This window comes from Equus asinus, chromosome 13, assembly GCF_041296235.1.
Source record: "Equus asinus isolate D_3611 breed Donkey chromosome 13, EquAss-T2T_v2, whole genome shotgun sequence".
NCBI classification, from domain to species: Eukaryota; Metazoa; Chordata; class Mammalia; order Perissodactyla; family Equidae; genus Equus; species Equus asinus.
Window position 1 is genome coordinate 38,106,900 of NC_091802.1, and position 113,737 is coordinate 38,220,636.

At 53.3% G+C, this 113,737-nt stretch overlaps 5 protein-coding genes and 1 long non-coding RNA gene across 12 annotated transcripts; 3 read left to right on the forward strand and 3 right to left on the reverse strand.

Moving 5' to 3' along the window:
- Window positions 1-261: 261 nt before the first annotated feature.
- Window positions 262-9,209, reverse strand: CDK5RAP3 (CDK5 regulatory subunit associated protein 3). 2 transcript variants are annotated; one of them, XM_014833814.3, is made up of 14 exons: window positions 9,046-9,209; window positions 8,790-8,835; window positions 6,830-6,961; window positions 6,452-6,552; window positions 6,051-6,099; window positions 5,196-5,374; window positions 4,844-4,980; window positions 4,480-4,624; window positions 3,981-4,091; window positions 3,493-3,571; window positions 2,814-2,902; window positions 1,265-1,470; window positions 706-877; window positions 262-601 (listed from the first exon to the last, which is right to left on the reverse strand). In XM_014833814.3, exons 1-14 carry the CDS (start codon window positions 9,049-9,051, stop codon window positions 536-538), a joined length of 1,518 nt encoding a protein of 505 aa, XP_014689300.1. In that variant the 5' UTR covers window positions 9,052-9,209; the 3' UTR covers window positions 262-535. The 2 variants fall into 2 exon arrangements, with proteins under 2 accessions (XP_014689300.1, XP_070339203.1); XM_070483102.1 differs by having other exon boundaries at window positions 5,196-5,431; window positions 9,046-9,174.
- Window positions 9,210-19,476: 10,267 nt separating this feature from the next.
- Window positions 19,477-24,865, forward strand: PRR15L (proline rich 15 like). The gene is made up of 3 exons (XM_070483104.1): window positions 19,477-19,807; window positions 23,119-23,224; window positions 23,479-24,865. The coding sequence occupies exons 1-3, from the start codon at window positions 19,492-19,494 to the stop codon at window positions 23,807-23,809; spliced, it is 753 nt and encodes a 250-aa protein (XP_070339205.1). The 5' UTR covers window positions 19,477-19,491; the 3' UTR covers window positions 23,810-24,865.
- PNPO (pyridoxamine 5'-phosphate oxidase) lies at window positions 24,859-33,967 on the reverse strand. 2 transcript variants are annotated; one of them, XM_070483103.1, is made up of 7 exons: window positions 33,669-33,950; window positions 32,368-32,492; window positions 31,090-31,189; window positions 30,193-30,246; window positions 29,816-29,944; window positions 29,425-29,495; window positions 24,859-25,144 (listed from the first exon to the last, which is right to left on the reverse strand). In XM_070483103.1, the coding sequence occupies exons 1-7, from the start codon at window positions 33,813-33,815 to the stop codon at window positions 25,009-25,011; spliced, it is 762 nt and encodes a 253-aa protein (XP_070339204.1). In that variant the 5' UTR covers window positions 33,816-33,950; the 3' UTR covers window positions 24,859-25,008. The 2 variants fall into 2 exon arrangements, with proteins under 2 accessions (XP_070339204.1, XP_014689146.1); XM_014833660.3 differs by lacking the exon at window positions 24,859-25,144 and adding an exon at window positions 27,036-29,209 and having other exon boundaries at window positions 33,669-33,967.
- Window positions 33,968-34,003: 36 nt separating this feature from the next.
- LOC106826360 (uncharacterized) lies at window positions 34,004-70,596 on the forward strand. 3 transcript variants are annotated; one of them, XR_011493810.1, is made up of 5 exons: window positions 34,004-34,141; window positions 40,345-40,471; window positions 50,779-50,891; window positions 51,785-51,937; window positions 69,835-70,595. It is a non-coding gene; the product is annotated as an uncharacterized lncRNA (long non-coding RNA). The 3 variants fall into 3 exon arrangements; XR_001396865.3 differs by lacking the exon at window positions 69,835-70,595 and adding an exon at window positions 54,025-54,650; XR_011493809.1 differs by lacking the exon at window positions 51,785-51,937 and having other exon boundaries at window positions 69,835-70,596.
- On the reverse strand, window positions 41,301-67,508 carry SP2 (Sp2 transcription factor). Of its 3 annotated transcripts, none has more exons than XM_014833657.3 (7): window positions 67,408-67,508; window positions 53,775-53,854; window positions 52,003-52,977; window positions 46,116-46,428; window positions 44,492-44,666; window positions 44,060-44,253; window positions 41,301-42,524 (listed from the first exon to the last, which is right to left on the reverse strand). In XM_014833657.3, the coding sequence occupies exons 1-7, from the start codon at window positions 67,412-67,414 to the stop codon at window positions 42,424-42,426; spliced, it is 1,845 nt and encodes a 614-aa protein (XP_014689143.1). In that variant the 5' UTR covers window positions 67,415-67,508; the 3' UTR covers window positions 41,301-42,423. The 3 variants fall into 3 exon arrangements, with proteins under 3 accessions (XP_014689143.1, XP_014689144.1, XP_044600293.1); XM_014833658.3 differs by having other exon boundaries at window positions 53,775-53,851; window positions 67,408-67,503; XM_044744358.2 differs by lacking the exon at window positions 67,408-67,508 and adding an exon at window positions 65,744-65,857.
- A 33,387-nt stretch (window positions 70,597-103,983) lies between the features above and the next one.
- SP6 (Sp6 transcription factor) lies at window positions 103,984-110,006 on the forward strand. Its single transcript, XM_014833925.3, has 2 exons — window positions 103,984-104,237; window positions 106,430-110,006. Exon 2 carries the CDS (start codon window positions 106,488-106,490, stop codon window positions 107,616-107,618), a length of 1,131 nt encoding a protein of 376 aa, XP_014689411.1. The 5' UTR covers window positions 103,984-104,237; window positions 106,430-106,487; the 3' UTR covers window positions 107,619-110,006.
- Window positions 110,007-113,737: the final 3,731 nt, after the last annotated feature.

Consider the following 113,737-nt stretch of genomic DNA (forward strand, 5'->3'; position numbering starts at 1 on the left):
CTCCCCTTGGTCTTCTGGCCTGAGTGGGGCAGTCCAGGCCTGGCTACAGAAAGAAAGCTGGACTCAGCTATCCCAGAACCCCTTGCTGAACCAGTTGTAGACACTAATCTGAGGTCCTCCCTGTCACCAGAGGCAAAGAGGAAAAGCCCCTAATGTGGGGCTCCAAGGGAACAGCCAATGGCCCGGCAGCCCACTGGGATCATAACCCCATGCAAACAGTGCACAGCCTCAACTCCAGGGCAGAAGCAGTAACAGTAAGGGTGAAGCAAGAGTCTCTTCTTTTATTAAGTCCAAATAGATAACAAGAAGGAGCAGAAGCTGTGGTTTCAAGGCTGATGGGCCACAGGGCCAATCCAGACAGCTTCTTGTAGAGAGTACAAAGTGCCAAGGTCACCATCTGGTGATGGCTCCATCACATGGCTTTCTGTCCTCCTGTAGGCCTGGTCTCTTGCTGGGAAGGGCCCTCCAATGTTAGTCCTGGCTGTCCCCCACATCTTGAAGGCTGAGAAGATGGGCAGAAAGAACGTGGAGGGCGTCAGAGAGAGGTTCCCATCAAGTTCACGGGACGCCCGTTGTACCTCTTGGAAATGTCAGCCTCGATCTGAAAGACAGCGATCCCACGTGGGCAGGAAGCGGAGAGGCAAAGGGCCTTGTTCTGCAGAACCGGGGTCCTCCCACTTGGCAGGTTTGCCTTCCCCGTCTTACCAGCTTCTGCAGCTCCTTGGTCTTTTCTAGCAGCAGGTCCAGCTTGGGCTCCAGAGCTGCCTGCTCCTGCAGTGCTTCCTGCTGCTTCTGCACCATCAGTTCTTTCTTCAAAGCCAGTAGCTGGGACTGCTTCAGCTTTTGCTGGAGGAACTCAGTCACTCGGTCCACATACCTGTGCAGGGTACTCAGGTGAGTGTCTGCTGTAGCTGTGCGACCTGACCATCCCCATTCAGCTCCTGGGAAAGGGGAGGCTCAGGAAACCAAACCCCTAACTGCCCTCTCAGCCTCCACATCCTTCAACCCTTCTTGGTAAGGGATACCGCTCCCAGTTCCCCTGTCCTCCCTGGGAAGCAGATTCTGCCTGCACACATCAAACCACCCCATCTTGCCCCAAAGAGAACCCGTATCCCTAGTTCGGATGACACACCTGTGGGAGGCAGGGATGGGAGTCTAAGGGGTCATGGAAAAAGAGGACGAATACCAGGAGTCAGGGCTGCTCAAGATGGTGGAGCCTTGCATTATGCCCCCAAACAGCCCAATGTCAAGGAGAAAGCCAGACCTTGGGGAGGCCAGGATCATAAACAAGTGCTGCATTCGAAGATTGGTGAGCCGGCCAATCAGATCCTGCAGCGCTGACACCATGGTAACCATCTTTGCTTTGGTCTGGCCCTGCAGGATGGCTGGAGCCAGCTGGAACTGGCTCACAGACAGGATGTCGGCCTCCTCACTCATCTCCACTGCTCTCTGGGACAAGAAGATCTCGAGCTGATGACAGAAGAGGATTTGGTTCAAACCGAGAAAAGCAGAGTGCTCCAAATGAAGAATGAGATGTGAGGGTCCAACTTGGGGTGAGGAGGGGTTATTTCCTCTGAACACTTTCAGTGCTAGAAACTCACCAACTATAACACGAGAGCTTGGGGCAGCCTCCACTATCACTCTTCGGTCCCCCATTGCTATCTCAAGCTTCACCTAGCCCTGGACTCCCCTCCTTCCTGCAGACGACTAAGAACATAGAGGGTTCTCTCTGCCCCAGTGAAGGTACTTTCCCTCCCTGGGAGGAATGCGATTCAGGCAATAGGAATTCAGGTTTGAGAAGCCTTGGATCAAGAAAGGGTAGGAAGGATCTGAGAACCAGCCACATAGCTTGTCACTCATTTGACCACAGAAACTTGATCCCTTTTGTCCTCCTCTCCCCTGGAGGCTGGGAGGGACCTCTGGGCAGAAAGAGAAGGGAACTGGTGAGGACTGAGCACTGTCATGAGGCCCGCCCCAATCAGGAGGCCACTGAGAAGGGAACAGACCTAGAAATTAACAAGGACAGGCCCCCAGCTTCCCAGTCCCACAAGGAAGGTCTAAGAACACTGGCTCCTTAATGGGGGCTGCTGGGCACCTTAGCCACAGGGATGGTGTTCAAACACAGCTGAGATCATGTCGATCCAGACCAGCTCACAACCTCCAACAGCGCCCCAGTTCACTCAGAGTAAAAGCCAAAGTTCAGCCTCTTCACCTCTCTGAGCTCCTCTATTCTCCCAGCTCGCTGGCTCAGCCGCACCGGCCTCCTTGCTGTTCCTCCATCGTGCAGGGATCCAACACTCCTGCCTTGGGGTTGCTCCCTCTGCCTGCAAAGCTCCTCCGCCAGACGCCTGGCATGGCGCTCTCTGCACCTCTTGCAGGTCTTGACTTACTGGTCACCTTCCCAAGGAGGCCTATCCTTGACCACCTGATATAAAACCTCAGCCCTTCCCAGCAATCCCCATCTCCCTCCCTGGCTTTCTTTTTCTCCGTGGCACTTGTGTTAACACCCAACACAGTGCATATTTTACTTATTTGTCTTGTCTCGTCTGCCTGCCTCCTGAGAATATGGGCCCCACGAGATCAAGGCCTTGGACTGTCTTGTTCAGTCTCACTCAATCTCTGGGGCTTCACACAGTGCAGGGCTTAGGAGCTGAGTGATAAATCCTTGTTGAATGAATGCGGGGCATCCTAACACGTGAGCCCCACTCCGGAATGAGGAAAGTGCTCAGTGCCCTTCACACAACAGGAAGGGTCAGGTCAGGCGTCTGTGCTGGTGCCAGGCCACCCCCACCTCTCCCTGGGGATGAAAGTACCTCCATGAGCTCGTCGATGAACTGATTCCGGGTCTCAGGGTATTCAAGAAGTGTCAAGGCATCTGGGCCCCTAGCAACACCTTCCGGAGCTGCCAGGAAGGAAGACGGAGAAGTGATAAAGGAGTTGAGGACCGGAGAAGACCCTCCAGTTTGAGAAACCCTAGTGGGTTAATATGGACACAGACACAGTACACTGAAGCCACTTCCTGTCCCAACCCAAGGGGGAAGAGTTACCAAACCCCAGTCTGCGAGGAGGACCACAGGCTGGGATTCGAGGCCCCGCAAGGTGGGCCCTGGCTCTGGTGGGCTGTGGAGGTGAAGTTTCATCCTGCACCGCCCTCTAGTGGCTCAGATTGCTGCTACATCCTCTCTGGGGGTGGGGAGGGGCGCCAGGTCAGCCTTCAGAGCCTATGGCCCTCCTGGAACAAACACCCTCCACCCCCTCAGCCCCTACCCCCCAAAACTGACCCACATTTGGTATCCAAAGAGTTGAGAGTTTCTGGACTTAACTTTAAGAACTCTCTCTGTCCCCCTGCACTCACATCCTCATCAAGATTTTGAGAAAACAGTTAAATGTGTGACAAGTCCAATCTCAGCAGTGCATTTTTTCTTTGTTTCTAGAACAGGGGAGCCTTTGAGCACCCTGCTGCTGCCAGGGCTGCCGGGGACAGTCACTTACCCTGGGTTCCGGCTTCCAGCACTGTGATCTGCGAAGCGGCTGCATCGTCTCCCCAGTCTATCCCATCAGCCACAGCTTCCTGGGTGGAGAGCAAAGAACCCCAGCAGAGTCGGCAGAATTGTCCCGAGCAAGGGGAGGCAGGATGAACCAAAGCCCTTGCTAAGTTCCATGACTGCGTCTTTCAACTGTAGGAGGACATGCAGCCCTGATGTAAGCAGCAAAGGTGGCAGTGTGGGCCCATGTGTGCTGCCACCCTCACCCCGCTTTGCAGAATTACCACTTGCCCAGACCTTCACACCTTGCCCCAAACACCAGGAGAAAATGGGTCCAACTGTGCCGTGTCCCTTTGGGAACTCTGCCTCCCCTGGACTCCACCTGCTCTGAGAGCTGTGAACTTCGGGTGATGCTTTCAGCACAGCACTTTTCTTATTGCTGAAGCAGCAATCGCAGGAAGTCCTCAGACGGATGGACTGAGAGGGCATCCTAACCTGTGAGTCCGACTCCAGGGAGATGCCCCAGTCAATTCCGGCAGCCTGGGCAGAGATGCTGGCATCTGCCCCTTCAGAAGCCATCTCCACTCCAAAGTCGCCCCAGTCAATCTAGAAGGGGAAAAAATGTTAGCTCACAGAAGGTGGGGAAAAAAGGCGCTTGCCTTTGCATAGGCCTCAGGGGCTTCAGTGCTGGGAGTGCCAGTGAGCTGTTCAAGTCAGTGGCCTCCAAACTCCCCTAAGGACAGCCCAGCTCCAGAGAGCTCGTGGCACTGACGGGCTCCTAGTTCAAAGCCACCAGCTTGCTGAGCCTCTTCGGCACTCATCTCCACTCTGGTCTCATGAAGACCAGAAAAATAAAGGAGTAGGGCCTTCCAGGCCCTTCCACGGATAGTCTCTCCCACAGGAATCCCCCTTTCTTCCTCTGAGACTCTGAATTCCGGCTGTGGGCGTTTGGACAGGGTGTGGGGGGGAGCAGCTCCCACTCGGCCTGTCTTACCGCGTCCTCTTCCACTTGCTCAGGAGGCTCCTCGAGGTGCGGCCGCTCCACCACGGAGGGCTCCGTGCCCGTCCTCCACTCATACACGGTGCAGTTTCCCCGCTTCTGTACGTACCGCAGCATAGGCAACACCTGCTCTGTGGGGCTGCAACGGAGCACAGACCTGACCCTCCTGCTGCCCACTCCTGAAACCACACTAGGCTCCGGCCCGGGCCAGAAGGTCCAACGGGCAAGGTTCCCACAGGTTAAGTGTATCAACTAAAACTTAAATGTCATCTGGGAAAAATACAAGTGGAGAAGACAGAACAGCCAGGGAAACGGGTAAACTGCCCCCCTGCTAGAGAGAAACTGAAGTCCTCTTTACCTTTCACACACAAACCCCACACAGGCCTGGTACAGGTCAATAGCTTCCCCCAGGGACTGAGCCCCGGCCCCAATCTCAGCCAGCTGACTCGGCAGGTCCTTCACCAGGGCCAGCAGCTCTCTCCGGACATTGTCTCCCTAAAAAGGATCGAAGAGGTGGGCTAAAGCTGAAGTGAAGTGGTGGGAAGTGGAGTCCGACAGATTAAAGGACTGGAGATGGGTGAGAAACTGGCCCAAGAAGGCCACAGCCAGGCTGGGAAGGAAGCCTTTCCCATAAGCAAAGGAGCTGGGCCTGGGAAGACAGGCAGAGGCCCCAGGCACCCTCCCACTGCAGCCAGACCCGTCCCGCTCACCGTGATGCCGTACTGCTTGCACGAGTGGTAGAACTGCTCCCGCATCTCGGCAGCCCCCGCCTGGCCCTCCTCCTCTTTGCGGCTATATTCTTGCTGCTGCTGCTGGCACTTGGCAATCTGCTTCTTCAGCGAGGGGATCTCATAGTTGACATTCCGAACCAGGAGGCTAGAGAGTTCCACTGAGAAGGGCCCAGGAAATTCACCCCAGACACCCACACCATAAGGCAAGCATGCCCCTGCACATGCACAAACACACCCCAGCCTGGTGGTGAGGAGCATGGGCTGGCTCCCAGCTCCTCCCCTTCCTAGCCGTGACACCTAAGACAGTCACTTAACCTCTTTAACCCAATCCTCCTCTGTAAGACAGGGCCAACAATATTTATTGTGAGGATTAAAAGAGAGAATCCATATAAAACACAAGGACAATTCCTTGCATTTAGTAGGTGCTCGATAAATAGTAGCTATTATTATAATTTACATTATTAGAAAACACACCCAAACTATAATCAGCCCTTTAGCTACTTTCTCAGGCAGCTGCTAGGCCTCCAAGGCTCTTCTGCCTCTTATAGAACGGAGGTGCAGAGGGGGTGGGGGCCCCTCACTCCACCTTACCAAGAGCTCAGCGTTGGAGGACCCTCACACACCTGCTGGGTCAGGCCTGGCCAACGCCCACCCCCTGCGTGGTTCTCCTGCTCCTCCCAACTCCACTCATGGAATTTATTCTCCCACCTGGCAAACAGCTACAGCCCAGCCTCTTGCCGTGCACGCACTGTGCTCTCTAGAAGCCTAGTGTCTCAGAACTCTGGGAGGGGGCTTCCCCACGGACGCAGGGACTCCCACGCTGGGCCCCTTTACCTAAGTAGGTGTTGTCCTTCTCATACAGCGCTACGATCTCCTGCCAATCCTGAGTAAGAACAGAAACAGGAAGTGAGCCAGACCAGCACTCAGTGGCCACATCCCAGCTCAACCCCTGAACAGCGGAAGCGCTCCCAGTCTTCTCAACACATCAGAAACACACTCCTTGTCCTCCTGCGTAACACTGGCTGGACCATCCATTTTATTGTAAGACTGCAGCGCCAATGAGCGATCCCCAAAGCAGCGGGTCTGAAAATGTGAACCCAGGGGTAGGAGCTACTTTGGGCATAAACTACGGGGATGGAGGGAAAGTTCAGGAAATGTTCTGTGTAGCGTCTCCACCAGATTCTCAGCGAGACCAGAGAGGCTCTGACCCCATTACCACCCTTGCCCACACTTGCCTTCATTCGCTGTGAAGAGTACCGGCCAAAAATATTTTTTGTGGAGGCTTCGGTACCTTTGAGAAGGTCCACGATTCTTAGGCAGTGGAAGTAGTGAATGTCTGGAAAGCAAGTAAGAGCAAAGACTTTTAGAATTCCAGCGTCTTCCCCACCTACGCTGGCCTCTGCACAGGGCTGACTCGTGTATATGTCAGTATTTTTAGCACACACAGCTCTCCCCGTCACCAGGATGAGGAAGAAACCAGCAATCTATACGCCAACCAAAAATCTCTTTCTCCAGGGATCAGCCCTAAGGCTAAACGCCAGGGGAGCAGCCCAGCTGATATATACTTCTCCAGGAAAGAGGGGGCTCCAGTAATATAGCCCTAAAGCACTCACAGGATCCAGAGAGCAGCTGGGCGATCTCTTCGCTCTCTGGCATGTCCTGGATGGCAGCGTTGATCTTCTCTCGGATCGTCAACACCAGACTCTGCCATTTCAGGTTGCAGTGCCTTCTGTCCACCAGCCAGTCTACGTGAGAAACACCCAAATCAAGCATTCCTATTCACGCAGCCCCAAATCCTTCACTAATTCAAGAGAAATACACTAAGACACTGGCTAAAAGTTGTATTCATACTGGTTACGGGGGGGTCATGGGAAGATGCGAATAAAGACAGGCCCAAAGAGACGCTTGGGGCAAAACAGACTCCAGCAGCCTGACTTCATCCGAGCGTGACTTTTATGGAGCAACTGCCTCGACACAGGGATAAAGAAAAACTTCAAATTGCTCCCGACATCAAAGTGCCACTTTTGACCACTCTAAATTCTCCATAATATTTTTGCTTCCATGGGTAATTATATCTTTCTTACTGACAAAGGATGATGTTCAACTTCCACTTCCTCAGGGCTGGGATTAACCATGACAATGGAAAATACAAGATGGTTATGCCAAGTACCGGATGAATGAAAACTGCAAAGCCCCTAATCCCCCCAGCGTCCTAAGGACGAGATAACACTGGTCTGTTCTTAGCAGTGAGGTACCACCCTGCACATGTGAATACCGATGTGACTGACCTCCTGGAGTCAGGGCCCAGATTTGTGTTTTCAGAGGGTATGGGTGGATGAGAGCCATGCACGTTTCCTCAGTAGGAGAGAGCTAAGAGCTAGGCTCTGTGGTCAGACGGTCCTGGCTTCTAATTATTAACTTTCTTGAGCAGGTTTCTCAACCACTTTGTGCCTCAGTTTCCCCACATGTAAAATGGGGATGATAAGATACTGAATATAAGGGAGAATGCAGGTAAAACAACAAGCACTGTGACTGGCACATGGCAGACTCCATAAATCTTAGTGATCTTCATCTTTACAATGTCAAGTGCCTGGAACAACATCTGGTCTGCAGCAAACCCCCAATGAGTGGTTGCTGTTTTATTGGACCTTTTCATCATCAATGACAGACTCACACACCAAGACTGCCCATGTGCTGAAGAGCCGGGACAAATCTGAAACGAAGTTAAAGAAGCTTGGCTGAGTGGCCACCGCACAGGACTGACGAAATGGCCCACAGTGGTGAATTCAGAACCTTGCCCTTGTTAATAAATCTGCCAAGTGGTCAAATGCTGGGTTCCCACACGAGTTATCAGTTATACTCTTTCTGCTGTATTTGTCTAAAATTTTCTCAAAGAACAATTTTGTAGATGTCATAGAACTTGAAGTGAAAGGCTCAGGTAGTCAAACTGACACCACCTTGATGACAAAACTGGCATCAAATTGACTGATCCAATGAGCATTTAAAAATCCAGGAGCTGTGTACTTGCCCTGGAGGGGTGAGAACGAAGTCCTTCCCTGGCTCTGAACTGGGGAGGAGGTACGTGGATCAGATACAGACAGCAGGAGATGGCCTGGCCACTAAAGGTCTTTATTTTCTACTGGGTCTGTGTCCCTCTTCCTCCTAACATCCAGGGGCGACGGAAGCTTTTAAAAAGAAAGGAGGCAGTCTTTTCTGGCATAGTACAAAAAGCACAGACACTGCAGCCTGACAGACTTCAGTTCCAATTTCAGATCTGCCACTCAGTAGCTGACTCTTTAAGGTAGGCCATTACCCTCCCTGTGCCTGAGTGATATGATTTGACAACACATGTCGTAAATGTTAAAGGAGAAAATGCAGGTCAAGTATAGACTCTATGTGTGGTACCTTCCCGCTCCTCTTAGCGAGGCAGGTGCAGCCACAGATGAGGGCATAGAACATGGCAAGTGGTCAGTGCCTCAACAGGGGCCTTGGGACTCCCAGCTGTTGGGGACAGGGGGGCAAAGAGCCGGGCTCCCCCCCGACAGCCGGCTGCGCGGGGGCGCCCCCTCCTACCGAGCAGCTTGCTGGTCTGGATGTCGATGGGCACGTGCTGATGGTCCTGGCGGGAAACACGGCGGAGAGCGGGACGTGAGCGCGGGGAGGCGACGTGCCACTCGCGCGCTCATTTCACAGACCCAACCGCCACCCTGCAGGGCCAGAACCCCGCGCCCGGGAGGGAAGCCGGAGAAGCAGGTCGGGGTCGGACGGGCTGAGCCCAGTTCAGGGATCCCGGGCCAGCGCCCCAAGTCCCCAGGTCCTGCGCCCCCACCTGCATCTTTCCTCCACTTCCGCTTCCGGCCAGAGACCCAGGCCAGCCCCGCCTGCCACCAATCCGGCTCGGGCGAGGCTCAGCCTCAGTGTAGTCGCGAACGGGCCTCCTCCGGCCACGTCGCCGCCTTCCGCAGAGCCAATCCGCGCGCGCGCTCCGCCCCAGACCTCAAGCCCCACCCACCCCGGGGCTCCGAATGGCTGAGCCCGGGAGGGGCGGGAGAACAGGAGACAGCCAATGGGAGACGCGAGGCGGGCTCAGGGTCGGAGAGGGGCGGGGGCGCCAGGAAGAGGCTGCAGCTGCGGCGTGATCCCGACAGGCGGCGCCCAAGAGCCGGTCCCGGCCGCTTCCGGCCTGGAGGGCGCAGAGCGCTCGGCGCACGGATTAACGCGTCTGCAGGCAGGGTCCTAGCGCCGAGCTGGGCGACGCAGAGGCGATTAGAGGTGCCTTCTTCCAGCCTTGTCTCGCTTGACCGTCTATCGTAGTTTGTAGGTCTCTTGTGGCGCTTGTAACACTTTGCTTTCCCATTCAGTGTATCTAATAGACATGTGTTGAGCACCTGCTACGTGTTGGTGATTGGGGCAGGGAAGGGGAGGAAGGAGGGCCAAGGGAGGCGTCCCGGAGCTAACACCTATGTTGAGCCTTAAAGGAAGATCTGCGGGAAAAGGGGTGATGTGCGGAGGGGTGTTCTGGGTGGGGGAGACTGTGCGGACAAGGCTTTGGAGGCCACGAGCCGCAAGAAGGGCAGTGGGTACAACAGGCAGGCAGGACTGGCAACATAACTGATGGAGTCCAGTGCAAAATGAAAATGCGGGGCCCTTGTTTAAAAATCGGAAGAATTTCAAGAGGGCGCTACGTCGGTCTCGCAGTCATGTCGCCTACACTGCAGGCAGGCAGCCACTGTGCAGTAGATGATTTGAGGCAGGTAGTGACCAGAGAAGAGACTGTAAAGGTGGAAGGGTTTTATCATAGGGAGCCTTAATTAGAAACTTGGACTGCAACCCTGCAGAGAGGAACCGCTGGAGGGTTCAAAAAGTTTGAGGCAGGGAGGGACCTGAACAGATTGGTTGCAAGGATGGAGATCCTTGCAGATCTGGGAGATAAGACTGGAGGCAGAGAGACTGTCAGGAGGTTATTATGTAGCAGTTAGGGCCTGACCCGGGACAGAGGTGTGAGGAGGAGGGGAAGGGCTGGGTTTGAGAGATGTTTTGGAGGAAAATGGACAGGACTAGGTAGTCGATTGGCTGTGTGGATGGGAGAGAGAGACAGCAAGGATGACACCTAGGTGGTTGGATGGGCATGCCACCACCTAACACAGGGATGCAGGATGCTGAGCAGGTGTTGGGGAGGAGGGGATCTCAGCTTTGAACTTGTGGGCTGAGGACAGATCCCCAGGGATCTCACAGGGCTGCATGTGCCATTTTGCGCCCCTCCCCTTCCAGGTTGTTAGCTGCTCTGGGAGGCTCTGCCTAGTTCTTTCTAAATGACCCCTCCACCTCCCAGTGTGACCGCCCAAGTGAAGCATTTGGGGCTCAGTAAATTTTTTATTGAACTGCGTGGTGTGACACTGCAGTGAGAAGACTAGATTCCTGCCCGATGAGATCTTGGTCCATTTCTGTAACCTCTCTTCCAGTGGCAGTTTCTTCCACATGGAGATAGCACCTATCCTATCTCTAGGTATTTCTGTTTATAGGCTTAAGTAAATAAACATACTAGACGTGTATAACTCCTTATAGTTTACAACATGCTTTAACATACGGTCCTGTGCCACATAATGACATTTCGGGAACAATGAACTGCATATATGACAGTTGTTCCATAAGATTAGTGCCATACAGCCTAGGTGTGCAGTAGGCTGTACCATCTAGGTTGTATAAGTGCACTCTATGATGTTCACACAATGATGAAATCGCCAAACAACACATTTCTTAGAATGTATCCCCGTGGTTACATGACGCATGACTGTATTTTCTCAGGCTTTGCAAACTGTGTGTGTGTGTGTGTGTGAAACGTTAATCATTATGACTATAGAATGGATTGAAAGACTTCCCTGAAAGAGGCTCATAGGGCAGAACTAAGGAGCTCTTCATGGCTCTCTCCTGGGAATTTGGCTCCCATCTCAGAGTCCTGACTCAGGCTGCAGGATTGCTGGGGCTCCCCCATGATTAAACAAACACTTGCTGGGCTCCAACTATGTGCTCCTGGCTCCCTGGGACATCCCAAGAAGCATGACCCTGCCCCACCCTCCAGGTGCCTCTCTCCTCCTTGAACCAACTGGCAGGGCAGAGCAGGGCAGGGTGAGTCTGCAAGGCCCAGCCCCGGTGAGTTGGTGGAGGCAGAGACCATCGGCACGTCACCCCACCCGCAGCTCCCGGGTGACTCATGTGGAACTGAAGGATGTTTGAGAACAGTTCTGCCTAGCTGCTGGCCTCAGGGTGGCTGTCCCAGACAGCATAGGAGTGTGGGCTTTGGGCAGTGTTGTGTACTGTTTGTCCTTTTCCAAAGCCACGGAGAACCTCTGGGCCTATGGGCAGATAAGCACACAAGTGATCTGGCATCCAGGGCTTTGAGGTCCTTGGGGGTCCCAACATCTGGAAACTGGCAGGGAGAGGATGTGGGATGCTTCTGACTGTGACTCTCTCAATTGTCTGCTGATTTAGCAGGTAGGACATGTCTGGGGGAGGGGCAGCACATGTAGCAAGGTGGGGAAGGACAGCAGGCCTGTGCCAGCTTTGAACAGGAAAGCCCAGAGCCCCAGGGTGCTATGTACACGGGCTGCCTTGCCATCCTTTGTTGTTGTTAGCTTGCTTATTAAGTGATAACCCTGTGCTGCGTGCCAGCATAGATCTAAATGTTTTACGAGGCTTATCTAATTTGATCCTTCCAACAACCTTAAAATGTGGGTACTATTATTAGCCAGATTTTAAAGGCAAGGGAGCCAAAGCTTAGATAGTTAAGAAACTTGGCCAAGATCATACATCTGGTGGTTGGTGGGGTTGGGATTCAAACCCAGGCGTGTCTGGCTCCCCAGCCTGCATTCTTGTTCTCTGTGGGATGCGGCTTCTCCTGCAGCCCTACCTGCCCCATTCACGCAGCCTCAGGCCTCTTCCTCCCTCCCCTGTGGCCTGATTCCCACTTTCTCCCTAGTTATTGACCCAGACACCTAGCACCCCAGCCCTGCAGACCCTGCCCCTTTCCAAAGTTCTTTGTTATCACACCCCATTCTGGGCAAGAACGTCCATCACTTATCTTCCTGCAATATCCATAAAAAGAAGGCTTACCTTTGACATTCAGGTAATCTATTTCTTTTATCCACTAAATGTTTATTACTTTATGGTCCATGTGTCTTCTGTGTGTTTGCTCACAGCCACGCTGACTGTAGTGTGTGTGTGTGTGTGTGCGTGTGTGTGTGTATACCTGCCTGTTGGGCAGAAAGCCCTGGAAACTCAGCAGCCTCAGCTGGGCCCCCTGCTGTTTGGAGTGTAATCTCTGTATAGTTTTTTTCAGTCTGTCTTTCCAACTAGTCTGTGAACACCTGGTGGGCAGGGAGTCTAGGCTTGTTCATCTCTGCAACCCCAGCACCTGGCATGACACCTGACATTGAGCATCAGGTGCTTAACAGATGCTAGTAAAGGAAGGAATAAGAGAAAATGCGACATGTACAAGAAGGCATTTTTGATGAGTGGGGACCACGATCACTTGGTCTTGGGGGAGGGATGTGCGTCCCCCAGCTCCTTTTCTCATCACTCCCTTTGTAGCTCGGCACTTGGAATCAAGCCCCGTGAGCCGTTTGGGACAGGAGGGAGGACAGCAGGGAGAAGACATCAGGGCTGGTTGGCTTCACGTGTTAAGCACAGACCAAAGGAGGCATATGTGGGGCCAGTCAGCTGGGTTGTGCTCCAGGGCCACGGATTGTACCCTAAACCCTGGCCAGCCATGCCCTCACCACCTTTGTTAGTCTTCTGGGGGAAAGCAACTCACTGGTTGGCCTCATGAGTTGGGTCCCAGGTGTCATCTCCTAAGAATGTCACTGCATTTCATCATTTCATCATCTCACCATGGCAGGAAGAGAGAATGTGCTCTTCTAAGGGAAGGAAAACCAAGCCCTCTACCAAACCACCCATCTATCAACCTCCTTTCCCTGTGATTCAGTGTGAGCTACCCTCTATTTGCCAAGGTGCTGGGGACCTTAACACAAAGACAGTCCCATCCCTCAAAAAAAGTGACAGTATGTGCCAGCCCCGTGGCTGAGTGGTTAAGTTCGCGCGTTCTGCCACGGCAGCCCAGTGTTTCACCAGTTCGAATCCTGGGCACGGACATGGCACCGCTCATCAAACCATGCTGAGGCAGCGTCCCACATGCCATAACTAGAAGGACCCACAACTAAGAAAATACAATTATGTACTGGGGGGCTTTGGAGAGAAAAAGGAAAAAAATAAAATCTTAAAAAAGAAAGAAAGTGACAGTATGGTGTATGAAGGGCCCACCACACTCTAAATGCCATGACAGCATGCCCAGAGCCTAGTACTGTGCTCATGCATAGTCAGTGCTCAAAAAACATCCACAAGAACCAAATAAAAGGTATGCTCAGAGCGCTAAGGGAGCAGAGAGAAGGACTATCCAACTCAACTCGGGGATAAAGGCATGGGATAGGCACGGAAAACCATCAGAGCAGGCTCCTGGGAAGAGTAACACTTGCGCTGAGCCTTGCAGGATGGGAGTGAATTGTGGCAGAAGGGAGAGGAAGAGGAGGCGAGCAGAAGTGCTGGGTGTCACTCTAGGAAGAGGGAAAAACATGGATAAAGCACAGAGGTAAGAGAGAGTGTGGCTGTTCCAGAAGAAGTTTGTTATGGGAGCAGGGGATGTCTACTGAGAGAGTGGAGAGAAATTAGGTTGAGGAGATTGGCCATGGGAGATCATGAAGAACCCTCAGGTCCGTGACAAAGGGTTGAAATTTAATCCTGCAGACCAGGGTTCCCAACCAGTGGGCAGCAGATCGCCTGAAAGCTGTAGAATTGTGCAATGGGTCTAGGAATTCATAAATGCATTTGTATTGTTGTAGTCAGTGCATACTAAAAGGACAACAATCATATGGGGAAGTGGAGAAATGTTCCCACATTCAAAAAGGATCCTTTCAGGGGCTGGCCCGGTGGCACAGCAGTTAAGTTTGCACATTCAGCTTCGGCAGCCCGGGGTTCACTGGTTCAGATTCAGGTGCAGACATACACACTGCTTGGCAAGCCATGCTGTGGTAGGCGTCCCACATAAAATAGAGGAAGATGGGCACGGATGTTAGCTCAGTTCCAGTATTCCTCAGCAAAAAGAGGAGGCTTGGCAGCAGATGTTAGCTCAGGGCTACTCTTCCTCAAAAAAAAAAAAAAAAAAAAGGATCCTATAGGTCCATCCCCAGTGGCCTAGTGGTTAAGTTTGGTGAGCTCCGCTTCAGCGGCTGGGGTTCAGTTCCCAGGCGCAGATCTACACCACTCTGTCAGCAGCCATGCTGTGCTGGCGGCCCACATACTGAAAAATAGGGGAAGATTGGAACAGATATTAGCTCAGAGTGAATCTTCCTCAGCAAAAAAAAGGAGAGAAAAAAAGGATCCTTTCAAAGAACAGGAAACCCAGATGGCCAATATATGTATGAAAATGTGCTCAAGCTCACTAGAAACAAGGTGGGTAGTTAGCCAGGGCTGCCGTAACAAACTACCACCACTGGGTACCTTAAAACAACAGAAATATATTCCCTCACAGTTCTGGAGGTCAGAAGTCTGAAATCGAGGTGTCAGCAGGGTGGAGTGCCTCCAGGGCTTTGAGGGAGAGTCTGTTCCACGCCTCTGGCCTGGCTCCTGGTGGTGGCCGGCAATCCTTGGTGCTCCTTGACTGACATCTGCATCCGTCTGGTCTCTGTCTCCGAGTCCCCTGGCCTTCTCCCTGTGTCTCTGTGTCTCTCCTCTGATAAGGACACTAGTCCTCGGGTTTAAGTCCCGCCCTAATCCAGGATGATCTCATCTTAACTAATTACATCTGCAAAGACCCTATTTCCAAATAAGGTCACGTTCTGGGGTTCTACGTGGACACGAATTTTGGGGGACACTATTCAATCCAGTATTCTAGGGAAGTGCAAATATAAAAGACACAGAGATTACCATTGCACTTCCATCATAATGGCAAAAATTAAAATGTTGGCATTGCAGGCTGTGTTTTCCAGAAATAAGAGAAGTTTTGGGGGCAAGATGTTTATTAGGGATCACTTCCTGTGAGAGAAACCAGACAGAAGGAGGATGGGGCAGAGGAGGAATCCAGCTGCGACGCAGGCCTGACAGGCTCAGGTCAGTTTGGTGAGCCCTGGAGTGACCGCTGCCCCTCAGAGTGTCCTTCCTGGGGCTGAAATATGTCCCCAGATGCGGGCTGCCCCAGAAGGGCATGCCCTCGGTGAGGTGGCTCTGTGCCACTGAGGCAGACCCTAAGGGAGCTGACAGCTGGAGGCCCCTGCTGAGGAAGGCAATGAGCCTTCTTCAAAGAGGGGGTCTGGGTGTCACACGCGTTGTCTACCACAGTCTGATGATACAGAGATGGCCAGAATGAAGACCGTGGCCAGCTGAACACCACCACCCCAGATGTCCACGTCAAATCCCTGGAAACTATGAACGTCCCTTATTTGGAAAAAGAGTCTTTGCAGATGTGATGAAGTCAAGGATCTTGAGACGAGGAGATCATCCTGGACCACCTGGGTGGGCCCTAAATGCTGTCACAAGTGTTCTTATAAGAGAGAGGCAGACGGAGATTAGACAAAGGAGAGAGGAGAAGGGGATGTGAGGACGGAGGAGGCCGAGATTGGAGTGACATGGCCACAAGCCGAGGAATGCCTACAGCCACCAGAAGCCGCAAGAGAAGCAGATTCGCCCCTGGAGCCACCGGAGGGAGGGGTCGTGGCCCTGCGCACAACGTCATCTTGGCCAGTGAGATCGATTTCCGACTTCTGACCTCCAGAACTGCAAGAGAATAAATTCCTGTTGTTTAAAGCTGACAAGTTTGTGGTAATGTGTTACAGCAGCCCCAGGAAACTAATGCAGAGTAACGGAAATTTTCTATTAGGCGTGCAAGTTGGTGTAGCCACTTAGAGGATCCACCCAGGGTGGCGGTGGGCATTAAGAGGTCACATGGGCCGCAAGCTTCCAGCCACCCCTGCCAACCTCCTGGCTGCACCTGGTACAGCTCCCGGGGACCAGCCTTTGTTCTTGCCCCACTTGTCACCTCCACCTGGCCGGGCACCCCACGATCTCCAGTTTCCTGGCCTGCCAGAGAAGGGGGAGTGCTGAGGAGAATGACAACTCCTGTCTTTTCCCTGCTTTGGGAAAGAAATACCCCTGGAGCCTAGATCTGCTCGCCTGGGCAGAGGTCAGTAAGATAGGAGTGATCCATAATCCAATGGGGCCCCGGGGCTCCCTGCCCCACAGGGCACAAGGTCCTTGCGCTCCCTTGGGTGTATCTTACTTTACTCATTGCATGTTTGCATATAATGGACTGTCGTACTTGAACCTGGTTTTAGGAAAGTACAGGTAAAGGTAAACAATTTTATAAAGCCATAAAGCAGTGTGTGTGTGGGCGGGTGAGCTGATTAATGGATATTCATAGTTTATAGCCTTATCTCAAACTCCTCTCCCAGCCCTGCTCCTCCCGGAAATAGATCTCCCAAAGGCCAGGGGTTGGGCCTGACTTCCCGGCCTGGTCCCTCCATAGCCTGCACCTAGTTCTGGCAGTGTTCTCTGAAGGGCAGGCCACAGGTGGGCGACACTGAATCCTGTCCACTGTGGTGGGGCTCCTTCTCCAGTGGGGGGCTGAGAGAACAGGATTCTGCCCCCGGGTCCCAGACATCAGAAAGACCTGGATTTTGGAGTCCAGGGGAATGAGTGCCTGCAGTACAATTCCAGACAGAAACGGTGCCCTGCCCCTTGCTTACTGTCCCCCAGGCTGGTGCCCATCCCACCATCTTCCTGGTCTCTTCCTAGCACCTGAGCTAGAATGAGTTTTTTGCCTTTTCTGGTGTCTTCTGGGCTCATCCACTCTCAAAGAGACTGGACTTTGAGAGAAAGTGGCAGATCTAGAAAGCTGTGGGTACCTTCCTGGGACAACTGTGTACACTTACCAGAGGCAGGGGGACCTGGCAAAGTAACATCCTGCAATTCACGTAACCCCCCAGGGAGACGCTAACTAACAGCAAACTTGCTGCAGCTGCAACCGCAAGAAGTAAAAGAAATGGGTTTTCTCTCACATTTACCCAACCCAGAGAGAGTGGGACAGAGGCAACTGGCTACATTCAGAACTTCCTAGGGTAAAGACAACACGTCTGTTTCTCATTTTAAAGCTTGCACTGGGGCCACCCCTGTGGTATAGTGGTTAAGTTCAGCACACTCCACTTCAGCAGCCAAGGTTTGCGCGTTCTGTTCCCAGGCATGGACCTACACCACTCAGCAGTGGCCATGCTGTGATGGCGACCCACATACAAAACAGAGGAAGACTGGCACAGATGTCAGCTCAGGGTGAATCTTCCTTAGCAAAACAAACAAACAAACAAACAAACTTGCATTGAGTACCTACTATATGTCAAGTCTGTATCAGTGATAAGTAATTCTGGGCTTAAGGAGCTAAAATTCTAAAAGGGAGACAGACACATGAGTAGATCATTACAATACTTTATATGTGTGTCTGTACACATACACGGTATAATCAATTATGGTATATATCGTGTTAAATAAAAGCATATGAGCAAGCTCTGTAGAAGCAAGAAAATTCCTGGTGGAGTAGGAGACATAATAATTAATTCGGGCCTTGAGGGATGAGTAGGAGTTTGTCTTGGTTTACACAGAGGGAGGCCTAGAGCACAGCGCGAATTCCTAATCTCACCTTCCTAGCCTCTGTGCCCAGGAAGGGAGGCAGAGAAAGGGCCTAGTGTGGGATTTCGGGGAGGGCTGGGAGAGGAGGCAGCAGGGGCCTCATCCTAGGAAGGCCGGGCTGAGCGGGTTCCACTGTGGGCCACGGGGAGCCTTTGAAGGGCTGTGCACCTGAGGCCTGGGTGTAGGGGGCTATTCAGGATGGAGAGGAGTAAGAAGTCAAGAGGCCACGAGAAGCTGAACCAAGCAGAATGAGGTTGGAGGTGGTGGGGCAGGTTGGAGAGTTAGTTAGGATTTAAGATGTAACTTGCGGGGGCAGCCAGGGGAAGGGGGGAATTGTATGCTTTTTCTCTCCCTGGTGCTTGCTCCGAGCCTGGCACATGCACACTCAGGCCATGGAGGAGGGGAGCTGGGCAGCACCGGGCCAGGGAGCTGCTGCAGGGACACTGAACAGGCCGCAGATGTTTTCCACTCCCCAGTGACGCCTCTCCCAGGGGAGAGGCAACACAAACAGGCCACCTAAGGGTGGCTGCAAAGACCTTCTCCAAGGCGTGGTGCCACCTGTAAGAGCAGCCTCTGATGACAGTGCACACACCTTGGTTAATGGAGGTTTGCGGGGGGGGGGGTGGGAGGCGGCGATGACAACAGTGGCTGCAGGTCAGTGAGGACGTCACCCTCTGTGTGCACACTCTCTGCCCCGCCCCCAGCGTGTGCCCACACCCTGCCTTCTTGGCTTTCCCTCTCTTCGTGCCTCCCCAGGGCCCCAGCACCTCCTTCCCCAAGAGCTTGCCCCAGGTTTTGCCGACCTTATAATACCCAGTAAGGCCCATCCAATGGATGGCTGGAAGTTTGGGGGCAGTTGAACGAAGTTTCCGTTTGGTGGTGGGGAGCTGTCCCTGTTCTCTCTGAGAGTCTGATAAAAGGACGATCCTGTGTACAGAAAAGTAAATGCTCCTCTGCCCACACACGGGGACTTTTGCATATGATTTCAAGGCTCCTGAAGCCCACCTCTAAGTGAGGGAGGAGGGGAGGAGGATGTTCCAGGTAGTGGTGGGTCCGGAGAGCCTGGCCCAAGGAGGGGCCAGTGCCCGCTCCCCACCCCACCTCCTGGGAAGACTTGAGGAGGGGCCCTTCAGGTCAGGAGGAAACCACGGCCCCCCACCCAGCGCACGCCCGAGGAGCATTGAGCAGACAGCCTGGGAACCGGTCTGCCAACCAGTTTAACCAGGGACTGGTTTCGACTCCGGAGTTCAAAGGAGCTGGGTGCATGCACCGTCTGCCAAGCCAACGGGAGCAGCGGCTCTTAACCCTTTCCCCGTTGTGCCCAGGGCAACATCCAGGAGCGGTCCAGCTGGAGAGGGGCCTGAGCCTCTTTGGAGGATGAGATGAGCGGGAGTGACCTTGGCTATGGCCGGGGCTGCAACCAGGCACCTGAGAGTGGGAAACTGAGGAGAGAGGCTCCCGTGTTGCCCCTAGCCCAGACTTCCCTTGGGACTCCCTCCTGCTGGCTAGGCGGTCCCTGGAGGACCCTGGCTTCTGGGTGGGTACAGGGGCAATGGGATTGGATTTCTGGGGTGATGAATATTCATCAGCCGAGCCGGCCTCTGCTGCTGTTTACTTAGCGGGAGGGGCTGGGTTTCAGGTTCACCTTGACTCCTGGAGCCGCAGAGGAGCAGGTACTCACTCCTGCACCTGTTTCTCTAGCACCTGCTGGGCAGCTGCTCCTACCCAGCTCTCCCGGCCTGAGCCCTGCCTGGCGTGGCACCCCGGAGGCACCCCCACTTCCGCCAGTCACCCTCCCGGGCAGCTCCTACACTCAGCTCCTTCTCTAAGGAAAGTCTCACCTCCATCTCGGAGCAGTCGGACTACAGGTACAGGCAGAGGGTGTGCGGGTGGGGAAACCAAGGCACAGACTCCAGTCAGGGCACCCAGTTCTGCCTCCATGGCTGACGAGCTTAGCCGGGAGGGGGATCCCAGGCATGTCGGCCCCCATTTCTCCCAAGGTGGGCAGGCAGAACTCAGACTCATCCCGTTGGCTTCTTGGAGTCAGTCCAGGCCTCCAGCAGAGCTCCTTCTGGGAAAGTTTCACTCCAGAGCAGCTCTCTATTAACTCTTGCTGAACGGGTGCCTACCACTTCCTATCCCCCAGCCTGGAGGATGTTTCAGGCTGTCTGGTAGGAACATCTCCCTGTTCCTATCCAGGGTACCCCAGTCTTATCCAGAGTGGAGAAGTGCCATCGGCGGCCCTGCAGAGGGATGGGAGGTGGGTGTTCTGGGTTTTGTTTTACAACATACAAGCTGTCTTGCTCCCTCAACACCCCTTTCCACCCCTGCACCTCCACCTCAGTCAGTGGTTAACTTGTCCAGCTCCGAAAGGGTCCAGCCCAGTCTGGGTAAGCCCCATAGAGCGGCTCACAGAACTCAACTGGGGTGGAAGGGCCCATCTAGGGGTGCCCACATGCATGCCACAGGCAGGGGGTGGCAGGCTGTGCCGAGAGGCCCTTTGTGGCATCCAAAGCTGTGCCAACAGTAGAGGTGTAGTTGGCATCCTCAGGGGCCAATTTCTATCATCCATAGATGTAGGCCCCAGGGCAAGGGCCCAGCCCTCTGCAGGGCCAGCTCAGGGCCCTGCCCATCAGACCACAGGGCCCACCACATGTTACCAAGTGCCAGGTCTGTTTGAAATCCAAGTACACCCCTGCCCCCAGTGTCCTCAGCCTTCTGTGATCAGGGGTGGGCATGTGGCCGTAGTATCTTGCTCTTTGCTACTTGGTATAGCTGGGAAGTTTGGCTATTACATCACTTTCTTTTTTTTTTTTTTAAAGCAAATCAGATTTTACACTCTCTGTGGGGTAGCTCACTATTTAAAAGAATCTTGTAGCTGGGTTATTTTGTAAAACAAAAAATAGTCTGCTTGTTTAGCTGTTCTGCAGATCAGATTTTCATATGTCACTCTCGCCTAAAGGGGCAAACATCTGCTTACTGGTGCTCGCATGTCCTCCTGGACAGAAGGGACAGCAAGGCCTGGCTGAAAGCATCCTAGAGGGACGAGAGTTCAAGGCCAGCAGACAAAGGCGCCGATGCCTTGGTGCTATGGTGGAGGCCCCAGAGCAGGCTCCAAGGGCTGTTTCCAACTCTCTCTATGGTTTTCTGACAAGTTCCCTGTGACCTGTCGCTCCCTTCACTCCAAGGAGAGTTAAGCCCTGCGAATGCCAACTTGAAATACCTGGTAAAGCAGGTCTATTTTAAACGGCGCAGCAGGGCCACTTCCTCTCGTGGAGGTAGGCAGTCTGCGCCAGGAGCTGGATCCTCCACTCCCCAAGTTCCTTGGCAGCCCTGGATGGGCGGTGGTGGGGCCGTGGGCCTCACCTCAGACCAGGCAGCAACTGGGGCACCCACAGGCCAAGCAAGCGCCCTGTCCCTCCTTCCGGGCCCTCCCCAGAACTCCTACCAGAAACCCCTTCTGGAACACCGAGTTCCACCCAGGTGGGGCAAGCAGCCAAGGCAAACCTCTCAGGCTGTCCCCTTGGGGCGCTCACCTCTCCAGGGTACCCTGAAGGTATTTATCTGGCCTCTCTCAGCCACTCCTGCCCTTTCTAAGTGGGAGCTGCACAAGATCCCCTTGGGCTTCTCTGGCTGCTTGAGCTCAGCTACAGGGACAGAGCTGGCCATATGGGATCTGCTTCCTGGACAAAGAGGTGGGAAGGAATCCACTGGGCACGAGCTCTGGGCAAGGGGATGGATATATGGAAGGACAGGGGACAACAGCAGCAAGGGGGCCATGGATGCAGGCACTTAACTCTTTCCAAGCCTAGGCCAGCATCTGGCTTTCATTTCTTGTAAATTTGATATGCTCCCCCTCTTAAAAGCATCCATACTCATTATGAAAAATCTAGAAATCAGAAAAATAGAGGGGAGAAACATCCCCTATTTCCTCTACATAAAGAAAACCACTATCAATCATTTGTCATAGTTCTTTCTGGTCTCTTTTAAAATGTAGTTTAGGGGCCGGCCCCACGGCCGAGTGGTTAAGTTGACACACTCCGCTTTGGTGACCCAGGGTTTCGCGGGTTCGGATACTGGGCGCGGACGTGGCACCACTCATCAGGCCAAGTTGAGGCGGCATCCCACATGCCACAACTACAAGGACCCACAACTAAAATATGCAACTATGTAGTAGGGGAATTTGGGGAGAAAAAGCAGAAAGAAAAGAGAACATTGGCAACAGTTGTTAGCTCAGGTGCCCATCTTAAAAATAAATAAATAAATAAACAAAATGTAGTTTAGACCATCGGTTTTTAAAAGGAGGTGATATATTTGCCTGTGCTTGCACCAGCTGACCGCCCAGCTTTCTGGTGCACTGTGGCCATTGTCCTTCCTCCCCGGGATGTTTCACAGCTGCACCCAGGACTCCTGAGACCAGACCACCAACCTCTCCAGGCCCAGAGACGCCTCCATTTCTCGTCACCCTGCCTGCTCCTTCACTGATCTGAATTCCTCTAGTCTGCTCTCTCTTCTTGCCATGCCCAGGCAACGCCTCTCCCAGAACTTCCGTTAACTCAGACAGCAGCTTTGTGGAAATTAGTAAAAAGTGAGGCCACATCCGTGTCAGGGCACATTGCTCGTCAGTGGAGAAGCCTGGATTTCAGTCGCCCGCCCCACCTCTGTTGGGTCTCCTTATGGAGGGTCCAGCCTGTGATAACAATATCTCACTTGTACCTCCTGGCCCCACTAAACCGCCTTCCAAATTTCCCGCTCTCCTTCAAACCCCTGTCCTCATGGAAGCTAGGGCCAGGTGGCAGAGGTGGGGCGAAGGAAGCCATCCCTCGGTAATTATTACTGTTATAAGTTTTACTTTGCAAAGCGTGTCTACCTCTGGGCAGGCATTAACGTCAGAGCTAAATATTAGGACTGAAAGGGTTAGATGAGGATGCTGAGGTCCAGAGAAGTACTTTTCCAGAGGTCACGAGGCTGGAACCGTCCCCAGGACTTCCCACTCTCAGCCGGAGGTTCCTTCCCCTTAGAAAAAGCCCAGCAGCTCCTGTGGTCCCGCTGTCACCACCAGGAAGTCCAAATTACTCCAAGCATCACAAATTTTAATTCTGTAATGAATTCCAACAAAATGCACAGGGTCTTTCTGTCCTGCTGATCCCAGCTGACCACTGCTCACTCCTGGCTGCAGGGCCTGGTGGTGTAGTGAGGAGAGTTTGGGAAGAGTGTCAAAGGCCTGGATGCTGTGTGACCTGGACGAGCTGTCCACCTTCCTGCAGCCCTGTGTGTGGCCTGGGGTATGGCTGTCCCCCTGCCCCTCCACCAGGCTCGCGCGGCTTCCTCATCAATATTGACTCAGCCGCCCCTTCCCAGACCCCACGCTCTTCTCCTTGTATCATTTCCCTGAGTCCTGGGTTCATCTGGCCCTGCCTTCAATTCTTTCAAGCCTGTGCTATGAAAATAGCCCATGATTAGGGGTCTAGAGAGGGCTGCTCCAAGGCACCCCCTTCTCCCCACTGACTCCCCTCTCTCTCCTGCTCTGCTCCTGCAGAGGGCCCACCCTTGGCTCAGGGAACGCCATGACTGAAGTTGGTTGGTGGAAGCTGACGTTCCTCAGGAAAAAGAAATCCACTCCCAAGGTGCTGTATGAGATCCCTGACACCTACGCCCAAACAGAGGGCGGCGCGGAGACCCCAAGGCCTGACAGTGAGGGCCCCAACGGCAACTTTAACACCCGCCTGGGGAAGATTGTGGACAAGAACACCAAGGGCAAGCATGTCAAAGTCTCCCACTCTGGCCGCTTCAAGGAGAAGAGCAAAGTCCGAGCCACGTTGGCAGAGAACCCCAACCTCTTTGAAGAGAGGGAGGGCAAAGGACAGTGAAGGGGGCCAAGGAGGGTGCTAGTGCCTCCCCACTCCCTGCCATCAGCTGGATCTGAGACAGGAGCATGCCACGCTGGCCTCTGGCCACAGCTGAAGCCATGGAGGCAGTTGCCTGCTCGCAGGAAATGTCTGGTTTTAGGTTTATATTTATGTGCCCCAGCTTTCTGGAAGGCCTGGGAGATCCCAGGGTTTTCCCACCCTCCTCCACCACGAATTCTGGTGCAAGGATGAAAAGTCCCCCCAGGAAGGACAGCCCTCCTGGAAGTGGTGGCAGCACCCGCAGGGAGACGGGCATGGCCAGGAATGGAGAGAGGGAGCCAACCGACGTCACCTCCTCCCAGGGCACAGGGTCAAGGGTGAGTTTGAATTGCTGCTCCTTCTACTTTCTCTACCTGTGACTGTTTTCTGGACCAATTCGGAGAGCACATTTTCCAGAAGCCACGTGATGGGGGGTGGTTTCCTGGAGCTGGAGGCGGAGACACTGAACTTGAGCTCACCTCCTAACAAGGGTGGGAAACTACCTGGAGCTTCACCCCCAGGTATGTAGGGGGTGGAGGACCCTGGCACTCCTCGGGGAGTTCTGCAGAAGGACAGATGAGGGACCCCGAGGGTCCCTGCACACATCCTCAAAGGAAAGCTGCATTGGCCTGAATCCAAACTAGGGGGGCCTGCCCCGTGGCCGAGTGGTTAAGTTCGTGCACTCTGATGTAGCAGCCCAGGGTTTCGCTGGTTCGGATCCTGGGCATGGACATGGCACCGCTCATCAAGCCATGCTGAGGCAGCATCCCACATGCCACAACTAAAGAATACACAACTATGTACCAGGGGACTTTGGGAGAAAAAGGAAAAATAAAATCTTAAAAAAAAAAACTAGGGGCGGGGGACGGCGCGGAAGCTCTGGTAGGGGCTACAGGCAGCCCGTTCTTCCCTCTCCTTCCCCTATGAGTATTGAAGATGGATCAGCCCCAGAAATGAGTGAGCCTTGAATTTTCTTTAGAAAAATAATTGTAGGTTTCTCTCTTTGTAATAAACAATGCTGCCAAAGCAGAGAACCTATTTATGCTCTTGTCTTGCATTTATTGAGATGACTGCTTTTCACGCCTTTACTCCCTTCACGTGGAACATTGTGCTCAATCTGTTCCTTTCAAGCTTCAGGCAGGGTCCCTGGGTGTGAAAATGGAGTCACTGAGACGCTAATTTCACCACCAAGTCATCCTTAGCGTCTGGGGATGGAGAAAGCAAAGGAAAGAGCTAGTTCCACCTCGACGGGCAGTTCCTTCTGGTCCGCAGAGAGGCCAGCAGGAGCGCGAAGAGAATGGAGCAGACCTGTGGAGACTGACCCCAAAGTTGCAGTGGTTCAGTGTGGGATCAGGATTCAAATTCTGGTTCCACCCCTTAGTAGCTGGGTGATTTGGGGAACATTAAAAAGACCCAGCTTCCTCTGAGCCTCAGTTTCCTCTTCCCTAAAGGGGCTGCAGTAATACCTATTTCCCAGGGAGTGGTCAGTATTAAGTAGCCTATAAGTAGTCCCGGAGGACGCGCTCAGTTCATATTGGTTTCCTTGCCTGTTTCCTTTACTCAGGAGCTCCACCACAGCCCGCAGCTTCCCTTCAAAGGAGAGGAGACAGCTTGCTCCCTGTGCTGTTAGGTCCAGCTCTTTCTCAAGCTCCAGGAGCTGGGAATTGGAAAAACATTGGCCAAATCTCTGCGGCTCATGTTGGGAACAGGGAGAGACTAAGGTGGCAACTAAACAATGTGGTCCTGCAGCTTCCAGGTCAGCTCCTTGCAGGCTGCTGGGCCACCCCACCCCAGGGAGCGTTACTCAGGAAATTTATTACCAAAACAAACAGACCCAGACAAGGGGGCCTTTGTTAGGTGGCCTCGCCCAGGCCAGGGGGAACTCAGAGGATGAGTGAGGAAGATCAGGAGCCAGGAGGGAGGGAGGTGGCTCGGGTGTGCTGCCTTCCCAAGGCCTCTTCCCCATCCCTCCCCACCACATGAATCTTTCTAGGGTCCCACCAGTTTCCCAATCCACAAAGCCTCTGGTGGAGGAGAGGCCTTCCCCACACGCCAGCCCTGCCCTGTGTTAATCAGCCCTGCTGATGTTTGCAGAGGGCTTACAACCGAGCCCTGTGGCAAGTACTCCAGAGGTTCCTCACTTAATCCGCTAATCACCTGAGACAGGTGCTGTCATCACCCCACTTTCCAGGTGGGGTAGCTGAGGCTTAGAGACTTTCCGTTCCTCGTTCCTCGCCCTAGGCGTTAAGTCTCTCGCCCTAGATCAGGCAGGCTCGCAGTGGTGGGGCCAGGACTGCAGCCACAGCTGGCCTGTGCACGTGACCACTGTACCACACAGCCCCTGCCACGCTTGATTTTCAATTGCTGGGAGCAGGGGCAGACGGGAAACTGAGGCTCAGAACTAGGACAGGAGCACAGTCACCTTCTGGAGGAGGGGAGGTGGGTGACAGCAGGCCATACCTGGGCCTTGGGATCCTGGGAGGTGAGCACCATTAGAGGGTGCTGTACAGACTCTGGAACCAGTGGGGGAAACGCAACCAGCTTTGAGGCTGAGTGTCCCCTGAGACCCCAGATTGTAGGGACCTGCCACTTCAACCCATCCTGGGGTTCCCTGAGGCGAGGCGGGGGATGAGGCTGGGCCCTGGGCCGCCAACCCATGGTTCTACCTGATACTGGCACCATGTTGCCACCATTGCCCCTCTTAGGTGAGAGGGTTTGTGGCCCCTCTGCCTCATGCATGCAACCCTTCTCTATAGCCCCAAAATTGATGTCCACAGAAATCTTCCAGGGAAATTCCACATATATCCCTAAGCTGGGGGATCGATGGATGGTGGGGTGCTAAAAGTCAAAGGGGGATCAGGCTGCCCAGGGAGTCAGAGCCCAGGCAGCGGCAGATTTTCACTCGGCTGGAGGAGGAGCTGGAGGAGGAACCGAGAGTGCAAATATGTGCAGGAGCCAGGAGAGGCTACGGGTTATCGACCACAGTTTCACTGGGACACAACCCAAGGAGGGGAAGGGGGAAGCAGGAGGGGTGGCTAGAACTGGCCTGCGCTGCCCAGAAGGGGCCAACCCCAGGTAGTGGGCTCCCCCTGCTGGACACCCAACCTGGACCTACCTGGAGAAGAGAAGGAGGTGAGGGTCACTTAAATTCCCCAGCTGCCCCCCAACCTCGGGGGTGGGGGCAAGACCAAGCCAGGTTGAACATTAATGTCATGCACGGCTGACAAGCTTTTATTACAGACTTGGCACAGTGACTGTCGGACAGAGAACAGGAAAGGAACAGACGAGACCAGCCTCAAAGCTGGGGGGAAACACAGCCACCAATAACACAAACAGGACCAGGCAGGGAAGGGCGCCCCAGGCCCCTCGCCTGTAGATGGCCACAGGTTAGCGTTGTGCCTTCCTGCACTCAGGCTTAAGGGGGGATCAAACCCAGAGGGCCACCCTTGGAAGAGCCGGTCAATAACAGGCACTGAAGCACACGCCCTTCCAGAGGAATGAAGCACAGTTTACAGAGTGGTAAGTTCAATGCCAACATGCACAAACAATAGTCAGTTCTCTGATCCTGGCTCAGTCACAGCAAACATTTACCCAGCCTGGCTCCTCTCCGAAGCCTGTAGGCCACTCATCCAGGCTGTTGCTAGTCACTAGATTTGTGCTCAGGGAAAGCAAATACAGTTCAGCACAGGCCTCAGCTGAGACTCACTGAAGAACCCCATTGTGAGGGTGGGAGGTCGTTGGTTTAGGGGTTGAGGCTGGTGCATCTGGTCACCTAGGGGGTCTTGTTAAATGCAGAATGGGACTCAGTGGGTCTGGGGTGGGTTCCCAAGTGATACTGATGCTGCTGGCCTGTGGACCACACCACGAGTAGCAAGGATCTAGACTAGAGGTCTCAACCTTGGGTGCACCGAATTCCCTGGGGAGCTTTGAAATTTCCCAAAGCCCAGGCTGCACTCAGATGAGTTAAATCACGCCTGAGAGTGGGACCCAGGCATCAGGGTTTTTCAAGCTCCCTGGGTAATTCCAGCATGGACGAAGCCAGTGGTCTAAGAGTCATCATCAGTGGGGGGGGTGAAGGGGAGGGGCATGTATGAGTAATCAGAAAGGATAATCTCTACAATAATTTGATTCTACCTGGAAAATAAAAAAATATCTATTAAATATATATATGTATGTACATATACACACATATATAGTTTTCATAAACAAACATGGAAAGTAAAGCTTGATTAAAATCTTCCTGGCCCGTAGGTACCAGCACAGGAATCCCTTCTACAAAACTCCTAACTGACTGGCACTGAATACTTCCAGTGACGGAACACTCACTACCGAACAGGCAGCCCTCTTAGCCCCAATTATTTGAAATCCCTCCCCATATTCAGATGAAATCTATTTCCGTGCAACTTCCACCCACGGGCCCTTTGGACTACGGGGAATAGATTTCATCTTTTTTCTGCATTGCTGGGCTTCAGGTAATGAAAGGCAGCTATCAATCAGTAGGGTAAGTCCTATAAAAAAAATATGTATTAATAAATGAGTTAGTTAAGGTTCTTTTGGTTGCAAGCAACAGACATCGATTCCGGCTGATTTATGCCCCCAATTTTTTTTTTTTAGAGATAGCGGGGATTGAGGCAGGAGGGGGAGTTGCACAGCCCAGACATGGGGAGGAGAGACCCAGGGCCCCTCAGGGAATTACAAAGAGCAGCAGAGCTCTTGCTTCTTAGCTGCCATTGCTGATTTGGCTACAATGACTCCCACGCTCTGGGTCTCTCCATTTCAAGTTTCAAATCGTTGACAAGGAAAACCAATTGGCTAGATTGGCTTGGGTGCCTATGATGGGACCAACTGGCTTTGGTCAGTATGACTCAGTCACATGGTAACAGACAGGGCTGCTGCGACCCAAGCTGTGTCACCAGAAAAGGGAACCGCACCAACTGCTACCCCTAGAGGGAATTGTCCCAATAAATCATAGTCAAGGTCAAGAAAATATGGGATTATTTTCCACCTGTGATTGTCTATGCCACTGTCACACTCCACTAGACCAGCTAATTGAGAGCCCACTGAGAACTGAGAGCTCGGAGAATGAACTCTGAAGAGCCCTAAATATAAGGGTTGGGGAGGGAAATGGGTTGAGTTTAGAAGGGCCTGGCTCCCGTCCCACACCCTCTCTTAGCGCCCGGCCCCAGCTCCCGTCAGTGCCGGCAGATTGGGAGTCAGGGCGCAAGTCTCTCATAGAGCCAGCCTTCCTCCCCGCGGTGGGTCATGGGCCCCAAAGGGGAGTCTCCTGTCTGGAGGCCTCGCCGAAAGATGATCCGGTCATGCAGGCGGTTGGTTTGGCCCTGCCAGAACTCCATCACCTGTGGGTACAGGACATAGCCACCCCTACAAGGAGAAGCAGAGGTTTCGGGGCTCTGTGCATTTTTCCAACCGTGTCACTCTCCCAACACCATCCCAGGGCCCCTCGAAGGAAGTTGCTGGGAGGTATCTGACCAGGGTTGACAGGGAGGAGGAGACGTGTGATTCCACAGACAGGGTGGCTTCAAGGAAATGTGAGGGTCCTGGTGTCCCTTTCGAGATGACCACCAGGTATCACTCACCAGTATTTTGGCTTTGGCACCTCTCGTTCCTGGTAGAGCTGCTCCAGTTCCTCGTTTTTCTTTCTCAGATACTGTCCAGGGGAAGGAGATGGAGGAAGGGCCAGACCTGGTCAATGATTCACTTAATAACCACTTACTGAGTATGTACTCTGTGCCAGGCCCTGGGGACACAAGTGACTGAGGCTGGCTGGCCTCTGTCCCCTAGGAGCACAGTCCAATGGGAGGGTCAGACAGACACAGGAGGGCCGCTTCCCAGCTCCCCATCCGCGTTCCCCCAGGGAGACCATCCTTTTCACTTTGCTAGAGAGGGCACTAGCATCCTGTAGGGACAGCCTCTGGGGACGAGTCAGGGCCCTCACCACGCGGAGGGCTAAGGAGGAGCCACACTCACCTCCCGATCGGGGATCACGGAACTCTGGTGACTGACCACAGCCCCAATCTGGCTGCTCTTGGGGCGGGAGTGGAAGTAGCTTTCGGCCTCCTCCTCAGGCAGCTTCTTCACGGGGCCCTCCACACGCACCTGCTCAGGCATGGCCCTGGCTAGATGGCATTCGATGTTGCCTTCCCTCCCTACCAGCACAGGCCCCATTCTCTCTCCCCTCCTTATCCACTGCCCCACCACTGCTGGCTCCAACGAGCCCAGCTAACTGAGAGCTCTCTGAGAGGCTGGATGTTTGTGCAGCCTGCAGACCTCCACTGGGCTCGTCTATAAACTCAGGCCCCTCCCAACTCAGCCCACTCCAGGCTGTCCAGAGAATGCTCACTCACCTGACGGTTTAGGGGCTCCCAGTAGAAGACGAGGGAAGCAAAGGGATTAGAGTCCTGGAAATGAAAGAGAATCCACAGACAGCCATCAGCACAGCAAGGAGGGCACCCCTGGAATGCGGTGGGAGGGCAGGAAGTCTGCAGCCTGCAGGCCCACAGCAGATGCATCTGCTGTAATATCTCATTTAAACTCTCAAAGGCAGGCCTACTTTTACAGGGGTGGATACAGGCTCAGAGAGGTTAAGTAATGTGCCCAAGTTCACACAGTAAGTGGTAGAGCTGCACTGGAAACCTAAGCCGGTTGGACTCCAAAGTGAGGCTTTGCCATTTCTCTCCCACAGACTTGCAAGTCCTCAGAAACACATGTGTGGCTGTACCGGACTCAGGGAGGGCTACTCATTTGGATTCATGAGCCGAATGCACACCATGTGCCACCTTGGCTGGACCCCAGGAGCAATGGTGGGGGTGTAACAGAGATGCAACAGATGCAGCCTCTGCCCCACGGAGCTCACCGTTTAGCAGAGGACACAAACATTAATCACATAAATAAATGCATAGATAGAAACTGAAAAAACGGCAGAAAGGAAAGTTACAAGTTATGAGAACAGCAAACGGTGCGAGGGCCGACTCAGCAGAGGACTCGAGGACGGCTTTCCTGACGCGGGAACGTAGGGGCTGAGACCCAAGAACAGGAGTTACTTAGCTAAAGGGATGACAGAAGCAAGGGGGGTTAGAGAGCACTCATTCACGGCAGAGAACGGCAGGTGCAAAGGCCCGCAGGCAGGCCTACACCTGAGCACAGACGGCAGGTGGGGCGGGGCGAGGGCGTCATGAGAAGGTGACCCGGGAGGGGACGGCTGGACCCTCCAGGCCGGGGATGGATTTATCCCGAACCCTCACCAGCTCTTTTCCCTTTCGACTCTCGAAGTTAGTGAAGAAACGGAAGCCATCCTTGCCGAAGCCCTTCAGCAGCACCATGCGGGCAGAGGGCTTCCCATCTCTGGGGCAAAGAGCAGAGCACATCAGTCAGAGCCCATCTCAATGTCCTCGCTACCATCCCGCCCCACAGGATGTCTGAGCAGTCCTATAGCTGTGTGCCCCTATTTGGCTCCGTCTGGGCACTCAGGCCACACATTCTCACTTGCTTGCTGGAGATCTGTCCTCGGGGTGCATGTCTGACACCACTGCCGGGGGCCCTGTGATAGACTGAACTGTGTCCCCCTAAGATCCTATGTTGACACCCTAACCCCCAATGCGACTGCATTTGGAGATTGGGCCTTTAGGGAAGTAAGGAATGTTCAATAAGGTCATAAGGGCAGGACTCTACTCAGAAAGGACTGGTGTCCTTATAAGAAGAGGAAGAGACACGAGGGAGAGGGAGCTCGCTCGCTCTCCCTCCCTGTGTGCATAAAGGAAAGGCCATGTGAGGACACAGCGACAGGGCGGCCATCTGCAAGCCAGGAAGAGAGGCCTCACTAAAACTAACTCTGACGGCACCTTGATCGCAGACTTCTGGCTTCCGCAACTGGGAGAAAATCAACTGCTGCTGCTGAAGCCGCCCAGTCTGTGGTATTTCGTGATGGCGGCCCTAGCAAAGCGACAAGGTTCTAAGGGCCGCAATCAGCCAATGCTCAGGGACCACTGGAAGGGCAGTTAGATCAGATCCTCTGCCCAGAGCTCGGGGGAAACCCAGGGCCACAGCACAAGAGCCTTACACTCGTGATGGGGGACAAGAAGAGTTGAGTGAGAGGCTAACACCAGAGCTGTCTCAGGGGGTATCTGATTGGTTACCAAATGAACAATACAGCCAAGCACTGTGCTAGGTTTCAAGAGAGGGAGAGAGCTTCACGGAGAGGTCCCAGGAGATGCAGCCCCTAAAGTGCAGACGGGAATAGGGTAGTGAGGAGATGAGAGGGGCAAGGGTGTGTGTGGGTGCATCAAGGGCAGAGATGAATGAGGCGCTGCATTTTATCACTGAAATGGAATTGAGGGAAGTCTGATCTTCGGTTTATAGGTAAAGATGCTGAGGCCCAGAGAGGACAAGAAACTTGCCTGAGGCCACACAGCAAGTTAATAACAGAGCTAGAACCATAAAGTTGGCATCTATCAAACTGAGAGCTTCCTAAGTTTCCTCCCCCATCTGTACCCGCCCACAGAAGATGCCACGGCTGTGCCCACCTGGTGCAGGTAGCCAGACACATGGCATTGGCTTCCCCTATGTCAGGACACTGAACAGCCTCCTCGAACCAGGCAGCAAACTGCTTCATGGGGTCCAGGGAAGTCAGCTGAGCCTCCTCGAATGCCTGGGAAGGGAGTTTTATTTCATTTAATAAACGCATATAGCACTCACTGTGTATGTGGCACCGTTCTAGGCACGTTTCAAATATTAACTCATTTATCCTCATAACAATGACCTCGTAACAAAAAACAGTACCCAGGGGGCTGGCCCCGTGGCCGAGTGGTTAAGTTCACATGCTCCGCTTTGGCGGCCCAGGGTTTCGCCAGTTCAAATCCTGGGCGCGGTCGTGGCACCACTCATCAGGCCACGCTGAGGCGGCGTCCCACATGCCACAACTAGAAGGACCCACAACTAAAAATACACAACTATGTACAGGGGGGCTTTGGGAGAAAAGGAAAAATTTTTTTAAATCTTAAAAACAAAACAAAACAAAACAAAAAACAGTACCCAGGAAGTAAATTCTGTTGGCCCCACCTTACAGGTGAGGACAGAGGCATAAAAAGGCAGAATAATTGCCAGGTCCCACAGCTAGTGACAGACGAATCAGGGTTTCATGTCATGGGTGCCAAACCTACCACCTGGGGAGCCTAAAAACACGACAGATTCCTGGGCTCCACCCCATAAATTCTTATTCAGTAGGTCTGAGGTTTAATGAAAAACTGCCTCTTTAACAAGCATGTCCAGAAATGCTCTCATGCAGCCAGATTTGGTAACTATGGCTCTGGGCCGCAATTCCAAAACACTGCTCTTGGCTCCTCTCCTGAGGAGGGAAAAGGAAGAGAACTTCTCCAAGTGGTAAGCGAAGGGACTGGAGGCAGCAAGAGCTGGAGGGGTCCCCCCCTCTTCCTCCGTGTCTTACTTCCTTATCATGGATAAGCTGCAGATCAGTGTTCTAAGCACTTCACAAACATCCAAGTCCCTCACATCCCCAGGAGGCAGGGACGATCACTTCACAGGTGAGGAAACCCAGAGAGGTTAAGTAAACTGCCCAGGGCGCTGCACCCAGTGACTTGCGAGGTTCCAGCCCAGGCCGGCTCCACCTCACGGGCTGCCTCTCAAGCCCATCTTAATCCTCCTTTCCCCCAGAACCCCTGCCCGTTGGTGGTTTTTGAACACTCTCCCCCTTCTCCCTCGGGGGTGACCCCAGAAACCCCGCAGGGTTCCTCCCACTCCCTTCCCCTCCGGAGAAGACAGACTCCTGTTCCCCCGACCCTGCGGTCGCCCCTGCCGGCGGCGGCACCTCTCGGTCCCCGCGGTAACTCTTGCGCATGGGTCCCAGGTCCATGATAGCACCGCGGCCGCACAGGTGGCGGAGGTGGCAGAGGTAGCGCGGCCACTCGGCCGCTCGCCCGAACGTCACGATGACGCCCCGCAGCCGGCACGTCATGAGGCCGCCGGCCACGTGACCCGGCGTCGCCCGGCGCTGGGTTCCGTTGGGTTCGGAACCAGTTTCCCAGCCCGGGACCCTAACCCGAGGAAGGAAGAATTCGCCAGTCGCCAAGCCCAGCGAACGGGCCCTGAGTCCTCGGAGCCAATGGGAGCCCAGAGTCGGAGGAGGGAGACAGGCGCGGAGAGGCCATTGGTTGGAGTTTTCCGGGAGCGAGGCCAATTAGAACGAGACCAGGGGAACCCGGCGGCCAATGGGCGGCGCCTCCGGGGGCGGGAGCAGAGAGACAAGGAAATGCTGTCACCGCCGTTAACACGCACGTGGAGGTTTGTTAAAGATGTAGGGACTGCTGCAGCCCAGGCAGGGGCGGGGGATAAGTCGCTGGGGGCTTGCGGGGAGGGGTCAGTGTTAAGTGTCTGGCCCCTCGTAGGTGCCTGAAGGCAAGCCTAGTGCAGGGAAGTACCCCCTGGGGGGAGGCTGGTGGCCTGGGGAAGGACAAATGGAAAATGGAATTAGGGGCCAGACTCTGAGGCAAGGCGACAGGGAGACAAAGGGGCGATCTGGTTGTGGAACGAAATTGGGGCTCGAGCGTGGGAGAGGTGAAGTGACTTGTGGACCACGCGGGATAGGTGCCGTGTAGTGTGGGTGTGTTGGGGGTACTCGGGGGTCCGGGGAGGTGCAGTGGGATCAGGAAGAGACTGGGGTGAGCAAGAAGTCGGCAGAATGGGAAAGGGAAAGAGGGAAATTTGGGATCTAGCCATCCCAGACCAGAGCCACCATTCTCTTCCAGCTCTGCGCCCCCTCTCTCCAGCCGGAGCGTGCTGCTCCCTCGGCTCATGGTGCAGCGGAGTTCGCACTAGCCAATGTTCTGGTAGATGGAAAGGCTGCCACTGTCCCACCTCTCCCAGGCCTCCCCCATCTTTGCCGACTTTCCCCTTTTCCACATTTTGTCGTTCCTGGGTAGTTGAAGTCTAGTTCCTAGGTCAATGCCAACCATAGCCGAGGGCACAGGGGAGCAGGTAGCTGTGCAAGCTACTTCCAGGCTGTGGACGCAGGGCTGAGAAATGGGAAACCTGCCAGTGCCCGTTCCAGCTGTGACCTGGCTGGGGCAGCCTTGGGTCAAGGGCTCTCTGTAGTCCTGGTTTCCACCAACATCAGGAAGGGGAGCTGCAAGAGTCATCTAGGCTGGCACCCCAGGACTGTGCCAGGTAAGGGGAGCTTCTTGCCCTGCCCAGGTGTCTGCATTATGGCTAAGCTTCATAAAGCCCTGTATTAGATTCTGTCATCCTTTATTGTATGCACGTAGCTTGAGCCAAATAGAACCTGGAAGACGAATTTGCTGCAAAGACATAATACATGTCTTAAGGCTTGATGATGTTGATCTGTGGATCCTCCACTGGTTGGAATGTTTTGTGTTGCCATCGTTTTACTCCATCAACATGATAGAGAGTTGACTGGACTTTCTTGTTGAAACTGACTTTCCACATGTGAACATTGCTGTCCTCCCCTCCCCCCAAGCGCCTGCACTTCAACTTGTGTAAGCAGTAGTTAGTGTCCTTCAGCTCGTGGTGCCACACTCTTAGAACTCCTGGGCTATGCTACCCTGGACCCGGGATTCTGGGACACCAAGACTAGGATCATTTGAATGTTTGCTTAAAAGCTAAGGGCTTTGTATAGTGGGGTAGATATTTATTCATTCAGCAGACATTTGTTAAAGACTTTTTTTGGACCAGGCACTGAGTTGGGTCTGAACATACTAAGATGAAGAAGATGACATGGTTCCTGCCCACAAGGGGCTTGCAGTCTAGAGGGAAAGGCAGATCTGTAAGCTAAAGAGTGACAGGTACTTTAACAGATGTTTCTTTGAGGTAAGGGGAAAGTGATCTCCGGGGGTCAAACAGGAAAGGCTTTATAAAGGGGGCAGGCATTTGATTTGTCTTAATGAATGTTTGTCAGATGATCCGTGGAAGGGCATGCCAGGAGAAGGGAACAACGCAAGTGTGATATGGCTGGAGTGAGATGGTGAGAAAACAGGCTGGACAAGTAGGGGCTTGGTGTGCCCGCTGAAGATCAGGCAGGTGGCGAGGGCCAAGCTTTCAGACGACAATTCTGTTTTTTTTATCCTGTGATGTTCTGGAACCAGAGTGTCTAATTCCTGTTTTCTTGAGGCCAGCTGGGAAGAAAAAGTGCTAGATTCCGAAAGCCTCTCCCATCCTTGGTGATTAGTGAGGAAGTTTGCAACTGGTTGCCTTTTGATATTTTCCTCTTTGTCTTGAAGATAATAAGTAGGCTTGTGTTGTGCTTTTCTGCCTAGTGGGATTTAGTGGCTGGATCACAAAGCAGCCCTGCCGTGCAAACCAGAGAGGGGAACATGCCCACTGGCCGTGCACAACCCCAGCAAGGGTTCTGTCTGCAGGGGAGAAATGAATTTTTTATTGTTATTGCTTTTTCTTGAACACTTTGCCACCCTGCCCTCCAACTTTGTAAAATTATTAATCTTTTCTTGAGAAAGTCTTAAATGAATAGAAAATATATTGCAATATTTCATTATACAGAGGGGCACACTGGTTTTTCAATAGGCAACCAAAGGGATGTGTGTGGGTTCGGAAACTATGCCTTGTCTGTTTTCTTTAGATGCTTTTGCACTTATGTTCTTTTTTTTTTTTCTAAGATTGGCACCTGAGCTACCAACTGTTTGCCATATTCCTTTTTTTTTCTTCTGCTTTTTCTCCACAAATCCCCCCGTTCATAGTTGTATATTTTAGTTGTGGGTCCTTCTAGTTGTGGCATGTGGGAGGCCGCCTCAGCATGGCTTGATGAGTGATGCCGTGTCCGCACCCAGGATTCGAACTGGTGAAATCCTGGGCCACTGAAGCGGAGCATGCAAACTTAACCACTCAGCCACAGGGCCGGCCCCCTGCATTTATGTATATTCTTTTTTTTTTTTTTGAGGAAGATTAGCCCTGAGCTAACATCTGCTGCCAATCCTCCCCTTTTTGCTGAGGAAGACTGGCCCTCAGCTAACATCCGTGCCCATCTTCTTCCACTTTACATGTGGGACGCCTACCTCAAGCATGGCTTGACAAGTGGTGCCATGTCCGCACCCGGGATCCAAACCGGCGAACCCCGGCCTGCCGAAGCACACCGTGCAAACTTAACCGCTGCACCACCGGGCCAGCCCCTGCGTTTATGTTCTTAAATCACCTTTTAGTCTAATTGTTTGATTGAATTTTATGTTTCAGTTATATCTTAGTGATTGTATTTTGGGACCTGGCTCTGGTGACCAAGTGGATGATGGGCGGGGGGCAAGGCGGTGGTCGGGAGAGGCTGGAGGACACTGCAGTGTTGTGGAAGCAGAAGGCGGGAGTGGGGAGCCTGGTGCCTGAGTCTGGGGGGTGGGGCGGAGAGGAGGGAATCCACTCCCCTGGATGACTTTAGGCGACATGGACGGTGCTGTTCGCTGAAGTGGGGAGTGCTGGAGGAGGAGCTTTGGGGGGAAGATGAAGTCACCATCAGACCTGTCAAGTGTGAGGGTTTGTGGGACACCCACGTTTGGTTGGGTTGAATAATCAAGTCTGGAGCTTAGGGGAGAGGTCTGAGCTAATGATACCAGTTTGGGTGTCATGATCCTCCATGGTGGCACCTGAAGCCATGGAGGAGAATGAGAATGTCTGAGAAAGGAAGAGGGCCTGGGACATGGTAATGATGCTGGGGAAATACAGCACCCAGCTTTCCAGGAAGCTGATGGCAGGCTGGAAGGGGTGTGTGCTGGGGCCCCTAAGCTCAGGAATTCTTGGGCCCAGCCTTGGGTGAACTCAGCTTGGAGCCTCAGGATGCACAGAAGGATGGGTGCTTGGTGCTCTGCCCACAGGTGCCTGAGCCCTAAGTGTGATTATCAGGGGGCCCAGAGGAGGGATGCAGAGGAGGCTGACCCTCACCTGCATATCCTGCCTGCAGTTTTTTGGTTAACCCTGGACATGATCCCTGCATCTGCTCCCACGTCACTTTTCGAATATGTCCCATCGTTTTCATACATGCTCCCTATTAGAATGACCTTCGTGGGAGAGACTATATCTCTTACTTTCTCTGGCTTCTCAAAATCCCAGCCAGGAAATGCTAATCTGTACTGTTTATGCATAAATCGCTTTGGCTAAACTTCTCTGTACCGGAGCTAGGCCTGGTGAGTGGGCTTTGGGGTTTTTTTTTTGCACCTGGTGGGCGTGAGGCCGGTTGGCTTTGTTGGCTGGAGGGATGTTCAGCTTTCCAAGGCTGAGTGAGGTATTAGGGCGTCAGTCTCAGGCCTGGCACTGGCTGTCTTGGTAGTTGGAGTGGGGGCCACACGTGGAGGGAGGAGGTGCTAGCTGGTTCTCAGCAGCCCCAAAGGATCCGACCTGGGGATCTCTTCATTTCATTTGGGAAATCCTGGTTGCGCCTTGCTTTTGGCCTGCCCAGTGGTCATTTCTCCTTCCTCTTGCCCATGATCCCGATGAGCAGGTATTTGCCTCTCCTCTTGAAGCCTCGTTTCTTTCTTTTCAACCACAAGTGTGCTTGCTTTTCAGCGACACCCCTGTTCTTTATTCTGTCCTCCCAGGCTCACTTCTCTACTCCCTGAGGACCCCTTCACTAGGAAACCCAGCTGCCACCTGTCCCGAGATTACTGCCGTTCCTTTAGTGGCTTCATCCCAGCCTTGAGAGACCTTGGTCAGGTCACATGAGGTCTTTGTCTCAAAGCAGTGTCTCACCCCAGGTTAGGTTCCCTGGAAGCTACCACCGTGTAGACCTCAGCCTCATTCTGTCAGCCGTGAGCCCCTGATGGGTCCAGGGACCTGAGATGCTGCAGGTGGCTCTCATCATCAACTTCAAGTATGGGCCTCAAAGGGCCCTCAAAAGGTGATGCTAAAGGGGCCGGCCCAGTGGATCAGTGGTTAAGTTTGCACATTCTGCTTCAGTGGCCCGGGGTTCGCTGGGTCGGATCCCAGGTGCGGACATGGCACTGCTTGGCAAGCCATGCTGTAGCAGGCATCCCACATAGAAAGTAGAGGAAGATGGGCACAGATGTTAGCTCAGGGCCAGTCTTCCTCAGCAAAAAGAGGAGGATTGGCAGCAAATGTTAGCTCAGCACTGATCTTCCTCAAATATAAATAAATAAGTAAAAAGGTGATGGCAAAGGTGGACTGAGTGGTTTGAAGGAAGCCTGAGCTCTATTTGCTGGTTTAGTTAAAAAAAAAAAAAAAGGTGGGGGGGACCCCCCTGTGGCCAAGGGGTTAAGTTCACACACTCTCTTTGGCGGCCCACAGTTTCGCTGGTTTGGATCCTGGGCGCGGACCCAGCACCACTCATTCATTAGGCCATACTGAGGCAGCGTCCCACATAGCACAACCAGAAGGACCTACAAATAGAATACACAACTATGCACTGGGGGGCTTTGGGGAGAAGAAGAAAAAATAAAGAAGAAGATTGGCAACAGATGTTAGCTCAGGTGCCAATCTTAAAAAAAAAAAAAAAAGACTTTGCCTGGATCTGCCTTCAGGAGGGGGAACCTTCCCCAGCTCCCTTTTCTTTCGGGCTTGTAATCCTAGCATCTGGGATCAGTGAGCTGTGGCATTGAGCATCACTGAGCAGACAGGAGGGGGTGGTGAGGGGGGTGCTGATGATCCTGGGGAGGAAAGCGGGCAGAGGAGCGAACTCAGGCTGTGTGGCCCCCACTCTTGAGCTGCTGGAGGTGGGCTGCCCCCAGATTTTCAACCGGGGCTGATCAAATGTCCTGGGGAGGCCTCTGGTCTGGAGTGAGCTTGGGCTGTGTCACACTGTCAATAGTTCCCGCCCCCTGCAACTCTCAAGTAAATAAAGGATGGATTAAAGCCAGATGAAGGCGAATTTGCCACCAGCTCTCTCCATTCTTTCCTCGGGCATTGCCCTCGGTAGGCAGAATGCATTCTCTTGCTCCCTTTCTAACTCAGGTGTCCTGTAGGACACAGAGATGGTCAGGCATAATTTCTGAACTCTTGCATCTCACTGGAGAAGGGAAATCCTGAGTGCCAGCACGCAGTTCTGCTTGCTGGGGGCTGGCACCTCCATTTCCAAAGGATGCCGAGGAGCCAGGTCGGTTTCCGCACGTGAAGCATAAAGCAGGACTTGCAATCAGCTCCCGGGAAAGGATGCTTCTCTGTGCCTGAGCACAAAGCCAAGAGAACATGTGCAGAAAGAGGTCAATTTATTAATATTCCCCTTCACCCCACCGATCCCGATTCAGAACTCAGCAAGGCAGTTTTCCAGTCGCAAAACCTGCGCATGAGGAAGAGATAAATACCTCTCCCGTCTTCCTCTTCCTGCCAGTGCAGTGATGAGATGTGGGGCTGACGGGCTGGTTAAGAGGCTTCTGTGACGGTAGATTCAGCTGGTGGTCTGGTGTCGCCTAAAGGGCTTAAGTATGGGTAGGATGGGTCTCCCTATTTGCCTATTAACAAAGAAGTGATGGGGCGGAGAAACTGTGAGCCAACTGAGACCCATCTCCTTTTTATTTCTTCAGCTGATGTGAGGGTGGACTGGCTCTAAGGAAAAGATGGTGACAAAGGAAACAGTGAGGGAATGGACAGCTCAAAACGAGCCTTGCCACTCCTGCTCAGAACAACACCCCTGGCTGTGTCCTGCTGAGGGTGAGTAAAAGCCATCATCTTTCTAAGGAAAGCATAGCCCGCTTGCTATAGGCTTGACCACGACCCTACTCTCCCTTCGGCCCAGATGCTCTGCAGGCCCCTGCTAGGTTTAAACCTCTGTTCTGAGCTCGCTCCAATCTCAACCTGCATAACCTCACAACCCCTGGGCTTCTAATAGCTCTGCCCCCCATGCCCCGATCCCCACCAAAATTTCATATCTGCAGCACTTGCTAAAACCAAAATCATCCTGCTGCCGTCCCTGGGGGGCCGGGGTGAGGGGATAGAAGAAACAGAATCTGTGGCAGGGGTCTTCTCTTGGGTAGAGATGTGCTCCTGGCCTGGCCCTCTGCCCTGGGAAGGGATCTGGGCCCTTAGGGAATTGCATTTTCTCCAGACTCTTTAGTCTTCTGCAAGTGACTTAGCCAAGGCCCCTTTGGCCCTCTCTCCCAGGTTTCTTCCCCGCAGGCTCTGAGGCCAAAGCCTTCCTCCAAGCTTGGAGAGTTGAGCGGCAGAAGTAGCTTGCTGGTGAGGAAGGTACTGCTATGACTTGAGTCTGTGGGCAGAGTGTACGTGCTTTGATCCGGGCAAAAGTGGCTCCTAGAAGAACAATGCAGGCATGCCCGTGCCAGGCCCGCCCCCCTGGAGGTCCCACCCAGGTGCTGGGGTGCGCGTGCCAATGCCATGGGGCCCATGTGGTGTAGCTTCTTTTGGGCTGAGGCCTGGATTTGCTGAGGTCAGGAGGGCAGTGTGGATGGCTCTGAGAGACGAGGGCTCCCTCCCCTGGAGTCCCCTCTCCAATCTCAGAGGGAAAAGACAAAGGAGGCGTGCTGCCAAGGTGCAGAATTTGCCTCAGGCAACTAAATTTATTAGCAAGAAAAAATTTTTGTCAGCCCAGTGCTGACCAACAAAGTACATCGTTAATAAAGGATAACAAATCTGTCACTTAATTCATAAAACATACCTCAAGCAGTTACAACTAAAAATAAAGTTGGATTTTTGTTTAATTTAAAAGCCTCAAAAATAACAAGCAATATGTTTTTAAACATGTAGTAGACACAATCGTCTATTATACAATATACACTGTACACAGTAGAGCTTGGGCCGGTCGGCGGGTGAGATGAAGGGGGGAGGGGAGGGGTTCAGGATGTGGAGGTGTTTTTATCTGAATCCAGATTCGAGTTGAAATGCTATGTCATTTAGAAAAGAGAATTGCTAGAGTGAGAAAAAGATTCATATGCTCATCATTGCCCCCCAAAACCCTAAACTGAAAGCAGGCATGGGGGAGGTGAGTGACAAGGACAGGAAGAGGGGAGCAGTTAAATAAAACTTCTTTAAAGCACACACAATACACAGTGTTCATCATCTGAAGTAGAGTATAAGGCAACGTTCTCCATAGAAAAAGAGGGGAGTCAGGGAGTCTGTGGGTAGCTTTACTTTTTAAATAGAAAGTTGGAATGTGCTGGAGGAGAGTGTGGTGGGGCTGGGGCATGTGGAGTGGAGGCGGATGCCACTGGTGCCCTGGGTGCAGGGCCCCGGGGCGTCCGCGGTGGCTGGTGGGGCCAGGGAGGTGCAGGAAAGGGGCATGGCACGATGCAACTCCGGCAGTGTTGGGGGGGCTCACTTTGCTCCTCGACGGAGTGAAATTCATGTTTTTCCTTTGGAAATAAGGGTTCCCACTCGTCCTGGTTTAGAACGTCTCATTGGGCACGGCCAGTGTCCACAGTCTGGGCAGGCCGGGAGCTCGTGGTGAGAGGGAAGGGCCAGGGCGGCACCAAAGGGTTCAGAAGGAGGTGAGTACGGGGCAGCAGAGCCCCTTCCTATGAGGACAGTCGCAGAACAGGAGGGAGGGGCTGAGGGCGGGCCCAGGGCAGCCAGGGCCTCCTTTTTCCTGGGGGCCCAGGTGGGACACAGATGGCAGACTGCATCTTCAGGGCCTCCCGCCTGAGCTGGCCTTACAAGTTCTTCGTGACCAGGTGGGTCTTGTAATGCTTGGTGAGGTGGTCGCTCCTCATGAAGCGCTTCTGACACTGGGCACACTCGAAGCGTTTGTCCCCTGGGAAGAGGAGATGCCCGTCACTTACAGAGCCCATGTGCAGACCCTGTCCCATCCCCGAAAGAGGAAGAGCACATGCGTGGTGAGGGGGCACCCTATAAAGCTGGTGGCGCCTGGTCATCATACTCTGCCCGCCTCCTGCTGACACCTTTGCTCCTGACGGCCTACTGCTCTGAACCCTTTGTCAGTTTTCCTTTCTCCTACCCGCCACTGGACATCACCCCCAGTCTACTTTGTTCCTGTTCCTTGTCCCTTGCCCAAGACACTGTATTTGTGCCCCTGCACCTGGACTCTTCCCACGTAGGCTGTCGCCTGCTTTCTTCGCCTCTCTGTCCCTCTGACTCTAACCCTGCCTCAACATCTTCCCCTCTCAGGAAAACCCCGTTCCTCCCTGACCCGCCAGCCTGAGAGCTTACTTGGCCCAAACCACCCCGACATGGGTGAGGTCAGCTGCTGTTCTGAGTATTTACTATTCAGCATCAAGGGGCATGACCCGCCTCGCCACACTGGCCAGGAGCCTGAGCTTTGGGTCACGTGTCCCCATCCCCAGTCCCAGGACAGGGGTCTCTTGTGCACACTGGGGGCATTCACTATAGCAACAGTTCTCAAAGCATGTGCTGTGGACCACTGGAGAGACCCAAGACAATTTAGGTGGTAGAGGGATGAATATTTTTCATTTTTATAGTTTTGTGTTTATTTGCCAGTGCATTAAAACATATAACTATGACATCAAGCCTGTCATGTAAAAATAATAGTGGTTGGACATAAATGAGTAAAACTAGTGACATGATTTAAGCAAAATCATTCATTCAGTAAATAATGGTGGGAAAAGCAGTGTGGACTAGTGGTGAAGAGTATGGACTTGGGAGCCAGAGGGCCTGGGTTTAGCTGTGAGCCCTGGCGACCTCTCCATGCCTCAGTAAAATGGGCATAACCAGGGCTGGCCCTGTGACCTAGTGGTTAAGTTTGGTGCACTCTGCTTCGGCGGCCCGGGTTCAGTTTCCTGGTGAGGACCTACACCACTTGTCAGTGGCCATGCTGTGGTGATGACCCACATACAAAATAGAGGAAGACTGGCACAGATGTTAGCTCAGGGCAAATCTTCCTCAGAAAAAAAAAGGGCGTAACCAAAGTACCCTCCCCACAGAGATGCTGTGAGGCCTGAATGAGTTAACTGTAAAGTGCACACTACAGTGCCTGGCACACTATGCCAGTGCTTGTTAAATAAGTGCAGCTACGGCAGAAGTCACCAAGGCTGTGAAGGCAAGTGACATCACTTCAGGCAACACTGCTAAAAGGAATGGCACAAAAGAATTTCCTGGGTAGTCTTAGACCCCCAAGAAGACAGTCTGTGGCTCTTGCTCAGTGTGGCAGTGCCTTGGCAGGGCCAGGAATCTTGATGTCACTGAGGGCAATGGAGCGGGAAGAGGGGAGAGGCCAGGAGCAGCCCTGTGTGGGTATGGGCGTGCCAGGGCAGGGGTCGGGGGTGAGGGGCAGCCCTGTGGGTTGATGCGCCGCTGGGGAGGGGGGCAGACCTGTGTGGGTGCGGGCGTGCCGCTGGAGCTCGTCACTCCGTGTGAACCTCTTTCCACAGAAGAACCAGTTGCAGACAAAAGGCCGCTCGCCAGTGTGCAGGCGCACGTGGGCCCGCAGCAAGGACGTCTTACGGAAAGTCTTGCCGCAGTCGGGGATGTGGCACACGTGCTTCTTCTTGCCTTGCTCTCCAGACCTGGGCATTGGGTGGAGGGTGGGGTGGAAGGAATGGAAGAGGAGCGAGGGAGGAGGTAGAAGATGGGGGCAGGACAGCATGGAGAACGCATGTGGGGTCAGGTCAGAGAGCACGGGAAAGGTGAGGAGGCCAGGTGGCATGGAGGCACCACCTTGTCCCCTCTCAGTCTATGTCCCAGGGAGGAGCTTGGGGAACAGGAGACCCCATGCTTGGGGTCTGGCCTCTCTCCTCAAATTACCTCTTGTCCCCATCCTTGCAGTTGGGACATGTGCAGGCCATGCGGCGCCGCTTCTCCCCGGGCTGGGCCTCTCCCGCCAGGGCCTGCTCCATCTGCAGCTGGATCTGGGTGGGGCTCAGCCCGCTGATGGTCAGGTTGTTCCCAGAAACATTCTGCACCGTCAGCTGCTGCTGCCCTGTGGGGAGGAGGAGGGCTCGGCTCAGGGTGAGGAAGCCTGAAAGGGCAGAGGAGGGAGCCTGACACTTTTCTTCCCTTCTGCACGTGGTAAGGATGATAGTCATAGCAGCCAAGACTTTCAAGAGCCTATCACATGCCAGATACCATTTTAGAGACTGTAAATGTACTCACTCATTCAACCTTCATAATCCTATGAAATAGGTACTATTATACCCCTTTAGTTGAAGAAACTGAGGCTCAATAACATATCAAGGTCACAGAGCTAATAAGTGGTAGAACCTGGATCTGAACCCAGGCAGACGACTTCAGAGTCAACGCCCTGAACCACTATACCGCACAGGCTGAATTCCCTTTCAGACGCTGCCCACGTGACTTCACCTGGGGATGGTCTGGTCTTGGAGTGTTTCTTCCAGAGCCTCCTCCAGCTTTAGGCCCTTGTGAGGGACCATCCCTGCTCTCAGGAAAGTCTCCAGGGGTTTGTGTTAATAAGAATGAGAAAGCAGTTCCATGGGCTTTGGAAACAATCCAGCCCTCTAGGACTCAAATGAAGCCACTGAAAGCAGGAGTGGCACTGACATCACACTGGTGTCCCTCAGTGGATTCCTCCTACACCGGTAAACCGAATGCACAAAGTACCATAAATTCATTTAACAACAAAGGGAGGAGTTTTCAAAAGCTCCCACTACCTTGAAAAGTGCCCTTCACCCAGCTAAAGAATGCAAGGAACTATTTTTCCTAGGTAGCTACAATTTTCTTTTCTTTTTTTATAACTTGTGTGTGTGTGTATGAGGAAGACGGCCCTGAGCTAACATCTGTGCCAATCTTCCTCCACTTTATGTAGGACGCCACCACAGTGTGGCTGGACCAGCGGTGCTAGGTCCACGCCCAGGATCTGAACCTGCGAACCCTGGGCTGCAGAAGCAGACTGCATAACCACTACACCACCAGGCCAGCCCCTACAATTTTCCTTTGATTATTCACAAGGCTGCTTTCACACCAAATATTGCCAAATATCACTGCTGGAGAGCAGCACAAGCCATTCCCACTGCCAAAGGCTCCTTCCTTTCCTCCCCATCTTAACTCAAGGCTTTCTCCTTCTAGAAGCCTTCCTTCAAGTTCCTTTACTGGGAACCTCCCTTGAACCTCTGCCTTTGGTCTGGACCAAGCTAACATGTGTTTGTATGTTAGTTGGAGTTTTCCTGAGTACATCTTACTTACTCCATCCTATTCAAGTTCTTCAGCTGACAGGTGGGACCAACACGTGTCTAAACTATCTCACAGGGCTACTGTAAGGACCAAATGGACGTGCTTTTAAGCTTGAAGCGACGAGGCACACGTAGGGCAGTATCCTCACTGTTGTTACTGGGAACCCCAGGCTGGCCCCCAGCTCCCATCTGCGGGGCACACAGGCACGCAGCCCATGTCCCAGTCAGGGGCCTGTCCTCACCGCCAGTGTTGGTGATGGTAACGGGCACACCCTGGACCTGGACACCGTTGATGTTGATGGTCTGCATGGCCTGGGCCGCCGCCGCCAGCTGGGCTGCGTTCAGGCTGATGACGCTCCCGGCGGGGGCAATCTTTGGCAGGGGACGCTCTTTCCGGAGAATTGCAGCCGAGTGCTTTTTGCTGGTCCCGCTCAGATGGGGCGCACGGGATGCAGGGCTGCTACAAGTGGTGGTGGAGGCGGCCGCAGCTGTTGCTGGAGGGCTGTCCTGCACAAGGACTGTCTGTACCTCACCAGAAGGCGTACGGATGTAGACCTGGGAAGGGCCAGAGAGAAAGAGTCAGGGCCCCAGGAGAGACTGGGCTCCTGGCACCTTTCCATGCAGCATCAGCTCCCCGTCCAAGCGAGAACTGGGAGCCCCTCTTTGTCCACCCAAGTCTTCTCCAACTGGCCCAAACTGACATTCATACACAGCTGACGTTCAACAAACGGATGATGGCAAATGCTGACTGTTGATTTGAAACGAAACATTTAATATACTTAGCATGGAAAGATATAATTGCCAAATCTCAGAACTGGAGAATTCAAAGGCAACTAAAAGATGACCTCACGAAAGATGCCCTGTGAGTGACTATCAAACAAATGAAAACCGCTCTGAGGAGGCACAATTAGTGAGAAGCAGTTCTTGTCCAATTCAGATTGGCAAGGATGGGAAATAAAATCTAATGCTCACTGTTGGTGAGACAGCGGGGAACAGGCGCTCACTCTCACGTTAGGAGCGGGAGTGGGAAGTGGTCTAGGCTGGCTGGAGGGAAATCTGGGTGTATCGAAAGCCTTAAAAATATGCTTGTTAGAGCCTGAGTGGGATGAGAAGGGCATTTGTGGGGAGTGGCAGGAGCAGCCCGGCAGGCACATCAGAGCCCCGGCAGGTGGAGGTGTCATGGGAGAGCTGAGATGGCCATGGGAGGCTTGCTCCATACCGGGGACTGATCCAGACAGGAGACAGAATGAGAATGAGAGCGAGCTTTCTTACTGTCAGAGAAGGGAGTTACAAATATGGAAAGGGAGACAACTAGAATGAACCTTGTGGTGTCGGATGGGAATAAGAGGCATTGGTGAAAGCTCCTGGGGTTCAATAAAGATAGATACACAGATAGAGAAATATGGACAAAAACGTGCATGTATTTTTATGTATATGTGTATATATGTGTGTGCATGTTTATAGCTATGTGTTACGTATCCAGGAGCTCACCTAGCACCCAGGCCTGAGCTGCCAAGTCCCAGGTTCTACTCAAAGGACCCAGAGCTCCTTGGAGGAATAGCTGATTCCAGGACTGGGGGCAGGCAAAGTACAGGAGCTTGGAACACCTGCTGTATCAGAAAGTAAGGAAGTGCTCAAAGAATGGTGGGGACATATGAAAAGGACACAAGAGCCAGCTTGAAGGGCTCCCATTGGCCAAATATGGGACAACTTGAACATCAAAATAATAATATTAATGGATTATAACCCACTGAATAAAATAGGAATCTGAGTCCATACTGACATAAATAAACAAATAGAGGAGAAGAGAATGATAGAATTAAAAAACTGCTCTCAGGGACTGGCCCCGTGGCTGAGTGGTTAAGTTCACCCACTCCACTGCAGGCGGCCCAGTGTTTCGTTGGTTCGAATCCTGGGCGCGGACATGGCACTGCTCATCAAAACCACACTGAGGCAGCGTCCCACATGCCACAACTAGAAGGACCCACAACGAAGAATACACAACTATGTACCGGGGGGCTTTGGGGAGAAAAAGGAAAAAAATAAAATCTTTAAAAAACAAACAAACAGGGGCCGGCTCCGTGGCCGAGTGGTTAAGTTCGCACGCTCCGCTGCGGCGGCCCAGGGTTCGGATCCTGGGCGCGGACATGGCACCGCTCGTCAGGCCACGTTGAGGCGGCGTCCCACATCCCACAACTAGAAGGACCTGCAACTAAGATATACAACTGTGTACAGGGGGGGTTTGGGGAGATAAAGCAGGGGGGAAAAAAAAAAGATTGGCAACAGTTGTTAGCCCAGGTGCCAATCTTTAGGAAAAAACAAAACAAAAACAAACAAACAAAAAAAACTGCTATCATATCCTCCAATGAGAGGAACCAAGACTCCTAGAGAAATGGGTGACCCCCGGGCCGGGGTGGGAAAATACAAGCCCTGAAGGACTGACACATGCTGCGACATGGATGAACCTGGGAAATATTATACTCAGGAAAGGAAGCCAGTTGCAAGAGATCACCTATTGTATGATTCCATTTATATGAAATGTGTAGGCAAATCCATAGAGATAGAAAATGGATTAGTGGTTTCCAGGGGGTGGGGGATGGGAAATGGGGTGTGACTGCTAAAGGGTACAGGGTTTCTTTTTGGGGTGATGAAGATGTTCTAAAATGAGACAGTGGTGATGGCTGCACAACTCTGAATATACTAAAAACCACTGAGTTGAACCCTTTAAAAGGGTATGTGAATATCTCGATAAAGCTGATAAAAAAGAGAGTGTGTCATAGGGACACAGGAGCCAACTTGAAAGAGCTCCAAGTGGCCGAAGCGGGAACAATGTGAATAACACAGTGCATAACATCGTGTTGAATTACAAGCCAAAGAATACAATAAACACTCCTGAGTCCCTGCTGATATAAATGAATGAATGAATAAAGACATAAATGGAGAAGAGACAAATCTTCCTCAGAGAAGAATTCCAAGTAATATTATGCAGATACTTTCCCTTCCAGGATGTACAGCTTAATTCTCACCTCCACTCCCATCCCTGAAGGTGGGAGACTAAGCGACTCACTTCCGAAAAACAGAGCAGAGGAAGAGAAAAGCAGCAGCTTACAATGAAGAAACCTGGCAAACACCACCTTGACGAAGTGATAAAGGTGACATCAGGACGTCCCCCTCATGTGATGAGATGAGGGGGCATTTCGCCTCCATGGTTGTTTTTCCAAAAACCCATAACCCCAGATTTGGGGACGTCCTACAGGATACCTGACCAACGCCCCTCAAGACTGTCAAGATCATAAAAACAAAGACTGAGCAACGATCAGATCAGAGGGGTCTGGGGAGACATGCCCACTAAGTGCGACATGGTACTGGACTGGGTCCTGGAACAGAAAGGGGACATTGATGGAAAAACTGGTGACATCCAAATCAGGTCTGGAGTTTAGTTAACAGTAATGAACCAATGTCAGGTCTTAGCTTTGACAGCTGTACCTGGTAATGTAAGGTGTTTAACTATCGGGGACACCAGGTGAGAGGTACATGGAAATTCTCTGTACCACCTTTGCAACCTTTCTGTAAGTATAAAAAGTCAGTTTAAAAAATATCATAGTAAAAGATACTAAAACAAGTGGGCAAAAGTCTGATGAGGAATGGGGTATTTACATAGTCTCGAAGTATCTCCCTACAAAATACTAATTCATTACAAAGAGGAAAAAAGTAACTTTAACGTGCAGAAATCTGCCCAATCTCACTCTAATCACCACCAGTAATGGGACAAAATGAAATCACGCACCCCCTTTTAGGATGCAGTGAAAACAGCATCACTTCTGTGATATTTCTTCAAAAGAAAACCCCGCACAACCTGCATCTAGTCACGAGGAAACATCACACAAACCTAAATTGAGGAACATTCTACAAAATAACTGGCCTGTAGCCTTCAAGTGTCAAGGTCATGAAAGTCAAGTAAAGCTTGAGGAGCTGTTCCAGATCAAAGGAGACGAAGGAGGCGTGACAACTCAATGAACGTGTCTGGTGCAACGTGATGCTGGATGAGATCCTTTTGCCACGAAGGAATTACTGGGGCAAGTGGTGGGACTTGAACGGGGTCTCTGCATTAGACGTTAGTGTGTTTCACTGCTGATTTCCCAGGTTTGGTGGTTGGATTCTTGTGTACAATGTCCTCGTGGGTAAGAATTTCATACTTTGTATGAGGCCCTTGGAAGTGCTGAGATCATGGTGACAACTTATGCTTAAATGATTCTGGGGAAAAAAATTCTTTGTAAAAAAGAAAAATCCTGCTGGGATTCTGATTGGAATTATTTTCAATTCCCCGATTATTTAATAGGACTGTGTTTCTCAATTAAAAGCAAAGAAATCTCATGTCATCTCTTTAATAAATACAGAAATTTCATTTTCAGTTTTTTGGTATGTGCCCCTTTTGCGAATCATTGCTATTTTCTGTGTATTGGAAGTTTCTGTTACTAGAACATTTTTTGTTCATAATATAGAGCAGGAGTCAGCAAACTTTCTGTAAAGGGCAGAGAGTAAATATTTTAGGCTTTGTGGGCCATGAAGTCTCTGCCTTGTAGAGCAAAGGCAGCACAGATGGGTATGTCTGTGTTCCAATTAAACTTTTTTTATGAAAACAGATGAGTGGGCCAGATCTGACCTGAGGGCTATGGATTGACAATCTCTGATACAGAATATAACACATTTTAAAAAAAATGTACATATCCTTTGACCCACTTTTAGGAATTCATTTAGCTCTAAGGTTGGAAACAGCCTAGATACACAGTTAACAGGGTATTAGCTGTATAACAGACAGCACCTCAGGATAGCAGAATACTATGTCATCCTTAAAAGATAATACTATAGCTAAATCTGTCTACGTGTGTATGATTATTTCCTTAGGAAGACCTGGGTTTAAGCCCTGCCTCCGTCAACCTCAAGATACAGAGCCTCAGGGAAGGGAGGAGCAGCACTGTGAGGACAAGTGCGCCTGAGCCAGTACCTTCACCTTTGAGGTACGTCTGATAATGGAACCTCACAGATAGCGTAATAACTAAATTAAACAATTTATAGAAAATCACTTGGCAATGCATAATATGCCAGAAGGGAGGGGGCATTCGAAGGCAGGCCTCAGATTTCCTCCTGCATGACTTCCACGTCCACAGCTCAACCTCAAGGGCACTTCTCCACTCAGGAGATGGCCCAGCTTCCTACTGTCACTCACTGTGATGCCTGGGTTCCCTCTCTACAGACAACCAGATTATAAATTCCTCAATGGCAGGAACTGTTTTTTTAAAAGAGATCCTTGTCCCCAATTTTAATTGTAGCCCCTGCCACGCGTAAGACACAGGGAGTCAAGGCAGAAAATGGAAAAGAGTGTGGGGTTTGAAATTTGAGTTGAATCCTGGCTCTTGTCATCTATGCTCTACGAGATTTGGATACTTTATAACTTCTCTGAGTTCCAGGCTATCCATCTGTAAGATGGGCATAATCTCTGGCCTTTCGTAGGCATAAACGAAGAATACAACCTGCTCACAGAGCCAGATTCCAGAGTACGAGAACACCTCAATAAATGCCCAAAATAAGAACGTTCTCGTTGAAGTTAGCACCCCAGATGAACCCAGCCTAAACGTTCTTGCTATCAAGCTAGGCTGCTGCTTCCTGCTTTTTTCTTGTCATTAACAATGATCAGCATTTTGCTCATTAGTGTTCTTACTTTACATCAAATTCTATGGTTCTGACTGGAATTTTTTCATTCTTGCTACCGTTCTGAGTAATTCTATAATAAAAGATAAATTTTATTATTAAAACATATATATCTGCCCCGTACTCATCCCCGCAAAAGACTTGCATAAAGAAAAAGTGGACCAAAACATAGGTACACAGGTCTGTTTCATCTGATTTCTAGAGACAAGCTGTACGTGACCCTGTGAACTGAAGAGACTCCATTTGTCAGGCAGAAATAGCCACTCACTGCCCACCCCCAACAATCCTGACTCCCAACACTCAGATCAAATCGGAAGATGCATCAGCATCATCTTCGAAAGCAAGCTCGCGAGGGGTAAGGGAGCATTAGCTGTTCAGTGCTAAGGAGAGGGAGGCAGGCGCACAGGGTGTGCGTGGTACCTGAGTAGGTGTCGGCTCAGCTGCCTGGATCTGAAAGTTCTGGGAGGGCTTCTGGGGGACGGTGGGGAGGGTGGCAGATGCCGCCTGCACCACCCGCAGGGCCTGCTGGGGGATCTGCACCACCTGCTGCTGCTCAGCCTTGGGGGGCACCACCTGCACCTGCTGGACCACAGCTGGCTGGCCCCCTCCTGGGCTCTGAACGATGAGCAGGTTGTTTCCTGCCTGGATGATGTTGTCTGCGGTGGTCTCAATCAGCACAGTCTCCACCTGCTCAGCCACAGCCACGGGGGGCTGGCAGGCGGGAAGACTCTTCTTCCTGGCTTTCTTGTTAGTCTTAGACAGTGGGGTAGGAGGGCTCTCCGTGAGGAGCTGAGTGGGGGCCCCGGTGTCGCTGGTGTTCATGAGGTTGTTGACAGGCAGAGTGAGTGTCACATTGCCACCCCCACCTGTCAGCTTGACCACATTGGCCCCGCTCTGCACAGGAGTGGTGGTGGTACTCGACTTCTGGACAGGGGCTGGCTTGATGGGGACGGGCTTGTGACTGGATGGTGAGGGGGTGATGATGGCTTGGTTGGTGCCAGGGATGATCTGGATCTGGTTGGTGAGATTAGGCTGTACTTGGATGGTCTGGGAACTGCTCGCCTGAATCTGAGGGACCGCCTGGTACTGGATGTTGGCATTTGATCGGGTCCCTTTGTTGATCATGGTGGGATTCTGGATAGCGAACACCAGCTGCCCCCCAGGATAGGACGCACTCAGTTGTGACCCCTGAATCTGAAGTATGTTTCCTTTGGAGGACAAGATTCCAAAGCTATTCTTGCCGGGACTGAGAGGGAGAGGGGCAGGTTTGATAGGGACGAGTTTCCGCGGTGTGGGCTGCGGGGGAGCAGGAGGCGTCACAGCAGCTTCAACAGCTGGAGGGCCAATTTTGCTACATGTTGCAGCAAGCAGGGCTAAGGGAGATGGCTGGGAATCCTGCAAAAAAGCAAGTAGAGAAAAGGAGTGAGACGCGAGGGCCTGCTGCCCGGCCGCCCTTTGCGATCCTCTCTTGGCAGCCTCTTCCGCACCTCTGGGGTGGGCAGGGCATCAGCATCCTCCCCCTGCAGTGGCTTCTGTCTCCCCTTCTCTGCTGGTTTCTCCATTGAGTAAGCAAGCGAAAGAGGGGAAATGTCTTTCTCAGAAAGGAACTTTCCAGAAGCAACCCGTGACCGGGTGAACTAACGGCGTCAGTTGACCACTTATTCCCCACTGGCCTTTTTTCTCATGGGGACATGGAATCACCCTCAGCTCCTCAATGGAGTTCCATTAGCTCACCACAGGGATTAAGGGATCCCTGACTCCTTAACTGAGGGAGGACTGAGGAGAAAGAGAAAGGGAGGGGCACCAGGAGGAACAAACCCTTTTCTAAGTTTTTTCCAGCGTTTGGGACATGACTTTACTGACTGGGGAGGGCTGCTCTTTCGAGGCTACAAGGAAAGAGCCTCTGGAGGGTGGGGACACAGCCTCTATTTTCCTTGTATGGTCAGTGGAGATTATGGAAGGGACCTTGAGTTTAATTCTGCTTTTCCCCCTGACCCAACTGTGGCACCTTAGGTAAGTGGCCATGGTTTCTTAGTTCAGAAAAAGTGGGCAACTGAACCTTCCCCGGTCTCTTATCCTAACGTATTTACAGTGAGCCCGGATAGAGTTTTCAGTAGGGGTTTAATGTTGGCTTCAGTGCGTCCTTCCAGGCTGAGGCAGCCCCCAACCCTCAAAGCCCAGTGCCCACTCGCCTGGGTGGTGGAGGCGGCGGGCTGCAGGTAGTCACTGGGACTGACAGCGGCAGTGGCAGCCATGCTGGTCTGTGGATCTGCTGGAAGAAGAGAGATGGAATGATGCACAAGACGCCCAATAAGAATCTCAGCCCCCTGGCCTCAGACTGTCTTCCTGCCTCTCTTTCCTGCTGCTTCTCCAGGAGAGGTTAACGACCTTCCCCACACGTCCCCACTCAAGGTTAGCAACCTGCATCTTTTTTTTTGGTAGATGACCTTCTCTCCTCAGACCCAGCCATCTGAGGCTGTGAGGACAGCTGGTCCTGCCTCCACCAGACTGTCCTCTCCAGCCATCATAAAGTCTGGGATAACACGAAGATACCGAGACTATAGCAAGACCGGCTTCAGGAACTAAGCTGTGCCACCTAATGGAGCCTCTCTGCTGGGCGCGGCTGACTCTCCCAAGCTAGATCAGGACCCATATATGGTGGGTGGGGGACCCCCCCCCCAGCTAATCCTCCAGCTCTGACTGAGGCTCCCCGCTGTCCAGATGTCCAGCCAGCCTGGGAGAGAAGCATCACTGGCCAGGATCGCTGACAAGGAGGACACACCCGCTCCGTGGGAAAGTCTTGGGTGCCCTGTGCTCAGCCTTCCCCACAGAGGCACAGTGGTCCAGGTGTCCATCTGTAGCACAGGGGTAACTGCTGTAAGCGCATTCACACTTTCACGTAGGACAGCAGGTATAGCCCCATAGGTATCACCCAGACCAAGAGAGCTAATGAGTATAATGAGAAGAATGAGAATATACTAAATTCTATTTTTGTTTAAATGTGTATATATTTCTATATATGAATATACCAGGAAAAAGTCTTTAAAAATGCTAACATGTTAAAAGCCATTATCCCTATGGTAGAATTTTGCTTCACTTAAAGAATACTTCTTGTTTTTCTGTACTTTCTCAGTTTCCCCACACATACTCTGTTGCATTTTAAAAGTACAGAATGGTGAGGAAGTGATGAAGGGAATCTCTACTCTGAACTTAAGTCTGACCTAAGAGAAGTACACCATAGTAAAACTGAAATCATGAGAATCACGAAGGGAAAGAACAGAGGCAGACTTGTATCCTAGACCTTTGCAACGCAGATTTCAGGAAGTACAGAGACAGGAAGGACATTACTTCAGAGATGCGGAAAGGCAGACTGGCTCCAGCACTGAGCCCCTGTTGGGCATCTGGCGAGAAGAGAAGAGAGGTCAGGAGAAAGAGGGACCACTCGAACCATTCACATTTTGGCTGGCCTGTGGCCCTTCTCTTTGAGAGAATGAATGATTCTTAAATGGGAAAAGGTGAGGGGGAACTGAAGCCCAGGACAGGTGATGGGCTGGCAAGGCACACGGATGCCTTAAGTGGTTTCCAAGCCTTAGGGCCACAGCAGCTGCACTCCAGAGAAGGGAGGCAGGGACTCTGCAGGCACACTAGCCAACCATAGGGAGCCAAAGGGCAGCTCTGGGCAAAATCCTATAGGTAGATCCTGAAACATTAGACACTGAGCTCTGGCAAAACTGTAGAATAAATGAGGAAAGAGTACTATACTACGATGCCGAGCTGAGGAGGCAGTGATCACAAGGGATAAGCATGGGGTTGCAAAAAAACAAGGCATGCTGAGCACATCTGTTTCTTTTTTATGGGGTTTTGGGTAGAGACATCAGGAGAATGATATATACTGTGCATTTTATTCTGACAAGGAGTCTGACTGAAATTTTCATATTCTTATGAACAAAGAGGGAAAAAACTGCAGGCAGGATGACAGTGTTGTTTGGGGCTAAGCTGACCAGGCCTCCCGGTCAATGGTGAGATACACGCCATCCTGAGGAGGTGGCTGGTGCAAGGTCAACCCAGGTGTCTCAAACTAGGCTGGGTTCCAGGACCAGGTCTGCAGGCTTCTTGGAGGCTCATGCTTTCTCTACCAGAATTTTTTTTTGTTTTTTTGAGGAAGATCAGCCCTGAGCTAACATCTGCTGCCAACCCTCCTCTTTTTGCTGAGGAAGACTGGCCCTGAGCTAACATCCATGCCCATCTTCCTCCACTTTATATGTGGGATGCCTACTACAGCATGGCTTGCCAAGTGGTGCCATGTCTGCACCTGGGATCCGAACCGGCGAACCCTGGGCCGCCAAGGCAGAGCGTGAGCACTTAACCGCTACGCCACGGGGCCAGCCTTCTACCAGAATTTTTATTCTCGTATTTTCATTGTGATGATCATTTTTTTAAAACGAACATATATTATAGATCACCAGGTGACTGCTGCTTAACTAAGATTGCACGTTTCTGGGCCTGTGTGTATGTTTATGACTGTACTGGTGCCAAGTGGCACCACTCTAACTGTGTGGGCTAATTAATTCTGCATATTTAATTCATGATACATTTGTGCAAAGTGAGAGATGCCGGCTCTTCAGAAGTGTGGGAGGACTGTGTCGCTTGGCACTAGACACTGCACGGTGGGCGTGCAGAACTCAAGGAGCCCAGGATGTCAAGTCTATGCTGTGCTTTCACTGACAGCAGCGATTCGGGTTCAATCAAACGTTGTCCTCCCAGAATGTTGTTGCTGATTGAATTTTACTGGCTTTTTTGTAGTTATTTAAGTTTATAGGCCCTAGATTAATGAGTTGATAAACAGATTTATGTGCGTACATAATTAAGTAAAGTTGTAGTGTTATAATGAAAATCTAAGTTGACTCAGAAACATTTTCCCTCCAGAGCAGTGGTGTTCAAACTATTCAGACCATGAACCAGTTATAAAAACAATTTACATCAAGGCCCAGCGCGCGCTTCCCTGCCTGCGCTCATGCGGGGACTTTCCTGAAACGGAACGTGCCCTTGCTACACGTGATGCACTTGATATTTTCCTACTCTATTTCAGTTTTTGAATGCGGTCTTGATTCACTAAATTGGTTTTGTGCCCTAGAGGCTGGAAAACGCAGCTTCAGAGTAACCTGTCCACCACTCAAGTTTGGGAAACTGCAAAGACCTAGAGGGCAAGTGAAATTTGCAGATGTCACAAAACCAAGGATTGTAAACATGAGTGTCTGTATTAGGGCTCAGAGGGAGCTTAAAAAACTGCCATGTGCAGTGCCTGAAAGCATGAGGCTCCAGACCTAATGAGGACTCGGGCATCAGTGGGGGCGCTGGGGCCTTCCTCTGAGCCTCACTGCACCATCTGTAGAACAGAGGTAGTGTCATCCTCATGGGATTCTGAGAGGCATCAGGAATTGATATGAAAAAGCATCGAGCACATAGTGGGTAATCAATAAATGGTGGTTTAAACTTTAAATTGAGTAATACTGCACTTGGGTTAAGAAAAATCACATGCATAGAGGACAGGAAGACAGGGCTTCACAGTGGTTCTCATGCAAAAACGCCCCAGTGGTTTGGACTCAAAGCTAAATGGGAGGCAAAAGAATCTAGATGTGGTTGCCAAAAAGGCTACTGCAATCTTGGACTGCATTTCCAAAAGTCCAGTCACAGGAGGAGAAAAAGAACAGTCCCTTTTTAAAAATTCAATTTATTTAAAGTAAAAAAAAAAAACCAAAAAACCCAAAACAGTTCACTCTTTTTGTAGTTTTTGGGTTTTTAGTTTAAATAAATTGAATTTTAAGGAAAAAGAAAAAGAACAGCCCTATCATATTCTGCACACTTGGGCGACGCCGGGAGTGCCAGGTTCAGCTCTGAGGGACATTGTGAAAGGGGGATTTTCACCTGGAGCTTGTTCAGAGATGAGGAGCAATGGTTGTGACCAGGATGCCAGAGCAGCGATAGTCACCAGGGTATTTATTCCACATGTGGGTTCAAAGGGTAGAACCAAGGCTTTAGGGTGGAAATTTCAAGAAGGCAGATTTCAGTGCAACAGAAGTGAGAACCTTCAAAAGATGGAGTCAGTTGCCTTTTGAGGTAATGTCCTCCCTTCTCTGGAATCGTTTAGCCAGAGGCAGGATGTGTGTCTCTGTCAGAGATGGGATGTCTAGATGGGGTGGGAAGCTGGACTAAATGATCTTTAAGATTCTTCTAATTCTCAAGCCATGTTGCCGATGAGAACCTAAGAGGAGTTAGCTGCTGGCAGGACTGGGCAGGGCAGGCAGGGGGTCTCCCAGGAGGCTCCCCTGGGCTCAGGTTCTCTTGGCTAAAATTGGTGCATGACTCTCCCTCAAGACATCCTCTGTTATGAAATGGAAGGACACCAGGACAGGAGAGAGTGCACACGAAATGAAAACCAGCCTAGTGCTTCTTACTCCTCTCCCTTTCCCATCTCCCTCTCTCCCTCCACAGTCATTAGTACCCTGGACTCAAACTGTCCAGAGACCGGGCTGGGCTGAGTGAGTGTTCGGTTAGAAAGTTAGAGCCGACTCTGCTGAAGCACGGGGCAGACTGCTGGTGCTCGACGTTGCATCATTTCAGTTTGGTTTCATTTTCTTCTCCAGCTGGCTCTTGAAATACTCCTCTATTTCTCAAACCAGTGTTTTTAAGTATCTCCCCTAGTGTCACTCAGAGCTTTGTGGCCCCTGGGCAACCCAAACACAGACTGATCTCCCTGCCATTGCAGAATTATACCCTGGGATTAACCATGAAAGGGAAAAGAGAAGCATTTCCAGTTGGTGTTTGGAAATGAAAAGTGGTTGAGAAGTAGCGTAAATACGTAACTGCAAGACTATGATCAAAGGTACTTTAGAACCTCATTAATTTGGAACCTTATACTTAAAATGTGTAATTTGAACATAAATTGTGCTTAACTTTTTCCTTCATACTACTCAAAGCGAGGCTAAATAGTGTATGAAGAGACTGCAAAGGGACTCTTAAGCATAGTTATGTAATTGTTTTATACCACTTCCACCATTTTAATCGTACCATTTGCTTTTAACAGTAATTTATATCCGGTCCTAAAACCTACATTTAGCAACATTGGTAAGTGGGATTACTGCATACTCTTGAAAGTTAAAAAGCTGCATTTCTTTCAGAGTTCTATTATTCAGACTTTTCATTAACTCAGGTTGGCTAAAACTTTCCCAACAGTCCCTGGGCTGGTGAGGTTTTAGTGATTTACTACACAAGCAATAGTAGATCCCTTAGGCTCTAAGGAAAACGTCCAAGGGCATCAAGGCGTCCAGACACTGGGTGGACAGGGGTGTCCAGTGCCTGATGAGACCACACCTGACTTTCCTTTTCCCATAATGGAAGTCAGTTTAATTCCAAGACCAGCAGAAAAGCATCCCGTGAGTGTCTCGGCTCTTGATATCTGGATCATTCATCTCCACCTCCGTCCCCTCCAGCTACAGCCTTCTCTTCTTCCCTCCTTGCCAGGCTTGGTGGAGAGGCTGCCAGCGCTCTGCTGTCCCCCTCCTTCCTCACCTGCTCAGTACATCCAGCCCTGTGTGGGCCTTCCGCTTGGGCTGGCCACAGAACTTCCAACACTGAGCCGTCACCTCTGCCCATTCTCTCCCCAGCTCTCATCCCCAGCCACCAGGGGCCTTCTTTCAGATCCTTGAAGAGCCTTCATCTCTGCTGCTGCCCTTTCCTTGCTTAGAGCTCTTTCTTCTCTCTTCACTAGCTAATGCCTCCTTACCCTTCAGGTCTCAGCCTGGTTTTTCCCCAGCAAAATTTATTGAGAGCCCACTATCTAAGCGGCGTGGCATTGCCTCAGAGAGGCCTTCCAGGACCCCTGAGATGAAGTTAACTCCTCTGGTAACTCCCCACCCATTAAATAATCATGGGCTTAATGTCTCAGTCTCCCAGACTCACAGGAGGGCTCCCCAGGGTGAGCCAGGTCTGTTTTCACAGCTGAACTGCTCCACCAACCCCAGTACACAGCACAGGGATTCTTCAGTGCCCGCGGGCTGAATAAATAGTGAATGTCTTTGGTTAAACCAGCCTTTCTTCTGGTATTTCCAATCACAATGAAACCTGAGCATCACCCTCATCGACAATCCATCATCAAGTGCTCATGATTCTACCTCCTAAATATCAACCACTCCCAGTCTACTCATTGCTCTCTACCTCCATCGCTTTTATACCAGAAATACTGCCCAAAGCCTCCAAAATGGCTTCCCAGCCTCTGGCCTTGCCCCCTCTGATTCAGCCTCCACAATGTGTCAGAAGAGTCTTTTTAAAATGCAAATCCCATCCAGCCACTCCCCAGATGAAACCCTTCAATAGCTTCCAAATGATTTTATGATAAGCTTCTAAAGGCCAAAACCATCTGTCCCCTCTGCTGCTCCCAGCTACCTCTCCTACTGGGTCTCTGCCCTTCAAACTCTCCGGACACACACTCAGTTTTTTTCATTTCTGGGACCACAACACACTCTCTCACCTGGAGCATAAGCACGCTCTCTCCCATTTATCTGGCCGACGCCGGTCCTTTGGAGCTCATTTATAACCCAGAACACCTTTCCTGACCTCCCCCCCCACCCCCCGGTCTGGGGTGAGTGCCCCGCTATGTACTGGTGTACAGGCACAGACTGCGTCTCTGTCCTAGGGTCTTTCCAAGGGCTGACTCGGGGAGCACCGAGCAACAGGAAGAGGCCTCAGATGGGACCCCTGAGCCCTGGCCCTCAGACTAGGGCAGTTCCACTGTCTTTCACCTGAGAACGCTGTTCCTGAGACAGAGGAATGAGAAAGAAAGGGCCCAAAGAAAGAGCACAACAGTAGGCTTTAGGAAGCTCCTTTCCCTCTGGAGAGGACCTGGCTCAGCCCCCACAGCTGGGCCTTGGGGCTACCCAGCTTCTTTGCCTCGTGGGTCCCTACCATGCTGGCTATGGCTTTCCTGGCCGTCTGCTATGGTGTTTCCCCTAGAGGAATTTCACTCCGCACAAACAGTCCTTCTGCTGGCTATTTCGGTCAGCTCAGCTGGGCCTGAAGCCAGCGAAAGTTTCAAAGCCCAGTCTTTCCCAGTTGCCTAGCCTGGAAGAATTCAGAGCTGGTAAGGGAAAAGCAAGCCATGGCTGGTTTTAGAGCAGGAAGTTGGACTTCAAAGGAGTTAACAAATGGGCTAAGAGAAGCGGCTTGGATGGCAACACAGATTGTGAAAGACCCCAAATTGCACTAAGCATTTCTGAAAAGCAAGTCTCCAGCAATCATAATAACCATATAAAAGAGCTCAATAACAGTAAAAGACATTTCATTGACTTTCATTAAATGAGAACAACTCTGGGCGGCGGCTTGCGAACGCCACAGGCCACAGGAGGAAGATGAGTAAAGAATGGAGATACTGTCCACCCAGACACCTCACTGAGCCATGCGCCCTCCCTCCTCCCAACGCTGACCCCAGCCCCAGCCCATAGCCCTTATGTATGTGTCCACAATTTCATCAACAAGTTAAAATGCCCTTCGTCAACTAAGATCCATTATTTTCTCCTCCTTTTCAAGCAAAACTCCTTGAAAGAGTCGCCTATACTTGCTGTCCCTCATTTCTCTCCTGGCCAGTCTTTCTTGAACCTGCTCCAGCCAGGCTGTCCCCTCCCCACCCACACCACAAACGCTGCTCATGCCACCAGCAACCTCCACGTCACTAAGTCTCGGTTAATTCTCAGACCTCATCTTCTGTGTTGATCTGACAGTTGACCCCTCTTCCTTCTTGAAACACTTTGTTCATGTAGCTTCCAGGACACACTTGCCAGGCTGGCCTCCTGCCTCTCTGGCTGCTTCTTAAGACTCCTTTGCTGGGTCCTCTTCTCTCAAATTCTAAATGGTTGGGCTGCCTCAGGGCTCCGTCTCAGGACCTATTTTTCTTCTGTCTACACCTATTTCCTGGGTGATTTCACCTGGTCTCATGCCTTTAAAAACCAGTAACATATAGGTTCTATATAATGATGACTCCCAAATTTCTATCTCCAGACTTGTATATCCAACTGCCTACTGACATCTCCACTTGGATGTATTAATAAATATCTCAAATCTAAGTAGTCCCAAACAGGGCTCCTGATATCTCCCTAATTCTGTGCCTCCTGCAGACTTCCTCACTGCAGTGAATGGAATGCCATCCTTCCAGCTGCTCAGCCCTAAAACCTCGGGGGTCATCCTTGACCCTTCTTTCTTCCACATTCTACATTTGGACAGTCAGCAACACTTTCAGCTGTACCTTCAAAATATATTCAGATTCTGATTGCTTTCACCACCACCTCTTGTTATGACCCAGGTTCAGGGCCCCACCCTCTCTCGCCTGGGTAACTGTTGAAAGCCTCCGAGCTGAGCTTCTAACCTTGTCCCCATCACGCATCCAGAGTGAGACCCATCAAACTTAAATGAAATCATGTTACTCCTCTGCTCAGAGCCCCCCAATAGCATCCCATCTCCCATTCAAAGTAAGAGCCAAAGTCCCCCGAACGTGATACAGTGACCTGTCTCCCATGACCTCTCTGACTTATCACCATCACTCTACTTCACTGCTTCAGCCACACTGGCCTCCCTGCTGTTCCTGAACATGCCAGATAGGGCCCCTTCTCAGGGCCTTTGCATGTGCTGTTCTCTCTGCTTGAGTTCTTGCCGTCTGCCCCCCACCCCAGACTGAGCAGGGCTCAATCCCTCCCGTCCAGGGTTTTATTCAAATGTTGCCCTTCTCATGGAGACCTCCCCTGACCATCCTAAATAAATTGCACCTCCTCACTTTCTTCCTGTTCTCTATTATTTTTCTCCTTAGCACCTCTCATTGTCTAATATACATTAGTTACTTATTTATTGTCTCCCACTAAGATATAAGCTCCCTAAAGGCAGACTTCTCTCTGCCTTACCCACTAATGTACCCCTGACCTGGCACATAGCAGGTGCTTAATATATATATGTTGAATGGATGAATGAATGAATCCTGGAGACTGCAGAGTGGGAGAACCTAAACGGAGTTTAAGAACCAAAGGAGAGAGCCTGCAGATCTGCGTATCCTGGTACTAGGCTGGGGTCCACTGGCCAGGTCAGCTCAGCTGACCCAGTCCCAGATGGAACTCTCAGCCCCACCAACAACCTCACACGGACAAAAGCCTGTGCGTGGGCCAGCACAGTCCACTCCTGCTCCTGGACAGAGCCCTCAAAGCCCCCGCCTCAACCCCACACACCAAGCACATGTCAGTGCTGCTTTCAATTCACATGTACTGGGGGGGGAGTTCTTTTCCGAGTGAGTTAAGATAATGAGGGTCCCTGCTATATGAATACCTCTTATCTGTCCCTACCCTGAATTCCTTTTCCCAAAATGTGATGGTGTCATTTGCTAGTCTGCATCCTGCCTGGGTCACACTCCATCCTACTGGAAGAGACTCTGGAGAAGTGAGTGGGGACACGGGGTGGCAGGGGATGGTAAGAACTCCTTACTCTGACAGAAGCAGTCCCAGGAAATGGTACAAATACTGGCCCTCAGAATTCTGTCTTGGAGAACAAGAGAAAAAAGGAAGCAAGATACACTTTTTCCCCCCTAAAGAATATCATTTTGTACAAACACACGCTTTCTGTGCTTTGGCACATTTATTTCTGAGTCACTCCCACATTTATCCTGGGCTAGGATCAGTCCTGAAATGAGCGGTGACTTCATTTCCCCTGAGAGGACAGGGTTGGCCTACCATTTACTTTTCTGAAGGCTGGGAATGTTTTGGTCTACTTTTAGGCTAATCTGAGAAGACTTCCAATTAGACATTGACCAGGGGCAGAATTATTCCACCTCCAATCCCATGGCCCTGCCTGCTGTCTCTGATTCCCTCCTGATACTCTCTGAGGCCGCTTTGTGATTCCACCAAGTCCCAGAGGAGAGGTAACAAATACCCCAAAGAGGAAGCTCTAGAAAGAGGACATTGGGAAGCGTGCAGGCCAGTGCCTGCTCGTTCCTGAGCCACTTTCAGCCCATGGCTGAGATGAAAGAGGCCACCAAACAGCCTAAATCATGGCATAAGGACAAACTGGCATCTCAGAGCCGTTAGCATCAAAAACAACAGTCACCCAAGCTAAACCTCTGCATTGCGATGTGGTGGGACTTTTGGCTAGGTACAGCACACAATTCTGATGTTGAAACAAATTGTAGCCAAGGGAATGAGATGCCCAAAGGAAGGATTCAAACAGTGGGTCTGCAAGCATGCTCTTCCTGTGACACAAACAGCCCTGATGCCTCAACACTGCTGGGAGCTGCTCACAGAAGGTAAACCTAGAAGCATCTAAACTAGGCACTTAGCCCTCTATGCTCCTAAGCTGCTCCTGAGCAGAGCTTGTCTCCCAAGAGCACGCCAGCCTCAAGCCCACCCCGAGGAGAAGCACAGTAACCCCCTGTGCCAGTGGTAGCCTCAGAGCACCCGAGAGCGCGCTTCCTAGATGTGTAGTGGAAGCCGCAGCTCCCCGAAGCTTTGAGTGCTGACTCTGAGCTTGCCCCTGGGCTCTCTTTTCAGTGTCCCCTGAGGCAGCAGAAAAATCAGTTTTCCAGTTCAGAATCCTGTCAACTGGAACAGATCTACCAGGACCACCTGGGCGCATCTCCTCAAGGGCAATCTCTGATCCCTTTCCTACTTAGGCTCACAATGCCCTTCACTTAGTAACATTCCATGTTTCTAGCCTCTTCATTCATCTTTCCACCCAGTTCCAACAGATAACTGACAGCAAAGTGAGACCTCCCCACCCAGAGGTCTCCTAAGAGAATGATGCTAGCCAAAAAAAGATATGCTGATAAATCAAGGACGAACTTCTTAAGAGAGAGAAATTTCAACTACATTTCAGAAATATAAAGATCTAAGTGCTAGCTCTATGAAGGAAGAAATACAGAGAAAGCTTTTTCCCCCTCCTTCAACAGGTCTAGAAGTCAGAGAAGGAGTTGCATGTGTATCCAAAACAAAAGCAAAGCACAAATAAACAAGCAAGAACATCAAGAAATGCATTCCATAATGATGTCCATTTCTCAGTCCAGCTTGTACTGGTCCAGCATGTAGGCCACGTGTTCCTGATTTAGAACTTGCTGGGAAGAAGTTCACAAATCCAGTGAAGCTGCCCAAAGGGACACTCCGGACGTAATAAACTCCTAAGAAAGTATTGGAGCTTCTCCAAATAGATTTTACTCTAAGTCTACAGCCAGCAAAGTTTCAGAATGGACCATGCAATTGTTTAAACTCAGAAGTGTCCACATCACTCTATTTCTAAACTTTCTAATACTCCAGGCACCGTTTACAACTTTAAAGGTGTTTCTCCACATCTTTCATTCTGTGGCCAATGCCCCCCGACCCCTCCAAAATAATTCCTAAATTTTTCAATCTTTGGAAGTGAGGCTTCCAATTTGTATGTATACAGAGAACAGAGGGGGTGAAGATAATAAGTCTTAGAAGAAGAACATGCTACATTTCCATCACAGAAATGGGGGTGAGCAAGGTCAGGAAGATTGCTGAACCCAAGTCAACAGCAGGGTCTACTGGCTGGCTGCGACAAGCTTAGAGTGTCTCCATAAGGGCCCTCGTTGGGCGATACTTGCTTAAAGCAAGTTTGGGAATTATCATATACCTATGGCAAAGGACTGTTCAGGCTATAAGGGACCGTGCAACTTCTCCAAAAGGCTGCTATTAATGAACAAAAGAACTAGGAAGTTCAAGGCTAAGATACCCCATCTGCTGTTATGCCATGAAGCTCCTTTACCCAGACATTTGCCAAAATCTTCTTACTACAGCTTCTTCTCTCCTTTGACAGACCTCTAGAGGCCCAAACTTTAAGAGAGTCTGAGAGAAAAATGCTGGCCAGCCTATGTGCTGTCAACGGTGATGCCAAACTCTTCCTCCTGGAGCCAGCTGTCCCCGCTGGGCAGTCAGATAAGGATCCAGTTATGAACTAAATCTACTTGGGTCTCTTTGGCCAAGAGACTGTGTCTTTAAAAGCATACCTCAGGAGGTTCATAATTGTGTCAGACCAGCTTTTCTTTTTGCCTTGTTGTTGCTGCTTTTAAATGAAGAGGGTAAGCCTCTATACAACCAAGTGGAATAACCAGAATTAGAAAACTTACCAATTGCCCCAGTCAATGAGAATCCATTTCCAACAGGTATTAATGCCTGTTAGAAGCCACTGGAACATTGACATCATCAGCCCAACTGATAGGTTGTCTGACAGATTCGCCCCCTTCATCGCACACAAGAATTTAAAACAAAACAAGACACTGCAGTTATATTCATTATTGCAGACAAGAGGTTTCTTTGTGTTATTTATCAAAATTACTCCTATGGTGTGGACTCCACCATCATTCCCTTCACAGCCTCTCTGTGAGCTGGCCAACACCCTAAACGTTCTAGCCCTAAAAATCTTATCCGAAATACCAACTCAACACTTCGCCCTCCACGGTGATACTTAATCCCTTCTGGGGTACAGTATGCAACTTTTAGACAGTGCATGCCAGGGTACCTTCACACAGTCATCACCCTTCTGCCTGCCAGGAAAGCGGTGTCATGGCAGACCATGGGCCAATTCATTGCTTAAAGCAGATCTCCTGGGTCCTGCCTTCCTTTCTCTAGGAAACAACAAAGAAGTGAACAAGAAGTAACCTCAGAAGAAGAAAAAAATTTCAGGAGAATGTGCACTGAGGAAAGCCAGACTGAGTCCCTCTGGATCAAGTTAATTAAGAAACAATTAAACTTGACAGTATATCGGAATCAAAACCAAGGAATGCACTGAGGACAGGCTTCTTAAGTTGCCCAGAGGAGAAGACACAGTTCCTTTTCACTAAAATTGGAAAGCCACCGGAACATGAGCCAAGAAGCAGGGGTAGGCGGCTGAGAACCATAAGTCAGCAATGGGCACGGAGGTGGGGTGGAGAAAGTAAGTAACCATTTTGTTTTATTTCTTCCGTCATTCCTTAAGTTTGCGCCTGGCCTTTGGGATTCAGCAGTCCGCCCCCCGCCCCACCCCCCACCCCCACGGGACGTCAGAGAACAGGCTGGGAGCTCTGTCAACAAGTTCGTAAAGCTCTCACAATTCTGCTAAGAGCTCGCAGATATCTAGCTGGAAGCTCAAGGATCCAAGTGAAAACATGACAAGAAGGTTTTGCCCACTCGGCAGTCTGAGGCGAGAGGTCATCTGCCTAGGGAGCGCCTTCGTGTCCTGACAACAGCTCTCGATGGGGACACATCGGTACCCGGGTTGGCTGCTGTGCTCAACAGTACCCCTGTGGTCTGAATTCCAAGCGTTCCCTTGGCCCCTCTGCACTCGGGAGAGCGCTGAATCCCTGGTGGGCACCTAGAGTTAGGGTGCAGGAGGGTCCCCCGAACACAGGACAAGAGCGAGGGGCGTGGGCCGCCTCCTCGGAACAGAACCGGGCAAGATCCACGCGCCGGGCAGCGCTGAGGAGGGTCGGCGACCGGGCACCGGGGGTGCCAAGCCCGCCCTGGGTGCCCGCTCCTCTCGCCAGCCCCCGGAAGCGCCGCGCTCCCGCCCAGCAGGCTCCGAGGGGGCGGGGAGTCGAACGCCCCCTTCCGGGTGCCTCCGCCCGGCTGGCCATCCCCGCTCCTCCTCCGGGCGGGAATCCTCCCTCCCCCGCCCCTCCCGGAGCCGGGCCCCGGCGCCAGGCCCAGCCCCAGGGGGGAACCCCCGGCCCCGACTCCCCGTCCCTGCGGCCTCTGCCCGTCTTCCCGACCCTTGGGGGCCGGGAAGACCCCACCGGCAGCGGCCAGGACCCACCGCTCATTACGACATCTTCCTCTCTGGCCTCCGCCGCCTCCGCCGCCACCGAGAGCCTGACACCGCCCGCCTAGCACCCGCCAATCCCGGAGCCCGCGACCGCCCGAGCGACGGCAACGTTCACCAATAAGAGTTCAGTACATTGGGGACCGACAGCACTCCTAACCAATCAAAGAGAGGCATCTAGAGCGACGTTGGTTTGGCCAATAGACCTGTGAAATGTCACTGATGGACGGTAGAAGGCACCAACCGGAAACCTACCCAAGAGTGAACGACGTGTTCGCCAGCCAACTGGCGGGAGGCAAAGTCCCGCCCACGAGGTGGTTGATGGACAGCAACAGGAAGCTGGATGAGGCGGGGCCTAGCTGAGGAGTGGCTTTGTATTGGTCGTGGTTGACCTTCCACCCACCTCTAACCCAGAAGATGAGTGATAGATCTGCCCTGAAGCCAATCAGAAGTCCTCAGGGTGAGGCCGAGAAATGCCGTATAAATAGCGTATACATTGCGCCTCCAGCTAGTGTCGCCCTGGTGTGGCGGGGGCCTTCTGCTCTTCTGCCAGCCAACCCCATGCCTGGTGAGTGGAAAGTCACCAGCCTTTTATTTAGTCCCTCTTCCTGCATCGCCTCAGGGGAGGGAAATGAGCAATGAGCCCCCAGGCGACTTTGTATAGCGAGGCCTGGGAGTCCTACACAATAGGGGGAACTGGGCTACGTGACACCTGCGAGAGGGGACTGTTTCCAGCGTCTCAGTTCAAGCCCCTGTTAATCCTCACCCGGTTATCGCGGCGACCCCCTAACTGACGGCCCCCGAGCGTGGGTATCAGCATCACCTGAAGCTCTCTAAGAGTAGATGGATCCCCGGGGCCCCCTCCCGTGATCGGACTCAGTACGTCTGGGGCACGCCTGCCTTCTAACCAGCGCCTCGAGTGGACGGAATTGGTCTCTGCCCACTCACCTCCTTGAATGAGGTGCTGTGAGTAAAGCGCTTGGCAGGCGGTACTCGGGTAGGTGTATCTTTCTCCCCCAGGTCTTTCCTGTAGACGCGTAGCTTGGGAAGGCTGCCGGGCATTAGTGAGGAGGAATCCACTCTGGCTTCGGACCAGCCCGGGTTCGAAACCTAACCATCCCACTTACAGAGAGGCAGGGTACCGAAACTCCCCGAGCAGTGTGTCCTCATCTGTAAAATGAGGCTGATCACACCTACACCTTAGAGCAGTGCCTTTCATTTTTTTTAATAATCATAACCCAGGGTGAGAAATACATTTGCATCCTGGCTTAGTACACTTATACTCCTGTAACAGTGTATTACACAGTTTCCAAAAATGATACTAACTTCCTACCGTTGATGCACCGATATTTTCTGTCCTATTCTTTCTTACTTTCTTTTCTTGCTCATGACTGGCAGTTTGAAAAACGCTGTCATAAAGTGTTGCTGTGATAAAGTAAAATATAGAACAGAATGGCCAGTATACAGTAACTGCTGAATAAGTATTAATATAATAGTCTCTTCCAGTCTACCCCTCTCAGCCTTAGCCTTTGCAAAACAATACTTTAGAAGATGCCACTCCTCTAGTTAAGATCCTTTATTGGCTCCCTAAACCCTACTGGATAAAAAAGCCCAAACTCCTTTCTAGGCAAACAAGGTCCTTCACACTCTCCTTTTGTATCTTTCATGGTTTATTTTCATGCCCCCCCCCCCCATTTCTATTCCCTTTCTTTAAATCCTACCTTTTTGCCTCAAGGAAAGATTCCACAGTTCCTAAACATTTATGCTTCTATTTCCCTTCCTCCTTTATCCTTCTTTTCTCCTCATAAACTCCTATGCATCCTTCAAGACCCTGCTCAAAGTCTGAACACTGAACTCCCGCCAAGCCATAGCTTTTTCCTTCTCTGGAGGGTTCTCGACACATGCAAAGGGCTTCACTCGCTCACACTGCATTACACACTTGTTCTCACTTCTGACTCCCCTGCTAGACTGGGCTGCAGTGGAAGGATTGAGGCTGGTATAAGAGGATTGGCAGGAAATGCGTGCTGAGTTCAACAATGAATATTTGCATACAATTACATCGAAGTAGGGCTTGTTGATATGGACCATGCATTCTGTTCCCAGGCCATTTTTCAAGTCAAGGTTGCTTCACTCTCAGGCCACGGCTCCACCCGGGATCACTGACTCAGCTTCCTTGGGGCCCAGGGATCTGGGGGAGTGGAGATGGGGTTGAATGTCCTGCTGGGCCACTGCCAAACCTCTCGTGGGACGAAAGCTGGGGGCACTGTGCTCCCACCCCAAAGTGAAAAAAAAAAGTGAGCAAGTGTGTGGTTGAGGGGACAGACTAGAAAACCTTAGAAGAATTCGGTAGCAGTTTTGAGTTACGTGAATGGTTCTTCCCTTTTAAAGGCCACCGTTTTCCTGTTTTTTCTTTATTTCCAGGCTGTCTTGCTCCTCTCTCAGCACCGCCAAGGAAGGGGGCACTTTCTAAGGAGGGGACCTCCTTATGCTTTTGTCGTTTACAACTCCACCAGACCGCCTCACAACATCTCTTCCACAGATCTCTTCCTTCAAGATGACCCCGTCCTCAACAGAGAGGAAAGAGGCCGGGCAGCCCGCCTCGGATGCCCGCTTTCTCCCTGACTGCACTCTAGCCTCACCAGAGAGCTTTCAATAAATTCTGGAGTCTGGGTCCCATCCCAGGCCAAGGAAATCAGAATCTCAGGGGATGGGACCCCGGTGACGGGATTAAGAATTTTCTCAGGTGATTCCCATAAGCAGCCAAATGTTGAGAACCACTCACTAGCCCAGAGGTGTCTTCCCACTGGGGGTACCCAAGGAAAACTCCACCCCCACCCACTCCGGTCCCTCCCCTTCCTGAATTTCTCCCCTACCCACCCTACCTGCCTTGGTCTGTGGAGCCAGTGGGGACAGGTGGTTCCAGCTGTGTCTCAACATCAACCAGGGAGACATCTCTTCCCCGGGTGTGTCTGGGGGCAGGTTCTCTCTCTCTCGATATTTCCCTTGTTTCCAGCTGCTTTCAGCCTCTTTAAGTTGTCACTTTCTCACCATTTCTAATTTACGAAGCTACACATTCTGCAACTCGAAAAGCCCCATGTTTGTCTCATGCACCACTGCGCCTTTCACTTCCAGCACGTTGCTTAATATATAGTAGGTGCACAATAAACGTTTGTTGACTGACTGAATGACTGCATCCTTTTAATACTCTTCATGGACTTATCCCCTTCTCTTCCAGGCCCAGCTTCCTCCACTTCCATTTCACTTCTCCTTCTCTGCCTCTTAATCCTCTTCCCTCTTCATTGTCTCATGCTTTTCCTGCTTCCTGACATTCTTCCTGTCCTTCTCTTCTGCACGTGGCTGCCCCCATCCAATTCATTAGTACCAGAGAGTGATCATCAATCCCCCCAAGGATGCGCAGGGCGCCAGAGGGAGGCCTGGATGGTTGGATGCAGAACCACAGTCTGTGCCCTTAAGAAGCTCCAGATTCAGGACGGCCTGGTGGCGCAGCGGTTAAGTTCGCACGTTCCACTTCTCAGTGGCCCGGGGTTCGCTGGTTCGGATCCCTGGTGCGGACATGGCACTGCCTGGCAAAAAGCCATGCTGTGGTAGGCATCCCACATATAAAGTAGAGGAAGATGGGCATGGATGTTAGCTCAGGGCCAGTCTTCCTCAGCAAAAAGAAGAGGATTGGCAGTAGTTAGCTCAGGGCTAATCTTCCTCAAAAAAAAAAAAAGAAGCTCCAGATTCCTTCTGGGGCCTCCTATGAAAGGAACCATGTGGTGCAGCAGGTGGTGGATGTCCAGAAACTAGAAGATTATCAATGTTCCAGCCCTAACTATCCTCACTCATAGCTACAACCCAAGCTTTATTGTGTTTATTTTTGAAGAGTTACAGCCAACTCAGCCTTCTAAAGGCTGCTCATTCTGCCTTAAGGATTTTCCCAGTAGCCTCAGGTTCTCCTTTTTCTCTGCTCTGGTTTTCCATTTCTGCATTCTCATCTCTTTCCTCCTACCGAGAAATCAAAGTTGCAGACTTTTCAGACCATCCCGGATGCTCTTATATGCCCAGAGAAAGATTTGGTGGGACAAGCACCTCGCTTAAATGAATTGTGGTTATTTCTTCTCTCCCAGGTCCATCTATGATTTTAATTATCCAGATTTGCTCAGTCTTCTGTGAGCTGACAGAGGCTGTAAAATGTATCTACCCCACTCCGCACCCCAGGTGCACACCCAGTCACCCCTCTCTCTCCACTGCCCAGGGATGCCTCTCCTGACCCGGGCCCTGACTCATCAGCTCCCTCTGTCCCCTGGTTCCCCTGCCCAGACAGATGGCTGTCCACCAACTGCCATGGAATCTTCCAGCAAGAACATTCCACCCATCCTTCCCCACAGGGTTCTTCCTTCTTCCCTGGTTCTTCCTACCCCCAGTCCCTTGGGATGCGGTCTGTGGAGCCTCAGGATGAAAGGGCAGGCGCACCCCCAGGGAGAAGGAGCCAGTAAGGATGAAAGGCACTGGTGCCCCCTCAGCCTTTGTGTGTTGCCACCAGGGGGCGCCCAAGGCATTTCCAAAAGCAGAAGCCGGGCTTTTAACCTTACAGGAAGGAGAGGCAGGCATGGAAATTCAGTTTAACGAGCATTCATTGAGTGCTTGCTGTTTGCCAGGCCCATACCCTGCTTCACCTCGAAACAGAGTATGTTCTGGCCTCTACAAAGAGTCCGTGAAAAGAGCCATTTGCCTCTTCAAGGAATCATTTCCTACCAACCACCACATTTTACCACGTCTGGTACCAGCAGCCTCTCTCTACTTCAGCCTCTCCCCTGCACTCAGCCCCTCGCCACCCCTCCTGACCACAAGGACCACAGCTCCATGTCTGCTTCTCTGAGTCCAGGCTTCCCACAGCAGACTGGAAACATCCCTAAGGTCAAGGGGGAAGGTTGTGAATTTCCCCAGGTGGGCACTGTCTCCCTCTCGCTTCTGGGTCCCAACCCTCTTCTGTCAAAGCCCCATCTCAGTCGCCATCGCTAGCCTCCTGAGGGTTCTCCCGACACCATGAGTATGGAGGTGTGGATTCAGCGAGGCCATTGGCTGGGATGCTGGGCTCAGGAGCATAACTCCACCTGGAAGTGCCGACCCAGCTGGCAGAGACTCGGGAAGTGGGCAATGGTGGCAAATAACAATAATATTAATAATAACATTGGGACCCACAAAACAGCTGCAAAATACCCTCTAATGATCCCTTATATTTATAGATCTCCTCTTCCTAGACACTTCAGAGCCATTGCCCAGTTAACCCTCCCAGCTTCCCTAGGAGGGACAATTAACCCCGTATTTTATGGCTGGGGGAACCCGAAGCCCTGAGAAGGTGGTGGAGTTGGCTAAGGTCACACAGTGCATTAGTGACAGCAGAATTTGTAGCATAGCACTCTCTCTTTCCTTTCCTCTAGACCCTTCCTTTCCTCCAAACCCACCTAGGTGTGTGTGCCCACGTACACACAAACATGCACGCACACACATGCACATGGTCACTATCCATCCCACATCTGCCTTGCCAGGAACCTCAACATCCGGGAGAAGCCGGAACTGGGGTAGAGGATGGTGCCCTGGAGTAACAAGGAAAGTCATCGGCATTATCATTGAGGAGGGCTTCTCAGGGCCAGCCAAGGCTCTGGAGAAACCTTTCTCTGTTCTGTTGGACATGCCTCGTGTCTGGCAGCACACCAGTCAGGACCAAGCCTCTCCGGACTTCAGGACTCACGAAGAAAGAAATGTGAGGTGCCTGGGGGCCCCACACAATGTGTCCTCACTGATAGCTCACCCTGAAAACCGGTGTGGACAAAAACCCCATTCACCTCTTCCAGCCACAATATTGGGGATGGCAACGTGATTCCAAAAAGGAGAAGAGATGTGGCGGCTCTAGAGAGAAAGGAGAAAGCCTTCTGGAACAAGAAGGGCGATTATTTGGGCTACGAAAGAAGACAGGAACGAGGGAGGAGGGGAGAGGTGGTGCTGGGGCTCGTGACCCAATCTCGGCTCAGAGTCTTCACCAGGAAAGGAGAAGAGAAATAAGGAGATGCTTTTTTCTAGTCCGAACTCAGGCAGGGAAAGGGGGAATGTGCTTTTGTTTGCAGTGGGAGGGAGCGAGTTATCTAATCTCAGAGCTTCCTGGTTATTCAAAGTAATGCCCTGGAGCAGGTGACGGAAGAGGGCAGTGAGGCAAAAGTGGGATGACATTTGGCTAACATGAACCCAGGTTCCAATCGGCGTGGTTGCTGGGATTGGGAGAATTATTTGTGGAAACCCAGGTGACCCCACCCTCGCCTGGATTCTTCAAGTCACTGATCGTTCTTGACCAGCCCCCCCACCTTCACCCCCACCCCCAGCCAACCAGCTTTGCTCTTCTCACCCCTAACACCGCCCCACCCCTTGCAGCCGGGGCCTGGTTTCCCGGCTGAAACTCCAAGGCTCCACATTGCTGAGGTTTTACTAGGGCCCAGCTGGGTCCCACCTTTGATCTGGCTTCAAAAAATAAAAAGCAGTACCAGGAGAGTAATTTTCCCCGACCTGCTGGGGAGGAAGGCAGGCTGGGGGCAGGTCCTGACCAGCCCGGCCCACTCCTCCTTGAACCTGTAGTCTAAGAGCTGGTGGCAGGGGGATTGGGGCCAAGGCAACAAAGCCATCTTTCCTCTCTGACTTCCTCCCCCGTCCTGCTAGAGCACTGACCTCTGGTTAGGCTTCCTTCCCTTCGCAGCCTGCCAGTCAGCAGGAGAAAGGATGGTACAGCGGCCCCCCTTCTCCCCAGTACTGGGCTCCCACCCCAACCCCTTGCCAGTTGGGCTAGATTAGAGCAGTGCCCTGCTTGGAAGGCAGTACCTCTGTTCTCTCCCCACTGTGCCCCTGGCCTGTTCCTGGGGAGTGCTGACTGACCGTTCAGGGTGGGGCCTGGCAATGGGCAAGTCTATGCCCACCTGGCTAGGCACCCGAGACATTACTCAGTTGGCTGTCTCAGCGCCAGCTCTGGTCTTGGGAGGCTGGACTAAGGGGTGGAGAGGGGAAAGTTAGGCTGGAGAGAGGGTGGGTCAACTTTTAGTGCATTTCCTCCCCAGCCCCCTCCCTATGGTGCTGTAAGCCCTGGCCCAGGATTTCCATCTTCCAGCAGCAGCCCCCACCCCCATCCCGGTCCAAAGGCGCTGGCCCCTCACCTGTCTGAGGACGCTTGCCAGGCCTTTTTAAGTGGTTGGCAGTACACCCCTCCCAACCCAGCTGAGGTTCAGGGCTTTCATGTAGGTACAGGGGGCGTAGGGCGCCAGGGTGATGGGGTGCAGAGTCCAGAGTCTGGATGAGGCAGAAATAAACCCTTAAACCAGCTGAGTTGCCCCCAGTGATGTCAAGCCCTTGACACAGGGCCATCGACCACTCCATAATCCTGCCATGGGTGGAGAAGAAACCAGGGGTCCAGCCCAAGAGAAAACCGGCAGCTGAGTTTGGTGGGCAAGAACTGAAAGTATGGGCCTGGGGCCAGGTACCTTTTGCTCATGAGGTTTCCAGCTCAGCCTTTCGGCTCAGTGGCTGAAATGAGGATGGCCACCGAGCACAGGGCCTTCTTGTGTTTCCGGTATTATTGTGCCAACCTTGTCTCCCTTCAGGTAAGACTCCTACCCCCCGCTTCATACTCTGAAAGTATTCCCTAAATATTGGGACTCTTCCAGAATTGGCCAGAACCCACCCACACTCCTGCCACACTTTCAGGCCACTGGTGTCCTTTCCTTGTTTGGGAAAAGGGACCGTGACAGCACGAGCCTCACTGTCTCCAGAGGGGGGGCCCTTCTGGAAGTTGTCCCCCTTGTCCCCCTACCTTGCCCCAGGCACCTCTCCCTGACCTGGGCGCAGAGAGGAGAGCCCAGGGTGGGGGAGGAAGTTGGGAGTCACCTACTTTCCGGGTGGGGCAGGGTCCCTACAGCGATAACCATCTTTCTGGCAGCCCCAACCTGTTCTATTGGTGAGTAATTTTTTTCCTAGAGGAGAAAGGTGAAGACCTTGGTGGGGAGTTATTCTGGCTCTGAAGTGTCCTTGAAGCTCCCCAGGCCCCCTCCAGGCCTTGTGCAAGAGCTGTAAATCTCTCACCACCCACAGGCCTGGGGGGGGCCTGCTGCTGTGACTTTCATGTCAGGAGGTTTTATGCGTTTGCTCCTCTGTCGGGCTCCACAGCTCCTGCCTGGGGCCTCTCCCCAGCCTGTAAAAATCCTGTCCCATAAATCTCGGCTGCCCCTCTAAGGGCCAAGCAGTGTTCTTCCCACTCTGCCCCCCACCCATGAGTACCTCTCCCCTCAAGAGACTGCGGACAGCAGAGCGCTGGCAGGGAAAAGAGGCAAAAGGATTTCCAGAAGGGCAGCAGTTGGGGAGGGGGCACTTTCTGGGGCCTCCCTCTCCCCTGCTCCTCTGGCATCTGCTGCTGCCTAGCTGGATTTGGACGCTGTGACTGAGCTATCTGTTGCACCAGCTTCCAATGCCGGAGGGGCTTCTGGGGGTCTCTGGTGGAGAGGCCCTTGGCCTCCACTGCCTGCCAGCATCCACCTGAGCCTCCCAAGACAGGTGGCTGTCCGTCTGCCAAGCCCCCAGGTGCAGTCAGAGGTGGCAGGCAGCCCAGTGACTATGCTGCTCTCCTGGATCAAAATGGGGAGCCTGAGGACGGGGAAAGGGGGTAATAGTGGCTGAGACCTGGAGGGGCCATGGGTGACTTTCATGGTCCAATGGATTCGGCAGTGAAACACAGTTCTTAACTTCCCAGTCTGATGGTGGAGAGTAGACACCACCCAGACTCCAGCAGAGAGAAGGAGAGGGCAGAATGAGGCCCAGGGGTGAGGCTCAGAGCTGGGGCAGGTAGGGGAGGGATGGGCTTGTGCCTGGGAATGGCTGGCTGGAGAAGGGGTGCACAGAAGGGCTCAGGAAGGACAAGGTGAGAGCTGCCGAGGGAGCAGGGCGGCTCCAGCGCAGGGTACAGTCTGTTCGAAGGTTCCCCGGGGGAGAGGATGCACCTGGTGGCGGAAGCAAGCAGGTTTGCCAGGAAGATGAGGAGCCTGGGCCTGGCTCTGCCCTTCCTGGAATCAGAGGTGGGAAGGCAAAAGGGGCCTTCCTGCTGAAGGTTGGGAGAGGCAAGGTGGGCTGTGGGAGAGAGGGTCCTATGGTGGAGTCGGATGCAGCCTCACAGGCAGAGAACTTCCCACTCCAGGGTCTCACCGACTCTCCTGGCTGGCATGGATCTCGCTGCCAGAAGAGAGGCCATTGGGAACCCAGGTTCTCTGCCCCAGAAGTCATCCTACCCAGCCCTCTCCCATTGTGCCATGTCCAGATTCAGCCTGACTTATATCCCATCCCCCGACTCCCGCTGCCAGGCCAAGACAGTGCTAGCGGCTGCCACTTATGGAGCACTTACTACATGCCAGGCATTGCTCAGAACACTTTACATGCACTTAGCCCCACTTTACAGATGAGAAAGCTGAGGCATAGCGAGCTTAAGTAGCTTGCCCAGGATCACCCAGCTGGATAATGGCACAGTCAGGATTCCAACTCAGGCAGTCTGGCTGCAGAGCCCGTGTTCTCCAGCTCTGCCCTCTACTGCAGAAGTAAGGGATGCCATCGCCGACACCAGGGCAAAGGGGATCCTCTGTTGCCCCTCCTGACTCCCACAGAGGCTGATGGGGGTTTTGTCCTCTTTTCTCAGGGAAGAAACAGTGTGGCCTAACATTCTGGTCCTCTCTGGGGGCCCTCTGCCTCCTGGGCGACACCCACCTCAGAAGCAGCATCAGGGACTAGCTGCTGACTCCCACGGGGTGCCCTGCTTCCGCTAGCACCCGGCAACCGTGGGGAAACAGGGCGATCACAAAAGTGAAACTGACTCAGCCGGTTTCCGCCCCCATGAGGAAAACGAGGAGCAGCCTCGGCTGGACAGCAACCAATTAGGCACTTTTTATTGCCCACACCGTCATAATCCTCAGAGTTTGGCCAGGACCGAGAAGAAGAAAGGGGATAGGATGGCATTCCAAGATGCCTTCAGAGTTCATCACAGCCATCCCCCTGCTTCTGGGTGGGAGAGCCCGAACGCCACCCGCAACTTCCCTCCAAGTGAGGCCCGCAGCCCTGGGAGTCAGTAGGTCTTTGTGTCACACAAGAGTCCTTGGGCCTCAGAAAGGGCTTTTCTCTTGTACTCGGGGAAGAGGCATCCCAACTCTGCTTATTCCCAGGACAGGGTCGGGGACGGGTAGGCTTGTACCTGGGGCACAGACAAAGTCGTGGAGGCCTCTGGATGGTGCGGCCCTGCATGTTGGCACCAGGGGTCAGGGCATCTCTGATTTTTCAAGTACAATCTGACTTCTCTCTCAGACCAGCAGGTCCCAGAGGACAGCGGTCTTGTCTCCTTCATCAGACTGAACGCTCCTCAAGAAAGTGTCTTCCCAGGAGAGGGCAGAGCCTCGATGTCCCCCGCCGCTTCCCTCAGTTGCCCAGGGCAGAGCTTCATCTACCGTGGGTCACTCCTGTTGCCCACAGGACAATGATTCTAGCTTTGGCCCAAAGGGGGATGCATTCTGGTTGGGAAGGGCAATCACAGCCTGTCAGAGCCTCCACTTCCTCATCTCTACAATGGGGTAATAGGACCCAGCTCAGGAATTGTGAAGATTAAGTGAGAAAATGTGTGCGCCTGGCCCACGGTAAAGGCTCAGTAAATGAGAGCTCTTGTTAGCTTTTTGGGTAGCTGGCAAAAGGGAAAAGACTCCTTGCTGAGCAGCAGCTTTCTGCCTGTCAGAAACCAGGGTGGGACTCCAGCCCAGGCTTAGAGGGGAGGCGCTCAAAATGGGAGGGACAGAAGCCAGCTGCCTGGTGGCTCTGTGCAGGTCTCTGGCTGAGACCCAGGCGCACACCAAGTCCATTGTCTCCAAGAGGGAGCGAAGAGAGCTGTGATCAGCATGGGCAACCTCACAGATCTGGAGAGAGAGCGCAGCAGTGGAGATGGATGTCAAGTCAGGACGGAGCTGTCGAGGCAGAGGGGAGAGGAGAAGGGCTGTGCTTTCCCTGCTTCAGAAGGCCAGGGAGGGGTATGGGGGTTCCTTTGCCAGGGTGGTGGTGGTCTCAAACCAGACAGAGATGCTCATCCAGCATGGGAGAGTGTTGGGCAAGGACAAGGGGATGGACACAATGACCTCTCCCAGACCATGGACTTCAAAATCACCTGGAGGAGGGGAGGGGACAGAAGGAGGTGACAACACACACCAGCTAAGCACACATCCCCCTTCTCCATCATGAGTAGGGACACACCCCTGAGTTCAGTGTGGTCCACAAGCTGCCTCACATATTGATATGCCTCTCCTCAGCAGGAAGGGGGCCTTGGGGTTGGCAGCTGCTGTGAGGAAAAGGAGGCGCTGCCTCCCCAGCTGGTTCTGCCCTGAGTAAGGACCCTGGGTGGGGCTGAGCAGTTTGACACTTGGCATGGAGCCAGGGCCCTCAGGCAGGCAGGGCAGGCAAGTGGGAGGAGGAGGGAGCACCATGACATTACAAAAGAGATGAGACAGACCCGCTGCCCTCTGTCTTGGGCCTCCAAGGAAGAAGCAAGTGGGAATGGGGAGGTGGGGTGGGAGGAGGGGCTCTGAAGCTCTTGGGAGATGTTGGGGGAAATGCTCTCTCTTCTTCCTTTCTTCTTTTCAGTTTCAACTTAAAAGTCACCTCCGCTGGGAAGACTTTCCATATGCTCCAGTGGCTCTCTGGGCTTACCTTTGGCGTAATCTGCTCACAGGAGTGGAGAGATGAATGTGCCTCCTCCCTCCCCCTTGCTGTGGCTCCCCTGCCAGTGGGCAGAGTCCTGTGCCCGGCACTGGGGGCAGGTCCAGGAGGAGACCCTTTTAGGGAGCTCTCAGTCAGATGGGGCGACGTGGTCTTTGACCACAAAGATTTCCCAGTCTAAAGGGGAAGACAGAACACATCCCTGTTTTGACACCAGAGTCCAGAAACAAGGGAGACAACAACTGAATGGAATTCTTGAGGTGGTGCTAGAAGAATGGGAAGAAAATCTGGGGAGTGGGGCTGAGTGCAGTCAGTGGGGGAAAGCTTCCTAGAGGAGAATGTGAACCAGTTTTAGGGGAGAGGCCCGTGAATGCCATTTATCCAAAGAACAAACTGCCTGAGACTTCACAATAAACCTGAGCCAGCCTTCCAAATCCCTCCTTTTCTCCAGGCTGAGGGGAGGGCGCCAGGATAAGGTGCGGAGGAGGGGGAGATGGGGAGGGCTGGGATGGGAGGGGGAGGGGAAGCATGTCATTTTGGTGAAGTTCCTCCCTGGCCCATGGATGACCCAAAGTCACTTAAATGAAGAAGAGAGAGAGGCGAGTTGAACAGGTCCCGGTCTGGCCTCTGTGAGTCAGGGAGCCAGCCTTCTGATCCCATGAGCCAAATCCCCGAATCTCTGGGGCTTTAAAGGTTCCTTGTGTCCAGCCTCAAAGCCACTGCCAGGTGGGGATTTGCCCCCTCCCTGACCTCCTCCTCTTCCTGCCCTTTTGCTGCACTCTGACCTCCGACCTAGGGGCCTGAGGGATCCATTCTCCCCAGAAGGCTGAGTTATGTCCCCCCTACCCAGATTTGGGGTAGACCTGGACAAAACTGGCAGGAGGAAGGGGCTGTGGAGCTGGGCACAGGTAAAGGGGGTCAGAGAAATCCACGTGGCCCACCTGGAGGGAGGCCCAGCCACTGTGGGACCCCACTGCATAGCTACGGTGGAATTTAACCCTTCATAAGAGGATGCCGGGAGCAGGCATGTGTAGTGTGGGTGGGTGGGGAGAAGGTGAAGGAGGAGAGAAGGAGGGATTAACGTGGGTCTCCAGGGGCCACTTTATGCGGGTGCCAATTGCCATTAGAGGGAGTTCATTAGAAGGAAACACTGGAGGAGGACAGGATCCTTCAGCTCTGGGTCTGACCCTTTAGGGACATCAGGGAATCCCCCATCAGCCCCTGCTCTGGATAGGCCCAATCCAGGCTAGCCCAGGGGGTCTCCTCAGGCACTTTCCAAGTCAAGAAACTTGGCTTGTCCAACCTCTCAGTGGGAAGGACCCCCTGAGGTGGCGCCTTCGACATCCTCCTGTCCCCAGGCACATTCATGGGAGTGCACTCAATATGGCCCATTCAAAACTGGGTAGGACACTGGGGGAGGGGCAAGGAGTGGGATGTGTGCTCCCTGTTTTACTGGGGGAGAGGGAGAGGGTGTCTCCTGAGCCCCTGGACACTCTCCCCCAGCCCACAGGAGCTGGCACCGCAGGCCTGCGCCTGACTGGCTGGGGGAGGCTCGGAGCCTGGCTGAGCCCCAGTCTCAGGAGGGAGGGAAGAGGGTGGTGAGGGGGTGGGATGTCTCTTCCGCCCGGTAGATTAGTGACTCTGAGACAGGAGAGGGCCTGTCACCGGGCCCATAAATAAAGCAGCTGAGTCTCTCCCTCCATCTGTGTTTATCTGTCTGGCCTCGAGTTTCCGGGAGAGGAGATGTCTCAGCACCCCCAGCATCAAACGCCAGGCACTGGAGGGGAGGAGGGGCAGCCTCCCTCCCTGCCTCCTCTCTCAACCTCTACTTCTGCTTCCTCAAACCCCTTCCTCTTAGCCCTTCTCTCTTTAGCCTGGACACTGACTCCAGGAGGCCCTCCGAGACCAGGGGCAGGAGAAGGTAGGGTAGGGAGTATGGTCTGGGGTCTCTGCAAGACAGCTCTGCCATCCTTCCCCACTGGGGCTCCCCCTTTGTGGACTCCGGAGAAGATGCCCTGGGCCCCGAGGGAAGTGAAGGGTAGGAATCAACAGGGTGCTGGGAGACCTGAGTGTGGGAGACCCTCCTTTGCCAGGAGCATCACCAGGGGAGGGGAGGCAGGCCTGCTCCTTAATGATGGTGCGGGCCCAGGAGAGGCACCACAGGTAGGGAGCTTGGCAGAGCCCCAACGCCAGGGTATGGCTGGCCTGGAGAGAAGACCCTGTATCTCCCCTCCTACCCCAGCTGACTCATCGCAGCAGCCTCCTTCCCTCTTTCTGCCTCTCTGGAACTCCAGGCTGTTCTTAGAACCCAGGACATGCCACCGTGGCTTTTAGAGTGTGGTCGCCAGACAGCTTGCATCGATGTCCCTGGGAAAGGGAAGGGCAAGTGCTTGAATGAAGGCCCGTTGCTGGGCCTCCAGAATTACCGAATCAGTGAGCATCCAGGTGCTAATGGTGTAACCCAAGCATGAACCGCCCCCTTGCGCTCTCTGTGAGCCTCTCTTCTCCAACACAGCCCAGGGCCCAGCCTGCGGCCTGGGACACCCTCAGTGTTCAGTAAACCTCCGTTGGTTGACTGCAGTTCTAGACAGCAACCCTTCCTCCTTTCACTCCAGGTCTTCTTCCCTGGCCTCTCCAACAGCCCCAAATCTACCCAGTGGGGCAGGGTCCCCAAGTTCCTGCTTTCTGCTGAGGTGGTAATGCCAGAATATGTCAGCCGGACCCCCAGTGTCACATGTCTTTAGACAGAACACATCTGCACACACCACTGGCACGCACAGAAGTGCTCTGCTGGCAGGGATTTGAGATGCCAGGGCAGGTGGGTAGGGAGCCCTCACCGGGGCAGATGAGGCCCCTCAGCCCTCCTCAGATTCCACGTGTCACCACCTCCGTCACCAGTGATGGTGGAGTACAGGTCTCCTGTGCCAAGGGCTAGGAGCAACGCTTCTCCTCTCTGAGCCTCAGTTTCCCTGACTGTCGAATTACCACTTCTATAAAGACAGGCAAGGGTCTTCTAGAGGTGGAGTCCTCTCTCGTGTTGGGGCCATCCACTGTTGCTGCCTCTTTGAATCTGGCTTGCGTTGCATTTGTATCCATTTACTTGGGCTGGACCAATAAATGTAGTATGCAAATTAATATAAAGTGGCAGGGTTCCAAGGTAAGGAGCCTCCCTGAGGTGAAGACAGACAAGATGTGGAGGAGGGAAGTGCAGGAAGATGCCTGCTGCTACAGCAGGACCCCCAGACTTACTCTGACATCCCACCCAGCTCCGGAGTGGAGAAGGCAGGCTGGGACTTTAGGAACCTTGGCATTGCAGCCCCCGGGATGCCTGGGAGGGGAGGGAGCAAGGATCCAGGCATTCTGGGGGTGGTGAGGGCAGTTCTGATGGGGGAGGGCAGCCAAGCAGCGTTCTCAGCCCCCAGGACAGCGGGGAGCCTGGGAGCCAGCCCCAGGAATGCACTAACATGGCAGATGGCAAATACTTGCCCTGAGGCCCAAGAGAGGGATGAGGGAGGCAGGAGGCTGGGAGAGGAGGAGGAGAGGCAGGTGCCCGGCCAGAGTTTCCTGAGGAAGGAAGAGGCAGAATCACTCCTGGGCAGGAGAGGAGCTGGCAAAGGCTGTGCCCCTGGCTATGCTCAGGGGTTGAAGGGGAAGCTGAGAAACTGGCCAGTGAAGACCTGGGAGAGGCAGGCCATCTGGGTCCCCCTAACCCTCCCCCAAGGAATGGCTACTGCTGAGCTCAGCCTTGGGGCAGGTGGAGGAGGCAGAGTCCTTAACCCTAGTGAATAGTCCTCATCTGGTGAAGGAGACAGTCACACCCTGATGGGGGCTCTCTGTCCCAAGGACCTAGCCCAGGTCCTTGGGAAGCCCCTAGTCTAATGGAAGTCCTTGCCTCCAGCCTGGGGTTGGGGGTGAGGACACAGCAGGATACCATACACATTCTCAAAGTTACTTAGGAGCTCTTTTAGCAACACGTCAGCAAGGGCACACACATGGGGCAAACTGAGCCTTCCACACACGGGGGGACCCCAACATACGGAGCATCAGCTCAGCAGGGCTCCTCAGGGAGGCTTCCTGGAGGGGTTTGGAAGACGGAGAAAGACAGGGGTTAGGGGGTAGAGGTTCAGCCTCCATTGGCCTGGAGCAGGGAGGGGTGAGAGCTGGGGAGGATGAGGAGGGGGACAGTTGGCTCAAAGGACTCTTGGTGGCAACACTAGATGGCCCTCTCCTTAGAGGACTCCACATCTGGAAGAGCCTTTTTCTCCAGAGATGGTCATTTGACATACAGGGAAACTGAGGCTTAGAGAAGAGAAGTGACTTGATCAAGATGACCCAGCTAGTTAGGGGCAGAGCTGAGAGCAGAGACCAGATTTTAAGGCTCCTAGTCCCACGCTTCCTTCCCTCCCCCCCCCCCCCCCCCCCGGCCCCAGTTGGCATGCTGACAACCTGGTACTGATGTCAGAAGGTTCCAGGAGCCTGCCATCCTCCAGGTGGGCCCTTAGAACAGGGGAAAGTACCTGAATCTCTTAAGGCCTCTTTTTCCCCATCTATACTTTGGGCTCTTTCATCTAAGGAGGGGAAAGTCCTTTGCAGGAAGGTCCCAAATGAGTCCAAGGCATTGGTAGGACTTGCTAACAGTTTTCCTGCAGCAAATACGGATGGCTGGGGAGGGAGAGGGGGGGCAGCAGAGGCTGGGGTACCCTCAGCTGATCAGGCAAGCTCTCCCTCCTAAGGGGCCTGATCTGACGATTTTTGAGGGGAAAAAAGAAGACAAATTTGCATTTGATTTGCATATCAATTGTGTGAATTCCAGGCCTGGCCACGTGCTCTGGAATCTCCCTGGCTCCTGCTCCCTCCTCTGTGGTTTCCCCACCTGCCTGGGAGCCTCCTGGTTGCCAGTTGTGTGGCCACAGCTGGGGAAGGGGGGGTTCAGATGTTGGCCACTGGCTTCCCCAGGACCAACAAATCGCCTTGCCCGCTCCAGCCCGCGCCCCAGCCCTCCTCCCTCCCTCCTGTGGGGTGCCCAGGAGGCCTCCCCGAGGCCTTGTGGGAGGCTCCGGGCTGGCTGAGGGATGGCTCTAATCATGCTGAGGGCCTCCTACCGCTCTGCCTTCCCCAACCGGGACCCCCTCGGAGGGTAACCCAGCGGGAGTCCCTCGGGCCCTCCCCTGTCCGCGGGAGCTGGTAGAGTGGCCCCTGCGCCCCTACCCTCTGCGCCCTCAGCGGAGGCCGGGGTGCTCAGCGGCAGTGGGCCGGCGAAGGGCTGTCCCCTCCCACTGGAGCCAAATAATTGCCTCCTGCTTTGTTGTGTGGTGTCTGGGGCCCGGGGCCTCTCATTTGTGGGGACGTGCTGTGGCGAGAGCCTCCCTGCGTAATTACCCTCCTCCCCATCGCCGCCGCCGCCGCCACTGAGCCTCCTGCGTCCGCTGGGCCTTACTCACCCCGCCGGCCTGCAGCTCCCCCCACGGCCCAGACGCAGGGAACTCCCCGCCCCGGTCCCACACTGTCCTTTCCCGGCAAACAACCTCTCGGCCTCCCCCAACGCCCGCAAGCCCGGGGTGGGGAGGAGCAGACCCGGCCCGGGTCTGTCTGAGGGACAGGGACCTAAAGGCTATTTCTGATCTGAATACACCGCGCACCCCTGTGCGCAGCCCGGGAACCAGACCCAGGAGCGGGCTCGGGGCACGCGCCGCGCGTTGCGCAACATCTGGACAGGAGCCGCACCTGTCCCGACTCGTTCTGGCTAGGGTTGGAGCTACCTGCGACCCTGATACCTGGGAGAAAACACTCCACTTTAGCTTCTTTTTTTCCCCCCCCTTTTTCCATTTCTCAATCACCTGTTTACCTATTTGCTGTAAAGGAAACGGAGAAGAGAGACAGAGAGAGTGCCTGAGACACACCCACACAGCAAAGAAGAAACAGAGAGAGAGAGACTCCCAAACACAAAGGGAGGGAAGGACTCCAGTGAAGAAACAGAGTGGCCACCGAGGAGGTGACGCAGAGAGCCAGAGGCACACAGAGACAACAGGAAGGGAACTGGGGAGGTTTTCACTTCTCTTAGATGGCGACAAAAGAAGAAATAGAATGGACAAATGTAATTAGAGGAAGGAAGCCTCTTGTTTCTTGTTATAGTTTATTAAATCTTGGGTAACTCTTGGAGACTGGACCCTTGAAGTTGAGTGAAGGCTGGCCTTGGAGGCAGAGAGGGACAATGAGAGGCATTGGGATGAACCCGGACTCTTAAACCATGAAGAGACAGTACAGTGACATATCACAAGGGTTTGAACACTAGGCACTCAGTTAATCATAACTGGTGGCAGATGACCTCTCTCTTCTGAGGCCAGAACAACTGAAAATGTCAATGGCAGGGTAGCGGCAGGGATGCAGGATGGGCTTCTGGAGGGAGGGCTTGTCCAGCAGAAGAACCATGCATGCTCCAACAAATATTTATAGCGCTCCTGCTTGGTGCCACACACTGTTCTGGGCGCTTCTGAGACAATTAGTAGACAAAACAAACAAAGATCCTTGGGAATCCTTGAGAAGGCTGTGGACTCTGCCTGCTGGAAGGAAGGTCAGAAAAGCACAAAGCCCTCTTCTCAGTGTGTTTTGGGGGAGCTCCTTCGAGAGGGGGAGTTGAGAGAGTGTTGCGATTTGCCAGAAACCAGGGAAGGTGAGCTCTGCGCTCTGGGTTATGGAGACCATCAAACCAGTGGAGACCAGGTCACCAGTGGAAGGTCCACTGAGTTCAGAGCAGGAAAAGGTGGACGCTGCCTGAGGTCACAGAGACAGGCAGAGTTTCAGTATCTGGTATGGCTGTGGCTTCTGGAGTACCAACTAGGAAACCCAGACATGTAGGATCTCCTCCCACACAGAAATGCAATGTCAGGAGCAAGCACCGTCCTCGTGTTCATGCTGGGTGGGGGAACTCATTGCAGGGGAAATTCAGTAGGCTTAGGACCCTGTAAGGTGATCTCATTTCTCCCTCTGTCTCTAGGCAGGTCAGTCTTCAAAGCAGCCTGCACCTCCCGCCTCGTTTTTTTCAGTTGCTCCAGAGACTTCTCACCACCCCAGTTATCAGGAAGTTGTCCTGAAGGTCCAGCCCAAAGCCCTCTGCCTCAGTCCCAGCAGAGGAAAGCAATGCCTCCTGCCTTTTTCCAGGGTGAAGGAAAGACAAAGAAGCAAGGATGTCATTTGATGAGGTGGGGACCAAAGGCCCCTTCACAAACACCCCTCCACCTCTCCCCAGCTACCTGGTTTAGCCCCTGAAGCAGAAGAGGGAGATGGAAGGAAGAGAGCTGACCATTGGAGCGGGGGGGGGGGGGGGGGGGGGGGGGGGGAGGTGGAGAAAGGGTGAGACCTGACTGGGAACAGATTTCTGGAGCAGATACTGGGGGTGGGGAGAGGAGGGCAGGGATTCTGGCAATCTCATTGCTTCCTTTGGCATCAAAGCATCCATTGGCTTTCAGCAAAGTAGAAGTGATTAATGTGTTTGTGTGAGTACTGAGGGGAGTGGTAGGGAATGGGGCACAGGACCCTATAGCAAGATGTTGACTCTACACAGCTTCATATCCCCTGTTTGTACCCCCCAACACACATACAGTCAAGGAATTCTCCAGGAATCTGGCCTCACCAGGTCTTCAATCTGGGTGATCCCTGTGATCTTCCGGCTGAGGAAAGAGATGGATATGAGAGCCCCTTAAAGGAATCATAAAACAAAGTTTTGATTGACATGTAAAAATATTTTAATGTAAACATTTATTGAACTACGACATGCATACAGAAAAGTGTCATAAGTATATGACACAGGCAAATCATAAGTAAAAAATGGAGTGAATTTTCACAAAGTGAACATACCTGGGTAACCAGCAGGCAGCTCGAGGAACAGAACATTACCTCTCTCCCAGAGCCCTCGCTGCGCCCCTTCCGGTTACTAAACCCCCAAGGGTAACAGAATCTCTCTTCTGACTTCAAAGAGCATAGATTGCTTTTCGGTCTATTTTTGACTTTCATATAAGTGGAGTCGTGTACTGTGAGCTCTTCTGTATCTGGCCTCTTTCACTCCACGTGTTTGTGAAATTCATCCTTTGCTTGAATTTGAAGCCCTCTATGAGGGAAAGGATGGGATGTCTCAGAGATTGTCCCCTTTGGGTCTCAAACTGAGGCGCCCTGAGATCCCCTTTGGCCTCCCATCAGAGTCTGGTGCCCACACCCTGGCTTTGCTAGTCCTCGAGGCTCACAGGTTCCAAACAGGATGAACACTCTAGGAGACCTTGTCCTCTGGGACTCCTATCCAAGCTGGGATCTGGGAACTGCTGGTCCCAGACCACACCCCTCCAAAGGGACTCCAGAGGAAGTCCCTGACCTGGGCGGGCTTAATTAGATGGCGCTTTGAGATCTCAGGATGAAAGGACTGCCTAGAGCCATTGTCCTTGGCCTCCTGTCCAGCTTGGCAGGGGAGGGGAGGGTCCCCTCAGGCCCCAGGGGAAGGGCATCAGCCTATTGGGATTGGCATTGCCCAGCTCTGGAGGATTCTCCGTTCTGAGAAGCTCCTGCCCAGAGAGGCAGGGAGCGCAGGTCGAGATATTGGGCAGTGGGAAGTCAAGGGCCCATGGCCCTGGGGTCTGCCTCCCCGCCTCCCGGGCAGCGCCCAGACAGCCTGGCTCTGGTGCCGTGTGTGGTTTCAGGATAAGCTGCCGATGCCACCCAGAGCGCCCTGCTGACAGACAAGGATCTCGCCCGCTTTCAAAGACGCCCTTTCATCTGCCAGGGCTAATTACACCTGCAGAGCGGAGGAGAGGGCACTGGAGCCAGCCCCCTCCCTCTTCCCCCGTCCCAGCCTCCAAGCCCCCTGCCTCAGGAACCCTTCCTCCCTCCCTTCTGCCTGTTCTGAAGCTCTGGCGGCAGCCTCAGCACCTGCCAATTATGGCTCCTCTAGTGACAAGTGGCCCTGTCTCCTGGGAGGGAAGGCAAGTGAGAGCAGAAGGCTGGAAGGTGGGCCTGTGTGTGCCCATGAGTGTCGGGGGTCGGAGGGCCTTGGTGGCATTAGGGGGGTTGCTGAGGGGATAGGGAGTAGGTGAGGGCCTTGTGGGTGTGAAAGTTCAAGTTGATGATGGAGGCAGTTTGACAGTGGCCGTGAGCACTGGGGCCCTGACTCAGGCAGCTCTGGGTCGGAGTCTGTGTTCCACTAATTTATTAGCTCCACGACTTTGTATCTCACTTATCTGACCCTCAGTTTTCTCTCCTGTCAAATGGGGATATTAGTACTGACCTCACGGGATGGTGGTGAAGAAGAGAGGAGACAACACACATAAAACACTTAGCCTGCAGCAAGGATTTATTCGAGCATGGGAAAGAGGCCACTTTATGGGGGAAGGCTCTTTGGACCCCCAAGACTGGGTTAGTCTCCATAGAACTCGATGCTTAGTCCTCTTCCAGCACTTAATGCACTGATTGCGACAATCTGTTTATTAGCCTGAGTCTCCTATCACCTTGCAAACAAATTCCTCCAGCTGCCATATTGTCTCAGGCTTCAGCCCAGTGCTTAGAGCAGGTGCTCCCCACACAGACGCCGGTGCCGGGGGGCGAGCGCATGATGGAGGCACATGAGTGAAGGGCTCCTCTGGAGGGCGCGAGGGTCTCTGCGTCGGCATGAGACTGTGTGTGACCTCAAGTGTCACAGTGACACAGTGAGAGGGGTGCGTGTGTGTGTGTGTGTGCACGAGTGGCCGCAGTGGGCCTATGAGGAATGACTGCACAGCGTCTGTCTGCTTCACGTCTGAATGAGCCTCTCAGTGAGCAATGACCTAAGAGGGTGTGTGGATGAGTGGAGGGGTGTGTGTGATGGCAGAGGATCTATCTGTGTGACTGTGTGTGAAACTGTACAGGAGGAGCTGTATCCATGTGTGTCTGAGGGTGTCAGGGCTCAGTGGGGGCACATACGGTTCTGTTTAGGGCTTCCAGTGGTGGCGAGCTTTGTAGAAGAGCAGATAAGGTTCCTCAACCAGGGGGGCTTCTTCCTTCCCAGACCCATCACCGCAAGGCTGGGAGAGAAAAAGGATGAGAGGGGCCGGCCCGGTGGCACAGCGGTTAAGTGTGCACGTTCCACTTCAGTGGTCCGGGGTTCACCGGTTCGGATCCCGGGTGTGGACATGGCACTGCTTGGCAAAAGCCATGCTGTGGTAGGCGTCCCACATATAAAGTAGAGGAAGATGGGCATGGATGTTAGCTCAGGGCCAGTCTTCCTGAGTAAAAAGAGGAAGATTGGCAGTAGTTAGCTCAGGGCTAATCTTCAAAAAAAAGAAAAGGATGAGAGCCCACTGCTGCCCCAGAGTCGGGTAAGTGGGAGGCAACCACCACCCTAACACCACAGTCCTCCACCCGCTCCTGGTCCAAGGGAACAGGTGAGGGGCTGGCAATGCGTTTCCTTGGGAGGCCCAGGAAGCTGGGTGGCTCCAGGGGAGCTGGGGGTGTGAGGGTCAGAGCCCCCTGACTGGCTGCGTGGGCAAGTGGAGATCTGTCCTTACACAGGGAGCATGATTCCACACTGCACTCAGCCCCGTAATGTCCTACACCTAAAAGCAAGGAAGTTCTTCTCGGTACCTAACACAAATCCTTTACATTTTAGGCCACTGCCCTCCTGCTGTCAGGATCCTTACACAGACATGAACCATTGATCATGGGTACCCTGATTCCTCAAGTCAGGGGGCGCAGATGTCATGGTTTCCCCATTTTCCTTCTAAGCCTCATCATTTCTCTTTACCTTCCCACATCCCCTTCTCTGACTCTGTCCATCTCAGGAAAGGTAATTCCCCAAGCTTATCTTGACAGCAGGTCCTTCTGGGTGTCTAACCAATTTCCCTCATGTTCTCAGGCCCTGCTTGGAGGTTGGGTGCAGGGGGACCCCGCTGGAGCAACACGATGAGACGGGGCCTGACGGCCTGGCTGAGGTCACTGGCCACTGAAGTACGTCAGCGGTGGGTGTGTATGTCCCAGCCGGCCGCACAACCTCCCTTTCATCCTTTGTTCCTGCCAGCCCGGCCCATTCCCACCACGGATTCTCGGATTCCCAGCGTGGCGTGTCCGATGAGCCAGAGTCTTCGCCCGGACAAGATCCTCTCCCGGCCCTGCCCTCTGCTCACCTCCTCCTCCCTGTCTCCCTCCCAGCCACGGGAAACCACTTTCGGGGGGGCAGTTGCTTGCAGTCTCCCTTTTGCCCCTCTCCTTGCCAAGCCTCCACTGGCCACCGGGGAAATTGTGGTCGGACACAGGAAGAACTTTTAGGGATGTTATCAAGTAGGGTGGACAGGTGGCAGGCCCCACTTTCTCCGGGAACAAAAGAGTGCTGGTCAGCGGGTGGGGAGAGAAAGGACCATGTGTGCCCCGGGGGCAGGGAGCTGGGCAGGGTGACTTCTCCAGTCTCCCTTCCACCTTGGATGCCATCCCCAACCCTTTGTTCCCCGCAGATGTCTGGCTGCTCCGGTCTGGCAGCCAATCCCCAAACATTTCTCCATTCACCTTGGCTTAAACCTGGGTTTCCACATCACTGGAAATGGCTGCTGGTATTGGACCCTCCCAGCTGCCTGCCTGACCCTGTGTTCTGGCTCCCAGCTCCTTCCCAGACATCATAGCACCTCTCCACCTGGGCCCATCTTCCCTCTCGACTCCAAGAATTCTGTGACTTGGATTTTCTGCTCTGAATACCTCCTCACATCTTCCTTCCCCTCCTTCTCAGGAAGCCCTCCCCTGGCCTTGCCTCCTCCTTCCTGCCCTGCCCCATCTCCCCAGTCCCAGCACCCCCCATTCTTTCAGCCAGAGTCTGCCCCTGTCTCTCCTGGTGCATGTGTTGGGTCTTGCTTAGGTCAGCCAGGAGTTCCCTGGGGATGGGGCCCGGATCTCCACGCCCACCTTGACTAGAAACACACCAGGGATAGGAACCTTTGTACTTTCCCAATTTCCAGAAAAGTCCATGAAAGTAGGGCTTGAAGAAGTGAGGGAGGTAATGAGGGCAGTTATCAGAGGTGATGATGAGAAAGAGGTGGCAAGCGTTGAAGCGTCAATCAGAAGGGTGTCTCCCCTGAGCTCTGGCCCAGGGAGCAGGGCAGAGAAGAGAAGAGAAGAGTTAGGTAGGTTTAGTGGGGAGGGGCGGGGCCAGAAGAGAGGAAGTCTTGACAGCTCCTCTGGTGGGTCTGATGGGAGGTTCCCTGGAAGAGTTCACCAAAACCAAGGTGGGGAGAGGTGGAAGTCCTTCCTACAGGGTGTGGTGGAGACCAGCTTTGGGGGCCAGTTGTTGAGGATGGAGGGAACCTGCTCCACTTGTCTCTTTCCCAAGTCCCCCATGCCTAGCAGTAGTGTTTGGATGCCAGGGGCTCACTGGAGCAATCCAGAGTCATAAAAAGTACTAACAAAAGTCCCCAGGCAGCCTCCAATCTTGGCCTGGGCGAGAGCTCATTGGGTTCTGATCTTGGATCTGCCATGACAGGTTATGTGTCGCTTAACGACGGGGATGCGCTCTGAGAAATGTGTTGTCAGGTGATTTCATCATTGTGCGAACATCATAGAATGTGCTTACAGAAACCTGCACACCTACCTACTACACACCTAGGCTACATGGTCCTAATCTTACGGGACCACCATCGTATATGCGGTCCATGGTTGACTGAAACCTCGTTATGCAGCACATGACAGTAACCTGCTGAATGATCTCTGGTAAGTTCCTTAACGTCTCTGGGCCTCCCCTTCCTGTCCCCACCCCTCCACCCCATGAACAGGTGCCTGAGGAGGAGGTGGAGCCTCCTCCAGGCTGGCTCTGAGGCAGGAGGATGGGTGAGATGACCTCCCCAGAGTCCCTTCAGGTGCTGGTGGTCAGGGCCAGTGCTATGGTCTGGGACCCTTTCCCTGGTCAGTGGCGGAGGTTGATGAGGGGAGATAGTGTGTTTCACTCCTGATGGGAACATTAATCACTCCACGACTTTTTCCCTACCCCTCCCCGTGAGTTCCCTCCTGTGCCTGGCCCCCTCCCCGACACTCCCTACCTTCCTCCCCACCTGGGGCCCTGCACCGGGAGCAGGAGCAAACCCTCAGGAGGGAGCCTAGCCCAGCACTCCTGATGAGCAATAATTTGTTTTATGACAGAAAAGGAAATTGTCTTCAGTTTCACAAGAGCAAAACGAATTCGTTTGAAGTAGTTTGCCCCGCGGCAGGCAGGAGAAGGTTTGTCTCTCGAGCTTGCCTTCGCTCTGCTTCTCTCCCCCTCTCTCCCTCTTCCCTTCTAATTACTACAGCTTCCAAGCTGTTGGCATGAGTCGATGCCAGGCTGTCAGTTGCCAACTGCCCCAGGATCTCACCTCTTGGGTGTGGATGGGGGGATGGAGCCACAGGAACAAGGTGCGGTGGCTTTTGGTTCAGCCTCTGCCATGTCCGAAGCCTTACCTGGCACCATCATTGAGGATGAGGAGGGCGCAGGCCAAGTGGCTCTCCAGGGCCCAGTAGAGCAGTCAGTTCTGGAGTCTGGGGAGACACTAGCACCCTGATGCCCAGGGAGGGGCCTGTCGTGGCCTCGTGGGCTTTCTTGTGTGGACTGCCCATAGTTCCTGACCAGCCCTCCTTCTGCATCGTCACTGCTGGCAGCCTAGAAGCCCAACTCCCTGGTGGCATCTGGGAGAGAGAATGGACCATGGCCACCTGCCGGGATCAAGACTCTAAAATTCCCTGGGAGGCGGACAGGATGGGGAGGACAGCCCCTGGATCATGAGTGTTCTCAGTAAGAAGTCCAGTGGACCGAAAAGTCATGAGACTCTCCTATGCCCGATCTAAGGGTCCCTTCCTTCTTTCTACCTATCCATCCTTCCATTCATCCATTCAACAAACTTATAAAGCCCTCTTTGAGTGCCAGGCAACATTCTAAGCATCGGGAGTGGAGTGATGCACAAGAACCCCTGCCTCCATGGGGCTTACATGCTAGTGAGTAGTGTGTTAGCCATGGGGGACAGGGCTGTGTCTAGCGCAAGCCTGGAACAGAGTAGGCACTTAAAAATATTTGCTGAATGAGTGGCTAAATGCCCAGTCTGAATCAGAGGTGACACTATAAAAGTTCAGCTGGTGAAGGGAAAAAAAAAAAAAAAAAAAAAATCACTTGTTTAACCCTTTCCCTGCCATGCCCCTCCTCCCCCTCCTTTCTTCTCCAGGGAGCCCTCTGGCCAAGGTCCTAAGCAAGGCCATGAGGGGCAGCTGGCTGCACGGAGAGCAGGCAGACGCCAGGCTCCAGGGCTGCCAACCTGGCACCGCTGCTTGGCACTGGTCGCCCTCTGAAACAACAAACTTCATGTCTCTAATTCAGCACTTCCTGTTTGTCCTGATATTATCTTCTGTCCTGGAAGCCCACGGGCTCCATCAGGGTCGGGGCAGAGGGCCGGAGCATTGAGGGCTTGGAGAGAGGGAGAGGCAGGGGTGCCTTTCCTGTAGGTTTCTAGGCTGTGCCCAAGGGCAGTGGGGAGAAGTCTGAGGTCTAATGCTCCAGGGCATTCAGTGAGGAGCCTGAGCCCTCTGTGCTTACACTTCCAGAAGTTCCCAGATTCTGGATTCTGGTCATCGCAGGTTCTTGGATCAATGACACTCCTTCCCCTCTATGACTCTTGGTTTTCTGAATGCTGCCGAACAGGAGGAACTCAGGGGGCAAGTCACCACCTCCACTGCTCTCTTTCTCATTTCCAACATGACTGGGAAGTCCTTCTTGATGTCTAACTTCAGTACCTTTCACTAGCCTTTGGGGAACAGCTCTGACTTTGGGTGCTTTAGCACCCAAGTCTTATCTGTCTCAGGTTCCTGACTCAGTACTTTAGGCACTTTACAGATGCAGCTTCTTCTAGACTTTGAAGTCTCCCTGGGACCCACTGTCTCCCATAAAAGCAGCCCCCCGTCATGTAAGTGTGTCCACCCTGCTGGGCATCAAGATGGCCGCCCCGTGGGTGGGAGGATCAGGGCAAATTCCAGACAGGCCCCCACCCCGGCCAGAGGGGCAGCCTCTGCCACCCCCAGAGCTCCAGGTAATAACCTAGAGGCCACGCCAGGCTCGCCAGCACCTGAGCCACCGGCAGCAGATAATGACGGGGGAGCTGGGCAGGCAGAACCAACCCCTCAATCAGGAAGCAAATTAAAAAGGGGAGGAATCTCCCAGACAGACCACAACAATGAGACCGGCCCCCTTTCCAGGGCACTGCCCGCCCTCCCCCCTACCCGCCCGATTTCGCCTGCCAGGTCCTGATACCCAGCCCTCCCCTCTAATTCCCCTCTCATGGGATCCAGCTGGAGGTTCTCTGGGTGACCCTGGCTGCAGGTTGGTGGCAGTGCCCAGCTGGCCAGGACACAGGATGGTGGGCCTCTCAGTGAGCCTCTTCTGCCAGCCTGATCTTGGATTCCTGACCAGGCACTGGGCACAGTGAGGAGTGATTTTTGTGCAGCATCTTCATGCCCACAAGGTAGACTCTGGGTGGCTGTGACAAAGGGATTTATAGAGAACCCACCAAGCTCTGGTCTGACAGCCCCTTCTTTGCAAAGGGCACATACAATCTAGTGCAACAAGTGTTTTTTACACTCAGTCCTGGTCACTGTACAAGATGCTGAAGGGATACAAAGATGAACAGAGAAAATTCCAGTCTCTCAAAGGGCTCACGATCTGACACACACACAACTCATCACCTCACCCATCAGACAGTGCTAAGCCCTCTGTATTTTAGGACTCTGGGAACACGGACAAGGGTAACTTCGAGAACTGGAGAAGACTTCATAGAGGAGGAGGACATGTGAGTTGGGATTCAAAGGACCAATAGGAGCTCACAGGCAGAGAAATGAGGAAGAGTATTTCAGACAAGGAACAGTATGGGGCATAAAAATTGTGAACAATAAGGATGGAGTAGAAGCCCCCAGTGGCTGGAACATGGGGAGTGAGGGGGTAAGGTTGGAAAGGTAGGATGAGACCAGATGGGGAAGGGGGCTTAAATTCCAGGCTGAAGGATATGGACTTTCTCCTGTAGGTAACGGGGAGCTATTGAATGTTTCTGAGCTAAGTCATGACATGATCAAGATCTTGCCACTAGGGCAAGAAGAATTTTAACTGCCCACGGAGGGACAAAGGGGATTCTTCTTTTTCTGCCTGTGTTTTTCTCCATGGCTGCTGTCTAGCCAGCCCTTTCTCCCAGCTCCCATTCACTGCCCTTGCTCCTTTTGTTGCAAGGAACAGAGCAGAGTGTTTCACCCTCTCTCAGCTTTCACCCAAACCCTGCATGTCCCAGATGTCCTCCTGGGTCCTTCTCTCCTCATCACATAACCCGGGCCGGGGGTGGGGGTGCAGCAGGGAAGCTGGGCTCCTTTCCTTCATGGATCTTTGGGTTTCAAGTTCTCTGTTGTGAATTCCCACCTGACCCAACCTTCTGCCTTCACTGCTACCTTCCCCAACTGAGGAGCTTCTGGAAGCTTTGACTCCAGGAAAACACTTCTCCAATTCACTCAGTCGTGGCTTACCCACCCACTTTTCAAAGAAAGGTGCTGGGTTGAGGACTGTGTGGCATGCAAAAGACATGGCCCCTGCCCTCCAGGAGTCTCCAGACCTGTAGGGAAGATAAGAAGCCAGCTCCATGGAAACAGGGCATGTGGCAGGAAGGACGAGGGAAGTTCAGAGGAGCGAGCCAGAGATGTGCTGATAGGAGAAGACTTCATAGAAAAAGCAGCCTTGGAGCCGGGAGCTTGAAGGCTGATAAGCTTTCCTGAGACAGAGATGGGACGGCAGGGGTGGAAATAGTTGGAGCAAAAGTGGGAAGGCTAGACATCCAGTCCAGCGGGCTAGGCTGGGCTGGAGGGTTTGTACAAGGACCAATGGAAGTGAAAATTGCAAAGGCGGTGGAGGCCAAGTAGGAGGGTCTTGAATGTCCCCAGTTAGCACTGGGGAGCCACTGGCTGTGTTTGAAATGGATAGTGCCAAGATGGAGGGCATTTCAGCATGATTAGTCTGTTATTGGTCTGCGAGATAACTCAGGTGGGTGGGCACAGAAGTGGCAGAAAGCCCATAGGAGACCTGAAAAATAATCCAGATGAGAGAAGTAATTGCTGTCACCAAGTTGGCACTTGTCTAGAATTTTCACAGACCCGTGCCCACTTCCAATTCATTCATTCAACAAATATTTATTAAGCACTTATTAAGTACCAGGAACCATTTTAGGGTCTTTCTTCATTTCTCTCTCTGTCTCTCTTTCAGGTGAGAAAACAAAGGTAACTCACACACAGCAACTGGGACCTTAGCTCAGCCTCCTCCTCCTCGCCCAAACTAATCCAGTGGTTTCTGCCTTTGGAGCAGGTATATGGAAAAAAATTAGAGAACTACATGCAGCAAGGATTTGGGAGATAGCATGAGGTAGGAAAATCTGAGGGCGGGAGGACGAGCAGCTTGGGCAGCACAAAGCTGTTGGTGGGAAGGAAAAGTGAAGCTGACAGCTGAGTGTCAGGGAGACCTGAGATCTCTAGGGGAGGGAGGCTGGGGAAGGAGGAGAAAGATGGGAAGAAGAGTAGGAGACAGGCCTCTGCGCTGAGGATGGGGGCCGGGAGGGAGGGAGGGACAAATTAGAGAGCTGGAGAAGGAAGTAGAGTCTTAGCAGCTAGAGGTGGGTGAGGGAGGAGGTGGGGGACCGGGAGGCGAGGGCAGAGGAAATGGGCCCAGGCTCTGGAGACACAAGTCTGGGAGTCTGAGCCCCTGAGGAGCCACCTGGAAGGTGCAGGCAGCGGCAGCATCAAACTTGGGATCCGAGGGTTGGCTCTGGGAGTGAGCTGGAGTTGGGGGTGGGGGTGGGGGTGGGTGGCTCCAGGGGGAGCTGAGAGCAAGACAGAGGCTTGAATCTACCATTAACCCTGCTGGGTCTTCAGCTTCCTCCAGCACCCGCCCCCTTTCCTCTCAAAGCCAGAAGCCAGGACTTCAGAGTCCCACCCCCCACCCCTCCTGTAGCTCTGGGCTCCACTGTGCCCACCCCCAGGCTTCCTACCTCGTCATTGGTGGGAAAGCATGTTGTTCCCAGGTGTGAATAGAGCAGGAAAGGGGGTCTCCTGCCAAATAGGGTCCGGGTTCTGTTAATAGCCCCCTCCCCTAAAACCAGTCAGGGTCTCCCTACACCCTTTACTGATCCAAAGGCTGGACGAAGCCGTGTGGGCCGGCGGGTCCAGGCCAAGGGCTGAGTCCCTTTCCTCCCCCCAACTCTCCCCACCCCAAGATTCTCCCATCTTTTGGACTGGACCTGCTACCTAAGCATATGGAACCGATTGAAAGAATTTGTATGCTCACCTTATAATTTATGCAAATCAACTCTGTAATTAACTATAATTTGGAGGCATCCTTTGGTATTTGAGACATTTATCCATGAGGAAATGCCCTAGTGATAATGCTCCCGTATTAACATTATTTACTCCACCTGTGTGGTCTCCTCAGCTTGTTTCCCCCCTCACTCTGATTTTCTGGGCTGGAAGGTGGGGAGGGACAGGGAAGCCCCTCCCTGGAGCCTGCCTCAGTCCTGATGCCGGGGTTCCCCGGGGGAGTTGTGCTGGCCCTGTCCTCCCAATTTTGCCTAGGATTGAAGGAAGGGGGGCAGCTCTGCCTCCTAAGCCCCCCCCCACCCCCCGCCCCACTCAACTCTCTCCCGCCTGATGGGTGGCTTTCCGCTGAGTTTTTTAGCTTTCTTAAGGGCCTCAATGTTCTCATCTCTGAAACGGGGAGAGGAAGGACCTGTCGGGGCCTTTACAGGATAATTACTGAAAAGCTAATGAAGGAACTGGGAATCCCCAGTCTAGAGGTTTCTGGGGGTGTAGGGGGAGGAGCAGGACAAGAGTTCAGGATGAAGACTCCCTGACTCACCCTGTAGGAGACTCGGTGGGGGCAGTGGCATGCCAGCCTTGGGTCACCGGGTTCTGTGTGTGTGTAGAGGGGGTGCTCAGCAGCTCCTGTTCTCAGCGCCAAGGGCACTGGTCTATGGCAGAGAAGGGGCCATGGTCACCTGAAAAGGCTCCCGGTCACTCTCCTATGTGGGTCCGAATTTCTAGCTTCAGAGAGCTTTGGGAAACCAGTCCTATTCTGTTTCATCTCCTTTCTCCTTCCTGGTCATTTTGTCCTTCTCTGCTCCAGGACGTGCTCCTGTTAGCCAACACGCCTAAACTTACAACCACCCTAAAATTAAGTTCACGTAAATAGTTGGGGATGTGGGGGCTCCACCTAAATTCACCTCCAGGCCCCTTCTCCCTTTCCAGGCCATGTTCCCATCCTCTTCACTCTCCTGGAGTTCCAGGATTCCGGAACTGTCTATAAACATTCTTGGCTGGTATCTACCTCTGGTCTTAGGTGACCTCTTGTCCATCTCAAGCTGCCCCAGCACATCCTAAGGTAGGGAGAGGGTCTTCCCTCCCCATTTGACAATAAAAGATCCAAGATCCCAAAGGTGGATTACACCTGGGGGTTCCAAGTTGGGAAGTATCTGAAAAGGGGATGAAGAAAAGCGAGAGGGAGGAATGAGGCTCCAGCAGAGGCGGGAGAGACCCTCTGGAGCAACAGCATCACTCTTGGGGAGCTCTGCACGGAGGGACCAACTTGAAGGGGTGTGCATGTTTCAGGTCTTAAAAGTGGTACTTCTTTCTTTCTCACCAAGTGCATGAAGGCAACCTCAAAAGGAGGGGCATGGAATTTGGTCTCTCGCCTCCAGGGATGCTCTCATTTCCTCCATCCTGCGAGAACGGCTTTGTCCCTCTCCCACTGCCCAGTCAATCTCTGGGGAGGGAAGGAAGTCCTGCTTCCCCTCCCGCGTCCCCAGCTGCCTCTTCCAGCTGAAATCCTCTTTTCCTGGCAGACCTCAGAGACTCAGATCTCACCCCCTACCACTCCCCCAGGAGAGCCGGGGGCCACTGTTTCCTGGATTATCCTAAAAGCTTCCGAGGCCGTGAGGACTTGGCAGCTTCCCTGCCCACGTCTCTCACCTCCCCCTCTGGCTCTGACTGTCGCCTCCTTTATAAAGCCTGGCTCTCTCATCACCCCCACCTGCCCCTTACAGCTGCTGCCAGCTCTGGGCTCCATGGACTGGTAAGAGGGGCTGTTCCCTGTCCAGTTCAGGGACGAGAGGATCAGATCTCCATTCTAAAGTGGGGATCATAGAGAGGGTCTGGAAGCCTTGATTCTCTCTGATTTGGGGAGGGGGAGATAGGAGGGAGATCTTGGAGGGGTCTGCATGAAGAACCAAAGAGGATTCCTTGGAGGTCTTTGGACTGGGCTGGGATCTGGGGGAGAAGTGGAATGGGGGTTCACCAGTTAATAGACGACTGTGGAGTTCATTCTGAGAAAAAAGATGGGCAAATATTAACAGATGTACATGGCGCACACTCACCACAGGGAAGTTCAGGCACGACAGAACACCTGCAGAAGTAGTAAGGGAGAAGCCACTGGACACGCCTCCATCACAAAGAGAGGACAGACACCCCACGTTCAGGCCCCAAAGGTACACACAGGCATGATGTGCACACACACATTTGTAGGCACACACACACCCCACATACAGATGCACTATCCTCAACTGGGCTCATCTTTCAGACTGAAATGGATGTGGGATGTGAGGGATATCTGGATTTATAGAACTAGAGTCCAGCACAGTGCTTGGCCCTAGGTAGATTGTCAGTAAGTGTTTGTTGAATGAATAAAGGATGAATGAAAGAAAAACATTTGGTTCCAGCTCTGGGCTCTGTCCAGCTTCCCAGGAAGCTGAGAGAGTGCTGTGGAGAGGAGCGGATAGGAGGAATGTGTTGGGGTCCACAGTCACCAGCTTACACTCTTCCAAGCCTGGAGGTGGAGGTGGGGAGTAGATAAGAGTGAGCAACTGGGAAACCAGGAATTAAGAGACTGAGGTTCTAGTCCCTGCTCTGCTTCCAATTGGCTGTGTGACTTTCAGCTACTTGCCTCCCTGTTCTGGGGTTCAGTTTCCCTGGCAGTAAAATGAGGGCTTGCACTGGACAATTTTTATGGGCAGACCAGCTTTGATATTCTCACAGTGCAGTCTCCATAGAAGGACAGTCGAGGTTTGGAAGGGACCATAGAGGTAGCTGTGACTTATCCTAGTGATCCAAGATAGGACCAGTTTGTCTTATTAAACTCAGGAACATGGATGGTTTTAATCTAGGGATCAGTTTAAGAATGCTGTCCTCTCCACCTTGAGGATCTCGGGGAGCTGGACTCCCGGGGCCATCACTGCTGCCACAGTGAGGCTGGATGGACTAGCAGACAGAACATGGGCTTTGAAGCCTGGCAGATCTGGACTCGGTTTCCTTCTCTCTCTCTAAACAGCTCTGTAATCCTGGGTAGGTCATTTAACTTCTTTGATCTTTGGCTTCCTCATCTGTACAATGGGGGAATAATAATAACTACTTTGCTGCATGCTCATGAGAATTAGAGACATTTGTGTGAAGCACCCGGGACATAGCAGGTGCCCAGTAAAGAAATGGAGATGGTTATGATGGTTATGATGAACATGGAGACTAATGAGGCTGCTCCAGATACAAAATGGATTGCTGACTATAAAAGAGGCACGAGAAAAAGAGGGGTGGCAGGAATGGGAGATGGACGCTTGTGGCAAAATCTATTTCCCTTTAGGGGAATAAGGGGAAGGAGTAGAAATGGCCCAAGTCCTGGGCAGATCTCAGTGAGCAGTTTTGTTCAGTTTTAAGGTGAGATAAGAATCCTGGGCAGGGGCCGGCCCCATGGCCGAGTAGTTAAGTCCGCGGGCTCCGCTTCAGCAGCCCAGGGTTTCACTGGTTCGGATCCTGGGTGTGGACCTAGCACCGCTCATCAGGCCATGCTGAGGCAGCGTCCCACATAGCAGAGCCAAAAGGACCTACAACTAGAATATACAACTATGCACTGGGGGTGCTTTGGGGAGAAGAAGAAAAGAAAATACTGAAGATTGGCAACAGATGTTAGCCCAGGTGCCAATCTTTAGGGGAAAAAAAAAGAATCCTGGGCAATGGTGATCTTGGCAGTCATGTCAGCATAGACCATCAGCACTGTTCAGTAGGAAAATATCTCACAAGTGGGAAATCAAAAGGGCTGGAATCAGAGGAAAGCAAGCAGAGGGGGATCTGGAAGGAAGATAGTGCCCAGAGTCAGAGGCAGAAAGCTAGGCAGGGCAGGAAATCAGAATGGCTGAGTTTTCCAAGACAACTGTGTTACTGTTGAATTTCAAATTGACAAGCTACAGACAGATGGAGGGTCTTTGCTCCTGGGAACCCCAGGTGGCTGCCGGTCAGGATGCGGTGCGGTTAAAGGGAGCCTGGGGTGAAAGTGGGGTGGGATGTCTATCATTCAGGGGCTGGATCCCTTTCCCTCTTGCTTTCCAGGAAAAGATGGAAGGAGAAAGAAAAATAAGGTAATCTGGTGCCCATAAATAAATGGGAGGGGAGACTCTGTCCCCCACTTGGAGTCAGATCCTTTCGAAGATGTTAACACCTTAAGGGCAGTAGCTTCTTCGGGAACAGGGAACAGCCAGCAGGCTTCAGGGAGGAGGAGGCAGGGAATGCCTAGAACCAGACGTAACCCAGGAACCAGAGTCGCAGTTTCTATGCGGTGAGCCCCTAACTCTGTTCCTGACATGGCTGTGAAAAGGATGCAAACTCAACTAGCCGAGATTCGAGTGGGTGGAGATCAAACCATGTAGATAGAGAGGACTGTCAATTTAACCGTGGCTGCAAAGATCCAGGGCGGTTCTTGAGAGTATACATCTCAGGGGCCCGGGTGTCGTGTAGGGGAGGAAGTCTGACTGATCAGAAAGTGCAACCCTTGATGTCCGGGAACTCGCCTGGAGACTTCCCAAGACCCTGCCTTTACCAGCCAGGGCAGTTGCTCTAACTGCATTTCTCCAACAAGGAAACTGAGGCTCAGAGCAACCTCACCTGCTAGTTCAGCTTAGCAAATGCAGGGCTGGGGCTAAAATTTATGTCCGTCAACTTCTAGTACAAAGATCTTTGTGAGTGTATCTTAATCCAACAAATATTTGTTGAGAGCTGATTTATTTAGTAATTATAACACTATATCTTCCGTTTACTAGGAGCTTACCAAGGGCCCCACGAGCTAAGTATTTTAGGTGCATAAGTTCCTTTTAGCCCTAGGAAACCTTCCCGTTATACCAAGGTTGTCCAGGCGAGGAAACTGAGTCTTAGAAAAGAGGGAGATGCACAGATGAACCAGACACTGACTCTGGATATGAGAACCGCACACACAAAGATCGATTTTCAAGCGGCTTGTGGATTCAGTGTAGCCGTTTTATAGTCACACTTCGAGTGTATCCCAAACGGGAATGCAGGGCGGGTAATTCAAGGGTGGTGCAATCTCGGCTGTAGAGGCGAGATCGAATCAGCCTAGAATCCGGTCCGGCTGTGCAAATGGACTGTAAAGACAAAAACGAAATTTAAAAAGCCGACGGCAAAGCGCAGAAGGAAAGCCATCGGAACAACTAAAAAAAAAATACGGAAATTGATCAGAATCCCCCTGTAAGAAATGGGTCACTCTGGAAGGTCAACGCGGCCGGTAGGGGAGGCACCAACTGGGAAGGGAGCATCGGAATACCGGGCGCACAGGCCAGCCGGGCGGGGAGGAGGGAGGACTCGCCTACCCACGGCGCTCAGCGGCTCGACCCACTCGGATCTTCAGAGAAGGTTTTAGGTGGGCGCCGCGAACGCCCTGAAGTTCTGTCAGAAAGTTGCATTGTGTACGTGCATTTGTTTTTCTCAAAGGAATCCTAGACCCCTCCCTAAAGTTAAGAACTTTGGATTTAGACGTTCAGGTGAGAATCGGGAAGGAGTGGTGGCAAAGGGTCGCTCAATTTCCAGACGCGTCTCTTCCCAGGGCCATTCAGACGCCTGCCCCGACTTACAGGCTGGGTGCGCGGGGGCGACGGCGGCGGCACGTAGGCTGAGCACCTCCGGCACCGAGCGGGGGCGTATTTGAGAGGCAGACTTCGGGGGCGCTGGGGTTGCTGCCCAAGGGGAGATGAGGAGTGAGAGCTGAGGGGGCCTTGGAGACGAGTGCTGGCAGGCAGAGATGAGCAAGTTGGGGAGAGGGGAGCGAGGAACGGGGAAGAGAGTGGGGAGAGGTGAGGAGGAGGTCACCCGAAAAAGGCGAGTGGCCAGAGAGGGAGAACCGAAAAGGAAAGCGAGACCGAAAAGGACGCGGGAGATGGTGGTGGTGGAGAGAAGCGGCGAGGGGAATGGTGAAGGAGGGCGGCAGCCAAGACACATTTCTCGCGGCATAGGCCTGCGGGTAGACCGGACACATACTTGGCGCTCGCTCCTGTTTGCTTCTTTCCTCTCAGTTCCGGGGCAGCGCTGCTCGGCCGGAGCGGGTGGGCCGAGGGCCGTCGAGGCAAACGGCGCCCTAAGGTGGTTCGGTATCACCCCAAGGACCCGCCCCCTCCTCCATTTCCCCAGGGTCTGAGTCCTGCGTCCCTTGCCCGACCAAGTCAGCTGAAGGGCAGTTTTCCACCCGATGGGGCGGGTGTCAGAACCTGCGAAACACTCCGCCCAGGCCCCTCGCCCAAGGAGTGGAGGGGCGAGGGAGGAGCGAGGGAGGTGGCGGGAGGCGACCTAGTTAGCGATCCCTCCCCCACTCTCCGCCCGCCCCCTCCTCGCGGGCCGGGCCGGGCTGGGCCTCTTGTCCTGCCGAGCCCGCAAGGGTTAAAGGCGGCCGCAGGTGAGGTGGGCGGGGCCGCGAAATCGGGGGAAAAAGGAGCGCAGGGCAGAGGATGAAGGCAGAGCGCGCGGGTGAGTCACGGGCGGAGCTGGCCTCGCTCGCTCGCTGGCTCCCGCCCGCCCTCCGCCCTCCGCCCTCCCGCCGGCTCTCTCCGCCCCTCCTCCGCCGCCCGCCGCCGGTCTGATCGCGGCCCCCGCTCGCCCTCGGCTCCTGCCCCTCGCCGTGGAGAACCCGCCGGCGCGCAGGGCCCATGAGTGCCCGTCCCTAGCGCGCCAGCCAGCCGTGCCCGGAGCCCGAGCGCAGCCTCGAGGTAGGAGCCCCGGTCGGGGGGCGAGGGGTGCGCGCTGCGGGGGTCCTCTCGAGAAGACGCGCCCGAACGCGCCATAGCTTCCTATGGCCCTGGGGGAGGTGGTCCTCAAGAATCTGGGGGGCTTAGAGCCCCGGCGGAGTGAAAACTGGGCGGACGGGAGAGACTGGAGGGACCGAGGAGGCTGGAAACCGGGGAAACTGGAGCGACTGGGACAACCGGAGGACTGAAACCTTAAGGACCGGGAGTACGGAAGTCCTGACCACCTGAGCGCCGGCGATCGGGAGAGGCAGCGGCGGAAGGGGGAAGGAAGGTGTTTCTACCCTCCTTCCCGCGTTGGAGAGCGGGAAGCCGGGAGTGCGCGCCCTGCCGTCTCCCTTCTAGAAACCTTGCCGGCCGCCCGTTGCATCCCAGGGCTGGGCTCCCTGGCCCTGTGTCGGGAGAGCCCAATCTGGAGCCTGGGTCGTTAGCTTCCCCACCCTCTAGCCCCTGGGGCAGTTCCCAGGCCCCAAAACCTATTAGGGTCCCAGGCCTCACTGCTCCCGCCCAGCCCCTTCTGGGCTGCCCCGCCTGGGCCTGAGGCTCCTCTCCCGCCGCTTCACTTTCTTCCTTTCTTGTGGTGAGGCAGCAGGAGCCTGAGTAGGCGCCCCAGTCCCCCTCTCCCTTCCTCTCCCAGACTACCAGAGCCACCTCCCTGGTCGCCGAGGCAGAAGGTGTTAAGATCTGCTGAGCCTTGCTGTGGGAAGAAGTCCCTGTCCCAAAGCACTGGATCTCCTCCCCCATCAGAGAAGGCTCTAGCAGTACACAAACCCCACACCTGAGGCATTTGGGCTCCCAGGCCTTAGGAAGAGGTGGTGAGGACAGGGGGACCTTCAAGTCACAGATCTGTGGTCAAGGAAGGGGGGGGTCCTTAGCGTCCCAGTGGTTTAGGGAAAGAGTAACAGACCAGGAGTGGAGAGACCCGGTTCACAGAGGTACGCTCAGTACGTATTTGTTGATTGATGAATAAATGAATCTTTGTTTCTTCTCTAAATGCTGCCTCAGTTTCCTCTTTTTTTAAAATGAGGATTGACCTGAAAAAGTGGGTCTCAACACTTGTCTGCATATTAGAGTCATCTGGGGGAGCTCCTTAAAATGATCCATGCCTAGAATGTACCCTCTTTTATAATCTCTTTGGGTTATTCTTCTTGATTTCTGTAATTCTGGCTTTTCCCGTTGCCCTCCGCTTCCCCCACTCTGACCCTGCATCCTTTAAGCGGGTGGCAATTTTACTTTTCTGAGCTTGCTGGTAAGCTCTTCTCTGGCTGACCCCCCTCTCTGGGAAGCTGACCCCTCCCAGCTTCACATCTGGGTCTCCCCTAGATTGGAGGGGGACCCGAGTAGCAGCCAGAAAGCTGGCTGGCACCAGAGTGGATCAGGATAGGGAAGGGGGCTTAGCTTTCCCGGGTGGGGAGAAGTCTTCCGGAAACTGCACTGCAGCTGCACTCCAGGGAGGCGAAGTCCCTGCTGGAGAGGAAGGGGTGGGGGCCAGGTGTGGGAGTGGGTTTGGTGGGGCAGGGGCAACCCAGCCAGGCAGGGAGCTGAGGGGAGTGGTGTAGAGCTGCGAAATGCTCTTCCTCACTGAGCATGCCTCAGGGATGGAACGAGGGCTCTTTCTCCTAAATCTCAGAACCTGCTTTGGGCTTTGGGAAGTCAGGTCGCCTCGAACTTGGAGTTTCAGAAACAGACCACCTCCGTCTCCCCATCCGTGTCCTGAGTTAAGCTGGGGAAGCTGAGGATAGATCTAGATTCTCCATCTGGGCTGGCAGCAGGTCTGCCAGGAGGAAATGCCACTGCCCCTTTCGCTGGCCTGGGCAGCTGGTGTGGGGATGGTTTTAGCACTGTGCTGTAAGTAAGGCGGATCGCCTCACCAGCCTGGGACCAGCCCAACTCCCAGGGTGAGCTGGGTCCTATGGAAAGGACCACCTAGGGGAGGGTGGACTGCCATCATCCTCTGCCCTTGGCTGAGAACCTCTCACTCTCCACCATTCCCAGCACTCCCAAATTCTCTTAACTGATCTTCAGTCTATCCAGAGGTGCCTTCCTCTTTTTCACCCGGGGGTGGGAGAGGAGCACTTTGCAGGGAGGGGATCTGGGTTAGGACAGAAAGTGAGCTGGTTTCTTTCCTCACTTCACCTCTTCTTTGCCTCCTTTAGGTCCCACCTGAGGTGCCCCTGACCGTCCCTGTCCCCCACCCCACCCCGGATCCCGGCAATGCTAACCGCTGTCTGCGGCTCTCTGGGCAGCCAGCACACGGACGCGCCTCACGCCTCGCCGCCGCGCCTCGACCTGCAGCCTCTCCAGACGTACCAGGGCCACACGAGCCCGGAGGCCGGGGACTACCCCTCCCCGCTGCAGCCTGGAGAGCTGCAGAGCCTCCCGCTGGGCCCGGAGGTGGACTTCTCACAGGGCTATGAGCTGCCGGGGGCCTCCTCTCGGGTAACCTGCGAGGACCTGGAAAGCGACAGTCCCCTAGCCCCGGGACCCTTTTCCAAGCTCCTGCAGCCGGACATGTCACACCATTACGAATCATGGTTCCGGCCGACTCACCCAGGCACCGAGGATGGCTCGTGGTGGGACCTTCATCCGGGCACCAGCTGGATGGACCTCCCCCACACTCAGGGCGCGCTGACCTCACCTGGCCACCCCGGGGCGCTTCAGGCTGGCTTGGGGGGCTACGTCGGAGATCACCAGCTTTGTGCCCCGCCGCCCCACCCGCATCCGCACCACCTCCTCCCAGCCGCCGGAGGGCAGCACCTCCTGGGGCCTCCCGACGGGGCTAAGGCCTTGGAAGCGGCCGCCCCGGAGTCCCAGGGGCTGGATTCCAGTCTGGACGGGGCGGCCCGCCCCAAAGGCTCCCGGCGGTCAGTGCCCCGCAGCTCAGGCCAGACCGTGTGCCGCTGCCCCAACTGCCTGGAGGCGGAGCGACTGGGGGCTCCGTGCGGGCCCGACGGGGGCAAGAAGAAGCATTTGCACAACTGCCACATCCCGGGCTGCGGGAAAGCCTACGCCAAGACGTCGCACCTGAAGGCGCACCTGCGCTGGCACAGCGGCGACCGTCCCTTCGTGTGCAACTGGCTCTTCTGCGGCAAGCGCTTCACGCGCTCCGACGAGCTGCAGCGCCACCTCCAGACCCACACGGGCACCAAGAAGTTCCCCTGTGCGGTCTGCAGCCGTGTCTTCATGCGCAGCGACCACCTGGCCAAACACATGAAAACCCACGAGGGCGCCAAAGAAGAGGCTGCTGGGGCGGCCGCGGGCGAGGGCAAGGCAGGCGGAGCGGTGGAGCCCCCCGGGGGCAAAGGCAAGCGGGAGGCCGAGGGCGGCGCGGCTCCCTCCAACTGAGCGCCTCGGGTACCGCCTCCCCGCTGGTCTCTCCTTGGGGCATCAGAAGAGAGTCCTCTGGCCTGATGCCCTTGGGGGCGGCTTGAGTTCGAGGAGAAGGTGGTTATTTATTGAGGGGGAGGAAAAGTGGTGCAGGGTCAGGGAGAGGGGGCACTAGGGGTTTTTAGTCTCTGGGGCTGGACCGGACGCGTTTGACTGGCTGGGCGGGGAGGAGCTGCGCATGCCCCTCTGTTCTCCCCTTCCTCACTGTTTCACTCACCCCTCGGGCTAGGAGGTTGGGGTAGGGGACCCCTACGGCGGCTGGAGGGCTGAGGGGACCGGCTGGAGGAGACAGCGCGTTCCCGGAGCAGAGAGGAGTGGGGCCGCCCCGGGCGCTGGGGGTAGCTGTCTGGACACGTCCTTAGCGCCTGGGAACCGGGACATAAAAGCGCCTCCGGAACCGCCCTGCGGCCCGGGTCCCTTTCATCCCCCTTGTAGCGCTTCTACCCCTAGGGTTTCCGGAGGGAGAGCTGAGATGGGGTAGAGGAGGCTGGGGGTACCCCTTAGGGAGGGGTCTCTATCTGGCTGGGAGGGTTGTTGCTGTAGAAATAACTCCTTTGATGCGTCTCCTTATTAACCCTTCCAGACCCGGACTGATGGAGCCATGAAGGAAGAGGGAAAGAGGGCCAGAATCCCACAGCCTCCCAGCCAGAACTGTTGGGTGGAGGAGAGAGCTAGATGGGGGTGGGGGGGGAGGTTGAGCAAGGAAGCCTCCTAAAATGAGAGAAAGAGATTTGTTGGGGAATGGAAGGAACTAACCCCTTTCCTCTGTAACCTGGATTCAGTCCTTAACTTTTGGTCTTTATAAAAAATAAAGTTCAGTCGTTCTCATTCCCCATCTGCTACCCGACATGGGCTTTCCAGGCAGCCAGAAGCCCCTGCTCTAGAACTGATGTATGCCTCATCCTAGGTCCCGAAGCATTCCCTTCCCCTTAGGGGCGGAAGGAGGTGGGTTACCTAGGTAGGTTGGGAGTAGGGGTGCGGGGGGGGGGGTCCCAGCAGGGGGATCTCCAGCAGTTCTGCTCAGAGTGGAGGACTCTGCCCCTGCCCAGCATCTCCTCCTCATGGAGAAGCTAAGCCCCACTCTCTCTAGCTCAACGCTCCCCTTTCCGTGCTGCCTGCAAGCCTTGCCCCTCCTGTAGAGTGTGGTCAGGAGGCTCCTTCCTCCCCACCTCATCTCACAGGGGGACTCCTCTTCCCTATGAAGGAGTTGTCCTCCCACTGGAAGGGGTCTGCCTTCTGAGGTGATGTCCAGGAAGCTGTCCCTGTTCCCTTCTTTAGATGCTAGAAATATACCCTGATCGCCCGTCGAATGGGGAAGAGGGGAGGGGAGAAGCCCAGCAGGGGCTGAGCCAGGCAAAGGGCAAGAAGCAGATAGGGGAGGGGTCTGGAGCTAGTGGGCTTTCCCAGGCTCGAGGTCTTAAGATTCCCCCTACCCTTCCCCCTGCCCCTCTTTCTCCACCCAGAGCCCTATGCCAGGATTAGTTGTGTATTGATTTTTAAGTTATAAGCAAAGGGTATTTTATTTAATATTAGGGCATGTGTGTGTGCATGTTGTGTGTACCTGTGTGTGTGTTTCTCTACTGAGCCTGAGGTCTCCAGCCAGGGAGACCCCATCCTGTTCACCCCTTCCAAGTTCCTGGGGCCCAGGCCCACAGCATCTCTTCCTCCCTTGGGGATGCTGGAGCCTCATCCAAGGATAGGACCTCTATGGGAAGTGGGGCTGGGATCTGAGTGGGTGTTTGTGTAGGAGGGAGCCCTTCCTAAAATGGACAGGGTGACTCTCCCTGAGTGGCTCCTGGGCCTGGGGTAGTTTAAGAAGTGATGTTTTTTCTTTATGCTCCCTCTTTTTCCTACCTTCTGCTAACCCAACTCGAGATCCCTTTCCTTGCTGAGAGGGTTGGGGGCAGGAGAGAGTTGGCAGGGCCTGAGGGTTGCCTGGCCAGGTGGAGAGGGGGAGAGAGGGAGGGCACCGTGGGTGTGGGATGTCTTCTCCTCCACCCATCGAAACCAGTCACCCCCTCCCTGTGCCACCAGGACAGCCTTTCCCAGTGACCATTCTAAGGGGAACTCCCGAATGGATGTCAGGGGCTGGGGGACACATGTCCCCCCAGTGGAGGCCCCGAGCTCTAAGGTGTGAGGGTGAGGGCTTTGGATAGGTTTTCTTCTGCTCCCCTGTTTTATAGATCTAGGTTGCTTGGCTGTCTGCCCCCTTCTAGGCAGCCCCCTAGAGGAGAAATGTAGGAATTTTTTTTTTCTTTAACTGCTGTGAACCCACTGTGGAGGGGAGGAGGAGGAGGAAGAAACAGCCTGTGTTTTTTATGCCATAATAAAGTCATCAACCACATCATTGCTTCATTTGTCTTCCAGCTCGGGTTTCCTTTTTGACTCAGTGTCCCTCAGCAGTGAGGACCAGGCCAGCTGCAGGGTGGGGTGGACACTTCCCTTTGATCCTGTAGCCCTGGGCAGCCTCACGTTCCTTTGTTTGGGGCAGAGCTGAGCTGATTGAAGGGTCTGATCTTGCCCCGGAGGTGCTTGGTGCAGGGGGGAGGAGCTCCCTGGGGGTTGATAGCTGGGCTGACGTCCCTCCCTGTCTTCCCTGTGGAGATGAGAAGGTCCTAGATATTTCCTTCCTCCTCCACATGCAAGTCCCCTTTCCTCTCCTCTGCCAAGAACTCCGCTTCCCTCCTTTCCAGAGCTAGCCGGTCTCCAGGCTCCCTCACCCCACCCCGGTGGGGGGTGCTGTCAGTCGGTCCCTCTGGCTGTGAGTGAGGTGGGGGTGACTGACAGCGATTTCTTCACCCAGGATGATCCCTATCAGGGACAAGGCGATGAAAGGCAGCCAAGATATCTGATGGGCCCCCGCCCAGCTGGAAGGTATGAGGGAAAGGCTCGTACTGCAACTCCCAGCTGGAGACCCGCCACAGTTACACAACCACAGTGTGTACCAATGTACCCTCGCTGGCCCCATCAGGCGCCCTCAGCTCTGCAGAAATGCCCATCTGTACACACTTTCCCCGGCTGCCCAATGCCTTGTATGCAGTTGGTACCTAATTCATGTCAAATGAGTAAAAACTTTGACTCTAGAGCCCCAAAGCTACGAAGGTTGACAGAGGGTCAGTTTTTGGCTCCAAGAAGGCAACGTAAGTTTTTGTGTTCTTTCACCTTCTCATCTTATGTTTTGACCAAAATTATTATTTTCCCTTAGTGGGATTCCTATTTCTCCCGCTTTAATCCTAACCCAATTTCTCAGAGCCAAATCTGATCCCCAGGTGGGCCCATCCCATCACTTGTTTGGGAGACTCTGGGGTCACAAAGTTAAGGCCACCTTGGGATGGGGGCATCAGAATGATTGAGGGGTTATAGGGAAAACCAGATGGTCTCAGGGGCCAACTGAGTGTCTCCATCTGGTCCTGGATTTAGAAGTCTGGGAGGAAGAGGGACCAGCGTGTGTTCCCGTGACCTCATGCCCACCTCACTCACTGGGGTGCCTCTTTTGTCTTCCCGCTTCTGGGGGAGTTAGACCCCAGGAGCCTGGTGAGTCCTCTCCTCCTTTCCCCCATTGCTGCCCCCAGGGACAGGAGGGCAGCTGTGGGGCCGGCTGGGCCTGTCTGGGCAGGGCTGGCCGCCCCTCCTCCCCTTGCAGCTCCTCCTGCTGACCTGCATTCTTAGCGGGGGCCTTTTGTGGGGCTCTGACGCTTGCTCGATAGCTCGTTCACCCCCACCCCCACCCCTGACGGAGCCCAAGGCCACTTCTGACCCCTCAGATCTGGTGCCCCTGGCAAGGCGACCCTGGAGGGGCTGGGAGGGAGTTGGGGAAATCAGAACATCTGAGCTGACCCTCTGGGTGACCTCGCGGAGCTGCCATCTCTCCTGGGAGGTGGGAGTCAATCCCTCTAGGGTGGGTGAGTAAAATCAGGAACGAAAAAGTGACAGAGGAGAAGGCAGCCTGGGAACTGCAGCCTGGGCTCCTGCTGCCATGGCCCACACCTCTTCTCCTGCCTGTTCCTGCCCCACAGCGAGCAGCTGGGGAAGTGCAGAAAGTGACCTAGCTTTCCTGCAGGCTGCTTTGGGTCAGCACACAGCCTTGATGCTTGCTTCTGGAATGACATCCAATGGCAACTTCACAACCCCTCCAGACATCACACCGATGCGGCCTTCATTTTTTTTTTTTTTTTTTTAAAGATTTTTTTATTTTTTCCTTTTTCTTCCCAAAGCCCCCCGGTACATAGCTGTATATTCTTTGTTGTGGGTCCTTCCAGTTGTGGCATGTGGGACGCCGCCTCAGCGTGGTCCGATGAGCAGTGTCATGTCCGCGCCCAGGACCCGAACCAACGAAACACTGGGCCGCCTGCAGCGGAGCGCGCGAACTTAACCGCTCGGCCACGGGGCCAGCCCCCGATGCGGCCTTCATTTACCCGTTAATCCTGGTGAGCCTGACTGCTCAGCATCCTAGCAGTGTAGATTTGAAAAGAACCTCAGGAACCAAACAGTCTAGTTATTCCCACCTGGGAGAGGGCATTTGAGAATCAACCGTGGAGTTTTTCAAGAGACTTCGATGGACTTCCCAACCCCCCACCAGGTTATATCACTTGGGGGTATATCAGAGCAGTGCTTCCCAAACTTTATACCTGGGAGTCTTGTTAGCGTGCAGCTTCTTGTTCAGTAGGTCTGAGGTGGGGCCCAAGATTCTGCATTTTTCACAAGCTTCCAGATGGTGCTGATGCTGGCAGTCCAAGGACACTTTGAGTAGCAGAGTATTAAAGTATGCTGTGTAGTGGGAGTTGCGTGGTTGAAAAACAATCCCTCCTCACCTTCCCTGTGGTTGAGAACCACTGATCTAGTTCAATACCTTCATTTTACCACTGGGAAGACGGACGCCCTTGCAGGGTAAGTTACCTGCCCAAAGAGCACCTGTGGATCCGTAGCAGAAGCAAGATGAGATACCAGTCTGCAGAGTTCCAAGTAATACTCTTCTCTGCCTCCAGCCCAGCTTCTAGGTCAGTCTCTGCAAGTGGCATTCCCCTTTCTGAAAGTGAAGACCATCTCCCTGGAGACAGCATCCTCTTAGGAATCAGCCTTGTATACCTGGAGGCAATTAGGAAATATCTCAGATTTCAGATCCCTCAACAGCCTTATCTGGCAGGTTTCCTCCGACCATCACCCAGCACACCTGCCCACAGCCTGCCTCCTGGGGAAGCCTTGGCCTCTGCCTTCATTCCCATCCCGGGAGTGACCACAAGCTGTGGCCAGGACTCTGAGCAGCAGCCCTGATTGCTTGGCAGGATGGATGTGGGAGAAGTAGATAACCTGCAGTGTCTCCTTTCCCCCATTCCTGGAGGCTTCCACAGAGCAAAAGGGTATGAGATGCATTTGCCTAACTACTGGTTCTGGAGATGGTTTATAGAAGAACATGACCTGGAAATCAGAACACTGGGGATCAGAGTCCGTCCACCTCGGCACTGATACCTGCCCGCTTCGGCCAAGACTTCTCCTTTGCTGTTTCTGTTTCACTATATGTAAAGGCACCAAGTCTTTGGACTAGAAATTTCCAACTTTCCTTTCACAGCTATCTTCCTGTGAGTTGGAGCACTGTGGGGCAGAACAGGCCTTTTGAGGGGTGGAGGATTTTATGTATACGCACCTTTTGAAAAAATGCATCAACTTAAGTTATCCCTACACCTCCTGGCCTGACTATTCTTTTTTGTGTTTTTTAGGAAGATTAGCCCTGAGCTAACATCTGCTGCCAATCCTCCTCTTTTTGCTGAGGAAGACTGGCCCTGAGCTAACATCTGTGCCCATCTTCCTCTACTTTTTTTTTTTTTAACGTGGGATGCCTGCCACAGCATGGCTTGTCAAGCAGTGCCATGTCCGCACCTGGGATCCGGACTGGCAAACCCCGGGCCACCTAAGCAGAACGTGTGAACTTAACCGCTGTGCCACCAGGCGGGCCCCTGGCCTGACTATTCTTGTAGATCTTATTCCGCCGGCGGGGCGTGGGGCTAGGGGTGGGGGACATCAGTTTGGGATTGTACCTTTGGAATTCAAACCAAGACACAATTAGCTGAGGTTCTTCCCTA

Excerpts from the sequence above, each read along its gene's own strand:
- CDK5RAP3 (XM_070483102.1), bottom strand. Across the intron at positions 1,471-2,813 it reads TCATCGACGAGCTCATGGAG|CTCGAGATCTTCTTGTCCCA; the intron begins GTACTTTCATCC and ends TTCTGTCATCAG. Across the intron at positions 878-1,264 it reads ATGATCCTGGCCTCCCCAAG|GTATGTGGACCGAGTGACTG; the intron begins GTCTGGCTTTCT and ends TACCCTGCACAG.
- PRR15L (XM_070483104.1), top strand. The coding sequence starts at position 19,492 with ATGGGATTGGATTTCTGGGGTGATGAATATTCATCAGCCGAGCCGGCC. Across the intron at positions 19,808-23,118 it reads TCGGAGCAGTCGGACTACAG|GGCCTGGTGGTGTAGTGAGG; the intron begins GTACAGGCAGAG and ends TCCTGGCTGCAG. Across the intron at positions 23,225-23,478 it reads AGCCCTGTGTGTGGCCTGGG|AGGGCCCACCCTTGGCTCAG; the intron begins GTATGGCTGTCC and ends CTGCTCCTGCAG.
- SP2 (XM_014833657.3), bottom strand. Across the intron at positions 52,978-53,774 it reads CCGCCGCCTCCACCACCCAG|GATTCCCAGCCATCTCCCTT; the intron begins GCGAGTGGGCAC and ends GCTTTTTTGCAG. Across the intron at positions 46,429-52,002 it reads CTGAGCCGACACCTACTCAG|GTCTACATCCGTACGCCTTC; the intron begins GTACCACGCACA and ends GGCCCTTCCCAG.
- SP6 (XM_014833925.3), top strand. The coding sequence starts at position 106,488 with ATGCTAACCGCTGTCTGCGGCTCTCTGGGCAGCCAGCACACGGACGCG.
- PNPO (XM_014833660.3), bottom strand. The coding sequence starts at position 33,815 with ATGACGTGCCGGCTGCGGGGCGTCATCGTGACGTTCGGGCGAGCGGCC. Across the intron at positions 32,493-33,668 it reads GTTACCGCGGGGACCGAGAG|GCATTCGAGGAGGCTCAGCT; the intron begins GTGCCGCCGCCG and ends CTCCCTTCCCAG. Across the intron at positions 29,945-30,192 it reads GGGAGCCCCTAAACCGTCAG|GTGCGTGTGGAGGGCCCCGT; the intron begins GTGAGTGAGCAT and ends ATGCCTGAGCAG.